Source organism: Esox lucius, chromosome 21 (genome assembly GCF_011004845.1).
Source record: "Esox lucius isolate fEsoLuc1 chromosome 21, fEsoLuc1.pri, whole genome shotgun sequence".
Lineage (NCBI taxonomy): Eukaryota > Metazoa > Chordata > Actinopteri > Esociformes > Esocidae > Esox > Esox lucius.
Genome location: NC_047589.1, coordinates 12,589,764 through 12,733,942, shown reverse-complemented (window position 1 = coordinate 12,733,942; position 144,179 = coordinate 12,589,764). Strand labels below are relative to the sequence as shown.

The following is a 144,179-nucleotide window of genomic DNA, read 5'->3' as shown; positions in this document are numbered from 1 at the left end:
AGTTAAAGGCAGTTTAGTCGGAATGCAGCATTTTGTGAATAATAAGATCATGCGCATTGCCTTTCTTGTGCGTTCGCGGAAAGGAGTGGAACGAGGTGGGAATCAATTAAGGCAGCCATTGCTAGGTTTAAGTCACTCAGTAATGTGAGTCGTGAGCCGTCATCAGGAAATTAGCTTAGCGTCAAGGTCTTTGAAGTCACCAAAACAGCTGGTGGATGATGACAATGATGTTAAGCCCGGACGGACGTGACACTGACAGCATTTAATTAAATAGAGGACACAGATTAAGTTCCTTAAAGATTTATTTACAAGCGTTGATGTGCTTTATCAGACGTAAACATAGTGAATGATAGAAGACAATGTTTTTTTTGCTGAAAGAGTAGTGGGCCAGGTTTGAACCAATGCTGTGATAATAAATGTTCACCTGAAGTAGTGGTTTTGACCAGTACCACTGTTGGCCATATTATGCTTTTTTTTTATGGAATGCACACCATGCACACCATACATGATACAAACCATAATTTTTCTGAGCCTTTAAGCATGAGACCCTATGCATCTATACATTCCCCTGCTAAGTAATGGTATGCAAGTTAATTGTGTGTACCTGTAGTGTGAATGGCTCTTGATAATGCTGCAGACTTTTGTCAGACACCGTTCCGTAAAGATTTCCTGGGTGGGTAGGAGCGTGGCCCCAGTTATGTGTCAGAATGTCTTCACCACCTGCTGGAGGGCTTGGCGGTTCTATGCATTAAAAGTGACATTTATAAAGTACAATTACTATGGCTTATTTCTGCCCATAGTAATAAACACTCACTTTTAAAAGGGGGATTAATCTATGAAGAGCACACTTCTCAAGTAGCCAGTGAAGATCAAAATATGTCAGTTACAAAGCCAAAGCACACTGGTCAAGACCCTGGTGAGATAACAACGCCTGACACAGCAGTTTGTGCAGAAATCATTCAGTTGTTCAAACCCACAATCTCTTCAGCTGTCCAGGTGACGGGTCTTAGATTATCCTGCTGGTTATGTTGGAGGTGGAGTTCCTGGGCTGGGGTCATTACACATGGTCAACGGTCTTAGGTTAATGGGCTTAGTACCAAACTTTTCTAAAAACAACTTTGTTGACGGTGTGCGATTATGGTGCTGTTCAGAATAACTACAAGTTGAATGGTTTTGAAATAATAAAATGAACACAGATTTTTTTTTGGGCTCTCATCCACATCCGTTTATTTTCTCAAAAACTCAAAAAATAATTGAAAATGCCCATATGGGGTCACTGAACTTATTCTGTCATGTTGTACCTCCAAAGGCCACCACAAGATGGCAGTCCCTTAGTTTTTGCACTCTGAGGATTTTTATATGGGGTGTCTTGAATAGGGGGTGCCTTTATTTCCTTTGGAATTCCCTACATATCTGGAAGAGGTGGAGATTTGAACAGGGATGTGTCCAGTCTACCTTCAGATGGTTATATCCACAGGTGACACCCCACACAACTCCGTCACAAGCTGCTCCACAAAGACCTTGTTGGCGATGAGGCTGTTGGTTGGCATGTTATGATTCTTCTGGAGTACCTTGTATATTATGTACACATTTGTCATGGCAATGTCTCTAAAGTAAAAGAACAGGGTCCTGTGTACATCTCCTGGTCTTGTGGTGCACAGTGCCATATTGGATCAGCTGGTCTCATAGTTACACACCCCTCATATATTTGTTGTGTTCAACAATGGTTACTGGGACTGGTACTCACGCAACCCATGCAACCCATGTTTGTGAACATTTTCATTTGCAATTTACCTCATACAGGGAATAAACAACAAATAGCAATGTAAACAATATAGCTTCTCCCTATCTGTGCACTCAAAGACATCCATAGGCAGCTGAAAGTGCAATAACATTACGCTACAGTAAGCGTCCACTATAATATATATAATATATATATATATATATATATATATATATATATATATAATATATATATATATATATATATATATATATATATATATATATATATTATATCTAAATGTTATATCTAAATCTAAATGTTAAATCTAAATATTATATCTAAATCCAAATCTTAAATATATATCTTTATATATTTAACATTTAGATATATATTTAACATTTAGATATATATTTAACATTTAGATTTAGATATAACATTTAGATTTAACATTTAGATATAATATATAATATAATGCCCCTTCTAACCAGGACCTTCAGCATGCGCTGGGAAGGTTTGCAGCCGAGTGTGAAGCGGTGGGGATGAAAATCAGTACCTCCAAATCCGAGGCCATGGTCCTCAGTCAGAAAAGGGTGGCTTGCCCACTTCAGGTTGGTGGAGAGTGCCTGCCTCAAGTGGAGGAGTTTAAGTATCTAGGGGTCTTGTTCACGAGTGAGGGAAGGATGGAACGGGAGATTGACAGACGGATCGGTGCAGCTTCTGCAGTAATGCAGTCGATGTATCGGTCTGTCGTGGTGAAGAAAGAGCTGAGCCGCAAGGAGAAGCTCTCGATTTTCCAGTCAATCTACGTTCCTACTCTCACCTATGGTCATGAGCTTTGGGTCATGACCAAAAGGACAAGATCCTGGATACAGGCGGCCGAAATGAGCTTTCTCTGCAGGGTGGCCGGGCGATCCCTTAGAGATAGGGTGAGAAGCTCGGTCACCCGGGAGGAGCTCAGAGTAGAGCCGCTGCTCCTCCACATCGAGAGGGGTCAGCTGAGGTGGCTTGGGCATCTTTTTCGGATTGCCTCCGGAACGCCTTCCTGGGAAGGTGTTCCGGTCCCGTCCCACCAGGAGGAGACCCCGGGGAAGACCTAGGACACGCTGGAGGGACTATGTCTCCCGGCTGGCCTGGGAACGCCTCGGTGTCCCCCCGGAAGAGGTAGAGGAAGTGTCTGGGGAGAGGGAAGTCTGGGCATCCCTGCTTAGACTGCTGCCCCCGCGACCCGGCCCCGGATAAGCGGAAGATGATGGTTTGGTATGGTATGGTATAAAATGTCTGTCTCAAATGTGAGGAAAATGCACTAAATGTGAGGAAAGTGAGCTAAATGTTGAAAATGTATCAGCTAAAAAATTGTAACTGAACTTTTACATTTGGCACCCTATACAGTAATTCCACTAAAACAATGCAAAATAATAAGACACATTATCATAGAATAGCATTTGGGCTACACTTACCCTATTTTACAAGTAGGTCGATTTTGTCCTGATGCTTTTCATCGTCTGAAAGTTCAGACCCATTTTCACTATCCTCACTCTCCACATTCATTTATGCCACTTATTTCGCCGTGAATATCCGTTTAGCCATTTATTTTTTCTAAAAACAATTGCTTGTAGCTACTAAATGCGTCTTCAATGCAATCCAAGAGCATAATGACTTTCTTGGGAGCATGGTAAGTGCGACATACAAGCCTCACCCCCTCACTCGCTCTTTCTCTGTCTTTTGGGGAGGGGGGTGACATGGATAGACTTCACAATGGTTATTTTACTGCAGCCTGTGATTGGTTTATGCATTGCAGACTTCTAAACAATTGAATAAGATCAAGTATAATTACGCGGCCGAAATGAGCTTTCTCCGCAGGGTGGCCGGGCGATCCCTTAGAGATAGGGTGAGAAGCTCGGTCACCCGGGAGGAGCTCAGAGTAGAGCCGCTGCTCCTCCACATCGAGAGGGGTCAGCTGAGGTGGCTTGGGCATCTTTTTCGGATGCCTCCGGAACGCCTTCCTGGGAAGGTGTTCCGGTCCCGTCCCACCGGGAGGAGACCCCGGGGAAGACCTAGGACACGCTGGAGGGACTATGTCTCCCGGCTGGCCTGGGAACGCCTCGGTGTCCCCCCGGAAGAGCTGGAGGAAGTGTCTGGGGAGAGGGAAGTCTGGGCATCCCTGCTTAGACTGCTGCCCCCGCGACCCGGCCCCGGATAAGCGGAAGAAGATGGTATGGTATGGTATAATTAGTTAGGGCCGCCGCTGAAATCCTGATGGACTATAGGTTTTGTGATAACGATTGGTTCACGAAAGTATATTAATGAGACGTTGTTATTCGTAATGGAATGTCCTCTTTCACGTGGAAAAGAAATGAAGCCTCTAACTTCTACGGTTCCGGAGCAATGAATAAAAATGTTGTGTGACCTGGACACGTCGGCGCATCAACTAGAGGTTTTTGTGATCGCAATTGGGGGGCTTCTGGTTTACCAAAGTAGACAAACGAGACGATGTTATTTGCTGCAGAATGTCATCTTTCACTTGGAAAAATAATGAAGCATCTAACGTCTATAGTTCAGGAGCAGTGAATAAAAATGTTTTTCATTGACGCCCGCACGTGCTCAGAGTCGAGTTGCCAGAAAGAAGCCTTTACTGAGCCAATGCCACAAAAAAGCCTGGTTACATTATGCCCGACAACCATGACATACCTCACAGCCTCAGGCACACTGTAATTTGGATTGACAAGACCAAAATAGAGCTTACTGGTCACAACCATTGCCACTGGGATGCCCTCCCTCTAATGCCATTCAGGGCTGGAGTCACTGGTTTGTTGTATTCTCTCTGTTGCGCACTTGTGCAATCGGGCTGTACTCTGCTGGCAATACTCTGCCCTCATTCAGGGTGGTTGTGGTTGGTGGGTGTCCCTGTGGTTGATGCTTGGCAATGTGGGTGGATTGATTTCCTGACTGTTGGGCCCTGTCTGGGGCCTCTCCTCAATAGGGCCACAGTGTCACCGGACCCCCCTGTCTAAGCCCCAAGTTCTTACACTGCTATATTTTTGTGCTGGGGGAGTAGGGTCAGTTCTCCTTCTCCACTATAAGTCCTTGTAGATATAAGGAATGCATTTTCAAAATGTTCCCTGTCACCTGTCATTTTAAACTTAGGAGGACATGAGGTGCTGGCCCACACTTGAGGAACACCTGGCTTGAAAGACCCGTTGACCTTTCCAAAGTCCTCCTGGTTGTGTTGCAGATCAAGACGATACCTGACGATTTCAGCTGCCACTGTGCTGACATCTCCCCTGTGTTGTCCCTGTCCTTGTCCATCTGCTCATGCTTCCGACCTGGACTAAGTTTAGACACTCTGGACTCAGCCCAAATGCATTTATTAATTATTACAACTTGTACTCTTAATATGTTCACCCGGCACAGCCAGACGAGGACTGGTCACCCCTCTGAGTCTGGGTCCTCTCTAGGTGTCTTCCTAAATTTTGGCATTCTTAGGGAGTTTTTCCTAGCCACTGAAATTCAACACTACTGTTGTTTGCTCCTTGGGGTTTAAGGCCGGGTGTTTTGTAAAAGCACTTTGTGACAATTGCTGATGTAAAAAGGGATTTATAAATACATTTGATTGATTGATTGACAACCATAAGCCCTATGTTTTGGAGAGGGGTCAACAAGGCCAATAGTGAACAAAATTACCATCCCCACTGTGAAGCATGGTGGTGGGTCACAACCTTCTGCACAAATGCTACGCATGGGACGCTCTTGAGCTTTCCAGCATGACAATGACCCTAAGCACTCGGCCAAGTTGACCCTCCAGTGGTTACAGCAGAAAAAGTTGAGGGTTCTGGAGTGGCCATCACAGTCTCCTGACTTTAATATCATCGAGTCACTCTGGGGAGATCTCAAACGATCGGTTCATGCAAGGTGACCAAAGACATTGCATGACCTGTAGGCATTTTTTCCAGATATACCACCTGCAAGAATTCGGGGCCTCATAGACAACTATTACAAAAGTCTGCACACTGTCATTGATGCTAAAGGGGGCAATACCCAGTATTAAGAACCAAGGGGATGCAGACTTTTAAACAGGGGTCAGTTTTGTTGCCATGTTTTGTTTTATGATTGTGCCATTCTGTTAGGACCTACATTTGAATGTGAATCCCATAATAAATAATGTGTTTGGCCTGTTCACTCATGTTTTATTTTTACAAAAATATATTATATACTGTATATTATCAATTCTCCAAGGGTATGCAAACTTTTGAGCACAACTGTACCACGTACATTAATATTTCTTGAAATGTTATTGCTCCAATCTCTGGCATAAGAGAGAATATTACCAAACATAGTTTTTAAGTACATTTAGATAGATAGGTAGGTAGGTGGTGGACTGCCACCTCCATGAACTGCCACCTTAACGTGGTGGAGGGGTTTGAGTACCCGAGTGACCCTAGGAGCTATGTTGTCTGGGGCTATATGCCCCTGGTAGGGTCTCCCAAGGCAAACAGGTCCTAGGCGACGGGTCAGACTAAGAGCGGTTCAAAACACCCCTTAATGATGAAAAATTATTTGAGTTCCGTGACGTCGCCCGGTATGGCGCAGCCGGGGCCCCACCCTGGAGCCAGGCCCGGGGTTGGGGCTCGCACGCGAGCGCCTGGTGGCCGGGCCTTTCCCCATGGGGCCCGGCCGGGCATAGCCCGAAGGAGCGACGTGGGGCCGCCTTCCCGTGGGCTCACCACCCACAGGAGGGACCATAAGGGGTCGGTGCGTAGAGGATCGGGCGGCAGTCGAAGGCAGGGGCCTAGGCAACCCGATCCCTGGACACGGAAACTAGCTCTAGGGACGTGGAACGTCACCTCGCTGGCGGGGAAGGAGCCTGAGATAGTGCGTGAGGTTGAGAGGTTCCGACTGGAGGTAGTCGGAATCACCTCTACGCACGGCTTGGGCTCTGGAACCACACTCCTTGAGAGAGGATGGACTCTTCACCACTCTGGAGTTGCCCATGGTGAGAGGCGGCGGGCTGGTGTGGGTTTGCTTATAGCTCCCCAGCTCTGCCGCCATGTGTTGGAGTTTACCCCGGTGAACGAGAGGGTCGTTTCCCTGCGCCTTCGGGTCGGGGATAGGTCTCTCACTGTTGTTTGTGCCTATGGGCCGAACGGCAGTGCAGAGTACCCGACCTTCTTGGAGTCTCTGGGAGGGGTGCTGGAAAGTGCTCCAACTGGGGACTCTATCGTTCTACTGGGGGACTTCAACGCCCACGTGGGCAACGACAGTGACACCTGGAGGGGTGTGATTGGGAGGAACGGCCCCCCTGATCTGAACCCGAGTGGTGTTCAGTTATTGGACTTCTGTGCTAGTCACAGTTTGTCCATAACGAACACCATGTTCAAGCATAAGGGTGTCCATCAGTGCACATGGCACCAGGACACCCTAGGCCGCAGGTCGATGATCGACTTTGTTGTCGTTTCATCTGACCTGCGGCCGTATGTCTTGGACATTCGGGTGAAGAGAGGGGCGGAGCTGTCAACTGATCACCACCTGGTGGTGAGCTGGATCCGATGGCGGGGGAGGAAGCTGGACAGACTCGGCAGGCCCAAGCGTACTGTAAGGGTCTGCTGGGAACGTCTGGCCGAGTCTCCTGTCAGAGAGATCTTTAACTCCCACCTCCGACAGAGCTTCGACTGGATCCCGAGGGAGGCTGGAGATATTGAGTCCGAGTGGACCATGTTCTCCACCGCCATTGTCGAAGCGGCCGTTCGGAGCTGTGGACGTAAGGTCTCCGGTGCCTGTCGAGGCGGCAATCCCCGAACCCGGTGGTGGACACCGGAAGTAAGGGATGCTGTCAAGCTGAAGAAGGAGTCCTATCAGGCCTGGTTGGCTTGTGGGACTCCTGAGGCAGCTGACGGGTACCGACAGGCCAAGCGGACTGCAGCCCGGGTGGTTGTGGAGGCAAAAACTCGGGCCTGGGAGGAGTTCGGTGAGGCCATGGAGAAGGACTATCGGCTGGCCTCGAAGAGATTCTGGCAAACCGTCCGGCGCCTCAGGAGAGGGAAACAGTGCCCTACCAACGCTGTTTACAGTAGAGGTGGCCAGCTGTTGACCTCAACTGGGGATGTCGTCGGGCGGTGGAAGGAGTACTTCGAGGATCTCCTCAATCCCGCCGTCACATCTTCCATTGAGGAAGCAGAGGATGAGGGCTCACAGGTGGACTCGTCCATCACCCGGGCTGAAGTCACTGAGGTGGTCAAGAAACTCCTCGGTGGCAAGGCACCGGGGGTGGATGAGATCCGCCCTGAGTACCTCAAGTCTCTGGATGTTGTGGGGCTGTCTTGGTTGACACGCCTGTGCAACATCGCGTGGCGGTCGGGGACAGTGCCTTTGGGATGGCAGACCGGGGTGGTGGTCCCTCTTTTTAAGAAGGGGGACCGGAGGGTGTGTTCCAACTACAGGGGGATCACACTTCTCAGCCTCCCCGGGAAAGTCTATGCCAGGGTTCTGGAGAGGAGAATACGGCCGATAGTAGAACCTCGGATTCAGGAGGAACAGTGTGGTTTTCGTCCGGGCCGTGGAACACTGGACCAGCTCTATACCCTCTACGGGGTCTTGGAGGGTTCATGGGAGTTTGCCCAACCAATCCACATGTGTTTTGTGGATTTGGAGAAGGCATTCGACTGTGTCCCTCGCGGCATCCTGTGGAGAGTGCTTCGGGAATATGGGGTCCTGGGTCCTTTGCTAAGGGCTGTCAGGTCCCTGTACGACCGAAGCAGGAGCTTGGTCCGCATTGCCGGCAGTAAGTCAGACTTGTTCCCAGTGCATGTTGGACTCCGGCAGGGCTGCCCTTTGTCACCGGTTCTGTTCATAATTTTTATGGACAGAATTTCTAGGCGCAGCCAGGGGCCGGAGGGTGTCAGGTTTGGGGACCACACGATTTCGTCTCTGCTCTTTGCGGATGATGTTGTCGTGTTGGCCTCTTCAAACCAGGACCTTCAGCATGCGCTGGGACGGTTTGCAGCCGAGTGTGAAGCGGTGGGGATGAGAATCAGTACCTCCAAATCTGAGGCCATGGTCCTCAGTCGGAAAAGGGTGGCTTGCTCACTTCAGGTTGGTGGAGAGTGCCTGCCTCAAGTGGAGGAGTTTAAGTATCTAGGGGTCTTGTTCACGAGTGAGGGAAGGATGGAACGGGAGATTGACAGACGGATCGGTGCAGCTTCTGCAGTAATGCAGTCGATGTATCGGTCTGTCGTGGTGAAGAAAGAGCTGAGCCGCAAGGCGAAGCTCTCGATTTACCGGTCAATCTACGTTCCTACTCTCACCTATGGTCATGAGCTTTGGGTCATGACCGAAAGGACAAGATCCCGGATACAGGCGGCCGAAATGAGCTTTCTCCGCAGGGTGGCTGGGCGTTCCCTTAGAGATAGGGTGAGAAGCTCGGTCACCCGGGAGGAGCTCGGAGTAGAGCCGCTGCTCCTCCACATCGAGAGGGGTCAGCTGAGGTGGCTTGGGCATCTGTTTCGGATGCCTCCGGAACGCCTTCCAGGGAAGGTGTTCCGGTCCCGTCCCACCGGGAGGAGACCCCGGGGAAGACCTAGGACACGCTGGAGGGACTATGTCTCCCGGCTGGCCTGGGAACGCCTCGGTGTCCCCCCGGAAGAGCTGCAGGAAGTGTCTGGGGAGAGGGAAGTCTGGGCATCCCTGCTTAGACTGCTGCCCCCGCGACCCGGCCCCGGATGAAGCGGAAGAAGATGATGATGATGATGATGATGGTAGGTAGGTAGATAAGTAGATGTCTAGAACACTTAACCAGAACACTGCCAGCTAACATGCTGGTGTCAGCCCCTGTGAAACACTTAAGGTATACCAGAATAATATGATCATAAACCATGCACTCCAAATGGAAATGCCACCTGTATTCATACATGCAATATAGTTGTGTTTGAAATGTATTGGTTGCCATTTACATGTTGCGTTTCTTCATGTGTATAGTGTTTAATGAATGTTAATATGCAGGATAATGATTGGATTTAGCTTTGGTTTACTGTGCGGTGGTAGTTGCTTGAAATTGCTGAGTTGAAGATACCAGTTCTGTAAGTGGGAGAAATAATTTAAATATGTAATTGTATTGGAAACATTTTAATATGTTCTCAATGGATGATGTAGTTTGCCCTAGAAAGGAACTAAAAAGAGTCTCTGCTCCTCTGTGACCTAGCTCCTACCTTCACATCAATTCAGCATAATAGGTGCAATCCACTGAAATAACAGTCAATGACTGTTTCCCCAGTAGGTTAATCTTCTCCAAAAGTGTTTCTTTTGACCATTAAAAAAGATGAAAATCAAATAATTCTCACTCACTAACAGATTCCCTGAAAATTCTCACAAAACCTAACCCTCCATCCCACATAAAAATGAGTGGGAGAAGAGGGATAAAATGGTGGATTTGAGGGATATGAGAGGTGATTTGTGTTTGATGTGCTTTTTAACTTGTGTGACATCTGCCTACATCAGAAATGGGAGTCCCTCATATGAACCTTAAGACTGCAGTAGCCTCCCAAAGAGGTGAAACAACCTAAAACTCAATGGCAGCTTTCAAAATAGTATACACAACTGCACAATAGGTTAATGGGTACAGTGAATCTTTAGTTATATCCATTCCTGTCAACATGCTGTTAAAATGAATCAATTTTCTGGCCAAAGTTCAGAACCACCAAGAATTCCTAGAGCTGGCTGTCTGAGGAAATTACGTAACCGGGCAAGAACGGCCTCGGTCATGAAGGTGATCAAGATGCCAATGGCCACTCAAACAAAGCTTCCGATTTTCTCTACAGAGATGGGAGAACATGCTAGAGAGACAAGCATCTCTGCAGCACTCCATCAATCAGGCATTTGTGGTAGAGTGGCTAGGTGGATGCCACTCCTGAGTAATTGGCATATGACATACAGCCTGAAGGACACTGAGAGCGTGAGGAAAAAAGATTCTCTGGACTGATGAGACCTAAATCAAAATACTGTATTAGGCCTTAATGCCAATCGCTAAACATGGTAGCGCTCATCACCTGACTAATACCATCCATGATTCTCTGTGGCAGGAACTGGCAATCTGGTCACAATTGAGGGTCACAGTTCACTGACGCTCTCCATCCAACCTGAAAGAGCATGAGAGCATATGCAAGGAAGTTCTGAATCAGGGGTGACTGTGACATACATTCAGTCATGGTACTTTTGCCACAACAGCCCAATTTACACAAGTAGTAAAGTAATATTGCATAATTTGGAATTATGTTTTTGTTTCTGATCTATTATGCAGACATAAACACAATATAAAAACATCTAGGTGGCTGGCAAATCCTACATGCCACAATCGCTGTGAGTGTTCAATTACAGTAGCTACGGGTTTCTTTTGGACTTGTTGATCTAAATCATCCTCTTTTGCACCACTTGCCCCTGGCCACAGCTGTTGTGTTATATTGGCTCACTGTTCTCATCTGTCCTCACCCTTGCTAATCTGCAGGGATAAAGGTGCAACATTTCATTAGTTAGTTTAAAAGTTATTGTACACTGATAGAACCACTATTTTTGTACTTTCCCTTTTTATATTTGTTCTGTACAATATACCTACTTGGAGTGTGTATAGACTTTTGTTTCATCAGGACCGTAGCTGTAACATTTGTGTGACTATTGTGATTATCTTTTATTGAAGGTTTACTATACTGTAGCTTAGTTGGTGCAGCATTTGTGTGTTATTATTCAGTCATTATTCTGTGTCCAGGTTCTTTTGCTTAGCATAGTTATCAGACAGCGCGAGATGACAGGACTCAATGTTGAGCATGAAAATGATATCATAATCCAACGATTCAGTCAATTCTCCTTTAAAGGAGAGCAGTGACGAATTGTTCATGTGGTCTGTCAGTATGTATATCCTGTTGCAGTTCACATTGACAGTGGACAACAGTCAATACAGTACACAGTGCAGTTGGTGACAGGCAGAGTGATGATGACTTGAAGTAGACTGTCCGTTTTATGATACATTGTTTTAGGACAGGAGTCAAGCACCTTGCTGAGTGATGGATAGGACTGACCCCCATATACTTAATTCAAGCTGTTGAACAAAAAAACGTTAAATCTTCGTCCTTCACATAAAAGCCATAATAATTGGCGTGGTGCAGACTGACAGACTGACATACACAGTGCATTCTATAAGTATTTTGGCAGTGGCACGAGTTTTGTTTTTCTGACTCTGTACTTCATCCTCTTACTTTTCATCATCATTCTCCCCCACCCATTTTCCAATCCTCCATAACTTTCTCAATGACTTCCACTGCTATAAACACAACACCTATGTCTTCCTCAGCACCAAATCCCATTTTGACCCGCCTCTGACCCATACTGAATCCTCCATCTTTACAATAAAAACATGGATGCAGCTCATTACTCAGCAGCATCAAGTCTGGGCCTCTCAATAAACTCTGAATGGTTTCGACACTCACCCACTCTAAGTCTTGGCAGAAAATCCCACCACCTTGCCCTATCTTATCTCGGATACTTTTTCTAGCCTACGACCAAGCTACCTTGCCATCCCCAGGTTCAAGCTTCAAATCCCAGGGCCTTCTTCAGGCTGCTACGCTCTGGCACCCCCCATCCACCTCCAGAAGCTACGGAGGTAGCTATATGTGGTGGGATACAGGGAGGAAGTGCACAGTCAACAGAGGTGGGGCTCGAAACCCCATGCAAAGGGCGTGCTTCGACTGCTATACCAAACTATGGCACTATTCTTGAAGCTTTGGGAAAGTAACACTAAACATTGGGGACATTTTGTTTCTGATATGTAGATTTGTCTTTCCTTACAATCAGAGCCGGCTCAAGGCATGAGCAAAGGACTCCCACATGTTTTTGTTACTTGGTTAGCTCAATTAGGCACTCAGCTTACAATTGAGTCTAAGAGTAGAAGAATACACCAGTTGAAATGTAGTTGTAAATAAGCAGTTTTTCTTATTAGGTCAACTATTTGACAGTTGGCCACGTCAACCGTTTTCTGGGTAGTTAATCCAGCTATCTAAACATAGTTGTAGTAGCAGCAACAGTAGCAGTTCTCATCATGACTGAATACCAAACAGCCACACAGGCCCCATTGATTTAGTTTTAACATTTTCACTACAAAAAAAAACTGTCCCATGGCAAAATGTGTCGAATTGCAGGAATAATACGTACATTTTAATTAGCCTGGTTTGGAATTGCATAAGATTTGTTATAAAAATTGATATTTGTCTCTGCCTTATGGCAACGTTTGTAGAATTGCATGAAATGTACTGTAAAATTGCTCAATTCAATCCAGCCCATGGCAAAATATGTAGAATTGTCAAGAGTTCTACTTTTGAACTCATATTTGCTTTAATTTACAATTAGCCACTGAAATTCAGTGGCTATGTCTTGCTTTGTTGTTTTGATTTTGATCTAAATAGCTATTACTTCCTTCAATGTTGTTTTTCATGTTTAAATATAAGTTATTTTAACTGAAATACATGACATGACATTGACATGACATTTTCTATGGTGACACGGCCAGTGGTGGCAGATGCTGGTTCGGCTTACATGACACTCAGTCTCTAGTTTGTGTATTTAGATTTTAAGATGTTCCAACTTCACCAAAGAGGAAGCTGAAAAGCCTGGGCTTATCATTCACAGTTAAGTGTCATCCCATGATTCTGTATGTATACCAAATGGCGTATTATTCCCTTACATAGTGCACTCTGGTTAAAAGTACATTTGTGCACTACATAGGGATTAGTGTGCTGTTTGATATGCAGCAACAAGCAAATCTATCTTTTTGTATTTATGAATATATGGCTATGAACAAAATGTGGATTAAGTTATATAAATAAATGGTAGAAGTGACAGTACAGACCGATGTCATAATGAATAAATCATTCATATATTGGTCATGAACCCCTCCATGAAGTGCCACCTTAACGTGGTGGAGGGGTTTGAGTACCCGAGTGACCCAAGGAGCTATGTTGTCTGGGTCTATATGCCCCTGGTAGGGTCTCCCAAGGCAAACAGGTCCTAGGCGACGGGTCAGACTAAGAGCGGTTCAAAACCCCTTCATGATGAGAAAAATGTTGAGGTCTGTGACGTCGCCCGGTATGGCGCAGCCGGGGCCCCACCCTGGAGCCAGGCCCGGGGTTGGGGCACACAAGCGCCTGGTGGCCGGGCTCAGCCCGAAGGAGCGACATGGGGCCGCCTTCCCGTGGGCTCACCACCCACAGGAGGGACCATAAGGGGCCGGTGCGGAGAGGATCGGGCGGCACTCGAAGGCGGGGGCCTAGACAACCTGATCCCTGGACACGGAAACTAGCTCTAGGGACGTGGAACGTTACCTCACTGGTGGGGAAGGAGCCTGAGATCGTGCGTGAGGTTGAGAGGTTCTGACTAGAGGTAGTCGGGATCACCTCTACGCACGGCTTGGGCTCTGGAACCACACTCCTTGAGAGAGGATGGACTCTTCACCACTCTGGAGTTGCCCATGGTGAGAGGCAGCGGGCTGGTGTGGGTTTGCTTATAGCTCCCCAGCTCTGCCGCCATGTGTTGGATTTTACCCCGGTGAGCGAGAGGGTCGTTTCCCTGCGGGTCGGGGATAGGTCTCTCACTGTTGTTTGTGCCTACGGGCCAAACGGCAGAGCAGAGTACCCGACCTTCTTGGGGTCTCTGGGAGGGGTGCTTGAAAGTGCTCCGACTGGGGACCCAATCGTTCTACTGGGGGACTTCAACGCCCACGTGGGCAACGACAGTGAAACCTGGAGGGGCGTGATTGGGAGGAACGGCCCCCCTGATCTGAACCCGAGTGGTGTTCAGTTATTGGACTTCTGTGCTAGTCACATTTTGTCCATAACGAACACCATGTTCAAGCATAAGGGTGTCCATCAGTGCACGTGGCACCAGGAAACCCTAGGCCAAAGGTCGATGATCGACTTTGTTGTCGTTTCATCTGACCTGCGGCCGTATGTCTTGGACACTCGGGTGAAGAGAGGGGTGGAGCTGTCAACTGACCACCACCTGGTGGTGAGTTGGATCCGATGGCGGGGGAGGAAGCTGGACAGACTCGGCAGGCCCAAGCGTACTGTAAGGGTCTGCTGGGAACGTCTGGCCGAGTCTCCTGTCAGAGAGATCTTTAACTCCCACCTCCGGCAGAGCTTCGACTGGATCCCGAGGGAGGCTGGAGATATTGAGTCCGAGTGGACCATGTTCTCCACCGCCATTGTCGAAGCGGCCGCTCGGAGCTGTGGCCGTAAGGAGCTGTGGCCGTAAGCTGTGCCTGTCGAGGCAGCAATCCCCGAACCCGGTGGTGGACACCGGAAGTAAGGGATGCTGTCAAGCTGAAGAAGGCTGGCTTGTGGGACTCCTGAGGCAGCTGATGGGTCCGGCAGGCCAAGCGGACTGTAGCCCGGGTGGTGGTGGAGGCAAAAACTCGGGCCTGGGAGGAGTTCGGTGAGGCCATGGAGAAGGACTATTGGCTGGCCTCGAAGAGATTCTGGCAAACCATCCGGCGCCTCAGGGGAGGGAAACAGTGCCCTACCAGCGCTGTTTACAGTAGAGGTGGGCAGCTGTTGACCTCAACTGGGGATGTCGTTGGGCGGCGGAAGGAGTACTACAAGGATCTCCTCAATCCCGCCGCCACGTCCATTGACTAAGCTACACGTTCCATTGAGGAAGCAGAGGCTGAGGGCTCAGAGGTGGACTCATCCATCACCCGGGCTGAAGTCACAGAGGTAGTCAAGAAACTCCTCGGTGGCAAGGCACCAGGGGTGGTTGAGATCCGCCCTGAGTACCTCAAGTCTCTGGATGTTGTGGGGCTATCTTGGTTGACACGCCTGTGCAACATAGCGTGGCAGTCGGGGACAGTGCCTCTGGGATGGCAGACCGGGGTGGTGGTCCCTCTTTTTAAGAAGGGGGACCGGAGGGTGTGTTCCAACTACAGGGGGATCACACTTCTCAGCCTCCCCGATAAACTCTATGCCAGGGTTCTGGAGAGGAGAATACGGCCGATAGTAGAACCTCGGATTCAGGATGAACAGTGTGGTTTTCGTCCGGGCCGTGGAACACTGGAACAGCTCTATACCCTCTACGGGGTGTTGGAGGGTTCATGGGAGTTTGCCCAACCAATCCACATGTGTTTTGTGGATTTGGAGAAGGCATTCGACAGTGTCCCTCGCGGCATCCTGTGGAGAGTGATTCGGGAATATGGGGTCCTGGGTCCTTTGCTAAGGGCTGTCAGGTCCCTGTACGACCGAAGCAGGAGCTTGGTCCGCATTGCCGGCAGTAAGTCAGACTTGTTCCCGGTGCATGTTGGACTCCGGCAGGGCTGCCCTTTGTTGCCGGTTCTGGTCGTAATTTTTATAGACAGAATTTCTAGGCGCAGCCAGGGGCCGGAGGGTGTCAGGTTTGGGGACCACACGATTTCGTCTCTGCTCTTTGCGGATGATGTTGTCATGTTGGCCCCTTCAAACCAGGACCTTCAGCATGCACTGGGATGGTTTGCAGCTGAGTGTGAAGCAGTGGGGATGAGAATCAGTACCTCCAAATCCGAGGCCATTGTCCTCAATCGGAAAAGGGTGGCTTGCCCACTTCAGGTTGGTGGAGAGTGCTTGCCTCAAGTGGAGGAGTTTAAGTATCTAGGGGTCTTGTTCACAAGTGAGGGAAGGATCGAACGGGAGATTGACAGACGGATCTGTGCAGCTTCTGCAGTAATGTGGTCGATGTATCAGTCTGTCGTGGTGAAGAAAGAGCTGAGCCGCAAGGCGAAGCTCTGGATTTACCGGTCAATCTACGTTCCTACTCTCACCTATGGTCATGAGCTTTGGGTCATGACCGAAATGACAAGATCCCGGATACAGGCGGCCAAAATGAGCTTTCTCCGCAGGGTGGCTGGGCGATCCCTTAGAAATAGGGTGAGAAGCTCGGTCACCCGGGAGGAGCTCAGAGTAGAGCCGCTGCTCATCCACATCGAGAGGGGTCAGCTGAGGTGGCTTGGGCAGCTGTTTCGGATGCCTCCGGAACGCCTTCCTGGGAAGGTGTTCCGGTCCCGTCCCACCGGGAGGAGACCCCGGGGAAGACCTAGGACACGCTGGAGGGACTATGTCTCCCGGCTGGCCTGGGAACGCCTCGGTGTCCCCCCGGAAGAGCTGGAGGAAGTGTCTAGGGAGAGGGAAGTCTGGGCATCTCTGCTTAGACTGCTGCCCCCGCGACCCGGCCCCAGATAAGCGGAAGATGATGATGATGATGATATTTTGGTCATCCCTCAGGGATATTGAGATATTTGCTACATGTTGAATTAGTTGGCCTATACATTTGGTAATGTTGCAATATACCAAACTCAATTCAACTAAGCCCAATAAGAAATAAAAATGCAAAATCAAGTCTTAGTTTTAGTTAAGCAACACACTCCATTTTTCAAAGAACGCAATAGTTCTGTTCTCTGTTAGGGCCTGTAATAATCCTTACTTTACATGAGATCAGTGCTCTACCTTTTTTTTTCACCCTGGCTTATATAAACACATCTCACTGTATGGTGTGTATGTCATTTCATGAATTTGGCAATGACCCAGCCAAATTCATGAAATGACATTTGGTGTATCTTGACAAGACCAGATAGAGTTAACTGCTAACTGTCTGATTGTCCTTCAGCCCAATAAGCCCCTGCACCCTCCACCTTTCATTAACCCTCCTATTCCACACTGACATCCCCAAGACTTTACCTTAATGTTTTTAAAACCCAACCAACACAGCGTCTTTCCCAGTGACATTCAGCACCATTGTGGGAATAACTCCTATCCTGAATGTTAAGTAGATATGACATGCAGCTTTGATTGTAAATAATCAGCCATGCGAGCAGCATCCACTTCTCTTTATATGAAGGCCTTCTGTTCCTCCAGCTGCCTGGCCAGGGCTCAGAACGGCCTCTATGTGGTTCCATATGAGACAGGTGTTCACCGTGGCTGTCTGAAAAGCCTGATGACATTATCCCTAGCTCTGGAACTTAACCTACAACATAGCTGGGATGTTGCCCTCCCCACCATAGTTCCTGGATTACTCCTCTTTCTTTGTCTCTACTGGAATGTCTTCTATTGTCTGTTGGAATTCTCTTTCCTTGTCCGAACCGGAATTCTTGTTCTGTGTCTGAACTAAAATGGCATGACTGATTATACAAAAGTGATGGGTTGAGACGGATAGCTGTTTGAAAAGTGAGCCAGTAAATGGAACACCACAGTAATAAATCAATGCATTAAATGGGGGGTGGCCATATTTTTTCTGAAATTGTTCTGTTGAAGGATAGATCATGAGCCACCAAAGAAGACATATGGACAAAGCTGCAGAAGCAGTTCGGTGAGGTAACGATTTAGTAAAATATATACACGCAAACCATTAAAAGGAGAGACAAATGATGAATTTGCCTAATGATTTGTTATCTCAATTTCTGTCCATCACATCAAAGTGCTGCTTTCTTTGTTTCTTGACTGATCAAACTCACAGAAAGTGTGGGCAGCACATTGGACCGGGGCACAATTCACACAACTAAAGAATCCGCTTTAGTTTCCTCCAGTAGTTGAATTTAAAATGTTTTGCTAGTGTGTTAACACATTACTCTGAACACAACCAAGCAAAAACTCTTTGTGACAGTGTTCATAGCCACAGGAAGACATTTAAAGTATAATGACGTTGTTGCAGGCTAAGAATAACGTACAGTAGTGTATAACTTATAATGTGATAGCCTGACCACTCGTAATATGTAACCTGACCATCGTGTAAAATGCAGTAATAGTACTCACTGCAGCACAGGATTCTCCCCAAAGAATCTGCCGCTCCTGAGCTCATTAACAGGCCAAAAAAATAACTGTTTGTGAAAATGTAGCTGATGGGATACAATAACAAAACTGTAGACAAACTATATTATATACCAAATAATGACAACTCTATCATCAACTTTTAAAAAGACTTATTCATTAAAGTAAATGAAAATATGTTCCAACCTGGTGTAGTTTTGGAAGAAATATAAAATAAAATGACAATTTTTTTGTTGTTGCCATCTACAAGTTAAAATCCTTCCTAAACCAGTAGCAGTCTGGAAAAGTTAGACTTTAAAAGTCATGACTCAACAACATCATCTCAGACACTCTGGAGCCACTACAATTTGCATAGCACTTTAACTGATCCACAGTTAGGGCACTCTTTATTGCACTCCACTCTGCCTTTACCCACCTGGGCAGGAGACATTAGGAGCTGTGAGCAGTGTGTTCAATGTCTCTCCTCTTGCAGCTCTTTGACAGCCCTGTTCAAGGTCTTGTAACTCCCAGGCCTGCTGGCCTTCACGGAGTGTTGGTGCCACTGTGATGCTGGAGAAGAAACAATGTTTTTTCTATCACAGAAATGTTGAATAAATGTAATTTCAGTGTACTTCAATTGTTGTCCATTGATTTTGTCCTTAGGAAGTGATCCGAGACAAATGCTGTTTCTATACATTCCGGCCCCCAGAATGAATGGGATACTACTAATGTCTCTGAAAATGTGATATTCCTTCCTAACAGCACGGAAAGCTGATGAAGTGCATTTCAAAATTATGGAACATTCTGGCAATGACATTTTTTTTCAGAGTACATATTTTGAACAGATTATCCATGGATTATCATCAACCAGCCATCTGTCTCACAGAGGCTAATACGTTATGTTCACCACATCAAGCAACTTCCAAACTGCAAACCGTTAGCAAAATACCTGCAATACAATGAACTCAAAACTATACAATGAAATCAAAACTCTGCACGTTGCTAGCGTAGCATATACTGGAACTAAATATGTATGCAAACTGGATATTAATGTATATTGTAGAGAGACACAAAACCAAGGCAAATCGCGAATCGGTTCTGGCGGCTTCACTGGCTTGCAGCACTTGTACTGGTACTGATGGAACCAGATTTTGACCAGTTTTACATTAATTCCTAAGAGACAACGAGTTAATGTGGTAGATGAATTTAATACATAAAGAGAGTAAAAATACCGTACAAGTAACACCAAAAGATGTTCTCTGGATATTTGAGATTTTGCAAAAGTGAAGATACATGCAGAGATGAGAAAAATGCAAAAGAGAACTTTCCACAACTCGCTCTGGTTTTCAACCCCACAAAGTAGTGGGGGTTGGATATCTAACCTAAGGATCACAATAAAAGTCCTAAAGAAATCTCCCTTATCAACTACTGAACCATTCCAATCTACTCATGGGTTAGGATAGAGTGATTAAAGCATGACCTTAGGTACTGTATTCAGACCAGAGATAAACAGTTGAAACACCAACATTCAAATGATGGCACATTACCAAACACACAGGTTGTAGGCTAAGACAGAAAATGTTGTACATATTTATGAATGGCTATACTAAATAATGAAGAATAATTTCATATGTTAATACTTCAATAAACATAGATTTTTTTTTTTTTCAGTTCCTAGGTGCAATTAGTGTGATCAGAAATCTTAAAGGAGGAAGTACAGAGACAAAATGATCTTGGCATAATTAAGTCTGAGGTGTATCAAACTTAATACATGAACAGTCATCAGTACTTATAGTGGGAAAAAATTGTGTGGTACGATGCTGTCCTAACTCAACAGAACACATTCCCTTTGTTCTATTACATTCCCAGGTTTCACCCAAGGGGTCAGGCTGTCCTATGACTCATGGATAACATTCTCATCTTTAGAAATGGACTAACAGCATCTGGACAAACAATAGACACTAATGGGTTATACAGATTTACGAGTAACCCTATAATCTGCTGATTCCAGTCAATGATGCCCCCTAGGCAAATACCAGATCCCCTCTCCTACATTCCTTTTCTCATCCAAACATGGGGACTCAGTTCCTATAACTAGTAACCCATTTATACATGTATAGGACCAAGTATACATCAGTTCAAGAATTTCCACAACATTAGTCACTCTTTTACACAGCCTGGCAGACCCTCCCAGCTGTCTCTAGAACAGGGTCGGACTGGGACTGAAAACTGGCCCGGGACATTGAAATGCAGGCAGGCCATTTTCTGCTGGATCAATACTTAAAATATTGTTTTTCTCATTAGCATTATGAATGGTTGGTGGTTGTAAATCTGTTGTAAAAAACATCTGTAAATCTGTAAGCGTTTGAAATAATTATTTATCTTGTTCCTTCACCCTGCATCCATTTTCTTCCTTTATCTCTTCTCACTGCTCTGTTTCTACAAATGCTTCTTGATTTAGCAAAACAGCATTATTCAGTTCACTTAATTCAAAGATCTAAATCATTTGAACTAACTAATTTGCATATAATACCCTGTTAACTTATATGCTGTTGTGCACAGTTGCGTTGCTGCCCCTGTCCATCATCTCTGTACTGTACCCTGCCACTGTCACAGCAGCTTCCAAATGTCTTTTTCTGTCTCCTCATTCCCAGTGTCACCTGTGGCTGCTTTCACATGCAGAACAGAAAAATGAAGAAAAATGTGTAAAGCTAATAAGCTAATAAAACCACGTTACGCATATATATAAGTGTGACATGGATTTTATAATTTTCTGAAAGTCAAAAAGGCAGCAGCTGGCACGTCTCCGGTACTCTCGCCTCATTTCGACTGTCTCTCTTAAGCACGTGCACAGGTAAGGCTCAACATTTACAGTGCACATGCCCCTTTGCTATCTACTGCCCTTTCCATTTGACATGTGCCCGTCCGCCCTGGGTACGTATGTCGTGCACACCGACGGACAGGCATATTCCATCTTTTTTCGCGCGTCACACATCGTATGTCCGTGTGACCCTTCATTCACACATAAGCAGTGAAATCGCTTGCGGTTCCGCAAGTGCAACGGAAGGCAGCTGACATTGTCCCGCCTTTACTGTTTTGACCAATCAGTTACTTACTTTAGCCTGCGTTCAAGGAAAAAGACGGACCCAACATAAACAGAGTAGCCATTTCTCACTAAAAGAAAACACGGGGGATTTGAGCAGATTTCTCTGCTATAGCGTACTAGCAATTCAAAAGAAGGTTAGGTTCCCTAACCTCTCCTGGGGCCCCCCCAGCCATTCCATCTATTAGATGTATCCCAAAGGTAGCTCACCTGATTCAATAGGTAAGGGTTTGTTAATTAGTTAATGGCCAGCGCTGCCGTCCCGCTTCAAAAGCGGGGCGGGAAGCTCATTCAGCACTTGACTAACTATAAAAACTCTGTACTGTTTCACACAGCCTCACTTCGCTCCCCCTCGAATTGGCCGAACCCGGAAGACGAGGACGTAATTGACCAGTTGTGGTTTGTAAAACCAACGAACAAGTTAACGTTTTCCGGGAGAATTATTATTATGTTAAACATTTTTTACTTTGACCGGCCGTTCGGGAAATGTACGAACATGATCTAAAACATTCCAGAAGCTGTCTGATTCCCTGGGTGCACACTTGACTTGTTCTGGAATATTCCCATTCTCTCCCAGTGTGCGCTTTCCATGGTCCTGAACCGTTGCGGGCAGTGCACATTCACTTGGGTTGTTGTAAGGTTTTCATTGACTATTTCAGTTTGTTTTTCAATTTAATTGTTCATGTTATGGTTCACATTAAAGGTGGAAACATTTCTGACATGATTTATCTTTGTCTTATTCTTTTACATCACAAGAACCGGGCATTTTAACAGGGGTGTGCAGACTTATATCCACTGTATACTGTGTCTCCAACGGCTGGACAAAAGAACATGCCTTTAAAGTGATCCTAATCCATATCATATTCCATTTATTTCTCTTTTTATACCTAACAACACATGCATAACCTTTCATTCTGTTTTATTTCATATCACATTTAATGTGAAGATGTTATACTATAACTTCCCTGGCAGCAGCCTCATTGAGCAGTCAGCTCTTATTAAGCTACAGACTTCCTGTGCCTGACGCAGCGACCATTCAGTCAGATGGTGGGTTCCCTGAGCTCACAGTAAATTTGACATTCCAGATTGGTATTTGATGGCATTAAAGCTGAAGATGAAAGTAAGGACACTTCAGTTATCAGGAGGATAATGGGGCTGCTGCCTCTCACTTTGTGCCCAATCAAATGGGACTCTGTTAATTATCCTTGCCATTAATTAGGCTGCCAACCTATCCAGAGGAAAGTGGTTACTCTTCATAGACAATATACCCATATTACCGACTCATCACACTCCTTAATTTCTCAAATGGCCATCTCTCTTAATCCATTTCTCTCTCTACCTACTTTTCCATGTTTGGAGCGCACAATGCAGTGCATTTTACAAACATTGGTCACCAGAATGAGGGCATACTGTAATATTGGCGAAGAAGGTCTTGCTGAATGTACCTTACCAAATGTGGTGGAAATAGCTAACTATCTAAGGGTCGTTTAACTGCCAGGTTTTGAGCAGTTTAAACTGCCAAGTTTTGGCAAAATCATGCACAGACAATTTACCATGCTCTGTAGCAGGTTTGGTGTGTAGAGCATCAAGTGGAAATTTGTTCTCATATTGAGGATATTTCTGAAATTTAGTGAAGGGTAACACACAAACAAATATAGTGGGTATTTGATACACTTTTGTAGGTTTTCCCCACTTACACAGCATGTAGAAGTCTGTCATTTTTATCATAGGTATTGTGAGTGACGGAATCTAAAACTAAAATCCAGAAAATCACATTGTATGATTTTTAAGTAATTCATTAGCATTGTATTGCATGACATAAGTATTTGATACATCAGAAAAGCAGAACTTAATATTTGGTACAGAAACCTTTGTTTGCAATTACAGAGATCATACGTTTCCTGTAGTTCTTCACCAGGTTTGCACACACTTCAGCAGGGATTTTGGCCTACTCCTCCATACAGACCTTCTCCAGATCCTTGAGGTTTCGGGGCTGTCGCTGGGCAATACGGACTTTCAGCTCCCTCCAAAGATTTTCTATTGGGTTCATATCTGGAGACTGGCTAGGCCACTCCAGGACCTTGAGATGCTTCTGTGTGTTTTGGGTCGTTGTCATGCTGGAAGACCAAGCCACGACCCATCTTCAATGCTCTTACTGAAGGAATGAGGTTGTTGGCCAAGATCTCGCGATACATGGCCCCATCCATCCTCCCCTCAATACGGTGCAGTTGTCCTGTCCCCTTTGCAGAAAAGCATCCCCAAAGAATGATGTTTCCACCTCCATACTTCACGGTTGGGATGTTGTTCTTGGGGTTGTACTCATCCTTCTTCTTCCTCCCAACATGGTGAGTGGAGTTTAGACCAAAAAGCTCTATTTTTTGTCTCATCAGACCAATGACCTTCTCCCATTCCTCCTCTGGATCATCCAGATGGTCATTGGCAAACTTCAGATGGGCCTGGACATGTGCTATCTTGGGCAGGGGTACCTTGCGTGCGCTGCAGGATTTTAATCCATGACGGCATAGTGTGTTACTAATGGTTTTCTTTGATACTGTGGTCCCAGCTCTCTTTAGGTCATTGACCAGGTCTTGTCGTGTAGTTCTGGGCTGATCCCTCACCTTCCTCATGGTCATTGATGCCCCACGAGGTGAGATTTTGCATGGAGCCCCAGACCGAGGGAGATTGACCGTCATCTTGAACTTCTTCCATTTTCTAATAATTGCGCCAACAGTTGTTGCCTTCTCACCAAGCTGCTTGCCTATTGTCCTGTAGCCCATCCCAGCCTTGTGCAGCTCTACAATTCTATCCATGATGTCCTTACACAGCTCTCTGGTCTTGGCCATTGTGGAGAGGTTGGAGTCTGTTTGATTGAGTGTGTGGACAGGTGTCTTTTATACAGGTAACGAGTTCAAACAGGTGCAGTTAATACAGGTCTTGAGTGGAGAACAGGAGGGCTTCTTAAATAAAAACTAACAGGTCTGTGAGAGCCAGAATTCTTAATGGTTGGTAGGTGAACAAATACTTATGTCAAGCAATAAAATGCAAGTTAATTATTTAAAAATCATACAACGTGATTTTCTGGATTTCTGGATTCCGTCTCTAACAGTTGAAGAGTACCTATGATAAAAATTACAGACCTCTACATGCTTTGTAAGTAGGAAAACCTGCAAAATCTGAAGTGTATCAAATGCTTGTTATCCCCACGTTAGATAAAGTTTTCGAAATGACTGGATACTCTATCGACCGTGTGAACAGGAGTATGTACTGTAGCAAACAGGAGTAACTATGTTTTTTAATGAAAAGTTGTGATAGTGTTTGTTAGCATCTAAATCCTATTTGATTAACCCAGGGGCCTACAACTGGTATATCCTGAGCCACAGAGATCTCCAGCACTTTAGATTTAAAATAATGTTTGGAAAAAAATCAAAAATATCAAATTTGTTTGTTGAAGGGCAGGGCAGATTCCTAGCCTAAAACCCTAAAGAGCAAGTTACAACAATAAATCGTGGGGGGGGGGGGGGGGGATCACTATCCCTAAGAAACGTAAATAGAAGCCGACCTCTGACTGGTGAGTCTTCTTCTTGCTATCGGAAAATTATGTGACCTATAATTATATGACCTTTTAGCGCCACATCAATACCTATGCATGTTCAGATGCCCAGCGGGTCAATAAATAAAGGTGGGCTGTGTCCAGAGTCTTTAGGCCGAATCCAAACCAGTTGCAAAGTGTGGTTAGTGACAGCAGGAATCTGGATGGACTGATCCCTAGTCCTCTGGCACCAAAACTACTGCAGGGTAAGTCAATGACTCATTCCCCAAACAGCAGTGGAGAGAGGATATCCGAGTGGAGAGGTGAGAGCCCAAAAGGCAAAGATATCAATGTTTTGAAATTGTTGGTGCAGAAAGGAGGCCTGTGTCTTATGACCGTAGTGTATGTACTGTATAGCATGTAGGGCAGGATTCAGAGAGATGAGTAGGACTAAATCCATGTAATGCTTTGTAGGTTAGTAAAACCATAAAATCTGCCCATGCAGAATCAACTGCCAGTCAGTGTAGAGAGGCTAGGACTGTAGAAACAAGATGCTGTTCTTGCCGCCTTATTAGTCAATGATTTATCCAAACTTATATTTTGTGTTCATCAGGGTAACCAAAGAGAAGGGCATTGCAACACCCTAATCTTGAAGTAAAATATATTTTTTTTACTATTTAGAATAAAAGTTGTCTGATGATTGCAATGTTCCAGATATGTAAACCAGCCACAGAATCCAAAGTAAAGATGTCCCCTGTCCCCTATTTTAGTTTTGGCAGAGTTTAAAAGTAAAACAAACTTTCATACAGTTCATTATGTCTGAATTATAGGGTTCCACATTAGGCATATTTAGGGCTTTGCCTTTCTTCATTGAAATGTACAACTTTCTTTTGTCTACAGAGCAGCAAAAAATTTTGTTTCGGGATGACATCACCTAGAACCCTCAGACTCAACTTTGGACCATGAGCCCAGTTGCACTGCATTTTTATCGCAACCCTCTTACCAAGGGCCTATTTAGACTTGGGACATCAGACAAGTTCAATTATTAAAGAGGTATAACAGAAAACCAGCAAGCTCCAGCAAGAACCTTGTAGGGTAAGAACTGACCTAGAGGGAGTATAGTATATCTGAAACAAAGTGGTCCCAACATTGAACTTTGAGGAACACCAAAGCATACAGTAGCTGTAATTAATTGGAGGACAGACCATACATGCATACGAACAAATGTCTTTATGATGCATCTAAACTTGGATAGACCGAATGTCTTTATAATTCAACTAAACCTGACAAGAATCTGTCTGGATAGACCGAATGTCTTTATAATTCAACTAAACCCGGCAAGAATCTGTTTGGATAGACCGAATGTGTGTAAAACCGTAAAATCCCATCTTTCCTATCTTGCCAAAAGAAGGGAGTGATTAAAAGTGTTGAAGGCTGCACTGAAATCAGCATTTCATAAATATTATTTGTCTACAGGAAGGCTGTGAGTTGCTTGGAAACAGCAGCTTATGTTTTGTAATGATTAGGATCATTTCAAAACAGAGAAGTCCTTGAATTAATCAGTGCCAAAGTGAAGGTCAACTTCATTTCTGGAATTTAGCTTTTTATTTAGCTTTGCTCTATGTTCAATATTTGATTGTTTTTGTTCTCTTCAGTCAGGTTGAAAAACTAGGCTGATTGAGCAGATACAAGTGCTTTTCAATGTTGCACTGTCTTTCAAGCTTACTAAAATCTCAACAGAAAAGAAACTGTCATTTGTTTAAATGCAAAGTGAAACCGTCACTCAAAGGAGTCTCAATGGATAAAATTAGGCTGACTACTCTTTGCTAATAACAGAAACTAAACTAGCAGCCTGGCTAACAGCCTGAGCTGCCCCCTATCAAAGGGTGAGGATACATAAGTTAGGCTCTTGTCTATATTCCTGTATAAAAGTTGAGCAACACTCCAGGCTAGGATGGATTCTGTCACCCTTGAGCAAGTAAAGCTTTTTTCCCATAATGAGAGACAGTTATCTACAAACTCAATGTCCTGCAATGAGTGGAACTAATTTTTGAGCCAATGAATATGCTGTAGATATCCTAACTAACCCTCACTGGAAAAGGGGCCAGAGGTAATTACTCGATGCTGACACATCTTTCTAGATAGTTTACACTCTAAATCTATGTTCTACTTTTCTAACCTCAGATTGTTTCATCCTATCTTTGTTAGTGCCAAATGCCAATGTGGATAACGATACCTCTATACACTCTAAACTGGCCAGTGTTTTTTCAGGGCTTCAGGTCGACAGCCTTTTATTTTTACAGTACCCACGACAAAGTTATCCAAGATCAATCCAAGATGGCTGCATGTAATGTCTGTGACTAGCCCTTTTCAAATAGTGGATTTAACCTACTAATTAATGTTATAGCAAATCTACACATTGATGTTTAGAGCAAACATTTCAGTTTTTCTGCTGTGATTGTGCGTCTCAGTCTATCCGATCACTTGTTGTTGATTTTTTATCCTTCCTACTCGGACAAAAGTTACTCTCTCCAACTGGCTTGGGCTTTATCCTTTGCTTTCCCTCCACGGATGGTCTTGTCTAAGTTCCTTCACGCTGTGTACCTGGTTGTCAGTGGCTTCTCAACAATGGCAATTCTCGTGGTGTTGCTGAGCGTACTAACTTTACTGTACTCAGGATGATTGCATCGGACATACTCTGAAGTTTTGTTGCTACCATTGTCTAATTGTTTTAAATGACTCTTTGTTTTTATTGCCTGGCAACTTACTTATGCAATTTGCTGCAATATGTCTTTTAAAAAAAGTGATGTTATTAAATATTCTCCTATTGTTATTGTCAGGTCATATGCAACTTAATCCTGGCCCTGAAATGTAATGTCAACATGTTAAATCTAGCTCTAATGTAATATTGTTTTCTAAAACCTGGCTCATTAAGTCCGTCCTTGATCAGGATATTCTTAAAAACGGTTACAATTTGTATCGCACTGATTGAGTAAAGAATTATGGTAGAGAGGCTATCTATGTGAAGAATAATTTCCTTGTAAGTGTGGAAGAGTTGTTGCTTTGAATCTTGAGCTTTCAAATGATTTCGAAAAAATCGACTCTGATTGACTTGATATTGACAAACGTTCTTCATAAAAACTCTGCGGTTGGTCTATTCTGTAATGATTTAAGTGACGATTGTGCTATTGGAGTGATTAGAAATACTTATCTCCCCAAGACAAACCCACGCTTCATTTGTAGGAGAAATTTAAAGAGTGTTATTGAGCAGGATTTCTTTCATGACCTGGCTAAAATACGTGAAACCCTTGTTAGTGAACAGCTAAAGGAGTTTTTAGTCACTAATTCTATTTAACTTATTAGGCTTCATGCAGTAGTTTGCATCAAACAGTGATTGCACTATTCCAAATATACAGGGCAGCTAGAATGCTGAAAATGCTATTAGTTTTAAAATATCGTTTTCTAAACAATAGTAGCAAACAATGTTCACAGTCATCCCTGCTATAATTACAAATGTTTTTATAAAGAAATATGCCAATAGCATACACAGAAATAAGACTTCATCTTATGACCATTTGCAAATTGACTTTAAAATACTGTTGACTCTCTTAATAGGTCAGACGAGAAAGACATAAAGACAGACAGCTCTTGACTTGGGATAAAATATGTGCAGGACTTGACAAAACGCACATTAGACTACGATCATGAAAACGTATGTGTTAACAAGAGTCGGAATGCTGTTTCCCTAGAATTAGGAAAGTACTGGAATGCCGATACAGACCGGTCCAGCCCAAGTCTACTGTTGCACTGACAAAGTGTTTTACAAATACAGTATGTTTTTCCCAGAGACTGAAAATCCTACCTTTCAGATACAATTGTTTTTTATTTTAGCTTGTCAAACCGGTTCCACGGAGGGCCGAGTGTCTGCAGGTTTTTGCTCTCTCCTTGTACTTGATGGGTTAATTAGGTCACTGATTGGTTAGTTTCTACCCTCACCTGGTTGTGTAGGTATGAACTAGGAACCAATTTATAGGAAAAACCAAAAACCTGCAGACACTCGGCCCTTTGTGGAACCGGTTCGACACCTGTGAGTAGAAGATAAAATGGGTGATATTATCAACGAAAATACAGAAACGGCATTATATGATTGTATTGGACACTGTGGGCTATTATTACCCACGCATTAGTGCAAAAAAATCAATCTCATATGTTAAATGAGACTGTAGCCTCCTGGCACACAGTCAGCACAGAGCTCCTGGGGTTTGTTTGAGCAAACCCGGTAAACAAAACGCTTGCAGTGCACAACATTTTTCTTTGGTCTTGTTATGTGTGCACTTTTTTTTACTTGTTGGTCTTTTGACCATTCACATTAGCTTTTTGCACAGCAGATTTATATCAGAACTGATGAAAAGACTATTGAGGAAAGAAAAATCTGTACTGGATTGCATGTCTAAACAAGCCACAAATGCATACATTTTAGCATCCAGCTCATCTTAAATTCATTTGTAATTGCCACAAGTAGCAGCAATATTTTGGAGTGTAGAATCCTTTTAGCAGAATAAGGGCATTTCCAGTTATACAGTAAATATGGCTGATCGTTAATGTAGTATTTGATGGGCTTTTATGTAGCCATACTTATCGATGCTCAGCATTCTTTTCTCCAGTCCTATCAATAAAATAATTGTATATAAACATATACCCATGTTATCAGTAAAATGCACCCTTTTGTAACTAAACTACACTGAATAAAATTATAAACGCAACACTTTTTTTGCACCCATTTATCATGAGCTGAACTCAAAGATCTAAGACTTTCTCTATGTACACAAAAGGCCTATTTCTCTGAAATATTGTTCACAAATCTGTCTAAATCTGTGTTAGTGAGCACTTCTCCTTTGCCGAGATAATCCATCCACCTCACAGGTGTGGCATATTAGATTGATTGATTAGACAATCTGTAGGTACAAAATGTATACATTAAATAATATACGATACTTTGGATACAAGTGTCAGTTAAATGTTTGTATGACAGTACAATAATTTAATCAATAGGAGTGGAGAAGAAGTTGCATTGACAATACTACACAGTACATGGAATATGTGTTGGGAACTGGAACATTCTAAATAACACTACTCTATTGAATGTTGGCAGTGTTTTGTTTTTTTTTGCCTGGTTTCCTGTTTTTGGATTGTATATTATTGCCATATAATATATCATGAATAGTTTTGTTTACTGTGAGGTATACACCTTCTCTTTCAGAAAGACTGTGCGGATTGATGCAATTCTGAACAAAACTGACCTGTAAACCCGTTTATTTGAAATGACAAATACATCTAAAAACGTACAACTTCTTTCGAGGAATCTAACATCGTCATGTTCTTTGAGTTAAACAGCACCACAATTCTTGTTTTGTAGAGTAGTTTTCCGCTTGCAATGCAGATTTGAAATTGGACGATGCTAACAATGCTAATTACAGCCAGGGACAGAGCTGAATAATGGATGGTTGGAAAGAATCACTCTATATCCATTCTAGACAAAATCTGTTGATTAATATGATATTCAGGCGTACTATCCCTTTAATATGATGAAACTGTCTCTTCAAATTGGAGATGGATTTTTAGTCATGCTACATATAGAATATTTCCCTTATCAATGCCTGTGAGTTCCTTAAAGTAAGATAATGCTCATTCAGTGGTATCTTTCTATGCCAATGTGACAGACAGATGTGGTAATTATATTAATGAAAGGCTGTTGGAAGAATTCAGCTCTTCAATTTTAGACCCACTGATGTGCGCACAAGTAGTCCCAGGTGACCACGCTAACACAGCAAAGACTAATTCCTTTATTATTATTAGGCACCAAATGGGGATACTCAAGGTGTTCCTTAATAAACTTCTACCTGTTTGCCTTTAATATAGTTGATAACTCTATTAGTAAAGCACAGCCTCACCCTTCCATACTATATTATACACATTTTGGGGGTAATCAAGTATTATTTTTCTGTAAAATAAATAGTTTTACTTAGTGTGTGTATCATAATGGCTCGAAATGCAATGGGTGATATTTATGTGCAGTAATGTGGACAACTATGCTGCAGGGACCAATACATTTATTATATCACCTTATGACACCAATGCCATAACATAAAATGTGTGTTCCTCCCCGCACAAAGGAGCAGATACCGGTCCTGGTGCTGGGTTGATGCCCTTCTACAGCCCTGTCCAGCTCTCCTCTTGTAACGGCCTGTCTCCTGGTACATCCTCCATGCTCCTGGAGGAGCTGGACTACCTGTGCACCCTCATGTTATCAGTAGTGACAAGGACACTAGCAAAATGCAGAACTAAAGATGAATCAGTCAGGAAAGAAAAGGAGAGAGCAATTGTTTGTGGCTACAAACTGCAATACCATTCCCCTTTGTGGTTGTCTTGCTGTTGCCTCTCCAGTGCACCTGTTGTCACTTTCATTTGCACCAAAACGGGTAACGTCGATTCACAATCGCTTATGCTTCCTAACCAGACAGATATCCCTGAAGTTTAATGGACTTAGTGTTATACTGTGATGATTACGTGTTACTTTAATCTTTTTGAGCAGTGTTTTAAAGTGTGGTATTAGTGGCCCTTTTTGACAAAAAAGGGTCAACTAGGTTTCACAATTACTTCAGATAGTTGTTGTACGACACAATACTCTATTTTGTAGGAGTACCTTATCCCAGTAATTTACCATGCTTACTGATATAAGAATTATGGATCAATATACACTGCAAGCACAGACAGATTATTTGTTTTAAATTGCATTTTATGATGTTACGTTCATATCATTCATTCACTTTGTTCACCTATTTTATTTTGACGGTTTATGCCCTTTGTAATGAAAGAACTTCAAGGACACCTTTGTCATGGGAAGAAGGAAAGTGGATTTGAGGAGTGGATTAGGAGAGGGGAGAAGGAGGAGCAGCAGAGAGAGACTGAGAAGTGTTAGGAAGAGAGGAAGGAGATGGGGGAGGAGCACATGGAGAGATTATGGAGAAGGAACAGCAGCAGGGAGAGAGGAAGAACAGAGGGAAGGAGCAACTGTGGCAGAGAGGGAATGCCTGCTAAAACATAGACCAGTAATATGGCTGACAAGAAGTTGTTGAATGTTGAATTTGCATAAACAGATCAGACAGGAAACCCAAGTGGTACTTGGCCAGTGGTGGATGGAGTTGATGTGTGATTGCTACTAACACAATATCAGATTTTAATACATGTCTGTTTATTGCAATATTTTGTCCAGTTGAGGGTTGTTTCTGTATGTGGGGAAGGTTAATAGATTTGTCCGTTGAGGGTTGTGTTTGTATGTTGCAGTGCGGGCTAAAGTCAATTTGGTTCCAGAGCCATGTTAATTGGGCCTACTGCTGTAGGAAAGAAACTGTTCTTGTGGTGAGAGGTTTTTGTCCTGATAGACCTCAGCATTCTACCAGAAGGGAGAGAACTGAATAGTCCATTTCCAGGATGAGAGGGATCAGCCCCAATCTTTGCCGCTTGCCTCCATGTCCTGGAGGTGTGTAGGTGGTGTAGAGATGGCAGATTGCAGCCAATCACACTCTCTGCAGATGATGTGGCGCGGCATTGGCCGCAGCTTACAAGACGGTGATGGAGGAGGTCAGGATGGACTTTACGATGGCAGTGTAGAAATGCACCATTATAGTTGTTGGCAGGTTGAACTTTGGCTGCTGACGCAGGAAGTACATCCTCTGCTGTGCTTTCTTTGTGAGAGGTGATGTTCAGCTCCCACTTGAGGTCCTGGGCGTTGGTGGTGCCCAGAAAGTGAAAGGACTCTAAAGAGTTGACTGGCGAGCCAACCCAGGACGATGGGGGGAAGGGCATCTGGGCTTCCCCTGAAGTCCACTATCATCTCCACAGTATTTAGGGCATTGAGCTCCAAGTTGTTCTGACTGCACCAGGACACCAGATGGTAAGTCTCCCACCTGTAGGCGGATTTGTCTCTATCAGAAACTATTAAGTGGTGTTTTCTGTCAGAATTTGTATAAATGTCTATCAGCTTTGCACATCAGCACACAGACATGTTTGGCCATTCCTCTTTGCAAAATTGCTAAAGCTCTGTCAAGTTGGATGGGGACCTTGCAAATAGTTGATTTTCATGACTTGAGGGTTATAGGGAAGTTCTCATTTTAAATATACTAAAATGCTTGAGGGGGCTGAACTGGGGCCACACAGATTTGTGACGTGGCTATAGCCCCCCTTTCCCCAGTGTAGTGCTGTGCCTGTTGGCAAATAAAGGTGCTGTTCAGGTATTCCTTTTCCTTATCAGCCTTATGCAATACAGAGAGTATTAAACTCTAATCTTTGAATGATGCTTAGCCTGCAGGTACGTATTACATTCCAAGTGTTTGCTGGTCCTGGGGAGACTAAGGGTTACATCTCTCTAGAACACTTGGTCAAAGTTGTTAAAGGCTAATAGGTAATCAATAATTACATGACCAGAATTAAAAACCAGCACAATACACTTTCTAGGCATGACATGAATAATTTTAAACAGGTTAAGGAATGTAATCAAAAATGTAGTTTCAACCAGTAGAGACATTTTAATCTTTAAAAACTGTTCATTATTCAAATGCAATAAATACATCAGAAATGTATGCATTGCCTGTTCATGAATTGTCATTGACGACACAAATGCAAGGTTGTCATGTTCTCACTTATCTGAGTAGAGAGAAAGGGAGGGATGGGTAGAGAAAATGCAGAGTACCTAAGAATTGAAGAATAAGAACATGTCTTTGGAGGAAGAATATGGGGGTGGACACAGCTGGTCTTAAACCAATGTAATGTTAATCATTCTTCATTCATGGTTCATTCATGGTTCAGCATTTGCCTCAGTTAAGCTGAATGACACCTGATCTCCAGGGCACACTGAAAGATATACTGTAAAGGCTGAATAAATATGTGATGTTAAGTTCAGCGTATGTTCTAAATATTGCAACTCTGTTTTAGAATTGTGTTTGAGGGGCTCGACAAATCAAAAGGATTAGAAACAACAAATGGTTACATTGCGTAATGAACTGTAACTTCATTTCTTGAGTAATGAATAGAATTCCTTTGAAATATGGAGACAATGCATTCTTTGTAATATCGGTGATCTTTTCAATTGAATCTACTTCAGTGTAACCTAATTGTCTATGGTAAATATATGTTCTCTACCTTCACTTTTTCATCTTCCAAGATGGATGCAATCAAATGAATTATTTCAAGTTATTTTAGTGCCTGAAGCTATTCATAATTGCATAAAAACTTCTCTGGAACACAAATGATGTACTGTAGATGCATTTTCACTAAACCTTGCCAGACATGTTACTGTAATTAAAGATGCATTCTGGAATATTTGCCCACTGATTATAACAGATCGAAGCAGTAACCTCTGACACACAAATGCAAGCTGCGGGTCCCCTTGTAGTCAACGTGGTGATCCTCATGAAGTTGTCCCAAAAGAGCACTACATGGTTAGCTTGGCTTGTTGGAGATGGCAGGTGTAGACCCAATTCTCAGTTTGGTGAAGTTTGCTCCAGGGAAAAAGGCTTCATCAGACCCCCCCCTCCCCCCACCAACACAATTAAAACATGAAATAGACTCCTTTTTTTTTTTACATACCCATGGTATATACCCAAATCAAAAAGGACAGGGTTAATGCTAAGAAGCTAAATGTAATAAGGGAACACAGTGTTAGTGTCAAAGCATGCTTTGAGTTTGACCTTACCCTGTTGATGAATTGTGCAACTCTAACACATGATATATGTGCAGAGAGTCTTCAGTGTTACTGGGAAACTGCAACCTGTGAAGTAATGAATCATATAACTTAGAACTCCATGTATATTTTTAATGAACAACACAATTCATGGCCTTGCTTGTCTTTAGGGCAAAGGTTAAGGATATGTATCAGGTAGTGTTATTACTTTGTACATTGTTAACACACAGTTTGTGTTTTACAGTTCAAGCCAAACAAAAGAACTAAAGGATTTCCAAAGATGCTGCTACTGTTACATTTTGGAATGAAGTCATTGTTTCAGTATGTGACATTGCATAGGAAACAGTAATTTGACATCGGAAGCAGCATTCAAACATATATTTGTTTGAGTGTCATCCTTTCTTTTAAAACAATCCATAACATTTTTATTTTACAGACAATGTTTATGCACCACAATTTTCATAATTACCAAGAGGTCCACTTACTCTTGTAGAAACTGAATACACTTAAGGAGCAAGGCATTGGGGTGTGTGGTATATTGCCAATCTGAGACTGTATACTGTACAACAGGTATCACAAAACATTTCGTTCTATGGTTCTAATTTTGTTTGTCCCAATATACCCTGGTCAGGTGCTCCATCCGGGGATGTCAGTGCCTCACAGTTTAATTAATGTTTATTAGCTATTTACAAACAATACAATATTTCCAATTATTATTGTGAAATTAAATTAGATATTAAAAGACTGAAATGGCATAATTGGATGGGACTTCACCCTCCTTGTAATAGCCATCCTAAATTACCTCAGGTCTGGCCAATCACTTTCAAAATCACATAACAAATGAATTGGCCTCCATCTTTGTGGCTTTTATAGCCAAGTCTGGTGTGCATGAAGCAACAACATCCCAAGCACACCACATATCTGGCATGTATGGCAGAAAGCCCCCTTGAGGTTTGTATTAAAAAAAACACTTAAGAGATTATCTAGCAATTTGGAAGAATATGTGCAGTCTAACAAAAATAAATTAAATGTTGGCCTAAATACAAAGCGTTAGGTTTGGCACCAAACAGCCACATCCCTAGAGTGAAGGATGGTGGTGACAGTGTTATGTTAAGAGGATGTTTCTAATTGTCAGGGACTGGGGCACTTTTAATGATAGAAGGGAAATTCATGGAGAATTGCATAGAAAAGTCTGCAATTAAGGTAAAAATTAGACGTGTTGTAGACTTTGTATAGGAACTATACAACACTCCCTTATGCCTTGAATAGATAATATGCGTGAATAGATAATTAACCTGCATATTCCTAAACAGGTTCAGGTGATGCAATGAAATAACTCATATTTTAGATGCATCGGTACAATGACTATGTAAAAAACGGTTCTCAGTTCTCAAAAGTCTACTGCCATGCCTTTGGTTGTGAATATACCAAAAGGCCAAACCACATTGGAAAATAAATAAATGCTGATACAGGTACACATGACCAACTGGCCAGGACAGGTCACTTACCTTCTTCAAAACTATTTTTGTCCATTAATATTTAACCTGCACTTTCATGGGTTATACATGCAGTCAAAGTGAAGTCAAACTTATTTTCTCATTCATAAAGCATTAGTCAAGCCTTTTAATGGTAATTATCTCTGTCAATCTATAACCCTAACATCAAATGTATGAATGATATGCAGTCAAAGTCACTTATACTTTCTTATTCCATAATTATAAAGCATGTAAACATGCTTCACAAAAAAGCTCAACGCATAATGCTTAAAGAAAATGTTAAGCAAAAACATTGTAATCTATTTCCATTTTTGCTATGAACTGTCTGGACTATATTTACAAAAAACATTTACTTATGTCAAAAGATTCTGTTGGGATTTTCTATGATGATCTGGAACCATACTAAAGAATCTTTATTGGAGTTTTCTATACCCCATTTTAGACATTTTATATAAAACCAAAAACATTAAATCAATAACTATTTTACAGAATAAAACAATCCATCACTTTTCCATCATTTTCCACATGTCCTATCCAATCAGTCAACCAATTAATCAGTCACTGTAATTACTAATGAATATACTATCATTACTAAAAGAAAATGAACATTTATTTAAATAACATACATACCCAAAAACAAGATGGAAAGCACAAAACATATACTCCTATGAATGTATTTCTAGTAATATATAATTACATTCCAGTCCCTTGACCATCTGCTCCAACAAAAGTTGACCCAAAGCTTAATTGCTGCTTACCCCTGCTCTATTGTATATAGTCTCCCATGATTTGGGCAAGGATGCTCTGTAGACTCAACTGTACCACTTCTTAAAAAGGGCTGATCCAGATCATCCTTTTGAATGAGTCTGACTCTAGCCACAGTATTTTGGGTCTGACATATTAAGGTCATATAACTTTTCTCACACCTTTTCTGGTGTCTGAAGCGCAGGCTAAAATAGAAGGTCCCACTCGAAGGTCCCACTAGCTAGCCTGACAATATATATATATTTTTTTTTTGTAATATAGCCTACTATTACTTATAGTGACTAACAGGAGCAATAAGTGTTAAGTGCACAATGGCAGATATTTTTTCTTCACCTTGTCAACTTAATGGTTTCAAGAAGCACTTACGACGGTTTAACGATGCACGTAGCCTTAAGATGGACTTTTTTACGACCGACACCTGTTTCCCAAACTACCACGTACGTCGCTCTTTATAAAGTGCATTGTAAGTGCCACGTTCCGGCTGTTTGGAATGGAATTAGGCCACTTTTTACAGGACTGCGTAAGTGGAGCCGGCCTAGAAGAGCGAATGTCTTTTATCGCCCGACTGTCCGACAAGTAACTGCCCCTTGTTAAATAGTGTGGTGGTTAGAGATGCGGGTTATGGAACAACATGTCCCTTGTTTGACTCCTGTCACATTCCAGACACATTACGCTTTAAGATTTGTTCAGGACAGACAAAAGCTTTGTTAGCTACATAGTAGGAAGCCTAAAATAAACACTTCTGTTGGATATTAGGATTTGTTCAGCATAGACAAACACTTCGCTGGCTACACAATTCTATCAACTATTCACTTGACAAAAAAGTCAGTAATCACCACCTATATTGATAGATACTGTTATTGTATCAATGTCATTCACGAATGGCTAATTAGCTGTTAAAATGGCCGGTGGGAAAAAAAATGATTTTATCAGGATAGACAAAAACTTGGCAGGCAACAACCTTCAGCAACTTTGTTATAGGAGCCCATTATTGTCTCCTATGTATATATGTATATGTATATATATATATATATATATATATATATATATATATTTATGTAAATATAGTGCCCCTGTTATTGTCACCTATGTTGTTAGAGTAGTTATTGTATCAATGTCATTCACGAATGGCTAATAAACTCTTAAAATGGTCAGTAGCAAAAGCCATACAGTTCATAGATGCTATTTGTGGTGGAAACTTAATAAGAAATGTTATTCAGTTTAACACAATGGTTTATGGTGTCTAACGAAATATTCAAAATTGGCGTGATGTTAATGCGTCAAGAGGCTATACCGACACCTCTGTGGTTAAAGACACAGACTTTCATGTGGGTGCCCTGGGTTAGAATCCCGAGAGGGCCGGCTGAACTACAGTAGGCTTGTCTGGTTTCTTGTTCTTCAATATTTCTTGTTTTGCATGTGTTATTATTTTTCCTCAGTCGATCAATTGCATTCAATTATATTTACATCCACTCACGCACTTGTTATATAATTTTTCTAAAGAAATTGGTCTAAATCAAAACTGCCTTGTTACTTTTTATTAATTCTATTGCCCTAATTCTATTGCCCTAATATTAACTGTTACTCACTCATCGCATGTTGAGGGAGGCACTATTTCACAAAAATAGTAAAGTGCCTGTTTCGATTGACTAATGAGTGGGCTGGAACACTCGCTAATTAACGAGCAATGTTACATGCCACTTAGGTAACAATGCTTTTGGGAAATGCACTGATAAAATAGCGTTGCGCTTACGTGCATCTTGTAATCATCTTAGTGCTTTGGGAAACCGGGCCCTGATAACTTTCAGCTCTCTTTCATTTGGAGCCTGGACACCAGTTTGTTGTTAATGCCCTCACCTGTGTTCCTATTTAAGTTCCTCTTTCACTGTTTGTTTTTATCATTGTTTGATTTTTATACCACTGTGACATTGGTTCTGTGTAGTGCCTGTTTCTGTTACTTTTTATGTCCTTTATTAAATACCTCTGTACTCCATGCGCTATGTCCAGACTCCTGTTTCAACATTACAGAACAACAAACCAGAAATATGGATACAGCACTTCACAGGAGGACTTGGGAGAGAGGGCACCCACTAGGTTCTTTTTTTGGGGGGGGGGCTGTTGCGGTGCATACTGGCACCGGGTTCTGGAGTGCCCACAGTTTTTGAAGACGAAGGCCAATGGCATGAGACCCCAATGGAGGAAGATCCAGGAGTAAAAGAAGACAACCCAGCAATTGTTTGGAAGAGAAGAGCACCACGGAAGTCCTGCCCTGCCCCACTGCATGGTTGTCGTTTCCAGGGCTACGTCTAAGCTGGCCCTTCCTGCCTGTTTCTGTTTCAGTGGAGTGCCGGGATTGGCGGCTACCACCTCTGGATTCAGATTCTGTTTTCGTGTAGTATCTGTTTTTATCAAAAAATTTAATTGGAAATATAACAAAATAAATAGAAAACATTCATTGACAAAGTTAGAATTATACATTTTTTATTTAAATAACAATTGTGTCGTTCACACATTGTTTTCATCGCCATGCAGGCATTTGGCATTCTAGTTGTAAATTTGTTGAGGTAATCTGAAAAGATTGCTTCCTGAAGCACCTCCCACAAGGTGCTTGGATTGGCTTGATGGGCACATCTTACGTATCATATGATCAAGCTTCTCCCACAACAGCTCAATATGGTTGAGGTCCAGTGACTCTGCTGGCCACTCCATTATAGACAGAATAGATGTCAACCACATTGCTGACCTGAGTTTAGCTGGTGTCATAGACAAATCTTAATATGGAAGAAGATGAATCGGAGGACGATGAGGAAATCCCAAACGTGGATACTGTTCAAAACGTTCAGGCAAAATTCAGGAACTTCGTTGCAAGTGTCAAAAAGAAAACCCTGGCTTATTTTGTATAAAACAACTGTCCATTGTGGAAAGTGTATTTGTCTAATGGAAATTTATTTCAGTACTTTGATTAGTCCTTCAGAGTTCACGTTGTTCTGTTTACATACACATGCACTATGAACGACAATAGTTCTGACTTCCATGGTCAATGTCTTTCCCTTCTCTGTATCCAGGCACTTTGTAACTGTAACGACTGCTGCGCGCCCTCTCCCTCTCCGGCGCTCCACCTCGCCGGTGTACTAACTGCTGGCAGGAGATGATGGCAGCAGCGTAGCCCATGGAGACACCTGCTCCCAATCACTCATTAGTTTGTGTATGTGTATGCCTTGTTTTCAGCTGCACCCCATGGTGCATTGTTGAGCGAGAGGTGCTGTGCCTTTTGCTAATGTGTCATGAAGACAAGCTAAAAGAATTTACATGTTGTCGTCGTTTTTATTTTTATTTTATTTCATTTTTTTCAGTGATGAATGGAATGTCGGCGGAGCAGGGCTCCTACTCTCCATCTCTGTGTGGAACAAAATGCCTTGGGCCTGGCATAAACCACTGGAAGATGTCACCCTTTTGGGGGTACGTTTTAATAGCAGCAGGGAGCTCCTGATCCTTGTATTGAAAAGGTGAGCAGATCTATATTCCCTATTGGGAGAGCTAAGTTAGCAAAACCACCTGTTGTAACATGCCTCAGCTGGGTGTGCGTTTTCAACAAGTTTTCTGTGCAACCGACATTCAATGATTTCCCATGTCTCCTGGATCTATGTGTGCCACCTTGCATTCCCTAGGTTACATCATGGTGGCAAATATCTCTTGTACGTGCTTTCAGCAAGAACTAGGGGTGTCACCTGTACAGTTGGGAAGGAATATACAGTCGTGCTCAAAAGTTTGCATACACTTGTAGAATTGGTCATATATGTATCATTTGTAAAGAAAACATGAGTGAGCAGGCAAAACACACGTCTTTTATTTCTTATGGGATTCACAATAAACTGTAAGTCATAACAGAATGGCAGAATCATAAAACAACACATAGAAAAAAATGAACTGCATACCCTTAGTTCTTTATACTGTGTATTGCCCCCTTTAGCATCAATAATAGCATGCAGTCTTTTGTAATATTTGTATATGAGGCCCTGAATTCTGGTGGTATAGTTGCCCATTCGTCTTGGCAAAATACCTCAAAAATTTCACAATTTCTGCCAGGGCATCCAAACTTATGAGCACAACTGTATATCTGAACCTTGGCAAGGTAAAATAAGTACAACTGTCATGACACTACTACTGTTTTGGTCTCTGTACTTGTACTGTTTGCCATGATACTTTTTTCCTGTAAATACAATTACACCTGAAACAATCAACTGTTATGCTTATGACTGAAGAGTTTTTGTACTTGATAAATTGCAAATACCATTCCATCTTCCACACCATAGATTACATTTACAAGCTAAGGGCAACAATGGTATCAATGACAAAGACAATGAAAGATGCACCGATTTTTGTAGTATTGAACACCTTAAATGTGAACTGTAGTGTAAAGACACAGTGTTGTAAACAAAGTCAACAGACTAGATGCAAGCAACAAAATACGTTGTATGTAATCAGAGGATATTAATTCTGCAGCGAAAAATTCCTACATGTATATGGGCAAGTCAAATGTTTAAAAGATAGCTACAGATTCCTATGTCTCTTTTCAGAAAGTTGTTGGCATTTCTAGTTAGCCAGCTATAGCTACTGTTGTTACTGTTAACATACCAGCTTGCTTACATTTCCTAGTTTCTAGTTTATGCGATGTGATCTTGTTCCTGAATTCTGTCACATTTAACCTAAATGTTAGCATCTTGCTAGCCTCTTGGTTGAGCTTTCTCCTTGTTATGTCAACAATTTTGTTTGGACGATTATCCTGTTCGTTTATGTCCTTGTTATTATGATCATAACAGTGTTCCATAACATGCAGTGCCTTAAAAAGTATTCAGACTCCTTCTCTTTCTACATATTTTGTTTTCTTATGGATTTCATTCATCACTGATCACATTAAAATGTTTCCACCAATCTACACACAATACCCCATACAAAACAAAACATATTTTTAGAAAAGTTAACTTATTGAAAAAAAAACTATTTTTAATCTATATAAGTATTCAGACCATTTATTCAGTATTTGTAGAAGCGCCTTTGCCATCTTCAGTTTTCATTTAAATGAATAGGCACAATTTCAAAACAATGTGGTTTCATTTTGTTGTTATCGGGCAATGTGTGTAGATTGGTGGCATTTATTTTATCAGTTATAAATTCAGTCCATAACACAACATAATGTGGGGAAAGTCAAGTATGTAATATCTTTCAAAATGATTTGATATCCCTTTCCTGTTCTGCAACTTTTAACAATAATATTGTTTAGAGACGGTGTTAGCTTCTTGTGGCTATCTCTGCAGTGTGCAACCAAAAAATCTTCAAGGGAATCTGACAGGAACAGCTGATTTTATGTAGCACTTCAAATTATGTCAGTTGGTGGCAAATCACTTAAATTCTGTGGGTTAAAAGATCTTAATAATGACGATTTCTCATTATTAAGTTTTTACATAAAAAAATCATTATTTTCAAGCAAGTGTGAGTAAATTTTTGATATCCAGTGTATATGTTGCACAAACTCAAAGATATATAATTTCATAAGCGTGAAACAAGTAATAGATCTTCATACTGTTTCCTTTGGCTGGGATTGACAATATTTAATCGGATGCATCAGTACATTTTAAAATTCTATATATCGTCTTGGCTGGCATAAAAAATGCATCACAGACTCTCATGGCAAAACGGAGAGGAGGTTATAAATATGAAGCATATGAGTTGTATTGACAAGGCCTAGTCTCAGTGGCACCCCTCAACATCCAAAGAGAGGTTGTACGTGAAATATTAGACAAGTGTCCTTTATAGAGTCTGTCCCCCACAGAGGCTCAGCAGGGGTCAGGTTCATACACAGAGCAGGGATTTAAATTGGAGATACTGTGTCTGATGAAATCAGAGTGCCATTACTCTTTAGTAAGCCATTGGCATTAAAAACAAACATTTGTTAATACCACACTAATATGCATATTATTATAACAGTTTTGTGGACATTTTGTAAAGGTAAGACAAACACAGGTTTGACACCTACGTTAATATCTCAGTGTTTCTAGCGTAGAAAGTGTTCTTTTCTATATCCAAAAAGTACTTATTGTACAAATCCCATTCACTTGGATCCATGTTGTGTATGATCACAAACAAGGTACATAGCTACAGTGTGATTTGACTATGTGGCTTTCAAAGTTGAGGTTAGTAGAATACCATCCATGATCAGCCCTGTCATAGGTGCCAGATGCTTATTTTTGCATTTGACTAAAATCAATAATATTTTGTGTGATAACATTATTTGTAATTCAGTCAGCTTTCTGGAGAGGTAGTACTTGGGACAAAATGATGCCACTTCCTGCTCCCCCATTGCTGCCTTCTGGACCCAGATTGAGAGGGGTTAGCCAAACCTGGACCAAACAAAGTGTTATGATGCAGAGATACCCCCGCAAAATACTTGCTTACTAGATGAGGATGTACCATCAGTGACACTGAATGATTTTGTGAGAATGGCCAACTCTTTACCCTTACTCTGTTTTTCCTCTCTGCTTTTACAGTAACAGTGCCAATTGCCCGTGTCCAATATTAATCTAGTAATCTGCGGAATTGGCCAACTGGACCAGTAACTCAGTGGAGACTACACTAAGACAAACTGATTGCTTTGATATTTAATTTTCTTTTTCCTGAAGTCTGGTCCTTTTGAATTAACTGAATTGTGGTGGTGTCGAACCCTTGCATTTAGGCAATTATTTTGGTATCTATCTTGACCAGAAAGTGTTACATTTCAAAATATAGGACTTCTGCAGTACCTTATAGATACATTATCTTATATAATGGTGTTAAACAGAAAACCAAGGCATTTTATTAGGAAAATACTATATAACCTCAAATTTACCAATAGACACATTCTGAATATGAAAAGGTAAACATGATATAAAAACAAGGACTAATGAAAGCATGCTCTGTTCATAGAGTTATGTCTAGTTGGTATTATATTTGTTTTATGGACTGTCACTGACTGCCACCCTGTGTTAAGCTTTGTTAACTGCAGGAATGCTTTCATTTCTTTTGTTGCTTTCAATCATTATAATATTATGAGTGAAGAAACATTTTAAACACATTAAAAAATGTTTTTTTTATTGTATTTACTTATATTTATACGAAATCCACTGAGAACAAGGTCTCTTTCACAGCCAAGCCCTATATTACCATAACAAACCACATACATTTTCATATTGATATTTTATATAACATACTACATATAAACATGTATATTAATACATTACCAAAAAATATATTAAGAAATGAAAAACATTTAACAATAAAATGGTAATTCACGCGACATTTAAATTGCCGCATAGGCACTAAAATATTTAGTTTAAAATATTTCTGAATGGCGTTTTATGTGTGGAACATTGTATTCAAAAACAGTTTTACCCAATTCTGTCTCAGATCTAGTCATTCCTTACAGCATGTCTGATATCTGGTGTTTTTCCAATAAATATTTATGGTAAGATTGGAATTTTCTGTAAGTGTAAATGTAAATATAAGTGTAAATGTCTGGCTCTTTTTGATCTGATCAAGTCCCAGCCAACTGACATTTATAATAGACAATGATTTGTGCAAAAAGCAACAGCAGTGATAAAATGCAAGGCTGAATGACACACTGTACAGAGAAGTTTTAGCCTGGGGCTGGGGCATGCTATACAGTGGATATAAAAAGTCTACACATCCCTGTTAAAATTCCAGGTTCTTGTGTGGTAAAAGAATGAGACAAAGATAGATCATGTCAGAAACTTTTTCACCTTCAATGTGACCTATAACGTGGATGCCTGAGGTTTTGTGCCAAAATTGCCTGGTATTTGGAACTGTCAATAATTCCCTCCACCCTGACTAAGGCCCCGGTTCCAGCTGAAGAAAAACAGCCCAAAAGCATGACGCTGTCACCACCATGCTTCACTCTGGGTATGGTGTTCTTTGGGTGATGTGCAGTGTTGTTTTTGGGCCTAACATAGCTTTTGGAATTATGGCCAAAAAGTTTAACCTTGGTTTCATCAGGCCATAACACATTTTCCCATGTGCTTTTGGGGGACTTGATGTTTGTTTTTGTAAACTTCAGCCAGGGTAGGATGTTTTTCTTTGTAAGAAAAGGCTTCCGTCTTGCCACCCTACCCCATAGCCCATTCCTATGAAGAATTCGGGAGATTGTCACATGTAGCACACAGACAGTACATGCCAGAAATTCCTGCAGGTCCCTAAATGTTGCTGTAGGCCTCTTGGAAGAATCCCTGACCAGTTAAACTGATGAATACCATCAATTTAGTTTTAGAAAGGCAAGACAATTTAGAGATCTCCAATATAAGCAATTGGGCAATGACCACTTATAATGAATACACATCACCTGCCATCTAGAGCATTTGTCAAGATATAGGAAGTGTAGACCTGGTTGGCTCTTTAGATTTGACTGTGTTAGGTTAAGCTCAACACAAACATGACTATATGCTTACTGTGATTCTCAGTCTAAGTTATAATAAGGATAATCAAAGGTTATTTAGCTGTGGAGGCACACCTTTCTTTGCAAATGGTGGAAAATAAACAAATGTTGAGTTTGATGCAAACAGCTGTGTGACAATAGTCTGTGGTAAGTAACACAAAAGCAGGAGGCCGGTGATTCCAGTCTAAGAAGTTGTGCACACACGTCCATGTCTTTAACCACTATGCTACAGAACAATGAATCGTTACTAGGCAGATTTTCTGAATTATTGAAGACATGCGTAAAGAGCACTGTGTACAACAGGACACTTGTAAAAATGAATTAACGGAGGCAGGATGCAATTGCAGACAAAAGTTCCTGCAGACAGAAGTGTCTGCAAGCAAAACTGAATAAAACAAAAGGCAATACCCAACAAGGGTAGAAACTCTGACAAAAACTAACAGGCAAAAAAGAGACGCTATGTAACGTCTCTCGGTTGGTGGTTGGTCGGTCACATTCGCTCTTCCAAACTAAACATGGCGAAGATGCATTTAGCATTTATGCCTCATACAAATGGAATAAACTACCAGAAGATCTTAGACATGGCCCAAATGTGTACATGTTTATATCCAGGTTAAAACACTTCTCTTTTCACGTGCCTGTGACTGAGAACTTAAACTTAAACCACACAGTTAGCCTTTCAGCTTTTATAGCTTCCACATGTTTTTATTTCATTTATGTCGTATTTATATTTTCTTTTTCTATGTATTACCTATTGTTTTACTTAGATTATTTTTCTGTAATGCAAGTTCTAGTGCTATCAGAGGAATAATCTCTGTGTAAATGTAACAATCTGCTGATGAGGGATAATCCATGTTCTTGTACTGCTGCTGTAATTTAGACATCGATGCAGGGTAATATCTCACAAAAGGACTGATGAGTTTTCCAAAACTGCTGGAGCGTGAGGATTGAGATACCAGGTTGGTGCAGTAAACAGTTTTGGGAAATGTAATTAATTGAGAATGAATATAAAATGCATGTATAGATGACATAGCATAAATGTCCCCCTAGAGACAGCTGGGAAAGACATCGATGCAGAGATTATATCACAAAGGGACTGACAGGTGCTTGGAGTGCGTGGATTGAGATACCGGGGTGAAAGTCTCCCTGGGGGGTGGTTAGAGAATTGTAACAATCTGTATTATTTTGTTTGTTATTTGTGTTTTTTTGTTTTTCTTCCATTTATTTTTCTTTATTTTTTTCTTTGTAAACACATTGAGTTGCTTATATGAATGAATTGTGCTATATAAATACACTCACCTAAAGGATTATTAGGAACACCTGTTCAATTTCTCATTAATGCAATTATCTAATCAACCAATCACATGGCAGTTGCTTTAATTCATTTAGGGGTGTGGTCCTGGTCAAGACAATCTCCTGAACTCCAAACTGAATGTCAGAATGGGAAAGAAAGGTGATTTAAGCAATGTTGAGCATGGCATGGTTGTTGGTGCCAGACGGGCCAGTCTGAGTATTTCACAATCTGCTCAGTTACTGGGATTTTCACGCACAACCATTTCTAGGGTTTACAAAGAATGGTGTGAAAAGGGAAAAACATCCAGTATGCGGCAGTCCTGTGGGCGAAAATGCCTTGTTGATGCTAGAGGTCAGAGGAGAATGGGCCGACTGATTCAAGCTGATAGAAGAGCTACTTTGACTGAAATAACCACTTGTTACAACCGAGGTATGCAGCAAAGCATTTGTGAAGCCACAACATGCACAACCTTGAGGCGGATGGGCTACAACAGCAGAAGACCACACCGGGTACCACTCATCTCCACTACAAATAGGAAAAAGAGGCTACAATTTGCACAAGCTCACCAAAATTGGACAGTTGAAGACTGGAAGAATGGTGCCTGGTCTGATGAGTCTCGATTTCTGTTGAGACATTCAGATGGTAGAGTCAGAATATGGCGTAAACAGAATGAGAACATGGATCCATCATGCCGTGTTACCACTGTGCAGGCTTGTGGTGGTGGTGTAATGGTGTGGGGGATGTTTTCTTGGCACACTTTAGGCCCCTTAGTGCCAGTTGGGTATCGTTTAAATGCCGCGGCCTACCTGAGCATTGTTTCTGACCAAATTGGTTTCTTGAACATGACAATGAGTTCACTGTACTGAAATGGCCCCCACAGTCACCGGATCTCAACCCAATAGAGCATCTTTGGAATGTGGTGGAACGGGATCTTCGTGCCCTGGATGTGCATCCCACAAATCTCCATCAACTGCAAGATGCTATCCTATCACTATGGGCCAATATTTCTAAAGAATGCTTTCAGCACCTTGTTGAATCAATGCCATGTAGAATTAAGGCAGTTCTGAAGGTGAAAGGGGGTCAAACACAGTATTAGTATGGTGTTCCTAATAATCCTATAGGTGAGTGTATACTTGGTTGCTAGCTTTTTGCCCAGCTCTTCTTGGCCTTCTTGGCCATGAGATACAAACACGAAAACTGCATAAAATCAAAACTATCAATGCAAAATACAACAATTTTACTGAATTTTAAACCAAGATTCATCCAGTTTGCCAGTGGCCATCAAAGGTGAGAACTTGCCCATTAAAGTAAGCATTAACAACAACCTGGAGTCAAGGCCAAAGTGAGCAAAATGAGCATGCCATAGGTTGTGCCTGCCTAGCCCCAGTTTCATCTGCAGTCTGGATGGCTGGTCTCAGATTGGTGGAGGTCCTGAAGTCACAGGCTGGCATGTTTACAAGTTGTTTGCGGTTGTGAGGTTGGTTGGATGTACTGTCAGATTCACTGAAACAATGTTAGTTGCTTATGGTTAGATGAATGGTTGAATGAACTTGATATTCCCAGACAACAGCTCAGGTGGCTTTTCCTGCAGTCAGGATTAAAACCTGTGACATCTGTAAAGGTAGAACACCAGACAATTGAGCAGATGGCATTCTGGATATGTTTCAGGGGGTTGGTGACAGATGCAAGCAGTGCTAGAACATGGAGTTGTAGGAGTCCAGACATGAGAAAACAAGTGCCTGGATCAGTACCTGCAGGGCTTTCTATTAGAGATAAGGTTTTACTGCACAAATGTTGTAGAGCACGAAATTACAGGAGTAATTTAACACATTGATGCTTGCAGAGAATAAAAATGCAGTCCTTTTCAATCTGAAAGAGGAACATCATGGAGATGTCAATTTTAATAAAAAGGTTCTGGAGCAGAAAAGTCCACCCTTGTGAGAAGACAAGTTCAATCAAACTTGAGCTGTGGTAACTGACATGCCAGCAGATATGTCACGCTCGCGTGTCAGAAATGTGTAGGATAAAAAAATAACTATGACAGGAGAGACCATGTAAGCATAGTGACTTGGTGTTTTAAAAAGAAGAGGAGAGGATGTACAAGCCATGAGGGACATCAGTAGTGAGAGGCCACTGGGCAGACACAGGGACATGAGGAACGGGAGATGGTCACCAAAGATGGTCTGGGCAAGTTGTCAGCTGAATGGTATCACTAATTACAGGATTTCATCTGGAGATAGCTGGGAACAAAACATTTGATTCATAGGAGTCTGTCAATGACTTTGGTCATATCATTGTGTCACCTGATTCTGTTATGTTTGTGCAACATATAGTCACACAATTTTGAACTGGGCGATATAAACCAGAATGCATAATTTGCAGTCATTTTGCGAGGTGCGTTTCCCTAATGAGACAGACATCACTAAAATGTCTGTAAATATTGAACCGTTTGTGACACAAACCAAGTGTACATTTCAAGCCAGGGGAAAAGCACTGGTCATTGCGATTTTCCACTCATTAGGCATAGCCGTTCGGCAATAAAAAAAGGTTTTTTTGGATACAAAAAGCAGTAAATAATTAAACAAAACTTTAGTTTCTTTAAGATCTGCTGGAAAACTTGAAAAATGCTAAAACATTTTATAACAATTGCATGTGTTAACTTTGCACTGACAGAATGTAGTGCTTTGGAATTGTATGTATTTATATATTCTAATGGTTAAAGACACAGAAAAAAAAACAAAGAACAAGTGTTCATTGCCTTGCAGGCATTCATAGTCTCTGTAGCCTCTCCACCCTTCAGTTACTGGCTGTCTTCCTCCTTCTTCCCTGGCTTGCACATTGTTGGAGCAGAGCAGATTCGTAGGCAGCATGGCTTGGCAATGTTCTCCTTGTCATTCCCTCTGCATTTTCACACACTTCTCCCATGGCCTGCTCTGCAGTGGCCTTTATATACCGTCTCTCATAAAGTTTCAAGGTGTATTTGTCAAATGCAACAAACAATACAGCGTCACCCTGCACAATGTCATGGCACCCAACAATTGTAAACAATTGTAAACTAGCAGCAATCTGGGTAGTAGTACTGAACATTATAGAATATGGCAATAATATACATAACAATATAATTTGGTAGTATTATTGAATATTATAGAATATTATTGATACATATGAGTGTAATAAGTATATGAGTGGTGGCATATCACACTACAACTATTAGTAAGAAAAATATATATATACAGCAACAATATTGGAAGTAGTATTGAATATAATAGACATGACAAGTATGGCATTAATATAAAAAAACTATGTAAACTACAGTAGCAGCAATTCTAGAAAGAGTTGGACGGGGAGAATGAAAAGTATAGTAGAGGTATTGAAAATTATAGATACATGAGTCTAAAATGCTTATGAATGGTACTGTACATGCAAAGGAATATTGTAATGACCTGAAGGGACATCATACTGATCAGACATGTTTGTGTCTGATCAGTATAATGATGGATCAGTGTTGCTGGTTGAGTAGCCTTATGGCCTGACTTGTGGTCTGCAGCGGAGCAGCTGCCGTACCAGGCAGTAATGCAGCCTGAGAGGATGCTTTCAAGAGAGTTTTTACAGACGTGCAACATTCCTTGAGTCTCCTCAGGAGGTATAGTCAAACAAAGATTTTCACAAAGATTCTGATATTGACCAGTGTTTTCTTATTTGGAATTTGTTCTTAGGTAAGAACATAATCTATGCACATTCAAGAGCACACTTACACACATTTGAGTGTTGACATGTTTTTGTGAAATAATGAATAGCATTTTTTTCAGTTCTACAGTTTTATACTATTTTGTCATTATTCTGTCCCTCTGTGTTCTATAGTATGGTATTAATTCGCTGGTGCACTTCTTTATTTTCCCACTAGAGGTCAGTATCTCTGTCAGTGTTTCTTTGGGGTTCCTCTTCTATTATATATTGCGTGCGCTACACGGAGCTCGGTGGTGATGTGCTGAGGCAGCAGGCTAAAAGTTTGTTACACGCAGTGTAGGCAAATGTCCGGAGGTGCTGACATGCTTCACTCCTCTCATACCTCTTATATCTTTGGGAAGCTTGACATGCCATAATCTGTAAGTAATTAATAGCTAATCTTGTTTTCTAAACGTTTTGTTACCTTTCTGTCAATTAAGGGGTTATTTTAACTCTTACAAGCAAAAGGTTGCTCGTGATCTTAGCCAAGCTAATGTTGCTAGCTTCTGTTTAGTATGTGGTGCGCAATATCTTATTATAAGTCGATGTTAACACTGCTTTTCACACTATACAGGTCGTTAGGTTGTACATTCAGGTTGTCAAAAGTAAAAGTAGTTTTGTTTTACGTGTAGCTTTCACGAAGGGTTGCTGAATTCAAGTTCTACTAAATATAACTAAAGAGTAAAGTCCTGTTATACTTTTACAGTAACAGCAATAAATGTTGGGATTACAGATATGTTGAACAGTATTTTGATCTTCCTGTGAATCTGTGTGCTGAAACTGCAATTGACTGTAGCATATTCTGCAACCACATGGTAGCAAGCTGACACAAACTAAATTATTTAAAATGTAATCTTGTGATCCTTATATCTTGAATTTTGATCATTTCCAGCATTTGAATTCACAGCAATGTGTCTTGGTTTGTTAAATGTATTTTTAATACATTTGTTTGTATGTTCACAGTTTTACAAATCAATCAAAAAAGAGAGGTCTTCAGTAAAGGCACTAAGAAGAAAACTGTGTTCTGTCATTCCTGGAACCATCTTCTCATATTGTATGTTTAGCTCGCTGCATTGAGTAGCCATACACTCAACCGAGGGCAGAAGAGTAAAAAGATTATCTACCTATCAAGCACCCAAGATGTCTCAGCCTGAAGCTACACCGCCTATGTCCCAGATGGTGGCCCGGTCGGAGTGCCACTCACGTTCTTCACGCCGTTCGTCCACCAGCCAAGCTGCAGCACGAGCCCGAGCAGACGCGGAAGCTGCCCGCACCAGAGCAAGGTACGCCAAACGCCAGATTGACATGGAGGTTGAGAATGCGCGCATCGAGGCAACGCTAAAAGCTCTGAAGAAGGAGGGTGAGGCTGAAGCAGCACTTGCTGCAGCACATGTCCTGGAAGCGGCAGCAGACGAGGAGCACCACGCCATCGACCTCACTGAGCAAGGCATCTCCCCTAAGATGCCTCCTTCCATCAGACGTGCTCAAGACTATGTGAAGGCTCACTTCGCCGACTTCAGTTCGCTAGTGAAACAAGAAGAAAAGCCCGACACAGGACAACTGGTCAGTCATAACGACTCTCACCATCTACAACAGAGCCAAACACCAGTCGCTACCTCTCCAGGTGAACATCTCATTGATTTTGTAGACCGGGAGCAGCTGAAGTTCCCCCCTACACACATAAAAATGGACATTCCACCTCAGCCTAGACCTTCAGCGACTCCACAGACTGAGCTGCCGGATCTAGCAGCCTACCTAGCACGCCGTGATCTACTGACAGCGGGATTCAAGGTATTCCCGCTGTCAGTAGACCGCCCTGAGTTCTACTTGTCCTGGAAGTCCATCTTCTGCAACGCCATAGAAGGCCTCAACCTCAAGCCCAGCGAACGATAGTTGAAAAGCTCCCTTACGGACTCCAAGAGTCATGGGTAAAACAAGGGACAAAATACAAAAGAGACAATGGTGCAGTTTACCCACCTTTCTCATTCTTCGTTCAGTTTGTAAATAACTATGCTGATATGAAAACAGACCCTAGCTTTATGTTACAAAGCGCAAACATAGTAGCTCCAAGAGTTGACAAGACACTGATAAAACCAAACAGATGCAGAGTTCCTGTTGCAGTGAACAAAACATATACTAGTCAAACTAACAGCACAGCTCAAGCATCTGTTCTTAATCCGGACAAGCAATGTCCTATTCACTACAAGCCTCATTCGCTCGCTAAATGCAGGGGATTTAGGTCAAAAACACTGGACGAAAGAAAAGGTATTCTCAAAGAACACGCTATTTGTTATAAGTGTTGCTCTTCCACAAGTCACAGAGCTAAAGACTGTAAAGCCATTATCCAATGCTCAGAATGTAATAGTGATGTGCACGTGTCTGCCATGCATGTTGGTCCACCTCCGTGGATGCCTAAAGACTCTAACCCTCTGCCTCAGAGCCACGGCGGGGAGTCCGATTCCCCAAGCCCTGCAACTACAACTAGTTGCACAGAAGTGTGTGGCCGAGGCCTCAAACGTAAATCCTGCTCTAAGATTTGCTTAGTCAATGTGTATTCCCGCACTTCGCCTGAAGAGAAAAGGAGGATGTACGCCATGTTAGATGATCAAAGCAATTCATCCTTAGCCAGGTCTGCCTTCATTGACATGTTTAATGTAAAAGGTACCATACTCCCATACACCATGAAAACATGCGCTGGTCTATCGGAGACTGGAGGGCGCAGAGCTAGGGACTTTGTTATTGAGGATGCAAATGGAAAAGTGTCCATGCTGCTGCCCATACTAACAGAATGTGATCAGATTCCAGATAACGGGGACGAGATTCCCACCTCTGAGGCTGCGTCGGCTCACCCTCATCTACAGGCAATCGCTTCGCAGACTCCTCCTCTGGACCCATCAGCAGAAATCCTTCTCCTCTTGGGCAGGGACATCATCCAAGCTCACAAGGTCCGCAGTCAGGTGAATGGCCCAAACAGTGCGCCTTATGCCCAACGCTTTGATCTGGTATGGGTAGTTAGAGGTGATGTCTGCCTCTCAGGTGTCCACAAACCCACAGTGAACTCTTTTAAGACAAACATTCTTGACAACGGTCGCCCTACCTTCCTCAGCCCCTGTGAAAACAAAATCTACATCAAAGACAAATACACAGAAAGCTGTCATACACTTGATAAGACACAAGTTGAATTGGGCAGACACATTTTCCAGCAAACAGCAGATGATGACAAAGTGGCACTTTCAGCAGAAGATGCTTTGTTCTTGGACATCATGCACAAAGACTTTACAAAAGATGATTTGAATAATTGGGTAGCTCCACTCCCATTCCGCACCCCCAGACAGCGTTTGCCCAACAACAGGGACCAGGCCCTCAGTCGTTTAATGTCCCTCCGCAAAACGCTGAAAAGGAAACCTGAAATGAGGGAGCATTATGTTGAGTTTTTGGACAAAATCTTCAGTAAGGGCCACGCCGAACCAGCTCCTGCTCTTACTCCAGACCAAGAATGCTGGTATCTCCCTAGTTTTGGAGTTTACCACCATCAAAAGCCAGGGAAAATTAGGGTAGTCTTTGATTCGAGTGCTCAATGCAGCAATGTTTCTCTCAATGACGTGCTACTAAAATGGCCAGATCTCAGTAACACTCTTGTGGGAGTTCTGATGTGTTTCAGGTCTGACCCATACGCAGTCATGGCAGACGTGGAGCAAATGTTTCACAACTTTCTAGTCAGAGAGGACCACCGCAACTACCTTCGCTTCTTGTGGTTCAAAAACCATGATCTGGATGGAGAAGTGCAGGAATTCAGGATGAGAGTACACGTATTTGGGAACTGCCCCTCCCCGTCAGTGGCTATCTATGGACTGAAACGGTCGGCGATGGAGGGGCAAAGGGAATACGGCAGTGATGTAAGAGAGTTCATTGAACTTCACTTTTATGTAGATGATGGACTGAAATCATTCTCTTCCACAGAAGAGGCCATTGACATTCTCTGTAGAGCTCAGGAGATGCTGGCTCAGTGTAACATACGCCTGCACAAAATCTCATCCAACTGTTCTATCATCGCAAGTGCTTTTCCAAGTGAGGACCTTGCAACGGACATGCAGGGCCTTGACCTCGGGCAGACTACCCCACCCATGCAGCGCAGCTTAGGCTTGGGCTGGGACCTGTCCACAGACCTGTTAAAGTTTCAGGTAACAGTCAATGAAAAGCCCTTCACTAAACGGGGAGTGCTGTCAGTTATTAATAGTGTGTACGACCCGCTTGGCTTTGCTGTCCCAGTCATTGTAGAAGGCAGGGCCATACTGAGAGACATTTCCACTGACATTTGTCAATGGGACACCGAACTGCCTAAAGACAAATTACAACAGTGGCAACAATGGAAAGACTCCCTCAAATATCTACAACGACTTGAAATCCCCAGAATGTACACCTCAATACCACTATCTGCAGCTCTAACTAAGGAGATCCATGTTTTTTGTGATGCCTCCACTAAGGCAGTGGGCGCTGTTGCTTACCTCAAACTCACAGATAGAAATGGACACTCTGAAGTGGGTTTCCTTCTCGGCAAAGCACGGCTTTCCCCAAAACCGGACATTACCATACCCAGACTTGAACTTTGCGCAGCAGTCCTTGGTGGCCGAGGTGGCCGAGTTAGTCCTGGAGGAGCTAGACATTGTAGTCGGACAGGTGAGCTTCTACACAGACTCCTAAGTAGTGCTCGGTTACATCTTTAGCAAAAAGAGACGCTTTCATGTTTATGTGCACAACAGAGTGGAATGTATTAGGCGCTCCACACAAGCTCACCAGTGGCGTTACGTGCCCACTCATTTAAATCCTGCTGATCATGCCACCCGAGCACTACCTGCTGACCAGCTCTCTAACTCCACATGGATCAGTGGACCCGCTTTCCTTTCCAATTCAGGAAAAAGTCAAGTTGTTTGGTCTTGTAGACCCCGAGACTGACAAAGAACTGCGACCTGAGGTTACTACTTGTGCCACTACTCTCTCAAAGGATAGACTCAGTAGTGTCAGATTTGAAAGGTTTTCGAGTTGGAAGGTACTACTTACAGCTATATCCAAACTCCGACACGTTGCCCAGTCATTTAAGCCGAACACAGAGAGCTCCTGGCATGGCTGGCACAGCTGTAATGAACATTTGACTGAAAAACAACTCAACCAAGCTAAGAACACTATCGTTCACACTGTTCAAAGAGAGGTTTACGCAGAGGACATAAGACAAGTTGTAAAAGGTGTGCCCCTTAAAAGCTCGAGCCCACTTAGCAAACTGAGCCCTATTGTCGACACTAATGGAATCCTCAGAGTGGGTGGGAGACAACAGACGAAATAAATCCCATACTCATCCCTGGAAAGCACCACCTTGCCCAGCTCATTATAAAACACTTCCATGGGAAAATATGCCACCAGGGCAGACATTTTACTGAGGGTGCAGTCAGGACTGCAGGTTTTTGGATTGTAGGAGGTAAAAGAGCAATAAGCAGAGTGATATTCAACTGCGTTACATCCGCAAACTAAGGGGCAGACAACAGGAACAGATTATGGCTGAGCTACCAGAGGACAGGCTGTCCACGGACCCTCCTTTCACACATGTAGGCCTTGATGTGTTCGGTCCCTGGCCTGTCACAGTCAGAAAAACACGTGGTGTGCAATCGGACGCTAAGCGATGGGCAGTCATATTTACATGTATGAGCACACGCGCCATTCACATTGAAATTATAGAATCCATGGACACCTCGTTATTTATCAATGCTCTGCGTCGTTTCTTCGCCATCAGGGGTGCAGTCAAACTTCTTAGATCCAATTGTGGGACAAATTTCGTGAGCGCCTGTAAAGAACTGCAAATAGACAAACAGGGGTGTCACAACAGCAAACTTCACAGCTTTCTCAAAGACTCTGGCTGTAAATGGCATTTTAACCCCCCGCACGCAAAATCCTTGATGCAATGCTCCTAGAACATAGGAATGCAAAACTTACTCATGAGATATTGGTGACATTAATGGCTGCAATAGTAAATGCTCGTCCACATGCCTGACATGCCATAATCTATTTAATAGCTAATCTTGTTTTCTTAACATTTTGTTACTTTCTGTTACTTAAGAGGTTATTTTAACTCTTACAAGCAAAAGGTTGCTCGTGATCTTAGCCAAGCTAATGTTGCTAGCTTCTGTTTAGTATGTGGTGCGCAATATCTTATTATAAGTCGATGTTAACACTGCTTTTCACACTATACAGGTCATTAGGTTGTACATTCAGGTTGTCAAAAGTAAAACAAGTAGTTTTGTTTTACGTGTAGCTTTCACGAAGGGTTGCTGAATTCATGTTCTACTAAATATAACTAAAGAGTAAAGTCCTGTTATACTTTTACAGTAACAGCAATAAATGTTGGGATTACAGATATGTTGAACAGTATTTTGATATTCCTGTGAATCTGTGTGCTGAAACTGCAATTGACTGTAGCATATTCTGCAACCACATGGTAGCAAGCTGACACAAACTAAATTATTTAAAATGTAATCTTGTGATCCTTATATCTTGAATTTTGATCATTTCCAGCATTTGAATTCACAGCAATGTGTCTTGGTTTGTTAAATGTATTTTTAATACATTTGTTTGTATGTTCACAGTTTTACAAATCAATCAAAAAAGAGAGGTCTTCAGTAAAGGCACTAAGAAGAAAACTGTGTTCTGTCATTCCTGGAACCATCTTCTCATATTGTATGTTTAGCTCGCTGCTTAGGCTGAGTATGCATACACTCAACCGAGGGCAGAAGAGTCATAAAATTGCATCTCAACATTAGATAATTTGTTTGCACATTAACATCGCACCAAGTTTGAATATTTAGCTAGACACCATTAAGCATTGTGGTAAACTGACAAAAATGTCTTTTGAAGTTTACTTCCACCACAAATTGCATCTATGAACTGTATGGATTTTGCCACTGGCCGTTTTAATAGATTACAAACAAGTAATACTAGTATCTTACAACTTGGAATAGTCATATGAGTTGAGCCCATGCTAGCAAGACTGAAGACAAACTTAACATTGCCAAAGCTATTTCATTTCATGGCGCAATAATGTTTGTGTTTCTTCCATACAAGAATGACATTGATGCAATAACTATCAATATAGGTGATGATAACTGACTTTTTTGTCCATTGAAAAGACGAGAAAATCGTGGAAACCCCTCCTCTTTTACTGCACAAGGGGTTGTGGTCTATATTACCCCAAAAAGCATGCACGGATAGTTGACCATCCGGGAACTTTTGGCATACTATTTTCAGCTTACTATGGTTTGGGACATACTGATCTTCTCACATACTAATCAGGCATGCTATATAGTATGCAAGTATGCGATTTTATAATATCCAAGATTCAGCCCAACAGAATTATGCCCTTTTAAGGTTGATGTCCCTTTGGTTGATGATTGGCAATGTGGGTGGATTGACTTCCTGTCTGTGCGGCCCTGTCCGGGGCCTCTCCCGGATAAGATCACATTCTCACAGGACACCCCTGTCTCAGCCCCAAAGTTTACGCTGCTATATTATTGTGCCGGGGGAGTAGGTTCAGTTTTCCTTCTCCATTGAAAATCTTTGTAAATAAATCTAAGGAGTGCGCTTTCTAAATTTTCCTAGTCTCCTGCTCTATTTAAACTTAGGACGACATGAGGTTTTGGCCCACACCTCCGGAGTACCAGGCTTGAAAGGCTTGTTACTGTCCCTGTCCAAAGTCCGGGTTGTGTTGCAGATCAAGATGGACACCTGACTATTCCAGCTGCCACTCTTCTGTTCCTCTCTAGGTTTCTTCTATTTTAGGGAGTTTTTCCTAGCCACTGTGCTTCAACACTGTTGTTGCTTGCTCCTTGGGGTTTCAGGCTGGGTGTTTTGTAAAAGCACATTGTGACAACTGCTGATGTAAAAAGGGCTTCATAAATACATTTGATGGATTGATTTGGGGATTGGCAGGTGGTACACCTATACTAATTAGGAACAACTTGCACACACTTTCAATTTACGATGACAATAGGATTAATCATTATAGGGACATAGGTGTGAACAATTCTGCTGTTTCAGAACATGTCATGAATCTGACGCAGACTTTTCAAAGGACTGTTCTCAAGAACAAATTTAACAGAAGACTTTGGAAGATATTGGTGAATGAGGCCCACTGAGTAAGTCTCCAAGGTCACTTTCTGGACTATGGATGACAACATTATTAAGCTTGAATGAAGTGACATTGACAGTAAGGAATTTAAAAGGGAAGAAAGACAGAGAAATAACATTTTGTGAATTTATATTGCAAAGCTTTGGAAATGATCATACCAATGAGACAATTTAAAAATAGTTTTTAGTGCTTTCTATATTATTTTATTTGAAGGTATTTTATGCTTTTTCAGAATAACTTTTGAAAAATGTCTAAGGTACATCAGCTGTTAGTATTAAAGCAATTTCTGAAAATTCACAACATTTCCCTAGAGATCAAAGTTCAAAGTATGGTTGACTTGAGCGTGCTGTTGACTTTGTTGATCCTATAATGGGAAACCAGATGATGCTTAAGGTGGCTGCAGTATGTAGAAAGTAGGACAATGTATGTACTAGATTTTAATGTCTGTTTAATCATTTTAATATAAATGCAAATCCCATATTTTCCAAATCTAGGGACATGAAGCATGACAAATCATTGGCTCCAATTTAGGTGTCTGGGTCATGGACTATTGACATTAACAATCAAAAGTTTCAAAAGATATTTGTAATGCAAAAACATTATTGCAAAAAACACCAAATTGTAATGTTTCTATCAGGATCTGTATAAGCCATTGATCTACATATACACTCAGGTAAATAATATGTAACATAACTCGTACTATAAACTTTAATAAGGCAGTAAGGCCAGAGTTGGTATAGTTTCACAGATGTTCATGATGCATTGCACAGTGTGTGGATACAACACTTACCTGTGGTATATTGGAAACATATCATAAACACCTGCAGAGTCTTGCTTTGGAAAACAGTTTTCCAACGTAATTAGAATAGTAAAAGAGGTTTTTCACCTACTTGTGCAATACAGTGTGATAAACCTCAGCAATCACCATCCAGAACCTGAATTTCCCACTACCGTTCATCATGAGTGGATACATGCAGAGTATAAATGTAACAACAATCAATAGCTACTTGTGGAATTAAGTGTGAAATTCTCAGCAATCACCATCCAGAACCTGAATTTCAAACTACCGTTCATCATGAGTGGATACATGCAAAGTATAAATGTACTAACATCAAATAGGTACAATGACATACAATAAGATCAGGTGTGTGTGTGTGTCTGTGTGTGTGAGTGTGTGAGAGAGTGAATCTCTCTCTCACCAGTTGCTAGAAGAGCACTGTAGTTCTTTTTATACCTTGGTCACTCTATTCCTCCATTCAGTTCTGGCTCAAATACTTTGATCTGTAGGGTGGGTTTATGCTAGGTTGTGGACAGTCGCACAAAATATAGGTAGAAGTTGTCATTTTCCTTTCTACTTGAGATTATCATTGCTTTTTAGTTGGGGTGGGGGCGGTTTGGGGTATTTGTTCGATTCAATTGGTGGAGGATGGCGAATTCACTGGCGCATGTCAGTTGCAAGGACAAACTTAACAGATACAGTGGATATAAAAAGTCTACACACCCCTGTTAAAATGCCAGGTTTTTGTGATGTAAAAGAATGAGACAAAGATAAATCATGTCAGAACTTTTTTCATTTTAATGTGATCTATAACGTGAACAATTCAATTGAAAAACAAACTGAAATCTTCGAGTGGGAAAAATGAAAAACAAAAACCTTACAATAACCTGGTTGCATAAGTGTGAACACCCTCTTATAACTGGGGATGCGGCTGAGTTCAGAATTACCCAATCACATTCAAACTAATGTTTAATAGAAGTCATTACACACCTGCCATCATTTAATGTGACTGATTAATCACAAATAAAGTTCAGCTGTGTGTGTAGACTTTTTATATCCAATTTATGTGATGGGAAGATTTAGGTTTCAACCAGTGTCTTCACCTATGTATTGCTGCATGCACACATATACACCCAACACACTCAAAATGATTCCCTGTTTTCCCAAAACCTTACACAAACCCTAACAAAACCCCAACCTTAACATCAATAACCTAATATGAATGTCTAAATTGATGTTGTTGTGGAATCTGAGCATTAACAATTACAATATGAATGTATGTTTCATTGGAAGTGAATGTGCCTAGATAATGAGAACAACAGAAACCTCTCTGTTTAGATCATCTCTCTGTAGGTTGTGCTCTAATGTTTACGATAGCCATTTGGCATGGGGGTTACTGTCTTGGAAACCTGATCTTTGCTAGGTAGACACACCCTTCAATGTATATTTCAGCTTGTAACCAAAATTACATTGAGAAGAGATTGAGTAAGAAGAGATTAATTGAGATGAGATTGAGGTTGTGTAAGGAAGACCAGTTCCGTAAACTCATGAACAAAACTTTCTAATGCTGCAATAAATAATAGAATTTCTCTCTCCCTTGAGAAACGGGTATGCTAATTATTACAACCACTATACGAAATGGCCGATTTCTAATCCTGTGCATTTTCATAATGAACCATGAGATGGTGACAGCAAAAGGACCACATCATGATATATCTGTGCATTGAAATTGCAAAGAATAACATGCAGAAGTGACCATTGTCTGTAGCATATGCCTGCACATACCATAACCTCACTGCCAACCTAGTGCACTCGGTTCACAACCCCCCACATGACACTCCTCCACACTATGCCATATACAGTACTATCTGCAGTTTCAATACTTTGGACATGCCAACATATTAGTATTACATATTATTACATATTATTATTATTTTTCTGCAGTGTGGAAAAAAGTTACAAAAAATTAAGAAATTACCTTGAATGAGTAGGTGTGTCCAAAATGTTGAGTGGTACTACAAGCACAAAGACACACATTACACACCCATGAGTCTTTGCTGCGGACCACTGGAAATATTAGTTCTGATTTGGCAGGATAGATGTTGACATTTTCCCTCAGGCTTACGAGCACTCGTACTCACAGAATTGAAGTGTTCTCTCAGGTCTTTTGTTGGGAAAGGGCTCTTTATGTGTTCAGTGAATGGGGTGAAACCAAGGCCAAGGCTAAATCAGGAACTGTAATTCCAATCTAGAGCCATAGGAATGTGCACATTATGTCAAAGTAAGCAGACACAGTTAGCTTTTTAATGTTTAACTGCTGACACTGGATTAAGGTAATTTCATTAATTAGTTTGTTAATTGTAGCGACAAAAGATTAATTTGAAATTGATTAATGGTGTATTACTTTCATGAACCCTAAACAAATAAAATACATGATTTGTAGGTTTTTAAACATTATAGATCAATATTATTGCATAGTCGTTTTCAATTTCCTTAATAACATTATTTTTTTCATTGTGAATATGAATGAAGATGTTTAATCAAAAGCCATGTTCAGCCACAAAAAATACCTTCACATTAGCCATGACTGGTTCAGATAGAGGGTTCGACATTATGGAATTGTTTTTGATTGATCTGCCATGAGTCTCTGCTATCCTGGTCATCATGTGTAGACAGGATACTGCTTAAAATGTTTTGAAAATTGCTGAATAGCATGTGTTACCATTGTCAATGAAATTGCTGCCCTGCATTTCACTGCCAATGTGAGGGAATTCTATACTTTCTGGCAGACAGTTTTGCCATGTGTATGTGGTGTTCAGGTCGAATTGACTCATTTCAAATTTTTACTAAAAGAAAAATGACACAAGTATACATATTTTCAACCTGAAACTCCATTGTTCTTGGCTTATTTTCTGTGAAGAACATGAAATAAATAATTTAGTACACATGCTACTTTGCCCCTATACATTCATGTCCTTCATACGATGTTTGGGTCAATTTGACCCAAAACATCGTCCCACCCGCACGACACACACGACCACAACCGCCAGTGTCCTGTTGATTTTGAGACAGTCTTGGGCAGTAAAAGGGCTGCCTTTTAGGCAGTAAAAGAGTTAGGGTTTCCACGATTCTCTCGTCTTTTCACTTGACGATAAAGTAAGTCATCGTCACTATATAGATGATTGTATAAATGTAATTCACGAATGAAAGAAAAACAAACGTTTTTATGCCATGAAATTGCTTTGGCTGTGTAAAGTAAATTTTCAGTCTCACAATGCTGAGACTGAAAATGTAATTATATTTCACAATAATTCGCTAAACACAATGCTGTGTTTAGCGAAATAATCTAACTTGGCGTGATGTTAATGCGTGACAAAATGATCTAATATTGAGACGCTATACTGACACTGGGTAAATGTATAGCACCGTGGTGTAGTGGTTAAAGACAGAGCCACCCACGTGGGAGATGTGGGTTAGAATCCAGCGAGAGTACCACATTTTATCACTATGAATTGTGGGCCAGCTGAACTAGGCTTGCCTGGTTCCTTTTCTGGTAGTTTGTGTGTGTGTGTGTGTGTGTGTGTGTGTATTAGGAGAAATGGTGGAAAAAATATATATGGGTGGCAAAAAAACATGATTTATGACACCCAAGATTTTTTACATTAGTTATAACTTTATTACAAAAAACAGATTATACTTCCATTGTTAAATGTGATATAGCAGAGATTGATTGCAAACACAAATCATACATGTTATCTATATTGTTTGGAATTGAGATTAAGACAGAATGTGTTATTTATGTATTGCTTTTAAAACCCCAACAATGTCCCGGGTCAATTTGACCCAAACAGTACCAAAGGGTCCCAAAATTGAACACCACACAAGGGTTAAAAATAATTGATAATTGATAATGAATTTGGTAAAAACACAACACTCTCTTTTGATTTCCGTGATTGTCACTGAACAAGTTGACCAATCTTTGGTATCACTCAGAATGCCAATTTGAACGGGAGCAGTTACTGTGAGCGCTAGCGAAACACGTAGAGTTAAAAAGAGAACACATGTATAGCAGTCACCAATATTCCGTCAGGGGTTAACAGAAAAGTGTTGCTGTTATTTACATAGTTTCAATTGCAGGTGAAAGACCAAGGTAACATTAGACCATCTTTTCACTGCTATATTAGGTATGGTTTATTGTTTATCTGCTTATAACGCTAACTAGTAGTGGTATAAATTGGATATGAATTAGTGTGGTAATACAAGCTAAGTAACACTAAGCTAAGGGAGGCGCTCACAGTTATGCAGTTATACCCTAGAAAAAAAAATAGAGGGTCATGTACATTTTAGAAATGATATTCCAATGTTGCTTGAAATGCTCATTATATCTCAACATGGGATCAGTGCTGTTCCCTTTTCCGGAATTCTCTCAATAACAATTGTGCCAAATGTGGTTTCAATCAAATCATCCATTGCCTATATCCTTGCCTATGTTAGCTTATAGGCCCATAGTACAGTGGTAACAAGGCATGATGGATCCATGTTCTCATTCTGTTTACGCCATATTCTGACTCTACCATCTGAATGTCTCAACAGAAATCGAGACTCATCAGACCAGGCAGCATTCTTCCAGTCTTCAACTGTCCAATTTTGGTGAGCTTGTGTAAATTGTAGCCTCTTTTTCCTCAAGGTTGTGCATGTTGTGGCTTCACAAATGCTTTGCTGCATATCTCGGTTGTAACAAGTGGTTATTTCAGTCAAAGTTGCTCTTCTATCAGCTTGAATCAGTCGGCCTATTCTCCTCTGACCTATAGCATCAACAAGGCATTTTCGCCCACAGGACTGCCGCATACTGGATGTTTTTCCCTTTTCACACCATTCTTTGTAAACCCTAGAAATGGTTGTGTGTGAAAATCCCAGTAACTGAGCAGATTGTGAAATACTCAGACCGGCCCGTCTGGCACCAATAATCATTGCCACGCTCAAAATTGCTTAAATCACCTTTCTTTCCCATTCTGACATTCAGTTTGGAGTTCAGGAGATTGTCTTGACCAGGACCACACCCTCTGAATGCATTGAAGTAACTGCCATGTGATTGGTTGATTAGATAATTGCATTAATGAGAAATTGAACAGGTGTTCCTAATAATCCTTTAGGTGAGTGTATATATAGACCTATCGGTTTGTGTGGGCAACTTGATTTTTAGGCTAAACTTAAGCCCACAGAGTAGACGTACAAAAGTTTGCAACAACTGATTTGGTAACACTTTATTTTGAGAGTCCCAGAGGTATACATACTATCCCTAACCTTTATTCTATCCCTATCTTTAACCCTTACCCTTAACCTTATTCTAAACCTAATCGTAACCTTACTAAGCAGTTGTATATCAACCAATAGTTTGTTAAAGGTTTGTTGAAAGTTTGTTGATAGTATTAATATCAATAGAACATCTGCAGATGGGAATTGGGACTCACAAAATAAAAAAAAAACATTAAACTGTTTAGCAGTTTTTAACCTCCCAACAAGCCTGTTTAGAGTAATTTACTCCAACAAAAAACCCGAGACTGAGATTTCATTCAGTTTGGGCTTCTACAGTTGGAGATTGGCCCAGCATTGTTAACTTGAGACCAAAGTATGCCAGTTGCTATGGTATGAGAGCAAGAAACATGCATATCAGCAATCCTTCCTCCAAAAGACCATTCAGTGGAATAAATAGAATTAAATGAAGAAAACTATTCACCTCTTATTCTATGAGCAATCACAATCATGAAGAATTTTTTCCCACAGTCAACCTAAAGACTTAATCTGTATGAGTGTATTGATCCAACTACAAACCGCCTTAGATAGGTTTTGTTAAAATACGTTTATTTGCTGCCATCTTAAGGTCACATGGTTCTGTAATGCATTTGTTGTCAATATATAGGCGTTTGAAAGTGTTTTCTCTGCAATCATTTGACATTGTAGATGCAGTCATTCAGTGCCTCTGCCTTTTGACCAGAGATCCGTAGGTCCAATGGTGATGGGATGACCTTGTGGTAACTGGGCCAATCAATATATCCTAAGTTTATAACATTTTCGGTTTGACTTGCACAATCTTTACTTGTTTATGGGTAAGAAAACCCAGATAAGCTTGCTTATCATACAGGATATTAGTTAATACCACTTAAACCAGCAATTTCAAAACAAGAGCAATTTCTGTCCAGAAGATGGTGCCACATACTTGGTAGTTCTACCTTCTGTGTAGATTTGTTTTTATAGACACTGCAAACTGTTCAAATCTGCTATTACAAATAATAATACTATGAATATATTACTGAGATGAATACAGTATGAATGTCATAACCTTATCATACCCAAGATACTAAGGTAAAGACAGCCCGTGTGGCTCGGCTATATGTTGTCATGTAAACTCAAACATTAATGGTATTTAGATTGTTGATTTATTTGCAACAAACTACCTGTCATCAACTTGCTTAATGATTGGCTGTTGCTACTGGTCCAGCTGGTGATCTGCATCTGTGGGATTGGGTTTGATGGATGCATGGTAATTTCAGCACGGCAAGGTTTTGGCTATTTAAACAGCAATTTCATAAATCATCCCTTTACGTCTCCCTTTCCAGCCATCTTCTCTTTCCTCTTCACTTTATTTCCCTCTCTTTTTTTCAAATTACACCATCAGCATAGCATCTTCCCTGTCAAAATATTGTGCCACCAGCATTAGCTGGAAATGGTATGACTAGAATATAACTGCTACAGTACCATCTGAAATGTGATGAACACATATTACTCCACCAGAAAACAAACAGCATCTTCAGACAGCATTTCAACTATTCAAATCAAGCAATTACAATATTCTCTAATTGTATCCAAAAGTAATTGAAATATGCAGAAATTTGTTTGGTCATTAAGATGCCTTTTCAGAAGTTTCTTCTGCCTGTAATTATATCAAACCAGGCAGTGTGCCCCACCATTTATGCAGTCCCTCTGGATTTCATTTTAATTTCCATTCCCTGAGGGAAACGTCTGTGTTCTATTTTAAAATTCTCATCACGTTTCGTATTCCCCCTTCCAGAATAGAGCATCCTTTGTTTACCTGAAACGATAAGGTTATATCACTGTTGGTGATGTCTGTAGATGACATAACATAGGATTCGACCCAAATGGCACCCAATACCCTATAATGGAGTATTTTAGACTTAAGCTCATCGATGAATGAAAAAGGTACCACATTAATCCAGTTACTTCAGATGGATTTAGCCTTGCGCCAAATGTAGGGGACTCATTATATAATATACTTCATAGTTGTTCATAATTGGGATTCTGTTCAGGAAATTGCTTCTTTCAATTAGGCTATCTATTACGACTAGAATGTTGGAAGATTTTCAAAATGATAACAGATTTTAAATCAGATTTATTTCAAACAAACATTCAATAAGGATAGTGAGGTGTGAATACTTCTTATTTTGAATAAATTATTGGCTCCAGTAGGCTACCTTAGTACAGTAATAAAAAGGCCCATGGTCCTCTAGACAGGTGAAGTAGACTTCAACCCGAGGATGCTCACCAAATTCTTCCTGTAGCTCCCTGGATAAAAAAAAAAAAAACATATAAATATACATATACACTCACCTAAAGGATTATTAGGAACACCTGTTCAATTTCTCATTAATGCAATTATCTAATCAACCAATCACATGGCAGTTGCTTCAATTCATTTAGGGGTGTGGTCCTGGTCAAGACAATCTCCTGAACTCCAAACTGAATGTCAGAATGGGAAAGAAAGGTGATTTAATCTATGTTGAGCATGGCATTGTTGTTGGTGCCAGACGGGCCAGTCTGAGTATTTCACAATCTGCTCAGTTACTGGGATTTTCACGCACAACCATTTCTAGGGTTTACAAAGAATGGTGTGAAAAGGGAAAAACATCCAGTATGCCGCAGTCCTGTGGGCAAAAATGCCTTGTTGATGCTAGAGGTCAGAGGAGAATGGGCCGACTGATTCAAGCTGATAGAAGAGCAACTTTGACTGAAATAACCACTTGTTACAACCAAGGTATGCAGCAAAGCATTTGTGAAGCCACAACATGCACAACTTTGAGGCGGATGGGCTACAACAGGAGAAGACCCCACCGGGTACCACTCATCTCTACTACAAATAGGAAAAAGAGGCTACAATTTGCACGAGCTCACCAAAATTGGACAGCTGAAGACTGGAAGAATGGTGCCTGGTCTGATGAGTCTCGATTTCTGTTGAGACATTCAGATGGTAGAGTCAGAATAAGGCATAAACAGAATGAGAACATGGATCCATCATGCCTTGTTACCACTGTGCAGGCTGGTGGTGGTGGTGTAATGGTGTGGGGGATGTTTTCTTGGCACACTTTAGGCCCCTTAGTGCTAATTGGGCATCTTTTAAATGCCACAGCCTACCTGAGCATTGTTTCTGACCATGTCCATCCCTTTATGACCACCATGTACCCATCCTCTGATGGCTACTTCCAGCAGGATAATGCACCATGTCACAAAGCTTGAATCATTTCAAATTGGTTTCTTGAACATGACAATGAGTTCACTGTACTGAAATGGCCCCCACAGTCACCAGATCTCAACCCAATAGAGCATCTTTGGGAAGTGGTGGAATGGGAGCTTCGTGCCCTGGATGTGCATCCCACACATCTCCATCAACTGCAAGATGCTATTCTATCAATATGGGCCAACATTTCTAAAGAATGCTTTCAGCACCTTGTTGAATCAATACCACGTAGAATTAAGGCAGTTCTGAAGGCGAAAGGGGGTCAAACACACTATTAGTATGCTGTTCCTAATAATCCTTTAGGTGAGTGTATATACTGCAGTTATTCCAGTGTTGTTTGTTTTTTGCTCTTAAATTATTTTATTTACAGAACAAACACAAATTAATGTTAATGATCCACATGTAATTTTTGAACCACATGGGACACCATATTGGAGGTCTAGAAATAAAGACAAAAATGTGAGACATCTTGGATGTAGTAACCCTTTAATTCAAATGCTCATCTAGCAAGAGGATTTGTTGTTGAGTGGTGTTTTGAAGCGCACATCTGATGGTATTTCTAAAACAAATTCCCACTGGGGTGCTGAAAATAATCATAAAACCATTTTGACAGATAAACAGACAATTTTGTAGTTTTAACTCTTAATCAAGGTTTTTGGAAAGTCTTTATTTACTATAAACATATTTGAATAACTTTATTGGCTAATGGCATCAAAAAGTCTGACATATGCACCACACAGACACACACCCGCGGATGCGCACACACACACACACACATACACACAGAGAGTTCCAAGAAATATGAATCATTGATGGATTCTTTTAATGTTTTATGATATACTTGGGCAAATTTATTAATCTTCAACACATAAATTTCATTTGCTACTAACTTCAATAAATGTATTAATATTGTTGAATTCTGTAGATTTCATATGGACTTATCCCTGATGTGTTCTGTCCTGGCACAGATTCAGTCTTCAGCTCTCCCACACCATAAAATCCGAAAGGTGGCTGGTGAATCACCGGCCTATTTTTCATTGGGACACTTTGAGTATCTTCATCCTGACTGTGCGAGCCAGAGTCTTAGGAGATTGGCTTAGCTGTGTCATGTGGTACTGTAGCTTTTATGAAGTGAAAAGCACTAAGAAGGCACAGTCAAGTTTAGAGGGAATGCTTTCGGCAAGGGGTAATATATATGTTTTAGGAGTACTTAAAATGTGACAGTTTTAAATGGAAAGCATTGAAGACCAACCTCAAAGTTAGAAATAAGTGAAAATATCTATTCACAGAAAATGTTGTACATAACCAAAGAAAATGTACAATGACTTAAGGAGAAAATAGGCCTGGGCCATTAAACAGTGCTGGGAAATATACCTTATAAAAAACAATCAACCTTAGAAAATGACAGAACATTCCAAATAACTACCACACCAGCCCGTCTAAAAAGAAGTGTATTTCCTTGACTTGGGCCACAGGGGTCCATGATAACTCACTTGATTTATCATTATTCAAACTCCACACAGAAGACATTGACTTATTTAGTGCACTAATTTTGAACAGAGCACTATGGCCCTGGTCTAAATTAGTGTATATATTGGGAATTGGGTGTTTTGGATGCATCCACTGTGACAGGGATGCATCCATTCCCTTCCCTGAAGGACCCTTCATGCCTCAGGTGGTCTGCTTTTCCTGGCTGTCACATCTCATCCACGTGAATATACTTCACCTGAATTATTGATCACTAAGGCTTACAGTAGCGGTTATTTGCCCTTCTATGAAACATTCCTCCTTTCTTCCATTCTTGAACCTAATGCATTAAGAAATATATAATGTATTATAAATATATATATATAATGTATTATGGTAACTTGGGATGTGATTTGATTGAATCTTAAACATTCATTAAAATATTCCTACTGCATCTTAGCCAATTTAAGAGTGATGCCTATGAACATGTGGAAATCATCAAACTCATCATAATCCATTTGACCAGTACAGAGAACTGTGTTTGCCTAGGAAAATTTGAAAATTGATGTTTATGTGCCACATTCTCCAAATTAATTAACAACAATGTACTATCTTTTGGTAACATATGCAGACAATGCTAGCATACTTTTTGGGCAAATCTCAACTACTAGAGAGAAGTAGTGTAGCATTTGTAGCAAAATATGTACAGTACAGTAACAGCAGTTGGATGATTGGCTAAGAAATCTAGTTAGCTAGGTATATTTAGTTGTACTGTTATGAGATTATGATAGCTAATGCTACTCCATACAGTCAATAACTTAAACTGGCCTGCTAGATGGCTACGGTTACATTAATTCAGAGCTATGCACATAATACCATCTAGCTAGTCCCTGGTATATGTCCTTGAGAAGATTGTATCTAATAAGATATTTATCTGATTGCCATGCCTCTTGCAAACAAAGTTTGTTCTTGATAAATATCAGCAAACATACTGAAGCACTATAACGTTATCTATAACCGCCTTTTTGCACTGGTTTGTTATGCATTATTCATTACACTCCATACTTAGTCAAATTCACTTTTTCCTTCTCATTACCCAAAAAGAATCAAGTAACTTCAGTGTTTGCAAAAATCTGAATATTCCATCCTCCATACAAAAATTACTTATGAGAGTACATAAAATGCAGGGTTCAGATATATAGTAAGCTAGTTAAAGATGCAATGTGGTACTTTTTCAAATTAGGTACACATGAAAACGTTTCATTTGATGAGCAATGTTCCTCCTAATATTTTAGTATTTTTTAAATGAGAACTTCCTTATAACCCTGAAGTCATGAAAATCGACTATTCCTTAGCCCCCCCACCTATCGGTCAAGCACCTCCTTCTTAGCCCCAGGAGAGAAAAATCCCGGTGTCATGCCTGTGGATCAGCATCTTTTCAGTTTCAGTGTCACAAATAAAAGGCACAGCCTGTGCCTGTAGAATTACATTTTACACAAAGTGTAAAATGTAATTCTACTGACAGTAACACTTTGCATTACATTTGTTGGTAGTCTTTGCTGGTTAGCAAGTTATTAGTCCAGTAAGTGGGGACTAAATTGCCTAAAAGTAATTTAAACAGTTACCCAAAAGCCGCAGAGAACTGTTAGGGCCTTCTATGACTTCAGAGAAGGTATTTAGATTTTTGTATTATAATTTTATGTTTCTTATTCAATTTCTATTGATTTAATCTTTTCAGTCATTTGAATGGTTTTGTAATTATATTTATTCAGTTTGGGAAAATAATCTAGGGTGCTCAGGCAGGGCCAGGTCTGGAGGAGGTGCACGGAAAGGCATCCGCCAATCAACTGTATTTGAGGAGCTTGGTGAGAAGGCAACAACTGTTGGCGCAATTATTAGAAAAATTGAAGAAGTTCAAGATGCCGGTTAATCTCCCTCGGTCTGGGGCTCCATGCAAGATCTCACCTCGTAGGGCATAAATTATCATGAGGAAGGTGAGAGATCAGCCCAGAACTACACGGCAGGACCTGGTCAATGACCTGAAGAGAGCTGGGACCACAGTCTCAAAGAATACCATTAGTAACACACTACACCGTCATGGATTAAAATCCTGCAGCACACGCAAGGTCCCCCTGCTCAAGCCAACGCATGTCCAGGCCCGTCCAAAGTTTGCCAATGACCATCTGGATGATCCAGAGGAATGGGAGAAGGTCATGTGGTCTGATGAAACAAAAATAGAGCTTTTTGGTTTAAACTCCACTTGCCGTGTTTGGAGGAAGAAGAAGGATGAGTACAACCCCAAGAACACAATCCCAACAGTGAAGCATGGAGGTGGGAACATCATTCTTTGGGTAAGCTTTTCTGCAAAGGGGGCATGACGACTGGACCGTATTGAGGGGAGGATGGATGGGGCCATGTATCGCGAGATCTTGGCCTAAAACATCCTTCCCTCAGTAAGAGCATTGAAGATGGGTCGTGGCTGGGTCTTGACAACGACCCAAAACACACAGCCAGGGCAACTAAGGAGTGTCTTCGTAAGAAGCATCTCAAGTTCCTGCAGTGGCCTATCAGTCTCCAGACCTTTGGAGGGAGCTGAAAGTCTGTATTGCCCAGCGACAGCTCCGAAACCTGTTAGGATCTGGAGAAGGTCTATATGGAGGAGTGAGCCAAAATCCCTGCTGCAGTGTGTGCAAACCTGGTCAAGAACTACAGGAAATGTATAATCTCTGTAATAGATATTGTAAATGTGATTTTATCATCTCTCACAGTTGAAGTGTACCTATGATAAAAATTACAGACTTCTACATGTTTTGTAACTGGGAAAATCAGCAACATCGGCAGTGTATCAAATACTGCTCTCCCCACAGTAACTATTTCCTTAATCAAGTCCTGATTTATGTGTTCCCTTAATTTTTTTGAGCAGCGGTACATAGACATAACTTTTATCCCACACCTAATCTAAGCAAAAACCTCCTTGTGGGAACTTGTGAAATGTACCAAATAATTGTAGTTGTCTTCGATTTACATTACAGGTATATTGTTAAACTGATGGCGGCTACACCATTTAGGGAGCAGGACCTCTTGCCGCTCTGTATGAGCTGAGCTTCACCTGAAAGCCAATGGAGTGTGCAGAGGATTGAGGTGACATGTTAAACTTGAATGGACAAGTGACACTAACATGATTGGAATTCAAAAGCTGACCTAGACAGCAGCTGTGTATCACCACCAAAACCAGACACCCTTGGAGTACAATCAGGTGAAGAGAGAGAAACTGGACTTTCCCCTGGGTGAAGATACCCATTTTAGAGTGTTTGTAGAAGTCAGAATCACAACCAATGACTACTCAGTATTGAAAGAGCTTGCCTGGTCTTTTCACGTCACGTCTGTAAGGGCATGGATATTTGCACACGTACACGGGCTGGACAAAATAAAAGAAACACCAAACAAAATATCAATATCAAGAACATAATTAAGGATTGGGTCATATTTTTCAGGCAAACTAGTCGTTTGCACCTTCTCCTGTAGAATCTGTAGTTCTGCTGGGGAAGTCTTGTGCAGATGGTGCTTTCCCAAACTGATGTTATTGATAAGCCTAGGCTGTGGAATCACCCCTGTGTTCTTTCCCAGAGACATGTTTCTGTCACATGCACATACATTGTTGATATAATTCATATTTGCAGTGGATAATATCTTTATTTTGTAGATATGTTACCTTCCCTTATAACAAATGCAGCTAATAATGTTTGGAAATTATTAGTTTCATGCTATTCGGATGTGGCCCAAAAAATTACAATGTCCTTAATCTGCAAAATATTATGGAACTGCTATCATTTATTTATCACTTGTACGGAGGCCAAGGGATGAACTATGCACACTAAAAATATAAATAAAGTGTTTTGTTATGGAATTTTTATTAATAAAATAAGTATAAAAAATATAAATATAAAACAATATGACTTGGCATTCAAACAACATGAATTATTCGGTCTGTGACAGTTACTCTACAACGTATACGTCCTTATTACATTGTACACCTACTGTATATCATCCTTGTTACATTGTACACCTACAGTATATGATTAAATGAATCCACAGTGTGACATATTAACCTTACTAACCTTTCACATGAACATTGCTTGTCAAACAAAGATAACAAATAGGATATAGCATGTCCATAATGGGAAAAAAAAAACTGTTCATACATGTATCTAGTTCAAATTTGCTTTGCCGGAAAAAGCTTTTTTTCTTTATTTTTTTTCTCCAAATAAACATTGATAGTATACAAGACTACTATCTTGCTCCTCTGTTACAAAACACATTGTCCACACCATTGTTCACAAAATGTCCTAAAATTCAAAGGCATCTTTCATGAGTATAACCAAAAACAGCAACATTTTAAGAAGTGTCACCACCAGTAGTGAGTTTTTTCAAGTCTTGAATTCTACTTGCCCATCCAGATGAAAGGATGGATGGCAGGAGAGTGTGTGAGAGCGAATATCTAGACATTTTGATGATTAGCTCCTGTAGTATAGGTATAACTGTGATCTAGGTTTCCCTTTCTATATCCTTCTCTATATACATGTCTGCTAGTTTTTTGAAGGGTGGTCCCCAGTTGCTGAGGTAATCGTACTCCTGGTCCCCCTCAGTAGCTCCCGACTCCAGGGAGCTCAGGGACTCAGCCAATGAGCCGCTTCCTTCGTAGGCATACGTGGCCAGTGAGTCGTAAGGGGGTGCTGTGGGGTCTGTGTCATTCTCATGGAGCCGTCCATGAATGAAGTCTCTGACGTCGGCGTTATCCTTTATAGGTGACGTCCTCCGGAAGGGAAAGAGCATCTCTGGGATGATGTCCCTGCGCAGTTTGTTAGCTTCCATCACCTCTGGGTTGCGCAGCGTACCGATATCAAAGGCCTGGGTGTCCTCCTCTCCGCCTCCTTCATCATTGTAGCTGACGACGTTGTCTCTCACATCCTCTTTGGAGATGATCAGAGGCTCCTTCTTCCTCTGCTGCCTCCTCAGGGCAGCGAAAAGCACCACGATCACTAAAGAGGCACAGATAGAGAAAGAAGAGATTGGAGAGGATAGGACGTGTGCCTGATACATGTGTCATGCTGTAAGGAGATTCAGGAATGCACAGAGGAGAGAAAGACACATTTGCTATCAGTGATAAATTCAACTGCATTGCCGCAGGCGCTCACCTCCCTCATTAAAGATTCAGCAGAAAAAAAAATATTTAACTCCTGCCCTTAATGTCACATTCAGTGTAGAGAAGTCGAAGCACTTGAAAGGGAGCTTTCTTTCCTTCTCTCTCAAATCAAACTACCCTTACATACAAGACTGAATGCATCTCATCCTATTTTCATTTCAGACATTTATTCACAACTTGACAATGTGTGCAGGAACCTGGATCCAGGGTGTGGCACTATGAGAGCTTGCATTTTTTGTTGGAATACACCTCATTATATCTTCAGAAAATGCAATAAATAGAGCAATAGTAGATCCCTCTAATTGGTGCGTCATGATGCAGCCAGCCGGTGTTACTCTTTCCTCTTCTTCATTATCATCCTCCTTTTGCTCCTCCCCTTTCTAGCATTCACCAGGTGCCTCCCACCTAGGTGTTAATTATAAAGTTCTCTCAGCGGGAGGGGTCTGTTACCAGGCCTTCCAGAATGACCCATACTGCGGTTTTGGTTGTATTGGGGTGGCATGGACCAGCGTGGTGCATTGAGCAGGAGAAACAGGATAGCAAACCGTTCCAGCTCAATGCCTATTGCCTGCAGTCCTGTTTTTGGAATTGGACAGACTGTCAGAGGAGTTCAAGCGAGAAAACCATTGGATAATGAGCACATGTCATGATATTTTGCTCAAGAGGCTTGCATGGGGTACAAACTTAGCACTTCCAATCTGCGTGAGCCAAAATCCAAAGCTACAGTAGAGTTCTCTTTACTGCCAGACACTTCAAGGGTGACTATGAGAAAGAAAAGGTTGAAAGTATGTCAATACTTCATTTGCTAGCGAGGTATCAGTGTCTTGGCAAGAATGTGAGCAGTAAGTCAGGTGGAGATCATATAACATGTGTTTTTGAAAGGAAGAGAGTACACATACATAACCTGGGTCTCTGCAGAGAAGGAATAGCACAATCAGTTAAGAAATAAGGCACATTACAACCTGAGCATATCAACCTGAGCAGAGCATATCATATATAACACAGGGTTAGGCATTGCAAGAAGCAGAGCGTGTATTTTTACACACAGAATAAAACTGGTGAAATGACAAAGAAAAAAAATTCTTTCTAAAGCAAATATTTTGTCAAACTAGATCATTAATCAATCAAATGTATTTTATACATCATTTTTACATCAGAAGTGTTTTTACAGTGCAGATACCAAGCCTGTAATCCTAAAGAGCAAGCAACAACTGAGTTATACACTCACCTAAAGGATAATTAGGAAGACCTGTTCAATTTCTCATTAATGCAATTATCTAATCAACCAATCACATGGCAGTTGCTTCAATGCATTTAGGTGTGTGGTCCTGGTCAAGACAATCTCCTGAACTCCAAACTGAATGTCAGAATGGGAAAGAAAGGTGATTTAAGCAATTTTGAGCGTGGCATGATTGTTGGTGCCAGACGGGCAAGTCTGAGTATTTCACAATCTGCTCAGTTACTGGGATTTTCACGCACAACCATTTCTAGAGTTTACAAAGAATGGTGTGAAAAGGGAAAAACATCCAGTATGCGGCAATCCTGTGGGCGAAAATACCTTGTTGATGCTAGAGGTCAGAGGAGAATGGGTCGACTGATTCAAGCTGATAGAAGAACTACTTTGACTGAAATAACCACTCGTTACAACCGAGGTATGCAGCAAAGCATTTGTGAAGCCACAACACGCACAACCTTGAGGCGGATGGGCTACAACAGCAGAAGACCCCACCGGGTACCACTCATCTCTACTACAAATAGGAAAAAGAGGCTACAATTTGCACGAGCTCACCAAAATTGGACAGTTGAAGACTGGAAGAATGTTGCCTGGTCTGATGAGTCTCGATTTCTGTTGATACATTCAGATGGTAGAGTCAGAATTTGGCGTAAACACAATGAGAACATGGATCTATCATGCTTTGTTACCACTGTGCAGGCTGGTGGTGGTGGTGTAATGGTGTGGGGGATGTTTTCTTGGCACACTTTAGGCCCCTTAGTGCCAATTGGGCATCGTTTAAATGCCACGGCCTACCTGAGCATTGTTTCTTGAACATGACAATGAGTTCACTGTACTGAAATACCCCCCACAGTCACCAGATCTCAACCCAATAGAGCATCTTTGGAATGTGGTGGAATGGGAGCTTCGTGCCCTGGATGTGCATCCCACAAATCTCCATCAACTGCAAGATGCCATCCTATCAATATGGGCCAACATTTCTAAAGAATGCTTTCAGCACCTTGTTGAATCAATGCCACGTAGAATTGTGGCAGTTCTGAAGGCGAAAGGGGGTCAAACCCAGTATTAGTATGGTGTTCCTTTAGGTGAGTGTACAGCTAGGAAAAGCTCTGTAGTAGGTCAAACCTTACAGTTAGGAAGAAACCTAGAGAAGAACCAGTCTTTGAGGGGTCGACAGTCCTTTTGTGTCTGTGATGTTTCATGCACTGGTAAATTTTTGACAGTTTTGCTCAGGGTGAAGGAGAGTCATAGCTGCAGTGCGGGAGTACAGTATTCTACATTGTAGAATAATAGTGAAGACATCAAAACAATGAAATAACACCTATGGAATCATGCGTTAACCCAATAAAGTGTTAAACAGTTGAAAACACATTTCAGATTTTTTTACAATCTTCTAAGTAGCCACCCTTTGTCTTGATGGCCGCTTTGGAAACTATTTGCATTCTCTCAACCAGTTTCATGAGGTAGTCACTTGGAAAGTGTTTCAATTTACAGGTGTACTTGGTTAAAAGTAAATTTTTAGAAGTTTTCCCTTAATGCGTTTGAGACAATCAGTTTTGTGTTGTGACAAGGTAGGGTTGGTGTACAGAAGACCATCATTATGTCCTGTAGTAGTCCATATTATGGAAAGAACAGCTCATATTAGCAATGAAAATGACAGTCCGTCAGTACTTTGAGACATGAAGGTCAGTCAATCCGGAAGATTTCAGTTGTGATAACCCTAAAGCGCTGTGATGAAAGGCTCCCACAAGGACAGTGACAGGAAAGGGCAGCGACACAGAATTCAAGTAAGATCAGGCCTTTATGGTTGAATTGCTGCAACAAACCAATACTGAAGGACGCCAATAAAAACAGACCTGCTTGGGCCAGGAAAAACAAGAAACGGACATTAGACCAGTAGAAATATGTCCTTTACACCGATGAGTGCAATTCTTTGGTTCCAGCAGCCATGTCTTTGTGGGACTTAAGAGTAGGTGAACGGATTATCTCCATATGAGTGGTTCCAACTGTGAAGCATGGAGAAGGAGGTAGATGGTGTGGGGGTGCTTTGCTTGTGACACTGTATGTGATTTATTCAATTCAAGGCACACTCAACTAGCACTAGGTTACCAGAGCATTCTGCAGCGATGTGCCATCCCATCTGGTTTGCGCTTAGTAGGACTATCATTTGTTTTTCAACAGGACAGTGTCCGAAAACAAATATCCAGTCTGTGTAAGGGCTATTAGACCAAGATTGAGAGTAATAGTGCAACATCCGTGGACCTGGCTCCCACAATAAGCCAGGTCCATGGTTTTGAACGAGTTGGACCACCAAAGTGAAGGAAAAACAGCGATGTGGGAATTCCTTTAAGACTGTTAGAGAAACATTCAGGTTACTACCTCATGAAGCTAGTAGACAGAATGTAAATAATGTGCAAAGCTGTCATCAAGACAAAGTGTGGCTACTTTAAAGAATTGAATGTACAAATATATTTTGATTTTATTGATGTACATGTATGTTTACACATTTTTGGTTCTTAAATGATTCCATAAGTCTTGTAGAATCCAACACTCTGCATCATTTGGAGCATGGACACCTGTTTGTTAATATTACCCTCTCATGTGTTCATTATCACAGACCATATTTAAGTTCCTCCTTCCATTGTGGGAATATGTTGTTTTTGTGTAGTTTGTGTTACCTTTTAGTCAATTTATTAAAAGGCCTGTGTTCTCTCTGCACCAGTTTCCTGTGCCAGCCCTCCAGTGTTACATCTAGCTCAATGTCATTCATCACTCTGGTGATATTTTTTGTATTGTCTATTCTAGCTCGCTTAGCTAGCTGATTTTAGCCAGCTCTTTGAACTCAATTGGCTTCATTGAAAAGGCTATTATCTTGTTGTGTAATTTACTAATACCAAAGTAATTAGGACCTTGGCTAATATCCAAGGCACACAAATATAACTAGAGTTGGCAGTGGTGATAATTAACTAGCTATATTACTGTACATTGATTGACCCTGACATTTTCTTGACTAACACAAAAAATGAAAGATACAGCAAAACAAAGCAAAACTTTGTGAAGGCAAGACATACAGGAGGAGACTTAGAAAATTATAAAATTGCCCATAAATACATCCCAAATTGACAGTATAATGTAATATCTCTTTATTGTGATTAACTTCTCCATGCTTATCTTGGCAGTGTTTTGTTCTGATTTAAGTGATCAAAGAGCAGAAGTTGTTGTTCTCTGAGCTTACATCTTGAATTAAAATCAAAAAGACTATACATTTTTTTTTATAAACTAGGTGTTTCAAATCCTGAATGCTGTGCGGCTGATACTGTAGCCGTCGTATATGAGACCATATGCTATGGGTATGACATCACAGCACTTTTTGTCGCTTTATACTTCAAGAATTTGTTTTAAAAAATACTACTAAATTAAAACATAGTTTCTTACCTTTTATTTGAAAGTATTTGTGCAAATATAGCTTTCACAATTTAGATTCCGGCACACATGTAAATTATAATAATAAGAGAGCGTTTTGATTCTAGGCTTTATATTTGCCTTTGGAGTCTGCTTCTGGTGTTCAGTGAGGACCAGCTTCATAATAATTCTGTGCTTCAGATACATCTTTGCTCTAGTCTTTAGATTTATGAAATTCCTTAATTTACAAATTCTGTATCAACAGAGAACTCTCACTGAGACAGCAGTCTGGGTCATGTGTACCTTTTTCTGTTGTGCACCTCTTCTTCATTGTTCAACCAATTACATTTGTGAGAGAAGTTTACATGAATGGATGCGTTGTTAAATATGAAAGCGGAAGTTGTGTCTCATTCTATAATGGCTGTCCCTGAATTCTGACCATTCGATTGGTCAACATTTGAAAATGTGTGTTTTCACATAAACATACTTTATCCTTATACAATCCTTATTTAATACAATGAAATATATGTACTGAGCTAGACTGCTGCTCTAAACACTCACTGAATGGTGAAATATCACAATTGAAGAGTAGTCAATCGAATCTATAGGTAGAATTTCATGTAATATATTTATTTCTGAAGTGACTGTTTAAAACCATCTTGTGACACCAAAACCATGTAGACCACTGTCAACTGATAGTGATAGACTAAGATAGACCTATGACATCTGCAATGAATAAAGTCAACAATCAACAAAATGGGGTTAGCCTAATCTATACATTTCCCCTGAACACAGGAACTTCCTTTTGTGGAAGTTTAACAGACGCTGGTTGACATCTAATAAAAATTGCATTCCTTTATTTTCTGCAATGGAATGCTAAAGTGACACATCTTTTATCAATAATGAAGCTGCCATTCAACATAAGACACTGGTGAAATGGCTTTAAACAGATTTTGTTATGGTCTGTGCTTTGAAAATGTATAATTCTAAAAGCTAATACGACCGCTAATTGACACCTTGAGTAGGTACAGTACAGTAGAAATTGCTGTTATGGAGTAACTGGGGTTGTATTTGGCAATATTCAAAGTATTTTGCCTGTAACTTATTGATACAGTATACCTTTGAACATAAGCCATCCATATTTTTGCTTTTTGCTGGGTAAAATTACATGCACACTTGCTGTTTTTCACAGTGTGCTTTTACATACTGCATTAGCTAACAAAGGGATGTGAAGTGGTGCTTTAGAATGTCAGAAAATAGCATGTGACCTACTTTAGCAGGGAAAAACACAAAGACCTTTTTGTCAAGTGGATATATCCACTAATGAAAGCTTTCATCTGCTGCATAATTTTCACGAGGAAAGACAGTATTTACAGAAGCAGCTAGCAAAGTAATGTCTCAGAGAGTCCCTCTTTTGAACTTTAGATCTTTAGATGAATAAGTTCGATGAAAGTGAAAACAAGAATTTAAATCCTGTTGATGGTCTCAGAGGAGACAAAGAAGCAGCTAGCTAACGCCAGACCAGATGCAAGTCCCTTCTCATTCAATAGGTTGTTATCACATAATAATCTATCACATGCGGTTATAGACTAGTTCAATACGGTGCAGCATCGTTCACTGAGGTGGAGTCCAACACAGCCGAGAATATATGCTTCTGCTTTGAAATAAGTTACTTGGATTGGTGGGTGCTACTGCATTGTGTTTAGACTTATGACTACTTGTCTGCTCTGACTTGATCTGGATGTCTTTGGGCATTGATTTGGGCTCTCCACACGGTGTCATTTGTTATGCAGCAATTGAGTGCCGCTACCACTGGGACTGATAATGACACTTACTTAGTAGGATGATGACACAGAGCAGGATAGCGACTAGAGCTCCGGTGCTCAGGCCGGCAGACAGCAACGCCTCTGTGTTGCAGGACTGCATGTTTCCCCGGCTGTCACAGGCACACACATTCACAGTCAATGTGCTGGTGCTGCTCTGGATTGGGTAGTCATTGTCCGAGATTACCACAGGCAAAAGGTAGGTATTCATCTCACGGCGGCTGAAACCTCCCCTCCGAGTCAGGATTCTGGCTGTGTTATCTAAGGGGCGGACCGCAGAGGACAGAAATAGGGGAGATGAGAAATTAAAGGGTGTGTCAAAAGTGTAGAACAAATGGTCCCCTTAAAGGCTGTATCACTCAAGCTTCATAGTGTACAAAACAGTATGCAAAACACCTTACATTAGGTTATGTACTAAACAATGAGATCAAGTAATGGTCAGATACACTCTTAGAAAAAAAAAGCATGGGATTATTTGATTAGTCCCAATAAATTAGAAACCGTTTATATCAGGGTTTTTTTGTTATGGGGTGAGGGTGGCACCCATTTTTAGAGGGTTCTTTACTGATTTCATGCTTGGGACTATATGTCCTGTTGTTTTCAAAACTCAAAAGAAAAAGTTTCTTTGTTTATTTGTTTTTTCGTCATTGGTAAGGGAATATCTGTAATCAAGTTTCACCAAGTGGTTGTTTGGGTATGACCTGGTTCTACTTGGAACAAGGTTCTTCAGGAGAGGGTTTTGATGTGTCTACTTTACTGATGTGTCCCTCTCCACCATGTTTCCTTCTATACTAGACATTCTAGAACGTTTAAATTCTACAAAATTTTCATAGTGAAAATAAGCCCTAAGTCGACATCAACTTTCTACGCACATATTCAGTATAAATATTTAAATACATACTACCACTGACAATACAATGTCCTGCTGTTATAATTATGGGTATCATTATTGATATTGTTATTATTTGTAGTGCCGCCATGTTAATATATTTATATGTAGATATATATTTGTTTTGCACTGTCCAAAGGGAACCTGCCAGTAATTATTTTGTTGTGGTTTGTTTTGTGTACTCTATGAATACACCATTAAAACTTAACATTTACATTTTTGTTGTGCAGGCCACCTACTAATAAGTGTCACTTATTATTGCGCTGTCAAAGAGATTGACTGTTCTTCTTGTTGTTTCCAGAATTGTTGAAGTAAACACTACTGTCCAAACCCTTCTATGGAAATGTCAAACTGCTGTTTAATATTTTGCTTATCAATGATTGTGCTTCTATCTCTTACCTTTGAACAGACAATGGGTATAAATAGGATATGATGTCAGGCTCCTGTAACAGCAACACTGTATACATTTTTGTCAAATGGGCATATTCGAACTAGATTACCAATCTATTTATGCAGCATTCAATCATAGTTGGCTTACATACTAATATATATACTGCTCCGTAAAAAATGAAGAGACCACTGCACCTTTTTCTTTCCTTTCCAAAAAAGTCGAAAAGGAAGGTTTTGAGTGAGGAACAGAAGGGTTAAAATTAAGAGACCACTGCAAATTGAACGTTTCTGTTCCTCACTCAAAACTTTCCTTTTCAACTTTTTTGGAAAGGAAAGAAAAAGATGCAGCGGTCTCTTAATTTTTTCTGGAGATATATATATATATATATATATATATATATTAGTAGCGCCAATATTCCTGTCGTGTCAAAAAAGAGAGATGTCACCCAAAGATCAAGGCTTATATAATGAAAGTTCCTCTTATTAGTCCTCAAAAAAATCTACCCAAAACACCCATGTTGGTCCCATTTTACATTCCATCTAGATTCATGGGATAGTAAGATGGGAAAAAACAATGTATTTACTATGAAATTAGCTAGTAATCATTATTTACCATTAGTCGTTTTCTAGTTGATTTCCCCCCAATCCTTTCCTGACATCCCAACCAGCCCATGGTTGTTACCTGAAAACAGAGACGGTAGTTTCGATGTAATAACGTGGAAAGGAAAATGCATCATTGGTTGTTTCTCATTAGTTACTGTAAAATGGTACGGTCCTTTACATATCAAAAGTTGCCCATGCTGTGTTAATTGGAACAGAGATAGTAGCTTCTAGAGAAAGGACAGGATTTTTTCCAACACTAGAAGGCACATCGCTCCAGTTTTATCTCACAACACTGGCTGCCAGTTAACTATCTGATTTTAAGAGCTCAACTTCTTCTGTGGGGGAAAATAAGAGGTGCAGACGCCATTTAATATATATATATTTTAGATTTTTTACATAACCTCTGTATTTATATGTTATTTTATTAATCCTTCTTAAAGATTCCTGTTTATTTTCACTTATATTTTTTCAGGGCGAAGAGTTTAAATGCACTTTAGATTAAGCTTAGGTGAATTTGTTCAGCAAATAACCCTTTTGGGACCCTTTTTTCTAAGAGTGTACAAAATATTATTCAATGACAACATTTGACAATAGAAGACAAACATTTACCTTCATTGTCAACAATAGTGAAGTTTGGATTGGAGGAGCTTATACTGAACACAAACTTATGTCCAACAAGAGGCTCATCTGTGTCAACTGCACTTATCGTCTGAATCAGCTGTGAATAATGAATAATTGCATTATATTTATTTTATTTTTATTTCTTTCATGCTTTTCCTCATCATTTGTAGTGTTATTATATACTGTACCTGTCCAGATTTGACATTTTCGCAGACAAATGTCTCGTAATACATGGCAAATTCAGGTGCATTATCATTTACATCCAGCACCCTGATGAACACTGGTACTCGAGTGGTTTGGCGAGGGTTACCTAAACAAGATTTTTTTGAAGCATGTTAGTGGTGTTTTACAGTAGACCAATGCATTTACAATGTGGACCATTTACACTTTTCTTGTTTATCTAAATAGGGAATCGTTTAGACCCAGGACACCAGGTGGGTGCAAATAATTATAAGGTACAACAGAAAAAAGAAAATGTATCCCGACCTAATAGGTTGAGACTTGAATAGTTGAGCGAATGGTAAAAAAAAACGAAAATCATGAACAGCCTTAGCATCCCATTTATGTGTTTTCTTTTCCAAAGTGCCTAAATGTGTCATGCATGAACACGATCTAATAACAAAGGCCACTAATTCTTGAGATGAGACAATAAAGAGGCAGATGTATACATATATATTTTTATCTTACTTATTTCGGTTGCAACTACAGAGATGTTATGCCATTTTGACATTTCTCTGTCAAGGGCTTTCAGTGTTGTAATGGTGCCGTTTACAGAATCAATGTTGAATAGTCTCTCCAGATCAGTATGGCGGTCAATGGAGTATCTGTAGAGAGTAAATCAAATTAATCCCATGGACATCATTTTTTCCCCCTGAAACAAAGCTGATGTTCTCGTCTTCTATGAAACATTCCATCAATATCTTCACGTTAGGGCATAACATTACAGAAATCATTTACAAAATACATTACAAATTCCCCAACGTTGCCTTACACATCATGTATCATTCCTCTCCTTATACTTCTTTCATCAGGAAATAATGAAACCTCTATACTGCTGTCTAATTTATCACCGTCAATTCATGTAATCCACAGACATTTAAGTATGTAACACAATCCTCACATTCTGTACAAGCTGAGAGCAATTTGAACGAGACAGACAGCTAGACAGACAGAGAGACTTAGAGAAAGACAGTAGCAGATAGATAGAGAGGCGGGCATATACATATGCATAGAAAGACATATACATCAAAGAATACACAGACAGACAAAATCAGGGACAGAAAGGCACCATATGAATGAATTAAGAATCAGTATATGTGTGGGATGGCAGAACAGAACAGTGCATATCGATAAACCACAAGGCTCTTTCACTTTGACTTTGTGCCACTACTGCACTGGGCTAGCTTACATAAATCTGTGGACATAAACAGTGTCTGTATTCTCTTCACAGTGCCACCAACTTCCGCTGGGAAATCACCAGGAGGGACCCATGAATAATTTGCTTTTCATCCACCCTCACTCCCTGACTCCCTCCCTTCACACTGAGGATACTCTGATGGATTAGATGTAGCCAAGCAAACCCCCTTTCCAACCAAAAAAAAAAAAACTGATAAGAGGAAACATTAAGTGGTTGTTTTACCAATACTTGTCTGTTTCTCTTGCGGCTGCCTTTATACATTGCTTTGTTACACTATAACAATCCATTATGTTATGAAACAATCAAATAACTTAAATTCAAATAAAGCTATATTCAGCAAGGGCAACTTCTATGAACAATAAGAAATCCACTAAACAACCAGTTACATGTAGTCAATCAACCAATCAATCAAATCCGGGGGACTTTCAGAGCGAATAACAAAGACACAGTGTTTGGTTGCATCCCAAACCGCACCCTATTTCCAATGTAGTGTGACTCTTTCATTTTAAATATAGTCCTTTGGACGCTGTTAAAAAGCACTGCACTACATAAAGAGTGGGGTGCAAGTTGACATGTAGCCACAATGACTTACTTGACTGGGTTGTTGTCAGCATCAGGGTCCTTGGCTGACACCACGCCAACCAGGCTGCCAGCGGCCGTGTCCTCATGTACTTCGATGATATAAGGGTTCCTGCTGAAAACTGGCGGTTCGTCTACATCGGCTACCGTGATGCGCACCATGGCGTCATCCTTGAACGGAGGATTTGGACTGTATATGAACCTGGGGTCCAGATAGGTGTTGGTCACCTCAACTTTGAATGAGTATGTCCTTTTTCTCTCAAAATCTAGTGGCTATAAAGAAAATAGAGAAGATTTGTTATCAATAATTAACCCATGCAATTAATATATAATATATCAAAGTTGATGTTTGGTGAATTGGTGGTAGAAGTTCTTATCTATCTCTTTTCAGCTTGACATTGTTAATTCTCAAGACCTACTGTATCTATGAGTTTCTAAAGGGTGGTTGATTTGATATATCTTCAGTGCACCTTTAAATACAAAGGACCGCTATGAGGGTGTCATTTTAAATCTGAGCCTATGCACACCATCCTTTTTTCACTTATTCAATTTGCATAATTGGCTGAGGCTCTGAAAAGTATGGCCCTGACTAAGAAAAGAAAAGGTAAACCTGGATTTCAAATATCTCAAAGATGCTCTATATACATTCCCAAGAGGAATAAGGGTCTCTTGACAGTGAACAGAATGAAGTACTTTCATGAAGACGATAATAATAGAAGATGGTTTAGTTGAGAGAGAGGATCACCCTCTCTGCACACAAAGTGGTATCTTGTGATTTGAAGCAGTGGGGTCATAGGCGATTAAAACATGAGTAGTGCACTAGGAGCTTAAGACATACCTTTTTCACCCTGATCAAACCCTCCTGTGTGTTTTGGTCTGTGATGATAGTGAACATGTCCTGTCCCTCTCGGTCAACAATGCTATAGTGCATCTCAGCATTCCGCCCCATGTCTGCATCGTTAGCCTTGATCCGACCAATGACTGCTCCTACTTCAGCCGACTCCAGAGTGGTCAGACGAAATGTATCTAGGGACAGTGAGAATAATATATAAAATCATCATAGGAACATACTAGAGGTGAAGACATAACTCATTTCATATGTTTGTTTGTCTTGCACCTGATTAGTTGTTTCTGTATAATTGCTGTTTTCCTTTTTAACTAAGAAAAATACCAAAGAATATGAACAGAAAAGGTACTGTAGTTGTATTCCCTGGACAATAACATTGGTGTGTATTTTTAAATGTGTATTTATTTCTCTTGGGTAATGCTAAGATGTTTGATTTTAATAAATGTTCAGCTTCAGTGAAGTAGCGCATATTTGTCTTGAGTTTTTCCTTTGTGAAGATGTTCATTAGATCTGTGATAAAAAAAATTCAATTATTGGTTACAAGTTTATTTCATTAGGATCCCTATAGCTATTTACCTGCAGCAGCCGATCTTTCTCAAGTCCGCAAAAAAACATAAGACGGAGTTGACAAGACAACTTAGAAAGTGTGGACGCAGGACTATAGGCGGAAATCCCAGTGGGGGCAGGGGTGACATGACCCCCCCCCCATCCTGGGTAAAATTATTTCTCACCCCCATTATATAACTGTAAACATAAATATGTATTTTATACAGTAATATTAATCAGATGCAATGAAAGCACTTGTTCTGATTATAGACAAATAATAGTGCGTTTGTAGGTTATAAAAAACCTACCTTATCCTCACAATGGTTTGATCTACTGCCCCCCAGCCCTCAGCAGTGGCACATCTCATAGACTTTCAATTGCTTGCCGTTTGCCGCCCATCGCCCTACTCCAATTGAATGTCACCGTGGCCCGTGTGTAAATTTGTTTTATGTAGGTAGGGTTCACACAACATAGCTGAAATTGCGGAGCTATAGTAGCAAGCAAACCGATAGTGCAAACTGAAACAATATTTACAGCATCTAGGCAGGATATTAAGCAATTTCATAATTCGTAATTCAGACTGGGTTTAGGACCACTACTATAGTGATGTGCAGTTAGCGATCAATTCATTCTTTTTGAAAAACGATTTTTAGTGCCTGGGACTCACGAGTCAATATTTCTAGTGACCCATTGAATTGTATCATTGATTCGAACATTTGGTTCTATCCAAACGGTGGTTGTTTTACGTTCGCAAAGAAAAATTTATTGAGCCGCCAGCATTATAAAGACATATTTGTATCTGGACACATGGTAAAGAAAATATATGTGCAGAAGTGTGTTATTGATTGGGGTGGGTCGAGTCGCACATCCCATCACTTACGACCACATGCAGGCACTTTACCGGCCACCTTATCAACTGTGGTTAGGCTAACGTTATATAGTAATTGCAAAATATATATTATCTTGCTAGCTAACGTTTTGTTAATCTTGCTAGCAAACAACCAAATACATTAACACTACGTTCACCTCACAGCTATAGCACCGAGATGACACCAGCCAAGAAGACACATATGTAAGACATGTCTTATCAATGCAGAGACAAAGTGAGTGCTATGGCTAGCTATGAAACAGAAGATATAGCTAGGTAACTAACTAGCTTAATAGGGTTGTGATGGAGTTTGGGAGGTTAGGTTTGTTAAATTTAAGTACAGTACAGTACAGTACAGGCAGAATGAACATGTAGATCACATATCAGCCACATATGTTGAAATACAGAGGTTTGTAGTGGTACAGAGGTCTTCACTATGAGAACACATCACAAACAATATCGTAACTAAGTAATGTTAAGTGAAATGGCTGAAGGTAGTGTTTTTCATGTTAATTCTAGTAGTATCAAATAGATGTTGTGTCCACCAGTGTCTTACGGTTAGCGAAGCGGGGTGGGCTGTCATTCTCATCAGAAAGGGTGATGCTGACTGTGGTGGTCCCCGATAAGCCCCCCATCTGGCCAGCCATGTCTTTGGCCTGGATCACAACCTGGTAGTTCTCCTTGGTCTCCCTGTCCATGTTGGGAAGGGCTGTCCTGATGGTCCCTTAATTAGAAAATGTATAATTAGTGTGTCAGAGCTTTTATTAGTATCAGTATTCAAGTTTTTAATGCAGTCAACCAAAACACGTATATGGAAATGCTTGCTTTATTCAATGTTATAACCAACTGATTATACATAATGATTGCCACCAACCAATGTTGTTTAAATGTTAATGAAGCCAGTATGATTTTGTTGTTTTTCACAATAGATCTGTTGGAAGACATGCCACAGTATTGTCAGTGAGTGTCTACATCTGATTAGAAATTAAATATGATGACACTGGAAAATGTTATCTGAGTGGCAGAGTTAAAACCCAGATACAATAATTTCTATGGAAACTTGTGGAAATGTAAGATTTTACAGTATTCCATTACTTGGGGTTCCCAAGTGCAGTGTTCTATCACTAATTCTGAAAATGTATTTGTTGGCATTCAAAGTTGGCCTTGTGGGAGGGACGTAAGTAAATAATTTGGTCATAATTTATTTTTAGCAAATAATAAACAATATTGCGAGGTGTGGCTCAACATGGATGCCGGACCCTGGTAAGAACTGGCATTCCCAGGGACTTACGAATAAGTAAATATTATGCCTTTTGTTCTTGTCAACAAAAAAAGATGTCAACTATACCCATTAGATGTGTGAAATCCATCGCTTTTTGGGAAGATGTTGGACAGATAGGATTATATTATAGATTCTACCCTTTAGTAGATAACTGGTCTCGTTAATAAGGGGAATTCACTTTCTATGGTTCCCAGAATTTGATTTCAGGAGACAACCAGGGGCCGCATTAACAAAACATCTTAAGGCTCCCAACTTATTGATTTAGGAGAAACAATGGATGTGTACGTCCTAATTTCAGGTTTCCTCCATTTTTGGTCTGAGTATTCACAAAGTGATTTAGCACTAAAACCAGCACCTAAATCTGTGAAAAGTAAGGGGTAGTCAAGAGGACTCCTAAGTCACTAAGACCAAATCACAAGCAATTCCCCTTTTAATCAGGTCAACATTTTTGAAACATTTAATGATCCTGAGCTTTTAAAAAGGTATCGCCTTAATCGCAAGGGTATTATGATCATAGTAGAGCTAGTCAGGGATTCAGTCACTTCCCCAACTAATAGAAACAACCCAATAACACCGGAGATCAAGGATGTTACAACTCTACGCTTCTTGGCCACAGGGAAAATTCTGTTATGCAGCGCAGATGAACTACGTATATTTCAGTTACCTGTCAGTAGAATATTACATCAAACAATAAATGTCCTCTCTAGACACCACATCGTCTGACATTTCATTCGGTTTCCTCTTGATGTTCACCAACTGCAAAGAAGCAAACCCAACTTCATGGCCATAGCTGGACCACCCGGTGTAGTTGGTGCTATAGATGGGACACATTATTGGGCAAATAACTGCACCATCAAAAGATGAACACGCATTGGTTGACGAGCTGCCAGACTAAGAGGCTGACAATTAGCTAAACCTATACTTGACTAGTGAGTATATCATACTTGGTTTAATGATATACATGTTTAGTAACACTTAGCCTACATTTTTATTTCAATATGTTTATTTCAATATGACAACATGACACATTCCTTCTACAGTATTGCTACGATGAATTACCTCACAGAGACCCCTCCCCTATCAGTCAATCACTTTGGGCATAGTAAGTAAGCTTGCTCATAGAACAAAAATCATAGCACAGGGGACAACCCCGACCTTTCTCTTAGCTTAAGATTTCTCCCCATTCCTTAGTAAAAGTTGGTGTCAGCAGCTTTGTGAATAGGATTTAAGAGGAAACTCTTAAGCTAGATATTTTACTGCTGTTTGGGAGACCTCTTAGTGGTACGATAAAATGTTTTGTGGATATGACCCCAGTACCGTAGTGAAAATATAATAGCATCATGGTTTGCATATTGCGCTTTTTTCAGTGTGGTTTTCCAACTGAACATTGTACTCACTTCACCCTCAGTGAGTGCTGATGATTTGGTGTAAAGTGCATTACTGCAGCATTAAAACACAATGCCATCTCTGCGGTAAAAAAGTAGTAGCAACACCCTTTGTCATAATTTAACCAGATAGTTATTAGATGCACGTTAATGTTGGCTAGTTAGCTACAATAACATTGTTTGGGTGCCTCCCAAATTTAAGTTATCACTAATTTAGCATCCCTAGACATATTTTACTGCCATTTTTGACACCATTTCTCTAAATGATTTTGAATACATGTTAATGATAGCAATGTCTTCTAAAAGGTGCCTTAGGCAGCATATTGCATAAAAAAAAAAAAATAATCTGATAACCCTTATAGGAGGGCAGATATGTTTTAGGAATGTTTCTCCAAAGGTAGAGACAATTTGATTCCATTACCTGCTGGAAAACTGTTACAACCAAGCAAATATTTGTGTTGCTCTCTGCAAACGATTAAGAAAAACTAAATGTGTTGTGTGTTGTTTGAACAAACCTAATGCATGAGCAACTATTGCTCGGAAGAACCAGTACATTGCCTTTTTGCTAGATTTAGTCTTGTGCAAATTGGTCAAAATGTGTATATTCTTAATTCCCCATCAATGGTCTTACTGACATATAGCTAGCACATCTGCTAGCCACAATGACTATGCTTTACAGTAGCCATCAACAAGTCTCTAAAATATGGGAATGCATCTAAGGCAATACATTCCCAAGATGACGTTTTGATTGGTTTAAAGTAGCTGTTTATTAGCTGTTTACTTTGTTCATTCTGTGTTCCGTAGTTATGAAAAGGACCCCTCAACTTCAACCCCATCTAAACTGAATGTCTGGTGTTCATTGCTCCAGCATCAGTTTTTGTGGTGACATTGCTTCAGACAGATCAGTATGCTTATAGTTAGCAGTGATAGTGTCAGTGATAGTGTCAGATCCTAATGGAGTTAGAGAACCAACATTTAACTAGGTGGCGCAAACTTGAATAGTGCACCTTTAATATTTAGCTGCAATATCAGTGCAATATCAATATCATATTTCCAAGCCCACATAGTGTAACTTTGACAAAACTGAAATTAGCTCACTGTTTCATTAGTCCCATTCAACTTGTGACCATAAAGGCCACAACACCAAGTGTCAGGCGCAATCTATGATGGGGAGACAATCTTTCCAAATGCATTTGCTGTGGATCCTTTATTGCTGACACGGCATGAAATTCAAAATAATTTGATGAAAGAACTGCATCAAAATATCTTCTTAAATGTTCATGTTTTTGAAGCAAATCCATTAGCCATACACAGGGAATAAGCCATAGGTACTGCTGCTTTTCGTGCCAATTTGGATTTGAATAGGAGTTGTTGGAGTTTTTGACAACGAGGCTGCCCCAGTATCAGTGGGTAAAATAAAAAGGATTTACAGTGTCCATCTGTGAAATTAACAAATAGATTTGTAACATTGTTAGAGCTTTTCACTGTTATTTCACTGAAGGTACTGAATAATACCACACAACATCTGTTATTTCTCTTTTTTAAGATGTCATCAAGTAGATGGTATTAAATACACACATTGCATAATAACATTGATCTTAATATCATCCTGTTTTCGATGCAATGGACCATAATAACAAAACAAATTTTACAAGATTGGGTCTCTGATTTTGTTGTGTTGTGGGAAGAGAAACAGTGCATTTATTTACATGTCAGTCTTGAACACTACACAGACCTGCTCACTTTGAACTCCATTTAGCGGAGGCAATTTGATTCAAAATTGAGAGGGACCAAATATGATCTAGAAGTTAAAATTACTGTGGTTTTTACTGTGTAGCTAGGAGAGTGTGTCATACTTCCTCCATATCCATTATTTGTCAGTTTTTATAGCCTTGCTTCCACAGCTCACACAGTACACACACACCATACACTTATTTTTTTTGGGTACGAATATTTCAGCAGGCAACATCATGTCATGTGGTCAGCAGCCAGAAGTAGAGTATTTACCTAGCAGAGTAATCTCATTCATGGGGCATATGGGAATGAGGTTAACAGCAGCACAGTTTGTAGGAAAACAAAACCGGAGGGGCCCAAATTATATATGGATGGGCATTGACTGGCTTTGGCTACCTGTGGAGCTGGGCCTGTCGGCAACCCGATTGATCTTCTGTAACCCACTTGCGGGTCAGAACCCAGACTTTGATAAAGACTGATATAGAGATCCCCTATGGTTTGAATCCCCATCTCTGTCACTCAAAGGTGTTATCAAGTTAGAGGGGGCAAAGGAGGGGTATCTCACTGGCATTGGCAGAAATGACATTGGTCTTATGGTAAATGCAGTGTTGTCAAGCCAAAAAGCGACTGCATAGCTGTTAGTGGGAGTTTATTAGGCAATTTGGGAGAGCCACTACTCCCTACATCTTAGACAATCGTGGACGTGCTTTTACCTGTATCATGTGTTTTATAATCCCAGATGAATAGGTGGATTATTCAATCCAGTTTATAATAAAACGATTTAGGTAAAAATAGTGGGATAAGCAACTGAATTAACTTGTGTCTTAACCCCCATAAAACTTAAAAGCAATTTTGGTTATTTTCGCATTCATTTTGAATCTACTTCAAATAAGGTCTGTGTTTTGTCTAGGTTTACCCCTACTACGGTTTGATAGTTGTGTAAATCTCGACAGGACATGGGAACATTCGTCAACATACAGTATATGAGTCAAATCACTTTGCAAAAAAATCTGTACAAATGACAAAAAAAGAATAATAAGTACAGCCATTTAGACATAAGGATATGTAACTTGAAAACTATTGACAGGTGAAGGTGACATTGAAGGTTTGAACTTTGCAGTCATTTTCGTTGAATACCTACATAAATGTATTATCATAGCACAGATTTTTCCACACTAGCTGGTGTTTTGCCCTTTATCTGATAAAGTTCTTAGAACTTTCCATTTGTCTCTAACATCAACTGGAAGGACATTTGGACCACTATTCTCTATAGTAATGCTTAAACTGTCACCCTAACCCTAACTTCAAGTCCTTCACAAAATTTCACTAGGATTGAGATCTGGGTTTTGACTCATTCCCTAACCTTTAATTTCTTATTTTTAAGCAATTTTTCTGTTGCAAGAACTAGCTTATGCGCATATGTCCTCACATTCTCCACAAGAATTCTGCGGTATAAAATGGCATTGTCATGGTTGACTCAATGATGGCAAATTGGTCAGGCCCTAACACCATAACAGCACTGCTTCCATATGCTATATGGGTGGTACGAGGAGCATCTGTTCAAACACAATGTTTTGTCTTCACCAAACATGACATCTGACATTGCAGCCAAGCAACTCCAGATTTGACTCATCTGTCCAGTGCACATTGTTTGAGTAGTTTTAGTCTTTAGCCAGGTATTGTCTGGCAGTTGTGTCTTCATTCCTGACCTCCCATGTAGGCCAAGTTTGTGCAGTGTCTTTCTGACAGGTGACTCATGCACTTTGATATTGATTGTGGCAAGAGAATTGGGTAAATCCCTTAATGACACCATGGCATTTTGAAGACCTCTATAAGAATATTTTAGGTTAATAGGGAATGAGAGAGGAAGTCATCAATCTAGGGCAGTAGACATGTCTTAAAAACTGTCTGTAAAACTTTAACCTCAATAAAATGTAATCTTGTTTGATAGTTGATTCGACCAACCTAATGTTAAAATAAAACTTATAGGGTCTGTGTTGCAGACACAGATTAAGCCTGGTCTGGGTCTAAAAAACAGGCTCAATGGAGTTCTCTTAAACTTGATTTTTAGTCCTAGACTAGGCTTAATCTTTGTCTGCTAACCGGCCTATATTAGTTTACTAATTAGTCAGCCCCACAAGCTGTAGGCTACAGCTAAACACAAATGGCTAACGTAGCTAAACTGAAACCAAATCTCGGCATGTCTGATTTTAATTCCTCTGTGAATGGAAGCTTCTTTTTCAGATGATGCAGTGTGGATTAAGTGCTGTTGTGAAAGCCAAGTTCAGTAACGACCTACAACCAGGTTATATTTACTTTTTAGGGGGAAATGCTCCCAGAATCTGGACATCTGCATTTTTTTACTGGGACCATGACTGTTCTCAGTGTTCGCCACACTTTTTAATAGAAGCCTCAAGGCAGTAAATTGTATTCAAGGATTTTTTGTAATCAAATTACTCAAGTTACTTGATGAATCGTGACAGCTATAGTATAGACCAAATTAGACCAGCTGTTTAATCCTCATTGAAGGCTGGACCCTCCCAAGTTACCCGTTAGCCATTTAATGCGATGTTCATGGTACGAGTGAAATAACATTATACAAAATGTATGTTGATAAATTCCATTATTTCTGTTGAAATGATTGCACACATTGGTTTACACAAAGGTATGTGTGTAGGCACCCTTGATGAATGAGCTCCCAGCCTTTTCAAACCAATGAGGAGTCATTGCTCAGTCATTTCAATAGTCTAATGAGTATGTTTCCTACAGTGAACTTGAAATGTATTTGGACGGTGACTCACACACACAGATGGATTGCACTATATCTGTGACATAACAGTTGAGGTAGCTCCTGTTTGGTTGAGGTGAAAGGAGAGATGGTAGAGAATGGGAAAAACAACACTTGTTATATTTGCTCTTGATTCAACAAGCAAGTGCATAATGAGGGAGAGCACAATAAGGACAGACTTGTGGCAGAATCACAATCATAATTGGTGGTGAATATAGAGATTGACCAACTAATCTTGAACCAAAAATACTATTTTAAAAAGGGTGGGTTCAAATCCTGAATGATGATTATCTTAAGCGGTGGCATATAAGATTGTACATCAAAGGTATGACATAACATTTTTACTGTTAAGCAATAAGCCATCCAGTGGGATTGTGGTATGTTGTGGTATATACCATGGCATAGTACTGTGTCCAGGTTCTCAGCTGTGTGTCATGTCTAAGGACAACTCTAAGCTGTAGTATGTTGACTATATTCCACAACCGCTAGCGCCTTGTTCGTTAAATATAGACCAGATTTTGAATGAGAAGCAGTATTGGAAAGACGTGCAACAGAAGAACCAACAGCGGATTCTCGGCTACACACCATCAAACAAATCAGTGCAAGGCTGCAAACCATGGTTGTGTAAGCAATTACAAATGAAGTGTCCAAAACAAGGAAGTACTTATTCCAACATAAGTATCTGCAGAGCTACAGTCTAAAGAACTCCAGCAAACTGCTCAGGATACTTCAGTTGAAGAAACAATCCATTGTCTTTTCTCAATTCAAAGGAATTACCTCAGTGTTGTCAGCAGCCTATCCTTTGAAATATCCCTGCACCTCACAATGAGCAGAAGAGTCTGCACTCACATTTGGTCATTATACACAGCCATTATACACAGGCTTGCGGGGAAGAGGATAGAAGGACGGGATCCAAGGTTGTGGAATATGTTCATAATTTCAATCCAGCAGTTTTTGGTCAGCTCCAGGGCAATATTCTCCACTTATGGTTCCTCCCTCTTGGCAATATCATGTTTTGGCACAACAAAGGCCTAAGATTGCTTCAAGCGTATCGTGCCTATTAGGCTAATCAATGTACATCTTAGATAAAGCATTTTTGCATTATGAATTCAGAATTCTTATTTAGCAGAAAAACCTTAACTGTGTGTGCTTGCCACAGGATTTTTTTGGTTCGAAGGCATGTTAAAGTGAAAAACGTCCCTCAAACTTATAGAACTCAGGTCCACGTTCCATTATGCAGAGAACAAAAAGAGAGATTTAATATCATGGAAGAATATGTACCAGGTCATTACTCGTGTACTCGTCATCTCAGACACAGCAACAGTAGTAGTGTGTAGTAATTGTGTGTATGTGTGTGTTGTCATCGTATGCGTGTCGTCATTGTATGCATGTTATTTAAGAAAGAGTGTGTGTGTAGAGTGTGAGTCTCGTGAGTGTGGACATGTGTTCAAATATTGATTCCTGGGTGCATTGTGCAAATATGTATTGTTCATAATCAATTTACATTGACAATCTGAGTGTGGACCTGTTTGTGTCAACATGTAAATCAACGAGGGGTTGGATATCAATTCTGTAAACATTTTATCCACCCTTTTGTCAATACAAGGTAGAAATCATCCTAGAGGTTTGCTTTGCCCTGATGCCATGTGGCCTTCACAGGTTTAGAGACAAGCAAAGCACTTGTTTGCACTGCAAATATGGTGGAGCAAATGTCCAGGAAATGGATAACAGCTACATCTGATTGACACTAGCTTCGACTTGTGCATCCTGTCAAACCTGAGACTGATTTTGCACTGCAAAATTTGGTGAGTATATTTTTGTTTATAGCCACTGACAGAAGCGACTATGTATTTGCCAGCTTTGTTTACAATTACAGAGATCAAAACTTTCCTGTAGTTCTTCTCCAGATCCTTCAGGTTTCGGTGCTGTCGCTGGGCAATACGGACTTTCAGCTCCCTCCAAAGATTTTCTATTGTGTTCAGGTCTGGAGACTGGCTAGGCCACTCCAGGACCTTGAGATGCTTCTTACGGAGCTCCTTAGTTGCCCTGGCTGTGTGTTTCGGGTCGTTGTCATGCTGGAAGACCCAGCCACGACCCATCTTCAATGCTCTTACAGAGTGAAGGAGGTTGTTGGCCAAGATCTCGCGATACATGGCCCCATCCATCCTCCCCTCAATACGGTGCAGTCGACCTGTCCCTTTTGCAGAAAAGCATCCCCAAAGAATGATGTTTCCACCTCAAAGCTTCACGGTTAGGATGGTGTTCTTGGGGTTGTACTCATCCTTCTTCTTCCTCCAAACACGGCGAGTGGAGTTTAGACCAAAAAACTCAATTTTTGTCTCATCACACCCCATGACCTTCTCCCATTCCTCCTGTGGATCATCCAGATGATTATTGGCAAACTTCAGACGGGCCAGGACAAGCGCTGGCTTGAGCAGGGGGACCTTGCGTGCGCTGCAGGATTTTAATCCATGACAGCGTAGTGTGTTACTAATGGTTTTCTTTGAGACTGTGGTCCTAGTTCTCTTCAGGTCATTGACCAGGTCCTGCCGTGTAGTTCTGGGCTGATCCCTCACCTTCCTCATGATTATTGATGCCCTACGAGGTGAGATCTTGCATGGAGCCCCAGACCGAGGGAGATTAACCGGCATCTTGAACTTCTTCAATTTGCAGTTAATACAGGTAATGAGTGGAGAACAGGAGGGCTTCTTAAAGAAAAACTAACAGGTCTGTGAGAGCCGGAATTCTTGCTGGTTTGTAGGTGATTAAATACTTATGTCATGCAATAAAAAGCAAATGTGATTATCTGGGCTTTTGTTTTAGATTCCGTCTTTCACATTTGAAGTGTACCTATTATAAAAATGACAGACTTCATGCTTTGTAAGTAGGAGAACCTGCAAAATCGGCAGTGTATAAAAACATGTTCTCCCCACTGTAACATGGCACTCTAACCAACAAGTGCTGTAGAATTATTTCGGTGCCAATGTGAGATGTTTTAGTGTTTCTCAATCTCAAATCAATGCTTGATTGCACCACAGAGAAAAATGTAGAGTAACCTCAACTCACTTTAAATTTGTGTCTATAATTGTGTCTATAATTGCAGAGTAGAGACATATGTACACATGATCTCTCCATTCAATTGTTTGCATGCACATTTAGCAATTTGGGAATAGCTTACCATTGTCTGAATCCACTGAGAAATAAGGTTGACCCTGTAGGATACTGTACACTAGCTTGGCACTGTTTCCGTATGTTTGATCATCAGCATCTGTTGCAGTGACTTGAATAACTGACGTGCCTGTGGATGAGAAGATAGCGATTACACATGCACACATGTACAATACAGTGCTGGGCAAAAGTATTGGGCACCTGAAAGTAATATGACTAAATTACTAAAGTCATTTATTTGGAAAGTGTTTCTTTGTAAAAGATTCTACATCATATTCATGTATTTATTTATATATACTTTTATATTAGAAAACTTGCTACCCAATTAATTGTCGTTAGTTCGACTTTCAGGTTCCTTTTGCACAGTACTGTATACATATCAACATCCAATGGATAACGCTTATTCATACATCCATGATAATGCTCATACGCTCATAAGTATATCCAAGAAAACTCACATTAGCTATACACTGACTGTCACCCACAAAAGCAATATATTGGCATAATGTAATGTATATAAATCAGAAAAAGTCTGTAGAAATATATTTGACTGATTCATTTCAAATGCGATCAAACTCAAAGGGAGGCAAAATGTGTGAAGCCTTGCAATTTATGTTGCCGAGTACCTTATTGCCTTGCCCAGGGAAATATGCACAGCACATTGCTTTTGTCATTATAGATAGAGCCAAAAAGAATCAATTCACAATAATCACCTGTGAGAGGAAGTAAATTGAGATTAAACTGAACTATTGCTATAGCTCTGCTTATATTTACAAGAGAGTGCAGTCTAGTGAATATTGTTGGAGGCAAACACTAGGATATAGTTGCATTAATAATTTTTTTTTCTCAAACACAGTCCTAGACTCAAAACCATAATCAATGGAAATAATTCACTGAAAGTTCTTCTTATTCTAAAACTCGTTTTTGGATGTATGCTAAATGTTTTTAAAAATGATCTAAAAACCTTGAGATCCACTGCTCCCTATTGCACTACTTTTGACCAGAGACATGACGCTAGCTGCTTGAACTACATGGCAGAATGTGCTAATTTGCCAGTATATACATTTTGACCACATAAAATGCATAGGGAAAAGGTGCCAATGCGGAAGAATAGCTTAGTGGCCATTATATGAAAGTTCAGTGGTTGTTCTGACCCTGAACCAAACAGTTAACCTTAATTGCTCTCAGGCCATTGCTGTAAACACAGATGCCTAGTAAAGAAGCATACTTACCAAGTAAATATGTAATGTAAATGTAAACATGTAAACAACTGTGAAATGTTTCATTGTTTCATTGTCATTTAAAATAATGGAAAATGTTCATTCTTTTCGCTCCGTGTAGATTTTAGGGTACTGTGATCACACATGGAGAAACAGCAGCATGGCAAATATCATGATGATGGGCCAACTCATTGATCAAATCCTAGACACAAGGAAATCCAATGGGGTGAATAAATTGGGCTAGGTTTAGTTTCATGTGGATCACAATTTATTGCTGGTTTGGTAACGTATATCTTTTTTTATCTATTATCTCGGGAGTTATTCCAAAAGTATGGAACGATGTTCTACAACTCTCTTAAGGGCAGATACTCACCCTGACAAATACAAACCACTTTCTAAATAATTTTTTTAGGCAAATATTATGGAATATTGTGAATATACAGCCATGTTTATTTCTGTATGAATATGTGTGATTTTGATCAGTTTAGACCAGGGAATCGCACAGAGATTGCAACCACAATGGCTGTAAAATATATTGCCTTGGATGATAAGCTAAATTGTCGCCTTGTTAATAGACCTGCCAAGGGCTTTTGATACAGTTGATCATTCCCTTTTAATTAGCAAGTTGATGTCATTAGGCCTAAGTGCTAATATCTACTTGCAGGAATATTTTTGTGATAGTACTCTCCATAGTACTCAATTAAAGGTTAGATTTCTCTTAAGTTCTGAGTGTAGGATAAATTATTCCTAGCCTTTTATTTTTGTTGCTATGAAGCAATCATTCAGGAGGGCACAGAATATACAAATCCATATATATATGGCATTAAGGTGAAGCATGTCAACATTAATATTCATGCTGATAATACTGTGTTGTATTCCACTGCACCTTTTGTAATCCAAGCCTTTTTTTCTTATGTACAGTCTTACTTCCAAGCATGACAGGAGTCACTCTCTTAAATCTGTGCTAAATGCAGCACAAAATACATTATATTCACCCACTGTTGGTTTTGCTGCACCACTTTCGTGTTGCTAGAGACAGCTGTATCACATGTAAAGATGCACTATATACTGCACAGATAGTTTGTCCTGTCCAATAGTGTGCCCATCTGGCCAAATTTAACCATAGTTTGTTAACTAGATTCATAAACCCTCAGCATGTGTTCAAAATGTAATCACACTGAGTGACGTGGATCAAGAGATATCATAATATGGCTGTTATTGTGCCAATGTTTGGCCAAACTGAATGTACATGCATTTTTTCTTCATGGCATGTTGAACATTTGTGTGAATTGATAACATAATGCAACCATCTGTGTATGGTTAATATGCATTAATGTGCCAAACCACACCCATGTGAATGTTAATTCACCAGACAATCAATTTATAATGGCTTCACATAATATGTTATATTATCATTAAGTGCTATAATTGTTTGAATGTTAGTAACCTAGTAATGTACATTCTTATAAAGACAAATTTTTTTTGAGTGCTAGGTATAATTCCTCACGAAAGGATGGACATGTCCGTCCCTGATGTTCCTTAAAATATTAGAATTGCCCCGGAACATGAATGGACAATAAGAAAGCAACCATTAATTCACCCACATTGTGAAGAAGTCAAAGTATACTCAATCTTGGTAAATAATTAGTAAAGTAAAACTAAATGCAGGAATTAGTGCTGCTCCTCATTAGCTATTGCCAGCATTAAGATACTCTTCCTGAAGTCCAGATAAAAAATATGTGGTTATGCACAGACTCTTTCCAACAGGAAATAAAAGTGGTCCATAAACGGTTCACTTGGTAAAGAAGCATGACAGAATATATTATTGTGCTAAACTATCCAATTTCATCCAATTGAGTTTCTACATTTAAAAGCCCAATATAGGTGCTTCTATATGTGCTGAAAGATAGGCCATGTGTTATTTAAGAATCACGTTACCATAGGGTGTGAGAGGTACTTTGATGGAGTGATGGACATTCAAAGATAGTATTTGTGTCAGACCCAAAATTATTTGTAGTAGCCCTATCTGAGGCAACCTAACAACCAGACAGGTATGCCTCTTCTTCTACCATGCAGAAGACCAGGTGTTTATTAATGTAATGTTACAATTATGCCAATTTTGTAAGTGACTTCTTGTGCGGAATGGGGCTTATCACCTCATGTTATGGCCACATTTATGCAACATTCATGAACACTTTATAAAGCATGACACAGAGTTAGAGATGAAATATTGTAACAGACACTAATGGTATGTATGATGTATGTATGATGCCACTGAAAATTATTCATGGAGCCTTTATATATAGTTGGGGGAACAAGTATTTGTTACACTGCCGATTTTGCAGGTTTTCCCACTTATAAAGCATGTAGAAGTCTGTCATTTTTATCATAGGTACTCTTCAACTGTGAGTGACGAAATCTAAAACAAAAATCCAGAAAATCACATTGTATGATTTTTAAGTAATTAATTAGCATTTTATTGCATGACGTAAGTATTTGATACATCAGAAAAGCAGAACTTAATACTTGGTACAGACACCTTTGTTTGCAAATACAGAGATCATACGTTTCCTGTAGTTCTTGACCAGGTTTGCACACACTGCAGCAGGGATTTTGGCCGACTCCTCCATACAGACCTACTCCAGATCCTTCAGGTTTCGGGGTTGTTGCTGGGCAATACAGACTTTCAGCTCCCTCCAAAAATGTTCTTTTGGGTTCAGGTCTGGAGACTGGATAGACCACTCCAGGACCTTCAAATGCTTCTTACGGAGCCACTCCTTAGTTGCCCTGGCTGTGTGTTTCGGGTCATCGTCATACTGAAAGACCCAGCCGCGAACCATCGTCAATGCTCTTACTGAGGGAAGGAAGTCGTTGGCCAAGATCTCGCGATACATGGCCCCATCCATCCTCCCCTCAATACGGTGCAGTCGTCCTGTCCCCTTTGCAGAAAAGCATCCCCAAAGAATGATGTTTCCACCTCCATGCTTCACGGTTGGGATGGTGTTCATGGGGTTGTACTCATCCTTTTTCTTCCTCCAAACACGGCGAGTGGAGTTTAGACCAAAAAGCTCTATTTTTGTCTCAGACCACATGACTTCTCCCATTCCTCCTCTGGATCATCCAGATGGTCATTGGCAAACTTCAGACGGGCCTGGACATGCGCTGGCTTGAGCAGGGGGACCTAGCGTGCACTGCAGGATTTTTATCCATGACGGCGTAGTGTGTTACTAATGATTTTCTTTGATACTGTGGTCCCAGCTCTCTTTAGGTCATTGACCAGGTCTTCTCGTGTAGTTCTGGGCTGATCCCTCACCTTCCTCATGGTCATTGATGCCCCACGAGGTGAGATTTTGCATGGAGCCCCAGACCGAGGGAGATTGACCGTCATCTTGAACTTCTTCCATTTTCTAATAATTGCACCAACAGTTGTTGCCTTCTCACCAAGTTTCTATTTTCCTGTAGCCCATCCCAGCCTTGTGCAGGTCTCCAGTTTTATCCCTGATGTCCTTACACAGCTCTCTGGTCTTGGCCATTGTGGAGAGGTTGGAGTCTGTTTGATTGAGTGTGTGGACAGGTGTCTTTTATACAGGTAATGAGTTTAAACAGGTGCAGTTAATACAGGTAATGAGTGGAGAACAGGAGGGCTTCTTAAAGAAAAACTAACAGGTCTGTGAGAGCTGGAATTCTTACTGGTTGGTGGGTGATCAAATACTTATGTCATGCAATAAAATGCAAATTAATTATTAAAAAATCATACAATGTGATTTTCTGGATTTTTGTTTTAGATTCATTCTCTCAGAGTTGAAGTGTACCTATGATAAAAATTACAGACCTCTACATGCTTTGTAAGTAGGAAAACCTGCAAAATCGGCAGTGTATCAAATACTTGTTCTCCCCACTGTATGGGAGGCAACATTCTATTTATTTGTGGGCTCATAATTGGAAATTGATACTAGTTTCCTTATTTGCATTTTTAAAGCTTTGTTTGTATTCATGCCTTCTGGAATAATATGTTTTCGCTCCCAAACAGCGGGAGATATCATCAAATTCTGTTCTAACTGTCTTTGTAAGTGTTTATGATACAAACTTTTTTCACTGTGTCTGTTGGGCTTTTTCGATTATTCCAGTATATCCCTTTGTGTATTGATTTGTATGGGCTTTGTATCAGAGTTAATGGATCGGTAAAAATCAACGTCAGTGTCATGTTTAGTTTTTTGAACATTTTGTTAAGCCATGTAGGCATGTATTTTCAGAGGGTTTCATTTGAAATAATAATAATCATCTCATGGATCCTGAATCTAAATATCTCATAACTAAAACACCCATGATATGACTATTTTGAAACAGTGTCATATTTTACCTTAGTTTTTAGCTTAGGCAATATCTGTATTTAAACTTTTCACTTTTGCTCATGGTATGATTGTGAATGACATGATGCCTCTATGACCATTGTTTAGCAAATAATTCCCATTGTTGTAGAAATAAAGCATCACAAAAGGACCGCCGTAGACCAAAGGACTTGTTCTCACTCACCTACATCAGACATCTCTGGGACACTGGCAAAATATATTTCTTTAAAGAACTTTGGCTCATTGTCATTGATGTCATGGATCTTGATGTTAAACTCAGTATCAGGCTCCAGTGTCTCGTTGGTTCTCTTGTCCACCACCTTAGCATGGAGTGTGTATATTGCCCTCTCCTCTCTGTCCAACCTCTTAGTGGCATGAATGTCACCTGAGTTCTCATCTATTAGAAATAAGCTCCCCACACCATCTCCAGTAAGAATGTACTTCACGTTACCATCCCCTCGATCCATGTTAGAGTGCAGCTGTAAATAAAGAGAAAAGCTTTGTTAGGGAGATTACATTTGAGATTAAGAATGAATTCAATATCAATCAGGAAATGTGGAATGTACACAAAACAAAAACAACAAGTACAGCCGGCAGGTTTGAGTAAAAAAATAAAATGAATTAAACATTACATTTACCATTACCACTTCACATAAATCTCTTTTGAATTATTCAGGACTTTATTCATATACAGACAAACTAGCTGTTTTCAGACTTTGATTGTGACTCACAACATTGTCCTTGAATAAATTAAATCCACATAGAATTAAGGATGTATTATATTTACTCTTGGATGATATCACCATCCCTTAGTATTTCTGTTCTTCATCTGTACATTTGGGAAATGTAAGTGAGTATAAATAACAATAAGAATACAAGCTCAAAGATGGCTTTGTGGAATTATATGATTCATTCATGTATGTTTCATTTGAAGTTAAATGTGCCTAAATACTGAGAACAACAGATTCTCTCTCTGTAGATCACACTCTGCCATCCTCAGGAATATGGAATGTTTACATTGACCATTTGGCATGGGGGTTCTCTTGGAGATGTGATCTGTGATAGGTAGACACACCCTTCAATGTATATAACCACTAGCAACCATCTTTACAGTGATAACATTTTGGAACGTTTGTTTAAAAGGACATTTTTGCTGCATTATTCCAATAAATACTGAATATATTGTCTCCCTTGATTTGTAAGGGTTCTCTATTATTCAAACACTATACGTAATCGCTAAATTCCAACAGCTTTAAAGAAATGGGTAATTGTAATGAGCTTGGATCCGCCTATACATTTTTATATTATAGAATACAGGAACTGTTGCTCAAAGGCTGATCTTATTTTTTTTTTTATGTTTGGCATAGAACTTGAATATTGTTTTCTGGCTGTTTCTTAGCAACGTGAGTATGTACTTAAGACCTTTCCCTCAAACTGATTGCAATACTTCTTATTCTGATTGTGCCTGCCCCCTGAAGTGGCCATTTCTGTAGCAGAATGTGCCATGTCTGATCAAAATAATTATATTCTGTGGACAATTCTTTGAATCATGTACTTCTTGTTTCAACACACATAGCAAATATGTTGTAATAAAGCAACCTGCATGTTACCCATTACAAACAAGTCCTACAAATATGCGGACATCAAAGGCCAGAGAATCCTATGGGAATGGTGCAGGTGAAACATAGCTTTCCTGTTACAATCTTTCTGAAATAATACATTATAATGTTAAGGGAACAAATATCCTACAGGTTTTCCACAGGCGTGATAAGGTCTTGTTGACAAATTGTACACAGTAAGAAAAGTTGTTTCAAAACCACATAATCCCCTGAGAACACTAACAGATGCATTGGATGACCGAATCTAACATTTCAGCCAAATCAGTAAAAACATCAGAATGTGACTCCTTTTCTAAAGCAGATATGATGTCATTTTGGACTTTCAGTGAAGCTGAGATACTGTACACCCATGGCCAGTTCTGAAGCCTAACTACACAGAGAGTAAGGGCAGTTTAGATTCCAATGTCTGGCTAGCTTAGTACCCAACAATTCTAGTTTTGTCAGTGGTAACGTTGTTCTCACTTTTGAGTGCTAAAGGTTTATGAGAGGATTCATTTATTATTTTACAAGGATCTTACAGTACTCCAAAGCAATTTTGTATCAGAATGTCAGGTTCATTTTTGTAGCAAAATCCTACCTTTTATCATGTAAGAGGATAGGCTGCTGTTTAACAGACATTGGACAATAATAAGAGGAGTGTGTTTAATGGGGGTGCCATTCAGAGGTGTGGACTCGAGTCATATGACTTGGACTCAAGTCAGACTTGTGTCACAAATATGATGATTTTAGACTTGACAAAATCAAAAAAGACATGCAACTTGACTTTGACTTTAACACCAGTGACTTGTGACTTTACATGGACTGTAGCCTTTTGATTCAAATCGACTTGATACCTTCCCCAAGCCCACATATAAAAATGTATGCTATTAAAAAAAGTGTACTTTGCATCAACTCTTCATTTAATAAATTACAGTGTGAATCTGACAGCAGCCAATGCGTATGGTTGTGTGAAGGAATATCCGCCGGTGAATTCAGATGGAGCCCATGGAAACATTTATATAAAAATGCTGTATTAAAAAAAAGAACTGATTGCAATGTGCAAACCATGCAGGGAGAAAATTACAGATGGAGGTGCAACATCTTCCAACTTTGTTCAACATTTGAAGCTGCACAAAGAACGGTAACTTTGCTAGTGTAGAATAGGTTAAATCAATGGGCCTCCACACAGTCAGTCAGTGCGAGAATGTAATCATTGCACCCAAGATTGATCTACAACTGAATGGTCAGTTGAAAGACTAAATCCTGTCTGACGTTACTGCCGGTTTTAAAACCACTGACATACGTTAGCCTAGACACACTCACACACACAGACGGTCTATAAGCCTATATTGTGCACCATTGTTGGTCAAATTGTAGGCCTTGTTGGTCCAATTGTAGGCCTACTTGAAGTTCAGTAGCAGTTTTGTTGATGCCCCTTTTAATGAATTATTTTAAGGCAATCAGAACATAGACAAGGGGAACGTGGCAATGATGGTCTGGAGAAGAGATTGATAGTTACATCTTTACAAGCAACAGCTCATATTTCTTCATCTTTTGTTACATTTCCACCCAGAGGAAATCTCTGAAATCTGTAGTTCTTACTAACCTGAAGCTCCCTTGAGAACATCCAACGATTCAGTAACCAATATGTCCAATGACAACTAACATACAGCTCATATAAACTTGTCTCACCCTTGGGTTTTCTCTATGGACTTAAGCCCCTCTGGGAAAGACACCAAGGTTGTGTCCTAACTAGCTCTCCTTTCTACTGGATTCTGCACTCTTTCCCCACACATTTAAATCATTGGATTGGTTTAGGCAAAGATTAAGAGGAGTTTCCATGTGTAATTCATTAAGGTTTGTAAATACAGGAAGGGAAATTAGCATGTACACACTTTGGGAGAAAATAACCCCCAGAAAACTGTAAAAAACATATTACTAGAATCCACCTCTTCCATGTGTAACATGGGAATTCCTGTCTGGTGTCTTTATTAACAGATAATTTTACATGGATGCAAGAAACTGTCCCTGAAATAGGGGAAATCCATTCTTCAGAAGACTACAATATAAGAAATAATTATTTACCATCAGTCCCTCTTTCTAGAAAATGTATTGTCTTGAAAGAAAGTAGCATTACATTAGGCAAGCATGTTGAGTGACTGGCTTGAAGCTCATTACGGCACTGCTGATACAGTGGCAGAGGCTTATATTTAGCTATACATCTCATGGGCCCTCACTTCCTAAATGACAAGCAGTGAGGGACACAGTATCATAATATTCATGAATATTAATATCAACATACTGAGGAAGAAACTAATTAGTTTTCACATTCTCAACTCTGTGATCAACAACAATGCAACTTGGGAAAGAACGTCATAAATATGACCCAACTATATTCCAAATAGCCACCATTCCATATTTTCTGTACAGCTATGGTGAAAACTATTGTACTCAATATGGGACAGGTGCCATTTAGGACACAAACTACAGTCTGTGAAAAAAGTCATTATTATCACTTATTACACATTTAAGAGTATGGTGACATCAACATAAGAAATGTTACCATACATTTTACATTATCTACACTTTCAATTGGGATACTATGCTAAACCTTGTGTCATTTCTGTTCCCAATGTTTATGTCCATACGGGACCTGGTTGAATATAGGGCACTGTAGAGGGAATATGATGCCATTTGGAAAGTACTCTATGTTTCTCAAACTCAGTGGATAATCCCATGAAAAGATAACTGACAGGAAGAAAACAAAAAGACCATCAAAGGGAAGGGAAGAGGGAAGTCCTTGTACTGTCAGGTCTGCCAGCTAATTGGAGTTTGACAGTCCTCAGACAACACAGGCCTAAGGGATTAACTGTACACTGGCTTATGCTTATTGAATTAGAATAAGCATGAAAGCACACAACACGCTCCAACGGTAAACACTAACAGGTCATTTTTAAAGGTCTGCCCATGGACAACCCCACACATTACAGTTTAATCAGCTGTTTACACTGTCTGTCTTGCCTGTCTATTTGGCAGGCTAGCTGGCGCTTGATATGTCAGGCTGGCAGACTATGGAGTACACAGTATACCCATGTGCTGCATGGATTCATGCAGTGCAATTTACACCAGTGATTCACAGATTACTGATTCATGCATTAGTATAAATATGAGTCAAATATGAGAAACAATGATGAGATACAATGAGAAACAATGCCTGATCCTCCCATGCGTGCTCTACCACTGTTTTCCAGCACAGAGAACGTTGTCCTGCTATTAAAATAATGTTTTTACATCAAGTTGGTCAAAACAAGGACCTATGACCGCAGCATAGTTGTGAAACATTGTTAGTGTGCACTCTTCTACACAAAACCTTTCATAATGCAAAAAACATATACTATAGATAAACTATAAATTCATTTGACAGAGGTAATAACATGCCCATAGAAATACACGATCAGCCATAACATTATGTCCACCTGCCTAATATTGTGTAGGTCCTCCTTTTGCTGCCAAAACATCCCTGACCTGTCGAGGCATGGACTCCACTAGACCTCTGAAGGTGTGCTGAGGTATCTAGCACCAAGACATTAGCAACAGATCCTTTAAGTCCTGTAAGTTGCGAGGTGGGGCCTCCATGGATCAGACTTATTTGTGCAGCACATTCCACAGATGCTTGATTGGATTGAGGTCTGGGGAATTTGGAGGCCAAGTCAACACGAAGTTTTTGTGTTCCTCAAACCAATCCTGCTTTGTGGCAGTGCGCATTATCCTGCTGAAAGAGGCCAATGCCATCAGGGAATGCCATTGCCATGAAAGGGTGCACATGGTCTGCAACAATGCTCAGGTAGGTGGTATGTTTCAAAGTAACATCCACATGAATGGCAGGACCCAAGGTTTCCCAGCAGAACATTGCACAAAGCATCACACTGCCTCCACCAGCTTGCCTTCTTCCCATAGTGCATCCTGGTACCATGTGTTCTCCAGGTAAGGAACGCACATGCACCCGGCCATCCACGTGATGTGAAAGAAAACGTGATTCATCAGACCAGGCCACCTTCTTCCCTTGCTCCGTGGTTCAGCTCACGTGCCCATTGTAGGCGCTTTCGGCACTGGTCTCAGGGTTCAGCATGGGCACCCTGACGGGTCTGTTGCTATGCAGCCCCATATGCAACAAACTGCGATGCACTGTGTATTCTGACAGCTTTCTTTCAGTACCAGCATTTACCTTTTCAGTAATTAAAGCTACAGTAGCTTGTTTGTTTGATCGGACCACACGTGCCAGCCTTCGCTTCTCACATGATTCAATGAGACCATGTCGCCGATTCACCACTTTTCCTTCCTTGGACCACTTTTGATCGGTACTGACCACTGCAGACGTTGAACACTCCACAAGGGCTGCAGTTCTGACCCAGTCACCTAGCCATCACAATTTCGCTCAGATCCTTGCACCTGCCAATTTTTTCTGCTTCTAACACAGGACAGAATGTTCAGTTGCTGTCTAATATATCCCACCCACTGACAGGTGCCATTATAACAAAATTATCAGTGTTATTCACTTTACCTGTCAGTGGTCATAATGTTATGGCTGATCGGTGTATACAGCTACCCTCCAAATTCTTTTATCGTTCAGAGTCTACCATCATAATAAACAACTTTTTAAGGCTTCCCTGATGGTTTTCCATTCTCTGTATGTATGTGTGTGGTTTTTATCTCTGGATGATTGCTTGTGTGTACTGTATACTTATCACTACCCCCTCGCTTCTATACTTCAGCCTGTTGGCCTCCCCCGCTGCTACAGACACGGAGCAGAACTTGCCAATGGAGTTGTTAATAACAAACAGCGCTTCACACTGAGTGACAGAGAGATGCTTTCTGGCGGCTGGAATTAACCTACTTTCAGGGCTCTAGAGTGGTGAAGTGGTCTAAATCACTGCCTCGCTATACAGCTGCGTCAAGCTTTGGTTTTGGCATAATAGGCAGTGCCTGTTAGGATTTCAAACAGGTCTACTTTTTGTCCTCGCACTCAAGCAACTTTGATAAGATTATGCATTAGAGGTCACATCTCTATATTTGACTCTCTGTAAACCACTGAGAAGTTTCTTGGATGAGGCACAGCCATACTCGCAAATTCTATATCACAAAATTACAAGACAAATATATACCTGTGACAGGTAATAATACAAAATTGCTTCTTTTCTTATAACCCCCATCCCTCTCTAGTTTCTAGTGACCTGCGTGTAGCTATTGGTGAGCAATGGCACAGTTCTTGGGGAGCGACAGCAGTACCTTGCTCTGGCAATCGGAAAACACAAAACCACATCTGCTACTACTGACTTAAAACAAATAACAAATAACAAACCAGAAATTGAACCGGGCACACCTAGTTCAGCCGGCCCACAATTAAAAGTGATAAATGTTGTTGCCCTCACGGGATTCAAACCCAGGTCTCCCACATGACAGTCATGTCTTTAACCACTACACCACAGTAATATACATTTGCCCTGTTGCTAGACACCATTAAGCATTGTGTTAAACTTTTAAGTTTACCTCCACCACAAATAGCATCTATGAACTGTGTGGCTTTTGCCACTGGCCGTTTTAACAGCTTATTAGCCAGTAATAGGCTTACTAGTATAAAACATACTAATAGGAATAGTCATAAGAATTTAGCTAGCGTGACTGAAGATGAACTTTTCTCTGCCAAAGCTACTTCATTTCATGACACAATTTTTTTTTTCATTCGTAAATGACATTGATACAATTGCTATAAATAAAGGTGATAAGTGACTTTCGAAAATCCACCAGAAATAGTCACAATACTGTATTACCGTAAACAGTTTTAGTTTAGGCATACTATAACGTAGCTACTGAATGTTGTAGCCAGCTAAGTTTTTGTCTATCCTGACCCAAAAAGCATGCACGGAGGCGTACTTAAAAATCCACCAGAAACAGTTGCAATATAACCATAAGCAGTTGTATTTTAGACTTACTATAATGTAGATATGGAAAGTTATAGCCAGCGAAGTGGTTGTCTCTCCAGAACAAATCCTAACGCATAATTTGTTTTGACTGTGAGGAGATTTGATCGCTGGACCTGTAGTTTGCAGGTCCGCTTCTCTAACCACTATACTATTTAACAAGGGGCGAGTGGTTGGGCGGGCTGGTGAGCGGGCGGTCGCTCGCATATTCACTCAGTAAGAGAGATTCGCTCTTCTTGTCCGGCTCCACTTACATGGTCCAGCAAAAACAATATACCCAACTAGGCTAGAATAAGTAAAATACAACGCTGTTTTTTCAAAAATAAATTGACGCTGTGTCAAGTGTAAAGAAAAACAGATTGCAATGATGTGCAAATCATTCAAACCCTTTATTCAAATTAAAAATAGTACAAAATCAACATATCAAATGTTGAAACTGAGAAATGTTATTGTTTTTGGAAACATATATGCCAACTTTGAATTTGATGCCAGCAATATGTTTAAAAAAAGCTGGGACAGGGGCAACAAAAGACTTGAACATTTGTGTAATGCTAAAAAATAAAGAAAATACTAGTGGAACATTTCACAACTAATTATGTATATTGGCTACAGGTCAGTTACATGATTGGGTATAAAAAGAACATCCCAGAGAGGATGAGTCTTTCTGGAGTAAAAATAGGGAGAGGTTCACCACTCTGTGAAAGACTGCACGGGCAAATAGTGCAACAATTTAAGAACAGCTTTTCTTAACGTAAAATTGCAAAGAATTTGGGGATTTCAGAATATCATCCAAAGATGCAGAGAATCCAGAGACATCTGTGTACGTAAAGGACAAGGCCGAAAACCAATATTAGATGGCTGTGATCGACAGGCTCTCAGAAGGCACGGCATTAAAAACAGACATGATTCTGTATTTGAGATAATTGCATGGGCTCAGAAACACTTTCGAAAACCACCGTCTGTGAACACAGTATGTCGTTGCATCCACATTTAAACTCTATCATGAAAAGAAGATACCATATTTATACAAGATCCTGAAACGCCTGTGGCCCAAGCTCATTTAAGATTGACTTAGGCAAAGTGGAAAACTGCCCTGTGGTCTGACTAATCAAAACTTTAAATTATTTTTGGGAATCATGGATGCTGCGTCCTCCAAGGCTAAAGAGGATCGGGTTTGTTATCAACACACAGTTCAAAGGCAATATCTGTGATGATTTGAGGGTGCATTAATGCACATGGCATGGGTGACTTGCACATCCGTAAAGGAACTATTACTGCTGAACAATATACACTCACCTAAAGGATTATTAGGAACACCATACTAATACTGTGTTTGACGCCCTTTCGCCTTCAGAACTGCCTTAATTCTACATGGCATTGATTCAACAAGGTGCTGAAAGCATTCTTTAGAAATGTTGGCCCATATTGATAGGATAGCATCTTGCAGTTGATGGAGATGTGTGGGATGCACATCCAGGGCACGAAGCTCCTGTTCCACCACATCCCAAAGATGCTCTATTGGGTTGAGATCTGGTGACTGTGGGGGCCATTTCAGTACAGTGAACTCATTTGAACCCAATTTGAAATTATTAGAGCTTTGTGACATGGTGCATTATCCTGCTGGAAGTAGCCATCTGAGGATGGGTTAAATGCCACAGCCTACCAGAGCATTGTTTCTGACCATGTCCATCCCTTTATGACCACCATGTACCAATGCCCAGTTGGCACTAAGGGGCCTAAAGTGTGCCAAGAAAACATCCCCCACACCATTACACCACCACCACCAGCCTGCACAGTGGTAACAAGGCATGATGGATCCATGTTCTCATTCTGTTTACACCAAATTCTGACTCTACCATCTGAATGTCTCAACAGAAATCAAGACTCATCAGACCAGGCAACATCCTTCCAGTCTTCAACTGTCCAATTTTGGTGAGCTCATGCAAATTGTAGCCTCTTTTTCCTATTTGTAGTAGAGATGAGTGGTACCCGGTGGGGTCTTCTGCTGTTGTAGCCCATCTGCCTCAAGGTTGTACGTGTTGTGGCTTCACAAATGCTTTGCTGCATACCTCGGTTGTAACGAGTGGTTATTTCAGTCAAATCTGCTCTTCTATCAGCTTGAATCAGTCGGCCCATTGTCCTCTGACCTCTAGCATCAACAAGGCATTTTCGCCCACAGGACTGCCTCATACTGGATGTTTTTCCCTTTTCACACCATTCTTTGTAAACCCTAGAAATGGTTGTGGGTGAAAATCCCAGTAACTGAGCAGATTGTGAAATATTCAGACCGGCCTGTCTGGCACCAACAACCATGCCATGCTCAAAATTGCTTAAATCACCTTTCTTTCCCATTCTGACATTCAGTTTGGAGTTCAGGAGATTGTCTTGACCAGGACCACACCCATAAATGCATTGAAGCAACTGCTTGGTTGATTGGATTATTGCATCAATGAGAATTTGAACAGGTGTTCCCAATAATCCTTTAGGTGAGTGTAAATCGGTTTTGGAGCAACTAACGCTGCCATCCAGATGACATATTTTTCAGGGAAGGCTGTGCTTATTTCAGCAAGTCAATGCCAAACCACATTCTCCAAGTACTGCAGCAGGATGGCAGCAGAGTAAAGGAGTCTGGGTGTTAAACTGGCCTGCCTGCAGACCAGACCCGTCACCCATTAAAAACATTTGGGGCATTATGACAAAGAATACGACAAAGGAGACCCCGAATTGTTGAGCAGCTGCGATCCTATATCAAGCAAGAATGGGAAAATATTTCACTTTCAAAACTATTGCAATTGGTCTCCTCAGTTCCCAAATGCTTACAGAGTATTATAAAGAGTTGATGCAACACAGTGGTAAACATGCCCTTATCCCAACTTTTGAAACTTGTTACTGGCATCAAATTCAAAATGGCCATGTATTTTCCAAAAACATTACGTTTCAACATTTGATGTGTGTGTTACTCAAAATCTATTTACAAAAGGATTATCCCAAGACACTATGAACAAAATAGGTATGTATGCAACTTCTGAAAGCTGCTCTATGGTCTAGAAATGAGAGAGTATACTTGTGTTGCTTTGTTGTATTTTCATATTCAAGTGTACCCAGTTCCCGCCCCTCTCTCTTGTTTTTTGTTCCATCACTTCTTGATTTACACATTAAGCAATTGTTCAAGTTATCATTTTGGGTATAATGCAGAGTCACTTTTTTTTCTGTGTGTTTAGGAAGGAACAAAGAAAATTGAATTTGGCTGAAGTCAGGGCTGTCCATTTTAATTTCAGAGCAAAACACATTTCTCCTGGTATCATTCATTATAAATGATTCACTCTCCCTTATTGCAAAATGGAAGCAAATATGATTTCCAGGGGAGCACCATGCTCTTCAGATTTTTCTAAAAGAGCTCCTTGAGTAGGACCGGTAATTGTTGGCGATTAAGGTTTACTTTGCTGCTATTTCAGTGTGTCATATGGGGAATGGAGTACCGCCTGGCGATGCAGATTTTTTGCTAAGGACTTGGCTCTTGTTCTGAACGCACTCCGTGTGTCTCCATTTCCAGTCTGTGGATTTTAAACTCCTCTCTTATAAAATCCACATTACTTGTAGCGTTAAGCTCAGCTAAACATTGGTTCCTCCGTTTCTGAAGTCACATCAACAGGCCTCATGACGGTACAGAGCTTCGAGTTCCTTGTATTCCATATTACCAACAAACTAAGTGTCCACTCGGTCGGTGGTAAAGGGAGTGTCAGAGCATCTCAACGGGCTGCATCAACGCTTGCTATAGCAACTCTACTGCCCTCGATCATAAGGCGTTTTAGAGTATGGTGCAAATTGCTTAGTACATCACCTGGGCCAAGCACCCTGTCATCCAAGATCTATACATTGGATGGTGTCATAGGAGCCACAGCTTATTCTGTGTATTTTACTGCATGGTAGGTATGGCATATGGTACCAGCACCTCAGTCTTTAACTATCAGAATATTGCGCAGCTACTGAAAGAGATTATCAATGTGAATGGATATGTCACTTTTAGCATTTCCCTCTTGTATTGATATTATGCACACATACACACACACATATATAGAACAAGTATTTGATAAACTGCTGATTTTCCAGGTTTTCCTACTTACAAAGCATGTAGAGGTCTGTACTTTTTATCATAGGTACACTAAAACAAAAATCCAGAAAATCAAATTGTATTTTTAATTAATTAATTTGCATTTTATTGCATGACATAAGTATTTGATCACCTACCAACCAGTAAGAATTCCTACTCTCGCAGACCTGTTTTTCTTTAAGAAGTCCTCCTATTCTCCACTCATTACCTGTATTAACTGCACCTGTTTGAACTCGTAACCTGTATAAAAGACACCTGTCCACACACTCAATCAAACAGACACCAACCTCTCCACAATGGCCAAGACCAGAGAGCTGTGTAAGGACATCAGGGATAAAACTGGAGACCTGCACAAGGCTGGGATGGGCTACAGGACAATAGGCAATAGGCAGAAGGCAATGTAAATCAATGATCATGAGGACGGTGAGGGATCAGCCCAGAACTACACGCAGGACCTGGTCAATGACCTGAAGAGAGCTGCGACCACAGTTTCAAAGAATATCATTAGTAACACACTACGCCGTCATGGATTAAAATCCTGCAGTGCACGCAAAGTCCCCCTGCTCAAGCCAGCACTTGTCCAGCCCCATCTGAAGTTTGCCAATGACCATCTGGATGATCCAGAGGAGGAAAGGGAGAAGGTCATGTGGTCTGATGAGAGAGAAATTTAGTTTTTTGGTCTAAACTCCACTCGCCGTGTTTGGAGAAAGAAGAAGGATGAGTACAACCCCAAGAACACCATCCCAACCGTGAAGCATGGAGGTGGAAACATCATTCTTTGGGGATGCTTTTCTGCAAAGGGGACAGGACGACTGCACCGTATTGAGGGGGAGGATGGATGGGGCCATGTATCGCAAGATCAATGACCCAAAACACACAGCCAGGGCAACTAAGGAGTGACTCCGTAAGAACCATCTCAAGGTCCTGGAGTGGCCTAGCCTGTCTCCAGACCTGAACCCAATAGAAAATCTTTGGAGGGAGCTGAAAGTCCGTATTGCCCAGAGACAGCCCCGAAACCTGAAGGATCTAGAGAAGGTCTTTATGGAGGAGTGGGCAAAAATCCCTGCTCCAGGGTGTGCAAACCTGGTCAAGAACTACAGGAAATGTATGATCTATTTAATTGCAAACAAAGGTTTCTGTACCAAATATTAAGTTCTGCTTTTCTGATGTATCAAATACTTATGTCATGCAATAAAATGCTAATTAATTACTTAAAAATCATACAATGTGGATTTTTGTTTTAGATTCTGTCACTCACAGTTGAAGAGTACTTATGATAAAAATTACAGACTTCTACATGCTATGTAAGTAGGAAAACCGGCAAAATCGGCAGTGTATCAAATACTTGTTCTCCCCACTCTATATAAATATATATATATATATATATATATATATATATATATATATATACACATTATACTTTGCCCATACTCAATCACACACTCCACACATGCTTTGTACGAAATATTATTCCTTGACCGCAGTGATTTTTCGTGGAGAATGACGAATGGCTAAAGCGGATTTAGGCAATAATGAATCCTGAATGATGTTGATTTGTAGGTTGAGGATCACTAGACCCACGTAAATGACTGCTGTGTCTTATGTAAATTGGGACAGGTGCTGCACATTCTCGCATCCTCGGCTTTATCCTATTAATCAATCTGCGATGACATCTACACTCATTTCTAAGAGGTGCGACAGTCTCATAAATCAAACTTGGAGATGATGGTCTGTCTCTTCCCACGCTCAAATCTGAGATATTTTCTGAGAAGGGCTCATGAACGAGGGCCGATGTAGTGGGAGATGAATCTCCTCTGTAAGTCCAAAGTCTCATCAAGTATTCTTCCAGGATTTCTCTGCACTTTGCTGCATCCATTTCTCCTCTGTCTTCACAAACTTTCCAGGCCCTGATGCACAGAAGGATTCTGACGGCATGATGCTGCCACCACCTCAGGATGATGTGTTGTGTTAGGCGTGCCTTGTTTGTCGCATTTAACGTTGAGGCCAATAAAAAAACGTATTTTGGTGTAATCAGACCATATCTTCTTTCCACTGGGTCTCAGTCTCCCAGATGCCTTCTGACAAACTTTTTCAGAGATTTAAAATGTAGTTTTATTTTTGCCCGCTCGACAATTGTGAATTACTCTGGCTTTCGTTGTGGTATGCAGAATGTCACCCAGCTCAGACGTGGAAGACTTGTAACTCTATTTGGTCTGATATGCCAAAACAACTCTGGGTAGGTTTCTGGGTTGCGGAGAGTATGATGCACATGTTTCTTTATGATTTCCTTTAGAAATAAATATTTTCTTAGAGTTTGGTGATAAAGTACAATCCCAATAATTGCAAAGGTATGTATTGCAGATGGTCCAAGGAGAACAAATGTAACTCTTTATTTATGTTATTTGCAAGTAAGGCTTGGTGTTCCTCTTTATACAGAAGAGAGGACTGTTTTCATAACTTAAATCCTTTCACACAAACACAGAGGGATTGTCAATAATGCAGCAAAATCATTGGCAAATATTGTCAGGTTTGTAGTCAGCATTGTTTAGTGCAGTACAAGTGAGATAGTAAAATAGCCCCACATGGATTCAGAATAATTATGGCCACTATCTCTCCCTCCTTTTTTAGGAGTATAAAAGCTCCTACAATTTTTATCACAAACTAAAAATGTTAGTTTGCGATATGTGATGATGATAGGCAAGTTCATAATATTTAGCTGCCACACTGTTGCTGTATGTATCCATTCATATGCTATGATGATACCTTTCAAAACAATTCCCTGCTCTAGAAACAAACCAGCTACATTTCCTTGTTATAAACATACCACAATAAACGGTTCATGTGATTTCAGGTGGCGTTACCTCCCTTATGGATAAGTTTCAGCTGATTGCCAATGCTGAAAATGTGTGGTGTTCAAATGTTTTTCTCTATCACTTCAATATTGGCTCACCCAGCAGAAAATGACATGTCTGAGATAACAAAGGCAACTGACTTGCTAGTGAAGAAATGTAGCTTCTACTTTATGGTCCAGGAGATGCATATTGTTTTATCAAAAACTGTTTAAATTGCATTTCCACAGGCAGCTCAATTCTAAACTTCTTACACTAAATTATTATTTTCTAAATTTCTACTAGACTAATTTCTTTCATTTGTAAGCAAATAAAACAAAAGAGTAGATTAATCTATCAAAATAGACAATAAGTAGACATGGCAGCAACAGTTAATTTGCTCTGGATACCAAGTTTAAACTGCAGTATGCAAGAACAGTAATGGGAATGTTTAATCTGGAGAACATTCAATTTATTTGGTACACCCATCGATTACCACAATTGGGGTGATGTACCCGATTAACTGACCACTGATTGTACATACCGTCAAACCAATGTCTATAATAAATATGTGAATACTTGTATACATGCTTATTGTATATACTGCTTATTGTTTGAAGAGTGCAGTGAGGTGTTATACTGATACATAGAAATATTGTTATGGGACCTTTTTACATTTCATTGTGTCCAAAGTAGTGTCTACTGCATGACTCATCTTTTGTTTGAGTAGAGGGTTTCAGTGTCAGTGAGAGAAAGACAAACGCAATTTTCATAGGCAATCGCTACTGGCTGTTTTCTTAAGCTAGCAGTCCGATGCTCAATCTCGGGTATGGATGAATATGCACACCTCACACCGCAGGCTGCTCCATTTGCTTTCTTGACTTGCAAACCAGTTAAAATGTTTTACTCAAGACACTGAGAAATTAAATCTAGAATTTGTTGCTAGAAATGTGTGATTTGTTTTTGCCCGCACTCAAACAGTTTTTTTGTTTGCCCACACACAAAACATAACCAACACAAGTTGCGTAGTGGTAGAAGAAGGTTTTTTCAGCTGGTTGCTCAAGTGTTAGTACTCCCATTCTTTCGAATGGCTCCAGACAATCATAATCTGAGGCGGCATGGTTTGAACGGCCATATCCTTGAGTTCTAGTCCTCTCTGCAGTCTTGTTTAAGAGTGAAGTTGTGCTTTGAATGTTTATCCATTAGCTGGGAATATTGTTTGAAATGTCTGCACACTTTGGTGATTTCATTATCAACCAATTGCATACCACTTAAAATTATAAATGTGTGCAGTGGGCTATTAGTATGTTTACCCTCATTAAGAAAGACAGGTAACATATCAGGCATAGCTCAGTCACAGTTGTGAATGCAGAGAGGCATGATGCTGTCATCAAATTAATTTGTAGCTTACGGCAATAATGTTAAAAAATGTGTTGCTTTTTCTTCTGTCAGCTGAATGTGCCACTAACTTCATTGAACCATGGTTATGACAGTAAACATATTTGCAGCTGTAATAAAAATATGTTGCTGTAAATGCATTTTTAGCACTTCTGGCGATCATATCTGATTCACATAGATGCTCAAAAGAAAGAGATAAAGAGAACATTCCTAGCAAAACTGACAGATCACTTAGATTGCACTTTAATTCTGGCCCAATTACTATAAAATAAAGAAACACAAATGCATTTCAGTGAGCCCTCATCACAGCGTTTGAAAGCACATGCAAAGTGAAGGTACATTTCCATGTAATGTTGAAAACAACAGCTGTTAATTATTATATAAAAATAATTTTCATCAACGAGGGCCGATATTAAGCTTGCAGGTGTCCAACCGAAAGCCTTTCTTATCTATTAAGAGAATATATAACATGTAAAGTAGAAACTGGCCCAAGGTTTTAGTAAAACTCATCAATGTCATCTTGGTAATTTCACAAAAGTACCCAGAAATTTGAAAACACAAGTTATCAAATATAATTGATAATAACAATGATTTTCTTTCTTAAGTGTTAAGATTTTACACTGAGAATCAGAGACAACACTAAATTAAGATAGTGTGTGTATGTGTTTTGAGTGATGGCGTTGGAGGGGAGACTTGATTGGATGTGAAATAACTAAGTCCCTGCACAGTGCTCTACAAAGGCCATTAAATTCTATTCATGAGAGAGACAATCAATGCCCGTGATGACTCTGCGCCGGGCTTTTAAGTGTCTGTCCATCCGCCCAGGCTTTTCACCCTTTCTCCTCACCGACAACTCCAGAGAGCAGCTGATGGAATTATAGGTAATGTTCACCACTGGCATCTCAGTAAAACTAGTGTGTCGGCATCAACAACTCCTTCATCCTTATTTATTGTGGCCCCATGTTTAATTGTGAATTATACTGGACACGGTGAGTCAATAGCCAGTGCTGTGATTGCTGTGATGCCAGGACACTTGCCAGTGTGCCAGCCAAAGACCATCAAAGAGTCAGGAAGAATGCCAGAATGCAATCAATGGATAGCATCTTTATAACTGGGCCTGTTTTGTTGCCTCATCACGTATAACCCTCTGAAGTTACATCTCATTGGTCTGACTTGATTGATTCATTATTTTTCTCTCCATTAACCCACTTCTTTCCCTCCCCTCCCTATCTGTGTATTCTTGTTGTTCCTGGGTCTCCAATGTGTCAGGACAATATTATCTGGTAGTCATATCCTCCTACTCCACCCTTTACCTTGACACTTGTTTACTCCTGAGGATGAGTCATGTGATGAATGCCATTTTCCTCAGAGACAATTGTCTGTCGACTCTTTCCCTTTCCTTTCCTTTTTGTGTTGTCTCTGGCACTGCGACTAGCTTTCTCTGTGTTAGGACTAAAACTGACAGCTTTAAAAATCACTCCTCTGATCTAAAGTGGGGGTTAGAGCTCTAAGAAATATTTCCACATTCATGCTTTTTCATCTGGCTTCTTTCTGACTAACCCAAGCCTGTCCGTTAAAGAGCTGTGTCATCATGACAGAGGGACTGGGAGGGAGTGGGTCAGTTTATTGCTATACCTTCCAAAAAATATCTATTTCTCCTCTGCGTCATGTTAAATCACTAGTTTGAGAATAAGTCTATTGTTTTATAACCCACTCAATCAGTAAGCCCACTGTATATTTTTAATTGTGGTATGAATGGAAACCATTATTTGTTTTCTTCATGGGATATGGAGACTCTTCGCTTCACATATTGTTATTGGCCTAACAAGCTGATCTATTTTAGCCATGTTCACACTACACCTAAGCCACCACACTTGCATATTTTGAAGTCGGCTAGCACCAACCTCAACCCAGAGCTAGCTGGCCCTGCTTGGGAGTAGTATTAGCACCAACCTTTCAGGGAAAGCCTCAGAAACGCTGTGACAAAATAACCTGTGTGAAACAGGGTCAAGAACAAACGCATATACTGTTTATTGTCAGATCACCAAAGCTGCCATTTCACTTAATTTACATACATGTGTGACACACATCATTACCAACAGCTACACGGTAGCTCTGTTTTGATCCTTTCACCCAGCAAACTTTGTCATTTAAGTATACCGGCTTTATCTGAACAAAGTAGCTACTGCAGCTAGCTTTTGAAATAAATATAGCAAATATGTGGAAATACAGGGTCAGACTAGTCACATTATCCACCTCATGATGATATTTTCATGTTGCCATTTTTCTCTTTCTCTGTGTAGTAAAAAAAAAATCAAATCCAGACAGGTAGGACATCTTGGTCAACTGATGTCAGAAAGTTATGTCACCATATGTTTCTATAACTATGTTATGTTACTAATGTTCGTATAACATCACTCACATGCCAGAGAGAACATAACATATTGGCAGCTTGTCAAGTAGAGAATGTAAAATAGTGCCATGTCATATTATCTGTTAGCTCAGGGCTTAGGAATACAAGTGTGAATCCTTAGCCTAGGGTTAAGAACATTTTATGTGAATAAAGGCTAAGCTAGCTCGGGGCCAGTTTACAGCTGATGTAAATAGGACTTTGTTAAATACATTTGATTGATAAGTACAATGCAACATGACAAGGTCTACTAAGGTAGCTCTCAGGTGACACTCTTGTTTCTATTTATAGTCAAAGAAACTCATGAACGTTTTGTGACATCAAATCAATTAGAGAAATCTACTCTTTAATTGAGGTAAAACTATAGTAGTAGCATCCCATCAAGTACTTTGCACTCCCTACCCTTGCAGCAATTACTGATGAGGTGGGATTACACATAAATGGGATCTGTAACCATGTAAAATCTCTCCAGATCTTTGTGATCTCTTGTGGACTTTCCTGTTCAGCTCACCCTACGTTCAAAATGGGGCCTGAGGCAGGCAAATTGTAATGGCATTATAAAAACTTGTGAGTGAGAACTTTTGGTGTAGTTGTGGAGGAATGCTTTAGGTCCTGTTGCAATGGCGACCCAGTTTTGGGGCAGACAGACAGATTCTGCTCGAAAATCTCTGGTTATTTGACAGTTCATAATGCTATGTATCTTAACATGGTTCTCTGGGCCTCTGCCAGGAGACAATAAGTGGGTCATCGTTGGATAGCACTGCCAATGCCTTTTTAAGAGATGAAGAGTATTTGCTAACTTGAATTAGGCACACAGATCATTACTAACTAATGTTGCCTGGCTAATGTTGCAAACATCTTCCTGAAACATCATAGGCAAGGCATTAATTCACTGCAACACTTGCAGTTCTCCATGGCTATATCTTTTCCAAACACCCTCTGTTTCCGACCAGGCAAGAAATAAAAACAATTACACACAACAATCAGAACTGATCTCTTGGCACTAGTAAAATACATCAATTAAATTCATTATTGTTCCTTTTCAATCTTAGGTCACTGGTTATTTTGTGAGGTGAAATGAATCATGTGCTGGGAATAGTAATAGTAATAGCTGGTGTGTTTCTCTGCTGCTGTTTTGAATGGTTGTGTTTTGTATTGGTATGATTGCAGAATACTGATTATCTTTTCACGAGAATGAGCAGCTTTGTCCAATGTTTTTAGATGCTGTGTCCCTGCATGTGGCTGCTTTTTCCATCGTTGCTCACTTTCAACATGGTTCGTTAATAGTAAAAGTAGCTGCTGTAACTGGGGTCCTGAATGATTAAATAGGAAAGCATGTGGTTAAATGCATTCTGTCACTTTATGTTGTGTTTTTGAGGCTCATGGCTTTTTAGCCTGGAAATTCATGGTAGAATATAGAGAAGAGCCTAAACAACACTATGAGTTTTTTTTTTTCTTGACTTGATTCCTTGCTAATTTAGATGCACCACTTCTGATGATGAGACAATGCTGTGTCCAGGTGCTGTCTTCATAAGAGCTACAGCTTAAACCACGGCTTCCGCCTGTCATCAGAAGTGCTTCTTCTGCAGTAGAGTAGGTACATTACATAGGTCCGCTTGCCATGAATTGCCACTAGTACTTTATTTGTAGTCACTTTGTAAAGTAATGCGTGGGAACAAACAATCGTTTGAGGAAAATCATCATAATAGCTGCTTTCCATAAAGTTACCTAGAGGGTATAACTCATATCTTTGTCTTTGATTACTTATGTGATGACAAAACCAGAAAGGGCTGAAATGACAGGTGTGCCCTTTATACATCTGTATGCTACGGCCTAACCAGAAAAAAACAATGGTATGAAAAAAGAAAGAAAGTGTAAACAATCTGTACAGATGTTTACACTACAGTATTTTTGCCAAATTAAGCAGAATCAATCTCCATAAGTCAAACAGACAGTGAGTTACAGAAATTTATTAAATGAGTACAGTAACACAAAAAAAAATTGTAAAAATACAAATATAATTAAATGACACAGAAAAGCCCTTACCTTGCCGACATACTGGTTGTCATTCCCTGTATACTCCTCGAGAAGAAAGAATTGATTCCACATCCATCCTCGTTTGGAACGCTGGAGTATCCTCCCATCATCTTTCTCCGGCAATGTTCCGAACAGATTACCAGTATTTTCAGGTGCCACTGGCATGGCAGTGATTGTCCACAGGATGGAGAGCATCAATAGACCCAGGTAGTGATTGGTTATCATGGTATCCAAATCCACAGGAAAATTGTTCTGTATGACTAATGACTTACGGTAATGAACTTCTGGAAGGATACACACTGGAATGCAACATCACCAAATCAGGCATGTTATTCTATGCCTTTGATACCCAACTGAACCCTGTAAAGAACAAAAGAAAAACATAGATGAATCAGAGAGATAACCCCAAATGTGTCCAATATCAAGAAAACGTTTGCTTCAAAATTGTTTAAATTTAGAGTGTTAATTGTATATTGCTACTGTTTAAATTAATTACTTGATTTGCAAGTCGGAATATGCATCCTGTCCTGCAACTTTGCTAAATAACTCACGGAGAGCTCACAAAACAGGGCAGCAGGGAGCCGAGCAATCTGCGGAAAACTAAACTAACCTAGAGGAGCTAGGATCCTTTCATCCTGTCTTTTCTGCATCCACTGCTATATCAACTTCCTATCGCTCTAAATGTCAAGCTTCTACCTCTAACCGGCTCCTCTCTTAATCCTACACATTCGTTTGGGAAAAAAAACAGATGATATCTTCTCATTCACTCAGCCTTTTGACTCCACTACTCCCATACATACAGAACTACTATGCACTTTGCCCCCCCCCCCCCCCCCGCTCTACAGATGACTGTCCTGCGATTACCAATGTTTGCATAACATTCTCTAATTGCTGGTGTCCCTCAGGGGTCACTTCCAGGCTTTCTATTCTCTCTATATACCAACTCACTTGCCTCTTACAAATCATACCAAGGTGGTAAATTGGTTATCTGGTTCCCCTGGCTTACATTTCTGTTTGGATGCCAACCCAGGAGCTCAATGTTGAAATGATAGAGCCACTTTTTACTCTAGTGCGAGGCCTGCAAATTCCAAGACCATGGTCCTTGCCTTCAGAGCAGAAAGGGAAACTACTCCATCGCTCAAAATCTACAGCCCAACCCAAGCACTCCATTCAGCCACCTCTGTTCTCTGAGCCAGCCCATCACTATGTAGGGTCGGCTCTCATTCACCCCAGTCAAAGCTTTTCTCTGTCCATGCACCCAAATGATGGATCAAGAGTCTGATATTAGAACAGAAGAATCCCTGCCCATCTTACAAATATTTCTGAAACCATAGCTCTCCAAAGATAAATGTAAATATGTAATCTGCCTGCAAAACAGATATTAATTAAAATATTTGCACTTGCCTTTCCTCCTAGGACTTTTCTGATTAATTAACAGAGCCAATTCAGCCCGAAAACCGAGTGGTAATTGACCAGTTATGCATAATGTGACATCAGATCACTCCTATCACAATATCAGACATTACACCTGTGTATTTAATTGTCAGTTTACCCGCTCAGTTTGCTATGCTATCCACCCACCACCCCTGCCTCCATCTGTTTGGTTCTGTGTTTCCTTTGTGGGGGATTCAGTATTAGGTTCCTTGCTCATTGCCTACAGGGATTGCTATTAATAATATTATGTTGATGTTATTGTTGGTATTACCGTATACACGATCATGTGATGCCAGTGAGTTAGGCCAGAGGAGCAGAACCTAATGCAAAAACATTGCATGTACATTGTTGTTCATAAGTTCTCCAATAAATGGTTAAACTAATATGTGGCGTTTTGAGCTGAACTTCGTTGTTTGGGAAAATTGTGCCTCATATGTTTATAAACTGTAGTTGTCTAACCGACAATTCATAAAATAATTCATTAATTTAAGTCTCTCTGAAGTAGAGTGTCGATCTAATTGTAAATGTCACACAGTTCACCATTTTATCTATATGATTAGTTCCAATGGTAAAATAGACAGAGATTTCCCTTTAGAATGTAACAATAGCTGTAGTTATTTCTAAAATGTGTTACTTGCTTATTCGTCATTTCAACTGCTATGTTAGCAAGCTAGCTGTATAAGCTGCTTCACAACCGCTAACAATTTTCATTAAAGAACAAATTTATCCTTTCAAAAATATATCTGGCTAGAAGAATACTGGGTTAACTTCCACTTGCCTACTTCTCTTCTGCTTAGGCTAGTGTCAGATTCTGTCCACTTTTGATCCATATCTTTATCCAAGAAAGGATACATATATTGGAATTGACTGACCACTAACAAAAATAAATGTAGGACCATTATTTGCTATACGAAGCACATTCTTCCCTGTTAGATGAGAATTTTGGGTTAGCTGGCACCGAAACCATGGTTTCCATTTTGTATTATTGGCTCCTTTCCTAGTGCTATAGAATACCTAGATCATGGCCAGCCATGATAGGTCATTTGGGAATGCATACAATATTTATTAGTTACTCCTTATTAATCTTGTCCTCCTTTTCTAAAAGAGCCCATTTAGTGTAAGGTTAGTTAAAAGGCCATGGTGTTAACAGCATTCTGACAATAATGAACTATTAATCTCACAAGTTGCTATAAACAAGCATAGGATATGCTTTTAATAATTTCTCTGCTTTGATAATTAATGCTCGGTAATCTGAAAAAATGTACTCAATGTCAACATACAGTGGATATAAAAAGGTCTACACACCCCTTTTAAAATGCTAGGTTCTTGTGATGTAAAAATGAGACAAAGATAAATCATGTCATAATTTTTCCCACCATTATTGTGACCTATAACGTGAACTATTCAATTGAAAAACAAACTGAAATCTTTGAGAAAAAAAACAAAACTCATAATAGCTGGGTTGCATAAGTGTGCACACTCTTAAACTAATACTTTGTTGAAGCACCTTTAGATTTTATTACAGCACTCAGTCTTTTTGGGTAGGAGTCTATTAGCATGGCACATCTTGTCGTGGCAATATTTTAATAAACTCTTCTTTGCAAAAGCGCTCCAAATCTGTCAGGTTGCGAGGACATCTCCTGTGCACAGCCCTATTCAGATCACCCCACATATGTTCAATTGGATTAAAGTCTGGGCTCTGGCTGGGCCATTCCAAAACGTGAATCATCTTCTGGTGTAGCCGTGCTTTTGTGGATTTGGATGTGTGCTTCTGGTCATTGTCTTGCTGAAAGGTGAACATCATCTTCATCTTTCTAACGGATGCCTGAAGATGTTGTGCCAAAATTGCCTGATATTCGGAACTGTTCATAATTCCCTCCACCCTGACTAAGGCCCTGGTTCCAGTTGAAGAAAAACAGCCCCAAAGCATGATGCTGCCACCACCATGCTTCACTCTGGGTATGGTGTTCTTTGGGTGATGTGCAGTGTTATTTTTGCACCAAACACACCTTTTGGAATTATGGCCAAAAAGTTCAACCTTGGTTTCATCAGACCATAACACTTTCCCACATGCTTTTGGGGGACTTGATGTTTGTTTTTGCAAACTTCAGCCGGGCTTGGATGTTTTTCTTTGTAAGAAAAGGGTTCCGTATTGCCACCCTACCCCATAGCCCATTCATATGAAGAATACAGGAGAATGTTGTCACATGTAGCACACTGCCAGTACTTGCCAGACATTCCTGCAGTTCCTTTAATGTTCCTGTAAGCCTCTTGAAAGCCTCCCTGACCAATTTTCATAAATTTTGGAGGGACGTTCAGTTCTTGGTAATGTGTCTTTTGCGCCATATTTTCGCCACTGAATGATGACTGTCTTCACCTCTGTTTCATGGTATATCTGATGTTTTGGAAATTATTTTGTACCCTTCTCCTGAATGATATCTTTCAACAATGCTGTCTGCGGACCATGGCTTTTGCTCTGAAATGCAACTAAGAAAATGTCAGGAAAATCATACTAGTACAACTGAACTTTATTTGTGATTAATCAGAGTCACTTTAAATGATGGCAGGTGTGTAATGATTTCTATTTATGAGTTTGAATGTGATTGGTTAATTCTGAAATAAGCCACACCCCCAGTTATAAGAGTGTGCACACGTATGCAACAAGGTTTTTATTTTTCATTTTTCCCCCTCGAATATTTCAGTTTGTTTTTCAATTGAATTGTTCACATTATAGGTCACATTAAAAGTGCAAAAGGTTTTGACATGATTTATCTTTGTCTTTATTTTTGTCTCATCACAAAAACCTGGCATTTTAACAGGGGTGTGTAGAATTTTTATATCCACTGTAAGCATTTGATTTGAACAAACAAAGGACAGTCTTTAAATCTGTGAACAATATATTATGGTTTCAATCATGAAACAGAAACACTGCCACTTGCCCACAAATGCAAAACATTTATTCAGTTAATGAGATACAAAAATGTAATTTTATTAATTTCATCGCTCTTAAAGAGCACAGCAGAACGCAATTCATGTGATAAAGAGATTGTGCTAATGCATGCACTGAAGCAAACCGACTGTCGTACAGTCAGGTTATGGCTTGTATCCAAATGCTGAAAGGTTATGACAGCATCAGAGATAACAGTGGAGAATGGAGAGCTGTCATCCAAGGTCAAGCTTTAAAAGTATCAAGCAGAACCTGACCATTAAATTATGACATTTTGAGTCAGCGAGAACACAATCTTGCCGTTTCCCAGATGTTCACCCTTGCTAAAAGGCCAGACTACATCAGGAAAAAGTCATAATTTTTACAAAGCATAAGCTCAAAAATATTTATGACCCAAAGAGAAAATCGGACTGTGGTTGTCTCTTTTCCTTCCACCACATAGAAGAAACAGAATATTGCCAAGAAGATTGGGGAAGTCGTAGGGTGCGAGTAAGCTATAAGCTGATGATGATGTGCTGTTATCACTTCACTACGTGCGCAGGATTTGCCATTTATGACAGGCAGTGTGACGGGCGCAGCATCCCGGAAATCGGGAAACATTGCCTGGCAATTAATCTTGGCTGATTCCTGTGATTGCATTTTCTAATTATCATTCAAGACTGTCCTTGAGTTTTAATAGCCTTCTGGATATTAATCTTTGATGCACCATGCCTATTAAGTATTAGGCCGGTGCGTCTTTTTAGAATTTCTTCAAACCTGAGCTCAGTAGAGTGTACTGACTGGATTTCTTGGCCAGATGCTATAAACTCCTCTTGCTGAGTTATACAATACTGGGGAAAAAAGACAAAATACAATTGTTTTTTTATGAATAATATTTTCTGTACAACTGTATGTATTTTGTATACATTCAGAATCAAATGTAAAAAAAAAAATCTTCCTTAAATCCAACCAAACTTTGTGAGTAGGTCTGCTAACTCAATGCAATACACATCTCTAGATTTTTTACGTATGTAATATTATTTTTCCAGACACTCCAGCAACTAAAAGATTTAAGCTACGAAAACCGCCTTAAAAACATCAGACTGTCCCTTATATTTAATTGCTTAATACATTTTTTATTGCAGTTCAAGTTTTTGAATTGCTATAAATTGGTAGGAGTTTCTTATAGCCACACACAAGAAAAAATATTAACTTCATAGTATGTGCAGTGTTGCCCCGGAAATGTGTCAGTGCAGAGAGCCTCATTTTGTTGGCTAACATTCATTAGCTTGCAAATTGCATGTATTATTATGGCATTATCTATTCACTTAAATGGATAGCCAGCTATGCAAGCATGATATTTTTACCCGGGCACAAACCTTGAATGTCACGTTTAGAGCTTTGTTAGCTTAGATTATGAATGTTTCTGCTGGCTACTAACATATTGGCTTAATAACTATGAAGTAAGAAATTAAAGTCAAAGCGTGTTTAAAATAAAGCCACAGGATTACTATTCTATTTATACTAAGCCAGAGCCACTTTACAGTAATAATCACAAGGTCTGTTGCCAAAAGCAAATGCATCACCTCGGTTGCCCCACTCATTCTGGGTGGGTACCTTTCATATAGAAAGAGATGTCGGCGTATAATTCCCTGTATGGTCAAATTGCTGGCATTCAGGCTTGGTGTGAATGGGATATGAGTCATCCAGTTACATTCAAACATACTGTTTCAGGAAGGATTCCCTTAGGTCTGTCAGGTCTGCTACAGGGGAAGAGCCTAAGAACAGTTATAGATCCCTATATAGGGAGGCCAAAAAAAACTTAATTCAAGGATTTTGTCAGCAAAACACAGGCTGTAAAACAATTCTACAGTAATGACTACTCTTTTGTTTGAAAAGGCATTAGACTACAAACTAAACAACTAGGCCTCCCATTATAATTGTAGAACATGCCTTGACAAGCAAACATAACCTATTTTACTACAGATTTGACAAAATCACCGGGTCACTTCACCGCACCCCCCCTCCATTTTCCCATCTTAATGTTATTATCTACCCCTTTGCCTCCTGCCTCCTCCCCCTTGTCACCACGAAGCAGGAGAGGAACAAACTGAACAGAACAGCAGGAATATTGCCGACACGGATGGGGGAATCTTTGGATATGGTAAAAACGGTGTTAAACAGCTCTCCATTTTTTATTCAGAAATATTCAACATGCCACAAGAGCAATGTTTCAAATTCTTCATCTTTGTTTAATCCAATAATAGGTCACCTGCCTGAACAACTACAGACATGTAGCATGCACCTCAGTCATCATGAATTATATTACCTGTGTATTTCTGTCCGATCTCAAAACCATCACTAAATTCCTCCCTCAAGCCACTGCAGATTGGCTATAGAGCCCAATTTCCTATGAATGATTCTATGAACATGGCTGACTTCTACATCTTCCAACACCTTAACAACCCATGACTGTTCAAGGATACCGTTTATGGACCACACGTTTTGGTGTCTATGGACCGCGGAGAGGTCGACTGGCTAGTGGCCTAGTTCGAAATAACGTGTAACTAACCACAGAAGAACATAGGTAGGAGGTAGTGTTTGACCCTGTCAACAGTCACCATCTGTCCTTCTGAGGTAATTGGTATATATGAAGAATAGTACTGGGGAAGAACAAAATATTTACACAGAGGAAGAAATGTTGTGTTGATAAAGTTGCTATACAACCTCGGTCCAGCACACACTAGATAATGATCATCTGTAGTTAGGTGAGTTTGTCACAGGAAACGGCGTGATGGTGTAAGGAGTTAAAAGCAGTCAAGGAAAAGGGCCATGTCTATTTGTGTCAAGAAACTGTAAAACAAGACTGCATCTTCCACTAATCAGTTCTTACGGTATGTAAACTACATCAGGTCAAGGGCCATCTACATGAGAACTGTAAGTTTCAAGCACTTCAGGCACAAGGGAGTGATGTTAGTGTCACAGAACAATTTATTTTAGCACTGGTAGATTGTTCTTTGGACCACTCACCTCTCAGATGTCTTCTAGAGTGAGGGAACAATGTGTTCTGAGAGAATCACATAAATTACATTGTGGAAGATGTCTGGAAACTCATTTGAGCTTTCTTTCAGTATCTTAATTTGTCTGGTTCAGGTATTTTTTTATTTATTTTACTCTTGTGAAGACCAATTTCAGCCTCACCTCCAACCGAAGACCATAGAGTAAAAACTCCAGTTTCTCCCTTAGCCTTTCTGATGTATCAGTGTGGAGAAAGTCTGAGATGTTGTGATTATCATAAAGATACAAAACATGTGCTCACTCTTTATGTTTTCCCCTTGGTCTTCTTGGCTTGCCCAGTGAGGGTTGCAAGATGCAACTAAGCCGGCTTGAGATTCCCTGTATTGAATATGGTTTCCACTTTTGTTGTGTTACTGTCCTATGCAGGGTCTTACTTTCACTTGGCTGCTATCTGAAAAGGCTGTATGTTTCATCTGGAAGGTCTGTTTAAGCATTGAAATAATCCAAGTCTAGTGATTTAGATTAATTTGTGGGGACTTACACGCTCTCACAGAAATTGATACAAGCATCCACTGCTGATACTGGCTCCTCAAGGGTATGGTCCATTATGACTGTTTCCCAGTTTGTAAACGAAAACTGTCTTTTCATTGATTCCTCTGACCATAGCTGGACCGCCCTAGGCCACTTCTATATTGTAGCTAGTAGAGTCTACTTGCACAAAGCTACTGAAAGATTTTATTTAATTACTTTTTGAAGTACGGTGGATATAAAAAGTCTACACACCCCTGTTAAAAAGCCAGGTTATTGTGATGTAAAAGAATGAGAAAGTTCATATCAGAACTTTTTCCACTTTTAATGTGACCTATAATGTGAACAATTCAATTGAAAAACAAACCTGCCATAATTTAAAGTCACTCTGATTAATCACAAATAATGTTAAGCTGTTCTAGTAGGATTTTACTACTAGAACAATTTCAACTAATCCAAACACTTTTGCCAAACTGTTCAATTGAGGTTGAGGCAGTTCTAGTGGTTTGGGGTCAAGTACTAAAATGGCTGTTTTGTGATTGATTGAATGGCTTTTGACCACTGACTGCACACTGACATACAGCAGAATTGTTAGACCACCACAAAGCCTAAGTGCTAGTACAGCAGGGCAGTGATGCAGTGGTGAAAAACCAGCAGACCTGTAAAAGTGTCCACTTGGTGGAGCCCTGGACCTTTACAACATCGCTAGCTTCAGGAACCGACTGCAGGCTCTGGAAAGGCTTGACAGCCCTTTAGAAATGCTCAGAAAATCTGCCACAATTTTGAAATGCTGTCTTCACTTTGTAACTTGAAAACTCGTTCAAAAAAAGAATAGACTTCTAACATATGTGAGGCCATGAACAGACAAAATCCTACCAATTGAATAAATCATTGCTGTCTAGTGCTGTAGTTTCTGTGCAAGCAGAACACAAACTGTGGGAGAGATTACACTTTTTCTCACAGTTTAATGTCCTGTCGATCACTGATCATATCTTGTATTAAGTATTTAAGATAAGTTTGACTACACAGAATTAGCATGTTGTCCAACAACTTCATTTAGAAATTGGTTTGTTGTAATTGGAGGCTTTGGAAATCTCTGGTTGAATTTCTGTGTGGGAGCCATGCAGTATATGTGTGGGAGGGCAGGGATAGAAGGTTTTGCTATTATTCATTCCTACATTGAGAGGGCATTACATATTTGACAATAATTTAGGCAACATGTTAGTGGTTAATTTGCGTTAACCAATTATGGCGTTACACAAACGACCCAGTACAAACTGAACCCTTATAAATCACCTGTGTGACTATAAAGCTGTCTCTGCTAAGCCCCAGAGCACACAGCAGGGAGAGATAGGGAGAGAGTGGATGGACAGAGGGATGGAGGAAGTGAGACATGTTGGTGGATGGAGAGATGTATAGAGAAATGATATATGTAGGCTACATACGGCATAAAGCAACAGTACATTTGTAAGATTTTGAGCTAAGATACTGTCCAGTTAATTAACATTTTTAAATCCGCTCACAATTAAATACAGGTACAGTTTTACCATCTCTCCCTACCCTAAAGTAGCTAAATTAATGGGGGTTTCAAAATTGATTCCCCATAAAAATCTAACGTTTATGAATCCTAACTCCAAAAAACACAACCTTAATCCTTAGCTTAACCCTGCTTCCATACTCTTAAAGATGGGCACAGGGATATTTGGCATTTTTTGTCATTTTAGTAAAACCTGTTCATACATACACACACATCCCTCTGGCAGGTGACAAATAAGTCTGACTTATTAAAATTGCGTGAAGTTGTTCATAAATATAAATCTTCAGATTGAGAGAGTCTAGAAGTAGGCTGCCTGTTAGCATTTATCTGGAGATCCACCTCGTGACCAAGATCTAAGCCAGTCTGGTTTTGTTCAGGGCAACTCTCAATCTAGCTATTGCCCTTTTCATTTGTAAATCTGCACATCCATCTAAAAAATATGGGCTGTTTTTCTAACCCTTTTCATAAAAAAAAAAAGTTGCAGAATGCAATAAGCTACTGATCTGAATATTCTGGAGGTTCTGAAAACGGCAGTGGTTGTACAGTGATGTTAAACATTTAACATTAAAGTCTCAAATATCAAACCTTAATTACAAGTTATTTTAAACATGCCGGTGTCCAAAGTATAGTGCAGAAACATAACACATTGCATTGATTGGATGATCAACCTGTTTGCAAGCAATACCTACATGTTAGCTGTATAATGTGTTACCCCCAACATTGCATAAATATGAGACATTATTCTAATATACCCTTCAAATTCCTTAAACAGAAATCCTTTAAATGCTCCGATATTCCCGAAAAGTTATTGACTGAGACTAATAATGACTTTGAGTAGACAGATGTCATATTCTTTTAATTCATCCACAAACCAGCTATCATTATTTTGAATACAGTTATAGAATATCAGATTCTAAGACTTTCTTTCCAGAGTGCTACATTACTCTGGTAGTGGCACGATGATGTGGTACCCAAAACACATCTGCTTATCTTCAAAGTCTAGAGCCTGGAACAAAATCTATTTTCAGAAATTATACAAAACACACCAATAGAGACCTTACCTTTGGTATTACAGCTTAGAAGTAGAGTCCATCTGTGTTTTTGGGTGTCATTGTACTGTGTCCCCACTCCTCACATAACAGTATTTAGCAGTGGCGCTTATTTCGTTCCCCTCTCGGCTGCACTTACATTCCAAGACTGAAAACAGTGCTGCGAGGGCTGGTTAGTATGTTAGAGTCTGTATGAGCCTACTGCCTTCTTCCTCTGCCTCCCTCTATGCTTCTCTCCTTCCCACACCCTCCCTCTCTTTCTCCTCCCCCTGCCTCTTGCTTTTCCTTTTCTCCCCGACCATCTTTCTTTCCAACCTCGCTCTCCCTCTCTCTATTTCTCTCTCTCTTGCTGCATCACTTCTCGCTGTGGATGTCAGTGAGGCTGAAGCAGAAGGGACTCTGTTTCTGATTGGCTGCCATTCCCAAGTTTGCAATAAATAAAGAGGAAGAGAAGGAAAAAAAAGGGATAAGGGAGGATATCAAGTGCCATACAGTAATCAGCAGCAGTTGATGAAAGCAGGAGTGGAATTGAAGATGGGTGAGGTTAAAAGGCTGCAGCGGGACTGAACTTCTAGAATGCAAAGAACCTTTCCATGTGAGTGGACTATGATCTGACCGCGGCCAGTGGTAGATGGGTGTTTCCTGGTGTAGGGCATATCATGATTATCAAGGAATACCCCTTCTTCAGATTTTTTTTTATTACTGTTAGGAGAACCGATGTGGCAGGTTAGGAGAAACAGGTTAACATGAGGAAAAGGGTTAAGGTTGTATAAAAAGCTACAATTGTTAACAACTTTTTTCCACAGGTGACCACAAGAGGGTGCTTTAAGCCTATTTCATCTAACCACAAAGGTAGAACCATAAAATTATATATTTAAAAAAAGCAACATAATTGATATTAATGGCATGGCCCGTATCAGGGAACGCCCACTAGACACTTGCCACAGTGAGACCCTACTCTATGAATGCACAGTGACAGGCAGCTCTGTAGAGAGGAGGCACATTTTTCTAAGCTAGGTTGTACTAAACAGACCAGCTCCTCTGATGGATTGACTCTGTGATGCTGGATTTCCAAAGCAATCGACCCAATCTAATCTCCTTTCAATGACAGTGGAATGAAGGAGAAAAAGGCCATAACTTGTAAATCAACCTCTCAGAGGAGGGATGTTTCTCCATCTTCTCTCCATCGCCGTGCGAAGACTTGGCCTACCGGCCGGCAGTGAGATTAAGCGTTCACAAGCAGGCAGCCTGTCCAGACTGGCAGCACTCCGTCATATCTTTTCATTCTGTGCTTTGTCTTGGATGCATATCAATATATCTCTTGACAATCCCCTGCCTTTTGAAAGTGATATAGCATTTTAATTCAATTGAGGGAAATGAAGAGAGATAATATATCACTGGGGTGTTTGAAACAGAAAGAGCGAGAAAGGGAAAAGAGCGATGGAGAGAGAGGAGAGACAGAGAAAAGGCAGATGGAAAAGAGAAGAAGTCATTACATGCCAATACACATACCTGTACCGTGAGCTGATAAATGATAAGATGGAGTAACTTTGAAATGCTTGGGCTGCCTCTGAACATCTACAGTCTCAATGAATACTTTAAGGAAAGTGGCAGCAATCCGACTCGCAACGGTCATCCTAACGCAAGTTTTATCTCACCTTATCAATGCTAACTGATTATTATTTTATACTCTATTCCCAACGTAGTGCAATGCTTCTGACGAGTTCACATTCGCAGACATAAGATGTAAATTACTCTACTGAACCAGTGTCCAATTATATTACTGGTTAGTGATAACCCTTGAATATTTCCTGGAGTTCCTTGCCTTACAGGTGACTTTTAAAGATACCGCTCATAACTATAAATTAATGACAAAGACATGGATGTTGGATTCATAAAGTTTTGGTCATGTGGACTTCACCAATTGAGATCCTATCATTCATTCAAGTTTGAGCTGTCACCATCTGACAAACATTGGAACAGGGGGCAATAGAATGTAGAGTTTGGTATTATGTTTTTGACATGAATGATAGTCAGGGATTGGAAGGATCAGCTCCCAGTTATAACTGAGGTTGTGGTAAGCCTGTAGGCAGTGCAAATATGACCTGCAGTACATATTATTAGTTAGGCAGATGTACAAGGGAGAAAAAGATCATTTGAACATTATAAGTAACGTTAAATAATAAAGCAGGCCCACCTTCTTCTCCAGGTTAGGGCAAGGGTCAAAGTTGTGGAGTAGTGTGTGCTCTGAAGCATGACACTTGTCACACTTGGGAATATGATATTAACCTTAGTCTTGGAGTAGTTTAGTCCATGTAAGGTCTTAAAGGGGAATTTCACCCTGGAGGACCCTTAAGTGGTTTGTATCATGTTTGAGAGATGTCTAGGTCAGTGAGATTTGTTTCACACATAATTGGCCGGAAGGAGCACAGTAATGGGCTTTGCGCTCTAAACCGCACACTCCTATGTCAGAATGTGTATTGAGTCAAGCAAGATCTGAAAAATGTATGCCATGTTTTGAATAATTTTTTCGAAGCCTGCATACTATACTGATTGCTTTACAAGTTGTTTTGTGTGTTTTGCAGTTGGCTTTGGTCGACCACAGAATGTCTTTTCCTGATGTTACTATATGTACAGTAGGTAAAGTACTGTTCAAAAGTTTGGGCCACTTAGAGATGTCCTTGTTTTCCATGAAACCTACATACAGTGGGGAGAACAAGTATTTGATACACTGCTGATTTTCCAGGTTTTTCCTCTTACAAAGCATGTAGAGGTCTGTCATTTTTATCATAGGTACACTTCAACTGTGAAAGACGGAATCTAAAACAAAAATCCAGAAAATCACATTGTATGATTTTTTTAAAAATTAATTTGCATTTTATTGCATGACATAAGTATTTGATCACCAACCCACCAGTAAGAATTCCGGCTCTCACAGACCTGTTAGTTTTTCTTTAAGAAGCCCTCCTGTTCTCCACTCATTACCTTTATTAACTGCACCTGTTTGAACTCGTTACCTGTATAAAAGACACCTGTCCACACACTCAATCAAACAGACTCCAACCTCTCCACAATGGCCAAGACCAGAGAGCTGTGTAAGGACATCAGGGATAAAATTGTAGACCTGCACAAGGCTGGGATGGGCTACAGGACAATAGGTAAGCAGCTTGGTGAGAAGGCAACAACTGTTGGTGCAATTTTTTGAAAATTGAAAAAATTCTAGATGACGGTCAATCTCCCTCGGTCTGGGCTCCATGCAAGATCTCACCTCGTGGGGCATCAATGATCATGAGGAAGGTGAGGGATCAGCCCAGAACTACATGGCAGGACCTGGTCAATGACCTGAAGAGGGCTGGGACCACAGTCTCAAAGAAAACCATTAGTAACACACTACGCCGTCATGGATTAAAATCCTGCAGGGCACGCAAGGTCCCCCTGCTCAAGCCAGTGCATGTCCAGGCCTGTCTGAAGTTTGCCAATGACCATCTGGATGATCAAGAGGAGGAATCGGAGAAGGTCATGTGGTCTGATGAGACAAAAATAGAGCTTTTTGGTCTAAACTCCACTCGCCGTGTTTGGAAGAAGAAGAAGGATGAGTACAACCCCAAGAACACCATCCCAACCGTGAAGCATGGAGGTGGAAACATCATTCTTTGGGGATGCTTTTGTGCAAAGGGGACAGGACGACTGCACCGTATTGAGGGGAGGATGGATGGGGCCATGTATCGCAAGATCTTGGCCAACAACCTCCTTCCCTCAGTAAGAGCATAGAAGATGGATCGTGGCTGGGTCTTCCAGCATGACAACGACCTGGAACACACAGCCAGGGCAACTAAGGAGTGACTCCGTAAGAAGCATCTCAAGGTCCTGGAGTGGCCTAGCCAGTCTCCAGACCTGAACGCAATAAAAAATCTTTGGAGGGAGCTGAAAGTCCGTATTGCCCAGCGACAGCCTGTATGGAGGAGTCGGGCAAAATCCCTGCTGCAGTATGTGCAAACCTGGTCAAGAACTAAAGGAAACTTATGATCTCTAATTGCAAACAAAGGTTTCTGTAGCAAATATTAAGTTCAGCTTTTCTGATGTATCAAATATTTATGTCATGCAATAAAATGCTAATTAATTACTTAAAAATCATACAATGTGATTTTATGGATTTTTGTTTTAGATTCCGTCACGTACATTTGAAGAGTACCTATGATAAAAATGACAGACTTCTACATGCTTTGTAAGCGGGAAAACCTGCACAATTGGCAGTGTATCAAATACCTGTTCTCCCCACTGTATGGGTGCTCACAACAATAATGCCTTCAGTGCAACAGTAGGTAGCTAAGTAAAGATCGCTAAAGATTGCAAAATCACTAAAGTACAAGTTCAACGTTTATTTATCAAATATATTCTGTTCCCACATCCCCTTTGCTGTGTTGTCATGTCCTTACATCATTCTTAACAACAGGACGTGAGTGGTTTGAATTGCTACAGTCTTTTAATGGTTATTTTGTATCAAATCATTTGGTAGTAGCTGTTTTTCTTTAACGCTCAGACATTCCGTTTCCTCTTTCTTTGTTTGCCCTTCCTAAATCACTAATCAGTAAGTATGTCAACAAGCTATCTTATACAATACCATGTAAATATGTTATTACATTAGGGATATTGGATTTGATTACTAAATTTTTCCCAAACTTTATTTTCAACATTAGCTAGCATCTTTATTTTTCTATTGCCTGCTGCTTATTGTGGCTTAGCAACTTAAACTGTGCGATTACCTTGGTTAGCATTTCTGTTAAATACAATGTATGATTTATGTTCGCTACTTACCTTTTAGCTAAAGAGGAATTCACTACTCTTTAGCATATTCAACGTGTCTAATTAGAGTACAAGCATACATAGGAAATTAACAGTGACAAGTGTAAAGTGTTTATTCTAAATTAACGTATTGTTCCACTGTTTTGCAGTTTCCAACTGGTCTTCATTAAGTCATCCAACATCATTTAACGTAATTTAACATCATCTTCATGCGTTGGACCACTTTTTGGAACCGTGTTTAACTATCTGCATAGCTGTGCAGAGGTACACCATAGCGAGGGCAGAGTGAAAAGATTATATTCACAACAAGAGCATCAAAAGAATTTGGAGCACAACATGGAGATTACAGAAATGCAAGAGGATTGGCTCGCATGTGTCAGCTCTAAAACCTCATCTTCAAGATCATCAATGAATGCAGCAACAAAGGCACGGGCCAGGGCAGAAGAAGCACGTACACGCGCATTATTTGCTGAAAAAGAGGTTTGGATGAAAGTGGAGAGGGACACATTTGAAGATCAGTTGGAGGAATTGCAGCTGCATAAGGAAGCAGCTGCAGCTTTAGCTCAGGCTGAAATATGGGAGGCAGCAATAGAGCAAGATGAGGTGCTATGCAAATCCAATGGCAATCCATTAATGCAACAGAACATTGCAGAACACACAGGTCAATATGTGCAGGAGCAGGGTAAATAACATAGCAGTGAGAATGCCTTATAAGGCTTAGAGCCAGTATACAACAGTAGGTCGCCTTCCAATCTTGATGAAGCATTAGCGACGAGGAAAACGTCTAACAGTAAACCAGTCCCCCTGAACGCCACAACACAAAGCATGAACAAAAACGAACACAACCAGTGCTTTTCTCCAATCTCCTTCTTCACAAAGTTCATCTGCGATGAAGCCAGAGCCAGAAATGACCCAAGCTATGTGCTTTCCTATTACCTGCAATTATGGTTTCGAAAGAAGTGCAAAATCAGCCATGAGATACCCAAGCACATAGACACCTATAAGTGTACATAAAACAGATAATAGCCTCAACTGTTACACCTGCCAAAGTAACAACAAACAAGAAAGGAGCATGCCCCATACATAACAAACCTCACCTGCTCAGAAAATGCAAAAGCTTCAGAGCCAAAACAACTGATGAGTGCACAGCCTTTCTTAAAGAGAAGGGGATATGCTTCAAGTGCTGTAGTTCTTCTACCCACGTCGCAAGAGATTGCAAAATAACACAAATATGCACAGAGTTTGACAGCAGACGCCATAACACAGCAATGCATCCTGAGAACCGTGAGGAGATGGGAAATTCTACCACTCCACATGCAATCGCCTCCCTATGTACAGACATTTGTAGTGAAGGCCTTATGGGACGTTCGTGCGCAAATACTTGCCTGGTGAGAGTATACCCCTGGGGGTAGCGTTAAAGTGCTTTTAAGATGTGTGCCATACATGACGATCAGAGAAACCGCTCTGGCAAATTTAGATGTCTTTAATTTGTTCAATATCCAAAGCAGCCCATTCCCATATTCTCTAAAGACCTGTGCAAGAGAAGGGGAAACACTAGGAAGAAAGGCTGATGGTATTCAGATTGAACCATTGGATGGAGAGGTTACCTTAGCCCTTCCTTCACTCGTTGAGTGTAACGAGATTCTCAATAATAGGTCCAAAACACCAACACCAGAAGCAGCTCTTCACCACTCCCATCTCAAGTCTATGGCAGCATACATTCCAGATAAAAATGCCCATATACTTCTGTTGCTCGGGAGAGACAATCTTTGAGTGCATAACGTAAGGCAAATCAACAGACCTCACAATGCCACCTTTGAGCAGATTTGATTTGATTCCTCCACGGCATCCAAAACAATGCCTACTATCAAAACTGCCGGAGACAAACTCGGGCAGACCGTATTCGATAGAATGGAAAACGACAACAAGATCGCTCCATCCATCAAGGACACAGTATTTTTTAGATACTATGGAAAAGGAGTTCTACATAGATAAGACAAACAGCTGGGTGGCTCCCATCCCCTTTCGAATATCCAGGCCACGTCTCCCAAACAACCGTATTCAGGCACTCAATCGTCTATCCTCAGTTCATTGCAGCTTAAATAAGAAGCCAGAGAAGAAAGAGCAGTTTGTTGCCTTTATGGAAAAGGTATTCAAAAACAACCATGCAGAGCCAGCACCACCACTTGATGGAGAAGAGTGTTGGTACCTGCCAACCTTGGAGTATACCCTCCACAAAAGCCAGATCAGAGTGGTTTTCGACTCTAGTGCCCAACAAGATAGCCTCTCCCTTAACAGCGTGCTGGTAACAGGTCCAGACCTTAACCACTTTACGAAAGAACTTGTATCAATAACAGCAGATATCCATCAGATGTTCTATTATTTCACCATGAGAGAAGACCAAAGAAATTACCTAAGATTTTCATAGTATAAAGACAATGACACAACAAAGGACATCACTGAATATCGAATAAAGGTCCATGTCTTCCGCAACAGCCCTTCTCCTGCCATTGCCATTAATAGGCTTTGGTGAGCCGCACAAAAGAGGGTGAGTAAAGAACACGGCACAGTCACCCGACAGTTTGTGGAAAGCCATTTCTACGTGGATGACGGGCTTTAGTCACTGCCCAGAGGCACAGAGGCCATCGATCTGCTATACAGAAAAAACAGGCATCTTTAGCGGAGTCAAACCTACGATTATAGAAGATCGCATCAACCAGTAGGTCAGTGATGTAGGCGTTTCCACTTGAAGACCACGCTGAAGGCACAAAGTACTGAGGTCTGGAGACAAAACCCCCCCATGCAACATAGTCTTGGATTGTGCTGGGAAATAGCAAAAGACACCTTTACCTACGTTGTATCAATCAGCAGTAAACCATTCACTCAACGGGGAATACTATCACAAGTGAATAGTTTATTTGATCCCCTTGGCCAAGTGGGCTTCGTTCTAGGAAAAGCCATGTTGACCCCTCAGTCGGAGTTTACAATACCCTGACTGGAATTATGTAGGGCAGTGTTAGCAGTGGAAATGGCAGAGCTTATTTTAGAAGAAATAGACCTCAAACCTGATGCCATCCGTTTCTACAGCGACAGCAAAGTCGTTCTTGGCTACATAAACAACGAAAGTAAACGCTTCTATGTGTATGTGCACAACAGAATGCAACATATTTGTCAATCAACATGTCCAGATCAGTGGTGAAGGAATTGGATTTTGACCCGATTTAGATTAATTCCAAATAGGCAATGAATTAACAAATGAATTTAATTTATAAAGGGAGTATTAAAATTACAGTACAAGTATCAAAGATAAAAGTTATCTGGAGATTCAACATGTTTGCAAGAGCAAAGAAACATGTAAAGGTTAGGAAAAATGCAAGAGAGCCTTTCACAAAACCTCACTCTGGTTATGTACTAAAACTAAAGTAGTGGGGATAGGTTAACCCGACCTAAGGAAAACAAAACTAGTCCTGTAGAAAAGACCCCTTACCAGTCAGTGACACATTCTAATCTGTTTCCTGGGGCCATTCATATTTCACAGTGGTGTTGTCTCAAGGATCAAGCAAGCTAGGCAATTAAAAGCAACACTTTTGTACCTGCATTCACAGAAACATCTGTTAATCATAAACATTCCAATGAATATAAGTACATAGAAAACATGTCTATACTAACTAAGAAAGAATCATTTAATCATTTAAAGAATCATTTGGTTCCTTCAGTGGCACTGTGGGCCATTAAAACATAATCCTTCTGACCATGCCTCAAGGTGAGTACCGGAATCCTTGCTAATCAGTACGTCATGGTTCAAAGGACCAGTGTTCCTGTATCAACCATATCAAGCTCAGACAACCACTTCGACCTAGTCAGTTCCGACATAGATGTTGAAATTTGTCCCCAGGTTATGAGTTACATTACTCAAATAAAACACAAGCAACTGACCTCAGAATGCTTTGAGTGCTTCTCACGCTTGGAGTGCTTCTGGAATTCTCTACTAAAAGCTGTTGCATTCCTCATTCATGTAGCTCGCTCACACAAGCAAAACATACAAAACAAATGCAAGGGTTGGCATCAGTGCAAAAAACCTCGCACCCCTGAAGATCTGTCTCAAGCAAAAAATACAATTATCAGTTCAGACCAAAGACAGGTGTATCCCAAGGTCTTCAATGCACTAGGAGAGAAAGGTCACATTTCTGAGAACAATGCACTCTCAAAATTGGATCCCATTAAAGATGAAGGTCTATCAAAATAGGAGGCAGTCTGAACCATGCCCAGCTGGACAGCGGTGATAAGAATCCTCTTATCCTACCAAGAAACAGTCACATCTCCTAACTGCTAATGCGACACTACCATAAGAAGGTAAAGCATCAAGGCCTCCAGTTTACAGAACGTGCAGTCAGAGCAGCAGGCCTGTGTGGATTGTTGGTGGTATGAGGCTTATCAGCGGTGATCCATGCAAATGTGTCACATGCCAGAAACTATATGGGAACCAGGAAGAAAAGAAAATGGCAGACTTGCCACATGAACGCCTCAGCATGGTTCCTCCCTTGACATATGTAGGCTTGGACGTCTTAAGCCCCTGGA

At 40.5% G+C, this 144,179-nt stretch overlaps 2 protein-coding genes across 4 annotated transcripts; one reads left to right on the top strand and one right to left on the bottom strand.

Annotated features, from left to right (window-relative positions):
- The first annotated feature begins 50,962 nt into the window (after positions 1-50,962).
- On the top strand, positions 50,963-52,743 carry LOC114829937. Its single transcript, XM_029116450.2, has 2 exons — positions 50,963-51,033; positions 51,617-52,743. Exon 2 carries the CDS (start codon positions 51,794-51,796, stop codon positions 52,544-52,546), a length of 753 nt encoding a protein of 250 aa, XP_028972283.2. The 5' UTR covers positions 50,963-51,033; positions 51,617-51,793; the 3' UTR covers positions 52,547-52,743.
- A 20,628-nt stretch (positions 52,744-73,371) lies between these two features.
- Positions 73,372-135,053, bottom strand: LOC105029635 (cadherin-6). Of its 3 annotated transcripts, none has more exons than XM_010903110.4 (12): positions 134,811-135,051; positions 124,316-124,666; positions 104,131-104,425; positions 98,388-98,507; positions 88,577-88,744; positions 86,598-86,785; positions 85,773-86,032; positions 84,451-84,587; positions 83,952-84,073; positions 83,752-83,860; positions 81,273-81,521; positions 73,372-74,637 (listed from the first exon to the last, which is right to left on the bottom strand). In XM_010903110.4, exons 2-12 carry the CDS (start codon positions 124,529-124,531, stop codon positions 74,144-74,146), a joined length of 2,358 nt encoding a protein of 785 aa, XP_010901412.1. In that variant the 5' UTR covers positions 124,532-124,666; positions 134,811-135,051; the 3' UTR covers positions 73,372-74,143. The 3 variants fall into 3 exon arrangements, with proteins under 3 accessions (XP_010901412.1, XP_019897149.1, XP_012995007.1); XM_013139553.3 differs by lacking the exon at positions 73,372-74,637 and adding an exon at positions 83,153-83,221 and having other exon boundaries at positions 81,436-81,521; positions 134,811-135,053; XM_020041590.2 differs by lacking the exons at positions 83,752-83,860; positions 83,952-84,073; positions 84,451-84,587; ... (5 more) ...; positions 124,316-124,666; positions 134,811-135,051 and adding an exon at positions 83,153-83,221.
- Between the last annotated feature and the right edge of the window lie 9,126 nt (positions 135,054-144,179).

Excerpts from the sequence above, each read along its gene's own strand:
- LOC114829937 (XM_029116450.2), top strand. The coding sequence starts at position 51,794 with ATGTCTCAGCCTGAAGCTACACCGCCTATGTCCCAGATGGTGGCCCGG.
- LOC105029635 (XM_010903110.4), bottom strand. The coding sequence starts at position 124,531 with ATGATAACCAATCACTACCTGGGTCTATTGATGCTCTCCATCCTGTGG. Across the intron at positions 84,588-85,772 it reads GCTGACAACAACCCAGTCAA|ATACTCCATTGACCGCCATA; the intron begins GTAAGTCATTGT and ends TACTCTCTACAG. Across the intron at positions 81,522-83,751 it reads CACTATTGTTGACAATGAAG|ATAACACAGCCAGAATCCTG; the intron begins GTAAATGTTTGT and ends TCCGCCCCTTAG.